Source organism: Xenopus tropicalis, chromosome 7 (genome assembly GCF_000004195.4).
Source record: "Xenopus tropicalis strain Nigerian chromosome 7, UCB_Xtro_10.0, whole genome shotgun sequence".
Taxonomy (NCBI): domain Eukaryota; kingdom Metazoa; phylum Chordata; class Amphibia; order Anura; family Pipidae; genus Xenopus; species Xenopus tropicalis.
The window spans coordinates 344881-461131 of record NC_030683.2 but is presented as its reverse complement, the minus strand read 5'-3'; the positions used below and the strand labels follow the sequence as shown (position 1 = coordinate 461131).

The following is a 116251-nucleotide window of genomic DNA, read 5'->3' as shown; positions in this document are numbered from 1 at the left end:
CTTCCCTTCCCAGCTGCCTTTGATGATGATAAGATCATAGGAGGCTCCACCTGTGCCAGGAACTCTGTGCCCTACATCGTCTCCCTGAACTCTGGCTACCATTTCTGTGGGGGGTCCCTGATCAGTAACCAGTGGGTCGTGTCTGCCGCTCACTGCTACAAGGCGTAAGTAAAAGAGTTTTATAAACATTTAATGACTTCAGTCCCAAGCTCATTCCCCAAGCAGAACCTCTTGCTCCAATGAAACATCTCCTTCTCCATTACTTTTGCCTTTTCATTGCCGTGCATTTACTTTCCCTTGAAGGAGCGTCCAGGTCAGGCTGGGGGAACACAACATCGCCCTAAGTGAAGGAACCGAGCAATTCATCAACTCTGCCAAGGTCATCAGGCACCCCAGCTACAACTCCAGGACCATAGACAATGACATCATGTTGATCAAACTTGCCTCTCCCGCCTCCCTCAACTCCAATGTGAACACCGTGGCTCTGCCTTCTAGTTGTGCCGCCGCCGGTACCAGTTGCCTGGTCTCTGGCTGGGGCAACCTTTCCACCACTACCTGTAAGTTACCAGAACAAGTAATGTAGGTTCTGTAATCCACAAATACCCATTTCTGAAGGTAATTATACTGCAGTGTGAGATTCTGCCCCCCGAGCCCCCAGCTCCAACCACAGTCTGGGGGAGGTCAGAGTCCACTTTAAAGTCCCAAACACAGAAAATATTCAGCCCTAAGTAGATACTTCTGTATCAGTTATTTATTGTGTGACTGAGAGGGGAATATTACATTTCCAGTAAGTGAATTTGCTTTTTGCAGTTGCCTGTAGCTCCCCCTGTGGCACCGGTGGCACAAACTATGAGTTCTACAGAAGATCCATTTCTTTGTTACCAACACAACTGTCCAAGTGCCAGTGATGGGACACGTCCATACAGGGGGATCAGTAGCTGCTCCTTATAGCCGCCTAGAAATAGGGTTCCTTCCTTTCGGTGGGGCAATAATTGGCTACTTACCCACATAAAACAACACCCAAACCTCTCCTTATGAAGAGCAGCTACTAATCGCCTTGAGACATTGCCTTTAACTCACAGTTGGTAAATGTGAAAATCACAGTCATTTCATATCTTCACCTTTATTTTCAGCCAATTACCCCGACCTCCTGCAGTGCCTGAATGCCCCCATCCTGACCACCGCCCAGTGTTCAAGCGCCTACCCCGGGCAGATCACCAACAACATGTTCTGTGCCGGATTCCTGGAGGGTGGCAAGGACTCCTGCCAGGTAACTTACCCCATCTCCCTCAGCTTTCTGCTTGAGGATCCATCTTTTATAAGAAGTACTGCATCTCCATTAGATATCTGCCCAATAACAATCTGCCCTCCTTTTTTAGGGTGATTCTGGTGGCCCTGTTGTGTGTAATGGGGAGCTGCAGGGTATTGTGTCCTGGGGTATCGGCTGTGCCCAGAGGAACTATCCTGGTGTCTACGCCAAGGTCTGCAACTACAACTCCTGGATCCAGAGCACCATTGCTGCCAACTAATCCTTTTACTGTTTGGAAACTCTCGTTTTGGTTCTGATTCTGTGGAACAAATAGAACTTGCAAATAAATATTTTATTTATATAAGTGAGTGTCATCTCCTTTACTGTTGGGTCTTTGCTAGATAATCGGGGGCATCACCCAGAGCCTCCAGGAATGTCCATTTGTACTGACATTAATCGGGTCAAGTCATGTTCATTTCTTTATCTCTCTTCTGGTTGGAGCTCTGGCAACATTGGGACAAAATAGACACCAAACTGCTCTTCTTTAAGATCATGATGGTCTTGAATCACAACACTGAACAGAACCGATGCCCTTAATATGATATGCTTTCACCCCATTCTACTGCTTTACACAAACCATAAATTTGCCACGTGTGTTGTGCCAAATACAAGAGGAAAGGAGGGGAATGAAATCTGAAACAAAGAACTTCCATGAGTTGGTTTTGGGGGACAATATCACAGGGCAGAAAGGCAAAGTAACCGCTTGGGCTGTGTGTCTGTGGGAGAGACCTGGTACAGGGATTGTGTATTAGTTTAATCCTTAGTTCTTAATGGTTGGTTATGATTATGTCTAGTATAAATACATTTAAAGCAGCTGGACTTTTTAAGTAATTATTGAAGACGTTTCACTACTCATCCGAGCAGCTTCTTCAGTTCAACTGACTGGTATGGGAAGTCCTCAGCATATATACTCTTCCACTAATCCAATCCCAATGGCACTTTGTAACTCTTCCACTAATCCAATCACAATGGCACTATGTAACTCTTCAGAAAGGGGACATCTGAAACTCACAGAGGGGTGAATGCTGTGGAGTTACTTTGAAAGGATTACCCAGTATCATGCAACTCATATAGACAGGTGTTACTTGTTAGAGTTGCATGAATGGATGAAGAGTTCTGAAACTGCCGGGGTACAGATGTTAGAACAGCATTGTATGTAGCAGAAAGATGGTGTCGAAGTCCCCCGCCTCTGTTTAGGCATGGTTTCTCCACTTTGACATGAATGGCCTCTTTTACACCTCTTTCAAACCAGCGGTCTTCTTTGTCCAAAATTTGGACGTTGCTGTTTTCAAAGGAGTGTCCCTTGTCTTTTAGGTGTAGAAAGACAGCAGAGTCCCGGCCTGTAGTGTTCGCCCTCCTATGCTGAGCCATTCGCTTAGAGAGCAGTTGCTTTGTCTCACCAATGTAAAGGTCGGTGCACTCCTCGCTACACTGGACTGCGTATACAACATTGCTTTGTTTTTCCTTTGGTGTTGGATCCTTTGGGGGTACAAGTTTGTGTCTCAGTGTGTTGCTAGGTTTGAAAAACACAGGGATGTGGTGTTTGTTGAAAATTCTCCTGAGTTTCTCCGACACTCCTGCTACATATGGGATGACTATATTGCGCCTTCTCTCTGCCTCAGGGGGGTTATTCCTTTTGGGGTTCCTGTTGGGCTTAGTTGCTCTTGTTTTGACAAAGGCCCAGTCTGGGTAGCCACAAGCTTTCAGTGCTCCTCTGAGATGTTTCCTTGTCCTTGGACTCTGTATCAGTTGTTACACTTTCCGCCCTGTGGGGTAGAGTTCTAATGACCCCCAGTTTGGGTTCCAGCGGATGGTGGGAATCGAACAACAGATATTGATCCGTGTGAGTGGGTTTCCTGTATACTCCTGTTTTCAAGATACCCCCCTCTTGAATGGATATCAAACAGTCAAAAAAAGCAAGTTTGTTCTCATGGACATCCTCCCTTGTGAACTTGATGTTGTTGTCCACTGAGTTAATGTGTTCTGAAAAGGCCGCCACTTCATTGGATCTGATTTTAACCCACGTGCCATCTACATACCTGAACCAGTGTAGTTCCATTGAATGGGAGTAGGGCCTTCCTTTCCACTGCCTCCATATACAAGTTGGCTACAATGGGAGAAACTGGTGAACCCATTGCACAGCCATGTTTTTGCCTGTAAAATTGGTCCTTGTATCTGAAGTATGTGGTGTTCAGGCACAAATCTAACAATAAACATACTTGGTTGGGACTGAGTTTGGTTCTGCTGCTGAGGGTGTTATCTTTCTGCAGTCGCTTTCTTACAATCTCAGTTGCCCCTGGGGTAGGTATACATGTGAACAGTGAAGTGACATCATATGATACCATAGTTTCTTCTGCCTCTAGTTTAACTCCTTGAATCTTGGTGACAAAGTCTTTGGCATTTTGGATATGATGCACTGTTTTACCTACCAATGGGGCTAAGATGTTGGCCAAGTATTTTGCAATGCTGTAAGTCACTGAATTGATGCTGCTGACAATAGGAGTGGTGCTCCATCTTTATGTATCTTGGGGAGTCCATATAAGCATGGTGTAGCTTCTCTGGGGTACCAGCGGTGGTATAAAGCTTGATCAATGGCTTCCTACTTTTCAAGTTGTTGTAGGCAATCTATCACCTTTTTCTTGTAACTGCTGCTTGGGTCTCTCCTTAAAGGTTCATATGTATTGCTATCACTGAGTAGCGAGGTCATTTTGCAGTGATAGTCAGTTGTGTTTAGCACAACTGTGCATCGCCCTTTATCTGCTAGCAGGATGGTGGTGTTCGGGTCCTTACTAAGAGATGTGAGAGCTCTCCTCTCTTGTGTAGTAAGGTTAGAGGGGGGTGCTCTGGCACTTGACAAGGCAGCTGACACTTTTAGTCTGAGTTGTTCTGCTTCCTCCACCTTTATAAGGTTGTTATTGATGGCAGATTCTGTGGCTGTGATGAGCTCAACCACTGGGATGTGTTGTGGTGTCACTGCATAGTTTAGCCCCTTGGCTAGCATGTCCTTTTCTGGCTGAGTAAGTACCCGGTCTGATAGGTTCTTAACCCATGTATCTTTGGTGTTCTTGGATGTCTCATCTTTCTGCCTCCAGGTTAGTTCTTCTGTCCTTTTCAAACCGCTGCTACGTGACAGTAAGCTGGTGAACTTGCTTATTTGCCTCTCCTTACTCTTAATGTGTTGGGCCATCTGTGCATGTTCAATGAACTGAACCACCCTTCCCAGAGTTACATCAGGTAGCTGTTTTGTCAGACTCTGTTTCAGTTGTTCAATTTTCTGTTTAAGGGCCTCAATGGTGAAGTTGATCTGTCTAACCCGTTCATTTAGTAGATGTTTTTGGGCCTTCTGTAAGATATTGCTGGCTCTGTGACCTTTTACGGTGGAACCCAGGCGTAGGCTACAAGGAGTGAGTCCCTGATGTCTGCATCTGAGATTGAACCGTAGATGGTTCCGATAGTCTGCGAGTTTTCTTGCTGTTCTTTCATATTCCCGAACCAGTTTTAGAGTATTCTCTCCAAAATGAATGGCAATATGTCTATGAAGATTTTCATTCATCCAGGTCATGGTATATCTAGTATAAATAAATCTAAAGCAACTGGACTTGTTTGGTAATCATTGAAGACGTTTCACTACTCATCCGAGCAGCTTCTTCAGTTCAACTGGATGGATGAATGGATAGATGGATGTATGGATGAATAAATGGATGTTTGGGATATATGGATGGATGGTTGGGATGGATGAGTTGGTCCGATTGCCACCTAGTTGACCTGAGGCAGGAAGTGGGAGCGTTGAGGCAATTAGTGGGGGCACTGAGGCAGGAAATGGGTGGGCAGAGGTGCAGCCACATTGGGGTGCTGCATGAATGGAGACTTGACACATCCATTGGACAAATGCTCTGCTGGCAGTCCTGGGCCATAAACTGCATATACTGTACCTGCCTCTGCCCACTTTGCTGGAACCTCACTCTCTGGCTCTCTTCTGCACCTCAACTCATACAAGTGATGTCCAACAGACTCGGGCAGGGGGGTATGGGGAAGGGGTTCTGACCCTGTCTGTGGGCAAAAAAAGGGCAAGTAGGTGTCCAATCTGTGTCCCTGCTGCCTCTTTCAAACCTACAGCGGCCAATACCTCTTCACCAAATTCCTCTGTGGGCACAAATTTACCAAATGCTTCTCTTCAGGGTACATTCTGCTACATGATCTGATGGGAATGAGCACCAAACTACTAGTCCCATTGCATAAAAACATCCTCATCAGCCAAAGGGTGATACAGTAACACTTAGTGGAACATTGAGCGCTCTAACACCTTGAAGTGTTGTCCCTCCAGGGCCTAAGTCAGTAGCCGAGTGATGCCTTCATCCATGTGGGGCTGTTATTAAAAAGGGCAGTTAATATATTTACAAATGTAAATAATGTGGAAAATTGCTTATTTAAAGGGGAACTATTGCAAAATTAATGATTCTTGAAATTAACTAATAAATTATGTCATTAAAGTTCCTAAATATAATGCATTCTGTGTTGTCAGAGCTTGGAGAATGAATTTATAGCCACACCCCCTTATTTACTAACTGTCACCCTAAAAAAGTAGTTCTCTGACTTTTTCAGTCCAGACGCCCTGCAGAGGTTCAGCCTTAGCTCAGGGATCTGCTTAGCTCGTACCCAGTGTACAGATACAGAAACACATTGACGTGAGGGTCATTAACCCACAATTCCAAAAATACCTAGTGAAGCAAATGTATTTTCCACCCATATCTCAGCCCAGCTGGACTTTAGGTGAGCAGAGCCACATTCCCCCCCCTAACTGGCATTCAGGCTGCCATTTCTCCAGACTTCTTGGGGGGTAGAAGGTCTACATTTTGAAAACAAGAACCAAATGTATATATACTGTATATTCAGAAGAAATATCACCTAATCAGCACCTATTAAAGGAACATTAAGAGAATACGGTTGGTGGGAAAGTGTGTGGTGCCTCGTGGCTTTTTGTGCCCCCGGCTACAGCTCCAACCAGAAGAGAGATACAGAAATGAACATGACTTGTCCCCATTAATGTCAGTACAAATGGACATTCCTGGAGGCTCTGGGTGATGCCCCCGATTATCTAGCAAAGACCCAACAGTAAAAGAGATGACACTCACTTATATAAATAAAATATTTATTTGCAAGTTCTATTTGTTCCACAGAATCAGAACCAAAACCGAGAGTTTCCAAACAGTAAAAGGATTAGTTGGCAGCAATGGTGCTCTGGATCCAGGAGTTGTAGTTGCAGACCTTGGCGTAGACACCGGGGTAGTTCCTCTGGGCACAGCCGATACCCCAGGACACAATACCCTGCAGCTCCCCATTACACACAACGGGGCCACCAGAGTCACCCTAAAAAAGGAGGAGAGATTGTTATTGGACAGATATCTAATGGAGATGCAGTACTTCTTATAAAAGATGGATCCTCAAGCAGAAAGCTGAGGGAGACTGGGTGAGTTACCTGGCAGGAGTCCTTGCCACCCTCCAGGAATCCAGCACAGAACATGTTGTTGGTGATCTGCCCGGGGTAGGCGCCTGAACACTGGGCGGTGGTCAGGATGGGGGCATTCAGGCACTGCAGGAGGTCGGGGTAATTGGCTGAAAATAAAAGTGCAGATATTATATGACTGTGATTTTAACATTTCCCAGCTGTGAGTTAAAGGCAATGTCTCAGGGCGATTAGTAGCTGCTCTTCATAGGGAGAGGTTTGGGTGGGTTATGTGGGTAAGTAGCCAATTATTGCCCCACAGAAAGGAAGGGACCCTATTTCTAGGCAGCTACAAGGAGCAGCTACTGATCCCCCTGCATGGACGTGTCCCATCACTGGCACTTGGGCAGTTGTGTTGGTAACAAAGAAATGGATCTTCTGTAGAACTCATAGTTTGTGCCCCCGGTGCCACAGGGGGAGCTACAGGCAACTGCAAAAAGCAAATTCACTTACTGGAACTTGCATTTTCCCCTCTCAGTCACACAATAAATAACTGATACAGAATTATCTACTTAGGGCTGAATATTTTCTGTGTTTGTGACTTTAAAGTGGACTCTGACCTCCCCCAGACTGTGGCTGGAGCTGGGGGCTCGGGGGGCAGAATCTCACACTGCAGTATAATTACCTTCAGAAATGGGTATTTGTGGATTACAGAACCTACATTACTTGTTCTGGTAACTTACAGGTAGTGGTGGAAAGGTTCCCCCAGCCAGAGACCAGGCAGCTGGTACCGGCGGCGGCACAACTAGAAGGCAGAGCCACGGTGTTGACGGCTGAGTTGAGGGAGGCGGGAGAGGCAAGTTTGATCAACATGATGTCATTGTCTATGGTCCTGGAGTTGTAGCTGGGGTGCCTGATGACCTTGGCAGAGTTGATGAATTGCTCGGTTCCTTCACTTAGGGCGATGTTGTGTTCCCCCAGCCTGACCTGGACGCTCCTTCAAGGGAAAGTAAGTGCACGGAAATGAAAAGGCAAAAGTAATGGAGAAGGAGATGTTTCATTGGAGCAAGAGATTCTGCTTGGGGAATGAGCTTGGGACTGAAGTCATTAAATGTTTCTAAAACATTATAAAACTTATAAAACTCCTTTACTTACGCCTTGTAGCAGTGAGCGGCAGACACAACCCACTGGTTACTGATCAGGGACCCCCCACAGAAATGGTAGCCAGAGTTCAGGGAGACGATGTAGGGCACAGAGTTCCTGGCACAGGTGGAGCCTCCTATGATCTTATCATCATCAAAGGCAGCTGGGAAGGGAAAGGACAATCATTCAGACTCCCAGTAGGAAAGCAAATGGTGCAAGAGTGGGTAAGATACATGTTTGCATCAACAGGCGGCTAAAACCTCTGACCTGATGTAAGGACTTTCCCCCTAAGATACAACAGGAAAGAGCTGTACCATATAATATAAAGAAGAGAGAAGAGACTCATTAAGGAGGAGGCATTGGGCAAGAGGACTCACCAGCGGCTCCCAGGAGCACACAGATCAGGAGAAGTTTCATGGTGGAGATGTGTCCAAAGTAGATGTTCTGCAGTAGGAACTCCTGGTATTTATACCCAAACCTACAGAGCGGCCCTCACCTCTCACCTACTTATATATATATAGCAGTGCAGAGTATGAAGTATGAATATGAGTGGCCTTGGGGAGTGATGGGAATTACACAGAGGGGCCACAATCTTGCATTTTCCAGACAGTTTCAGGCTTATCAGGACTCTGTGATGAAATTCCTTTTCCATACAAGGAGCAGATTGCACAAGGGCCGTTACACCCGTCTCACTGTTTTTCTCATTAAATATATTTCACTACTCTGTTCCATTTTGCACAGGGGACTCAGTATAATAGATACAAATATTTGACTTTAATGTAGGAGCATTAAGGATCCCCGTATGTAGCTTAATTCAGAAGTAAAGAAGTTAATAGGAAAGACAAGGAAGGAAAAAAAGACAGGACAGAAGCTGTGTTCAATGAAAATACACTATAATAAATGTTGTAAATCAGCTATCAGGAAGGTAAATACAGAAAATGAGGAACTGATTGTTTCAGAGGCAAAGATTAACCCCCAAAAAGGTTATTAAAAAGAAAACGAATAGTAAAAATAGTAAACATAATAAAAAGATGTAGATCATTAATAGAATCTGCCTTCCCAAAATTCCCCGGCAGGGCATTCCCCAACCCCTTCACCGTGAGGAACCCCCTACCCAACATCCCCCGGCAGGGCATTCCCCAACCCCTTCACCGTGAGGAACCCCCTACCCAACATCCCCCGGCAGGGCATTCCCCAACCCCTCACTGCCCTCACCGTGAGGAACCCCCTACCCAACATCCCGGCAGGGTATTCCCAACCCCCTCACTGCCCTCACCGTGAGGAACCCCCTACCCAACATCCCCCGGCAGGGCATCCCAACCCCCTCACTGCCCTCACCGTGAGGACCCCTACCCAACATCCCCCGGCAGGGCATTCCCCAACCCCCTCACTGCCCTCACCGTGAGGAACCCCCTACCCAACACCCCCCGGCAGGGCATTCCCAACCGTGAGGAACCCCCTACCCAACATCGCATTCCCCCAAACCCCCTCACTCACCGTGAGGAAACCCCCTACCCAACATCCCCCGGCAGGGCATTCCCCAACCCCCTCACTGCCCTCACCGTGAGGAACCCCTACCCAACATCCCCCGGCAGGGCATTCCCCAACCCCTCACTGCCCTCACCGTGAGGAACCCCCTACCCAACATCCCCCGGCAGGGCATTCCCCAACCCCCTCACTGCCCTCACCGTGAGGAACCCCCTACCCAACGTCCCCGGCAGGGCATTCCCCAACCCCCTCACTGCCCTCACCGTGAGGAACCCCCTACCCAACATCCCCGGCAGAGCATTTTTCCCAACCCCTCCCCTCACTGCCCTCACCATGAGGAACCCCCTACCAACATCCCCCGGCAGGGCATTCCCCAACCCCCTCACTGCCCTCACCGTGAGGAACCCCCTACCCAACATCCCCCGGCAGGGCATTCCCCAACCCCTCACTGCCCTCACCGTGAGGACCCCTACCCAACGTCCCGGCAGGGCATTCCCACATCACCGGCGACCCCACTTCCCCAACCCCCTCACTGCCCTCACCGTGAGGAACCCCCTACCCAACATCCCCGCAGGGCATTCCCCAACCCTCACTGCCCTTCCACGTGAGGAACCCCCTACCCAACATCCCCCGGCAGAGGTTTCCCAACCCCCTCACTGCCCTCACCGTGAGGAACCCCCTACCCAACATCCCCCGGCAGGGCATTCCCCAACCCCCTCACTGCCCTCACGAGGAACCCCCTACCCAACATCCCCCGGCAGGGCATTCCCCAACCCCTCACTGCCCTCACCGTGAGGAAACCCCCTACCCAACATCCCCCGCAGGGCATTCCCCAACCCCCTCACTGCCCTCACCGTGAGGAACCCCTACCCAACATCCCCCGGCAGGGCATTCCCCAACCCCCTCACTGCCCTCACCGTGAGGAACCCCCTACCCAACTCCCCCGGCAGGGCATTCCCCAACCCCCTCACTGCCCTCACCGTGAGGAACCCCCTACCCAACGTCCCCCGGCAGGGCATTCCCCAACCCCCCACTGCCCTCACCGTGAGGCCCCCTACCCAACACCCCCCGGCAGGGCATTCCCCAACCCCCTCACTGCCCTCACCGTGAGGAACCCCCTACCCAACATCCCCCGGCAGGGCATTCCCACCCCCTCACTGCCCTCACCGTGAGGAACCCCCTACCCAACGTCCCCCGGCGGCATTCCCCAAACCCCCTCACTGCCCTCACCGTGAGGAACCCCCTACCCACACCCCGGCAGGGCATTCCCCAACCCTCACTGCCCTCACCGTGAGGAACCCCCTACCCAACATCCCCCGGCAGGGCATTCCCAAACCCCCCTCACTGCCTCACCGTGAGGAACCCCCTACCCAACACCCCCCGGCAGGGCATTCCCAACCCCCTCACTGCCCTCACCGTGAGGAACCCCCTACGCTGCTTCAAATGGAAGCTCTGTTCCTCTAATCTATAGGGGGGGCCCTCTGGTGCGCTGATTGTTTTTATGGGAAAAAAGAAACCCCCCATCTGCCTATAATCCCCCCTAATGTACTTGTACAGAGTAATCATGTCCCCTCGCAAGCGCCTCTTTTCCAGAGAAAACAACCCCAACCCTGACAGTCTCACCCCATAGTTTAACCCCTTCCATCCCCTTAACCAGTTTAGTTGCACGTCTCTGCACTCTCTCCAGCTCATTAATATCCCCATGACGTCGCCCATCCCCTGCCTGGCAAAAAGAGCCAACAGAGCTGGCAACCCTACTTGCGACACATAACAGCAGGCCGGGGGCTTTTTATGAAAGAATTGCCAATCAAGAAAACTTATATACACTATTTTCATGTTGGGGGTGCTACAGGCCACATACTTTGATATGACGTTCATAATGTTTTATCATTATACATAAGAAATGCAAGGTAAATATGTCAAACTGCAATATTTATAGGACGATTCTTAGAAAAGCCATAAAAACACTATATTGACAAAGCTTTGCAGGTTGAAGTAAAATGAGAGTATTGACCTCGATTGGATTTGTCAGAATGAATGATTTCCTGGGGAAAAACCTACCTGTTATCGAAATCTTTGGTTGATAAGTGGAACTACACAGGTTTCTGGTGCTTGGAAATTCCGTATCACTACTGCTGGGAACATAGAAATCTCTATAAAATGATATAAATCTCATACTGCGCATTCGGGGGACACGGGACTTTACTAATCAGCTGTATTTTTGTGCATTAAATGATATTTCTGATTTATCTGTTTATATAAGAAATATGATTTTTTTAAAAATATCATTTACAAGCTTGTATCTTGGTACAGAAATGGAATTGCATAAATTTGCACCAAAATGTGTATTATAATGATTTTAGTACATTAAAGATGACTGAACCTAAGTTACGAAATGTGGGGTAAATAATGGGGCAAAATGCAAGCTTTGTGACGATTTTCAGAAATAAAAACCATTATGTTTAACAAGTTTTGTAGTTTGGTAGTTTGCAGTAGAAAGATGTATTTACCCATTTTTGCTTTGTCAGAATGTGTACTTTCAGAAAATATATGGTTTTCTAGGGTCTCGGTACTGTTAGGGGGTCTTATGGAACATAATACACATACCGGGTGCAAAAACTGCACGAGCCGGAGCATCTTATGTGAAAATTCATTTGCACTATTTTTACTTGGGTGCCCCTGTACCCCACATAGTTTGGTAAATCTATGCATATAGGGCATCAAACTGTTCAGTAGACCCCTGGCGTTCATATTTAGAGTGTTTTATGTTGATACGGTACAAAATGTGGGGGTACATAATGGGGCAAAATGCAAGCTTTGTGACGATTTTCAGAAATGTCATAAAAACTGTTCTGTTTAGTATAGCTTTGTAGTTTGGTAGTTTGCAGTAGAAAGATGTATTTACCCATTTTTGTTTTGTCAGAATGTGTACTTTCGGAAAATATATGGTTTGCTAGGGTCTCCTTACTGTTAGGGGGTCTTATGGCACATAATACACATGCCTGAAGCTTATATTGCAGTGTATGCACTTTGTATGCACTAACTTCCTTTTGGGGGTCTCTAAATACAAAATACATCGGTGATCCTATGCACAATGGGCATCAAACTGTTCAGTGGACCCCTGGCTTTCATATTTAGGGGGTGTTTTCTTGGTACCTAATGTTATGTGGGAGATAAGGTGCTTGAAAGTGGAAGGTTTGAGGCAATTTGTAAGAATTTTCATAATTTATTATAGAAACTGCTTAATTCAGGAAAGCATTGCCGTTTGGTACTTAAGAGTTGGAAGACATAGTTACCCGTTTCGGATTCGGCAGAATGTGTACTTTTCAAAAATATATGGTTTCCTGGGGTAAACCTAATGTTCCAGGATTTTTGGAATGTAAAGTATGCCGTATTCTGCTGTAATGCTGAAAATTTGGTAATTTACTGCTGGGAGTTTTTGATCTACAGAAGTCAGAAATCTCCATTAAACTATACATATCAGGTATTGGCACGTTTGGGAGACATGAGGCTTTCCAAATCGGTTGAATTTTTGTCCATAAAATTAAATATGTTTCTGGTATAAATCCCTAAAACATGAAAAATATACATTTTTCTTTTTTTTTGGATTTCAAGCTCTAAATCTTGCGCCAGAAGTGGAAATACACAAAAACCCAGGCAGATTTGGAAAGCTCAGGTTCCCCTGAAAAAAACAATATATAGTTTGCCTACCTAAACTTAACCCCGCCCCCAGTAAATGGCCCAAAAAGGAGAGAACACTGAATATTTACAAAACGTCTGGCAATGAGGGCAGCTGAAATGTGAAATTCTGCCGGCGCTTAAAGGGTTAATGTACTGTGCTTTTGTGCAAGTCAATGACATGTTCTGACTAAGTTTGGCTTATGCTGCCCCCCGCTGGCCATAGGGAGCATTAGGGATCTCTCACAAAAATGTATCAGCAGCAAACAGCAGTCTCATCACTGCAGGTAGCAAGGAAATCCCAAGGGAAGGGGAAACGCATTTATACAGTAAATAACTGTGAATAGCCCGAAGCCTTCGCAATTATAGGGCCACCCTTACCCTTACTGGGTATTTACAGATCTGGTCCCCCAAACCTTCCGACGCAGGCGCACAGCTGCCCCCCATGAAAGCAACACACATTTTAGCTAACTCATTGGATATAGTTTATAAAACATTAATAGTATTATTCAGATATAAGGCAAAGAGACCAGAAATATTACTTGACTTGTTAATTGAATCTACTGCTTTGACCCCTTTTGTACCGCACTATTAGCCCTAGCCCCCTTCCCAACCCCAGTTGTTTCTCCTCCTGTGCAGTCTTTGGAACCCAACATTCCTGCACCCATCAGTTATGTGGGGGATCCTGAGGTCTGCTGGGAATTCCTGAACAAAGTGTCAATCAGTTTAAGTTCCCCCCTCAGTTTCCCACAGAGGAACCCAAGGTGACATTCATTATTGCCATGCTTTACTATAATGCTCTTGCCTAGGCATCACCACTTTGGGAACAACATGATCAACTTGTTCACAATTCATCGGCCTCCATTTCCACGTTCCTCGAGATGTTTGATGCCCTGGATCGTAAGATCAATGTGCCAGTTCTCCTCATGAAGATTACTGAAGGTTGTTTGACTGCTGCAGTGCAAGTGCAATATAGATTTCAGTACTTTGGCTTCTGAGATCACCTGAAACAATGATGCCCGGCTAGCAGCTTTTTGACAAGGTCTTAACAATGATGTAAGAGATAAGCTGGCAGCTAGGGATTTGCCTACTTGGTTTGCGGAACATGTATTCCTGGTCATTCACATAAACACCAGAATTAAGTTGAAGCAATCAGAAAATTCATGCACCTGCAAGTCTGTAGTCCCTTCCGTGCCAGAGACTTCCATGGCTCAGTGCACTCAAGTTGAGAAGCCCCTGCTGCTAAGGGCCACTCAACCAAGTCACCTGTGGCCTGAATGAACCTGATCTTGATAGATCTGGACTTTTGCCGATGTTCGCCACTTTGGGATCGCCGCGTTTTTTCGCCTTGGTTTTTCCGCCGCGTTTTTTCGTTTCGTTTTATCGCCTATGCATATACATAGGAATAGCTTGCGTTTTTTTTTTTTGGGCGTTATTTTTTGGCGGTTTTTTTTTTTGCGTTATTTTTTTGCGTTTTTTTTTGGCTGTTTTTTTTTGGCGTTTTTTTTACAAGAATTTTTCAGAGAAGTTTTTGCCCTTGATCCCCCTCCTGCATGTCACTGCCCAGGGCGGGGCACCCGTTATTCAACTTTAAAATCAGTTTTCTGGCCAGAAATGGCTTTTCTAGGTTTTAAAGTTCGCCTTCCCATTGAAGTCTATGGGGTTCGCAAAGTTCGCGAATATTCGCGAGTTTTGGCGAACTTCCGCGAACAGATTCGCGAACATTTTTGCGCGGGTTCGCTACATCCCTACTCACACGTTTTGCCACTCACACACTCTGCCACTCACACGCTCTGCCACTCACACGCTCTGCCACTCACACGCTCTGCCACTCACACACCTCTGCACTCACACACTCTGCCACTCACACGTTCTGCCACTCACACGCTCTGCCACTCACACGCTCTGCACTCACACGTTCTGCCACTCACACACTGTGCCACTCACACGCTCTGCCACTCACACGCTCTGGCCACTCACACGCTCTGCCACTCACACACGTCTGCACTCACAGCCACTCTGCACTCACACACTCTGCACTCACCACGTTCTGCCACTCACACGCTCTTGGCCACTCACACGCTCTGCCACTCACACACTCTGCCACTCACACAGTCTGCCACTCACACGCTCTGCCACTCACCGCCACGCCGCCTTATCTTCCGCCACTCACACACTTGCCACTCACACACTCTGCCACTCACACACTCTGCCACTCACACCACTCTGCCATCACACGCTCTGCCACTCACACGCTCTGCCACTCACACACTCTGCCACTCACAACACTCTGCCACTCACACACTCTGCCACTCACACGCTCTGCCACTCACACGTTCTGCCACTCACACGCTCTGCCACTCACACGTTCTGCCACTCACACGCTCTGCCACTCACACGCTCTGCCACTCACACACTCTGCCACTCACACACTCTGCCACTCACACACTCTGCCACTCACACACTCTGCCACTCACACACTCTGCCCACTCACACGCTCTGCCACTCACACGTTCTGCCACTCACACGCTCTGCCACTCACACGCTCTGCCACTCACACACTCTGCCACTCACACACTGTGCCACTCACACGTTCTGCCACTCACACGCTCTGCCCAGCCTCTCACACGCTCTGCCACTCACACGCTCTGCCACTCACAACTCTGCCACTCACCACCACTCTGCCACTCACACGCTCTGCCACTCCACACGTTCTGCCACTCACACGCTCTGCCACTCACACGCTCTGCCACTCACCACTCTGCCACTCACACACTGTGCCACTCACACGTTCTGCCACTCACACACTCTGCCACTCACACACTCTGCAACTCACACGTTCTGCCACTCACACGCTCTGCCACTCACACACTCTGCACCTCACACGTTTCGTGCCACTCACACGTTCTGCCACTCACACGCTCTGCCACTCACACGCTCTGCCACTCACACGTTCTGCCACTCACACGCTCTGCCACTCACACGCTCTGCCACTCACACGTTCTGCCACTCACACGTTCTGCCACTCACACGTTCTGCCACTCACACACTCTGCCACTCACACGCTCTGCCACTCACACACTCTGCCACTCACACGCTCTGCCACTCACACGCTCTGCCACTCACACGTTCTGCCACTCACACCCTCTGCCACTCACACGTTCTGCCACTCACACCACTCTGCCACTCACACGTTCTGCCACTCACACGCTCTGCCACTCACACGTTCTGCCACTCACACGCTCTGCCACTCACACGTCTGCCACTCACACGTTCTGCCACTCACACGTTCTGCCACTCACACACTCTGCCACTCACACGTTCTGCCACTCACACGCTCTGCCACTCACACGTTCTGCCACTCACACGCTCTGCCACTCACACGTTCTGCCACTCACACGTTCTGCCACTCACACGTTCTGCCACTCACACGTTCTGCCACTCACACGTTCTGCCACTCACACACTCTGCCACTCACACGTTCTGCCACTCACACGCTCTGCCACTCACACGCTCTTTGCACTCACACGTTCTGCCACTCACACGCTCTGCCACTCACACGCTCTGCACTCACACTTCTGCCACTCACACGTTCTGCCACTCACACACTCTGCCACTCACACCTCTGCCACTCACACGCTCTGCCACTCACACGTTCTGCCACTCACACGTTCTGCCACTCACACACTGTGCCACTCACACGTTCTGCCACTCACACGCTCTGCCACTCACACGTTCTGCCACTCACACACTCTGCCACTCACACACTCTGCCACTCACACGCTCTGCCACTCACACGTTCTGCCACTCACACACTGTGCCACTCACACGTTCTGCCACTCACACGCTCTGCCACTCACACGTTCTGCCACTCACACCGCTCTGCCACTCACACGCTCTGCCACTCACACACTCTGCCACTCACACGTTCTGCCACTCACACACTCTGCCACTCACACGTTCTGCCACTCACACACTCTGCCACTCACACGTTCTGCCACTCACACGCTCTGCCACTCACACGTTCTGCCACTCACACACTCTGCCACTCACACGCTCTGCCACTCACACGCTCTGCCACTCACACGCTCTGCCACTCACACGTTCTGCCACTCACACACTCTGCCACTCACACGCTCTGCCACTCACACGCTCTGCCACTCACACGTTCTGCCACTCACACACTGTGCCACTCACACGTTCTGCCACTCACACGCTCTGCCACTCACACACTCTGCCACTCACACGTTCTGCCACTCACACACTCTGCCACTCACACGCTCTGCCACTCACACGTTCTGCCACTCACACGCTCTGCCACTCACACACTCTGCCACTCACACGTTCTGCCACTCACACGTTCTGCACTCACACGCTCTGCCACTCACACGCTCTGCCACTCACACGTTCTGCCACTCACACCCTGTGCCACTCACACCCTCTGCCACTCACGTCTGCCACTCACACACTCTGCCACTCACATCTGCCACTCACACGCTCTGCCACTCACACTTCTGCCACTCACACGCTCTGCCACTCACACGTTCTGCCACTCACACGTTCTGCCACTCACACGCTCTGCCACTCACACGCTCTGCACTCACGTTCTGCCACTCACGTTCTGCCACTCACACACTCTGCCACTCACACGTTCTGCCACTCACACACTCTGCCACTCACCGTTCTGCCACTCACACGCTCTGCCACTCACACGTTCTGCCACTCACACACTCTGCCACTCACACGCTCTGCACTCACACGCTCTGCCACTCACACGTTCTGCCACTCACACGTTCTGCCACTCACACACTGTGCCACTCACACGTTCTGCCACTCACACGCTCTGCCACTCACACGTTCTGCCACTCACACACTCTGCACTCACACACTCTGCCACTCACACGCTCTGCCACTCACACGTTCTGCCACTCACACACTGTGCCACTCACACGTTCTGCCACTCACACGCTCTGCCACTCACACGTTCTGCCACTCACACGCTCTGCCACTCACACGCTCTGCCACTCACACACTCTGCCACTCACACGTTCTGCCACTCACACACTCTGCCACTCACACGTTCTGCCACTCACACACTCTGCCACTCACACGTTCTGCCACTCACACGCTCTGCCATCACACGTCTTCTGCCACTCACACACTCTGCCACTCACACGCTCTGCCACTCACACGCTCTGCCACTCACACGCTCTGCCACTCACACGTCTTGCCACTCAACACTCTGCCACTCACACGCTCTGCCACTCACACGCTCTTGCCACTCACACGTTCTGCCACTCACCACTGTGCCACTCACACGTTCTGCCACTCACACGCTCTGCCACTCACACACTCTGCCACTCACACGTTCTGCCACTCACACACTCTGCCACTCACACCACTCTGCCACTCACACGTTCTGCCCACTCACACGCTGCTCACACCTCTTGCCACTCAATCGACTCTGCCCTCCACTCCCCTCCACACGTTCTGCCACTCACACCTCTGCCACTTCACACCACTTGCCACTCACACGTTCTGCCACTCACACACTCTTTGCCTACTCACAACGTTCTGCCACATCACAGCTCTGCAACACTCCACACGTTCTGCCACTCACACTCTGCCTCCACTCACACGTTCTGCCACTCACACGTTCTGCCCACTCACACGCTCTGCACTCACACCGCTTCTGCCACTCACACGTTCTGCCACTCACACACTTCTGCCCAACTCACACGTCTGCCACTCACACGTCTGCCACTCACACGTGTCTGCCACTCACACGCTTCTTGCACTCACACGTTCTGCCACTCAACACGTTCTCCACTTCACACGTTTCTCGCCACTCACAACGTTTGCCACTCACACACTCTGCCACTCACACGTTCTGCCCACTACACTCGCTCTTGGCCATTCACACGTTCTGCCACTCACCACGACTTCTTGCGCACTCACACTGCTTGCCACTCACACGTTCTGGCCACTCACACGGCTTCTGCACACCGCTCTTGCCACTCACCACGTTCTCCTCACACGCTTCTGCCATCACACTTTGCACTCACACGTTCTGCCACTCACACACGCTTTGCCCACTCACACTCTCACTCTCACCTCACCACAGCTCTGCCACTCACACGCCTCTGCACTCAACGTTCTGCCACAAACACCACTCTGCCACTCACAACACTCTCTGCCACTCACATCGCTTCTGCCACCTCACACGTTCTGCCACTCACACGCTTTGCCACTCACACGTTCTGCCCACCTCACACTCCTGCCATCACACACTCTGCCACTCACACGTTCTGCCACTCACACACTCTCCACTACACACGTTCTGCCACTCAGCCACACTCTGAACCTCCACTCACACGTTCTGCCCACTCACACGCCTCTGCCACTCAATTCACACGCTCTGCCACTTACATCACGCTCTCTCCCACTCGCCCACTCCACCGCTTCCCACGTTCTGCCACTCACCCACACTCTGCCACTCACACTCACACGTTCTGGCCACTCAACGCTCTGCCCCTTCACACGTTCTGCCACTCACACGCGCTCCTGCCAACCTCACACGTTCTGCCAACTCCACACACGTCCTGCCACTCACACGTTCTGCCACTCACACGCTCTCGCCAACATCTTCACACGCTCTGCCACTCAACTGCCACTACACGCTCTGCCACTCACAGGCTCTGCCCTCACACGTTCTCGCACTCACCCCTCTGCCACTCACACGTTCTGCCACTCAACACTCTGCCATCACACGGTTTCTTGCCACTCACACACTCTGCCACTCACACGTTCTGCCACTCCACACACTCTGCCATCAACGTTCTGCCACTTCACACGCTCTGCACTCACACTTCTGCCACTCACACCACGTTGTCACACTTCAACGCTCTGCCACTCACACTGCTTCTGCCACTCACCCACGCACTTCTCTGCCACTCACACGCTCTGCCACTCACACTGCTGCTGCCACTCACACGGTTCTGCCACTCACACACTCCTCCACTCACACGTCTCTGCCACTCACACGCTCTGCCCACTCCACACTTGCCATCAACACGTTTCTGCACACTCACAGCACTCTGCCACTACCGCGTTCTGCCCACTCACCGCTCTGCACTCACACTCTCTACACTCTCCCATCCACTGCTCTGCCACTCACACTTCTGCCCCTCACACTTTGCTCTGCCACTTCACACGTTCTGGACACTCACACACTTGCCCACTCACCACGATTCTGCCACTACACGTCTCCTGCCATCACGTCTGCCACTTCACACGCTCTGCATCAAGTCTGCCACTACGATCTGCCACTCACACGTCTGGCCACTCCACACGTTCTGCCACTCACACGTTCTGCCACTCCCACTCACACACGTTCTGCCACTCACACGCTCTGCCACTCACACTCTGCCACTCAACGTTCCTGCCACTCACACGCTCTGCCACTACCACGTTCTGCCACTCACACGTTCACTTTGCACTCACACGCTCTGCCACTCACACGTTCTGCCACTCCACATGCTCTTTGCCACTCACAACGCTCTGTCCACTCACATCGTACACCTCTGCCCAGCCACTCACACATTGCTCTGCCACTCTCACACGTCTGCACCACCCACACGTTCTGCACCACACGTTCACCACCCACACTTGACACTCACACGTTCTGCCACTCACACAGCTCTGCCACTCACGCTCTGCCACTCACACGTTCTGCCACTCACACACTCTGCCACTCACACGTTCTTGATCCCATTGCCATCACACCTCTGCCACTCACACGTTCTGCCCCTACGCCCCCTCACACACTCTCTCTGTTAGTAGAATGTGAGTGAGTAGAAGTGAGTGAGTAGGTGTGAGTGAGTAGGTGGGAGTGAGTAGATGTGAGTGAGTATGTGTGAGTGAGTAGAAGTGAGTGAGTAGGTGTGAGTGAGTAGAAGTGAGTGAGTAGAAGTGAGTTAGTAGAAGTGAGTGAGTAGAAGTGAGTGAGTAGGTGTGAGTGAGTAGGTGTGAGTGAGTAGGTGTGAGTGAGTAGAAGTGAGTGAGTAGGTGTGAGTGAGTAATTGTGAGTGAGTATGTGTGAGTGAGTATGTGTGAGTGAGTAGAAGTGAGTGAGTAGGTGTGAGTGAGTAGAAGTGAGTTAGTAGAAGTGAGTGAGTAGAAGTGAGTGAGTAGGTGTGAGTGAGTAGGTGGGAGTGAGTATGTGTGAGTGTGAGTGAGTATGTGTGAGTGAGTAGAAGTGAGTGAGTAGGTGTGAGTGAGTATGTGTGAGTGAGTATGTGTGAGTGTGAGTGAGTATGTGTGAGTGAGTAGAAGTGAGTTAGTAGAAGTGAGTGAGTAGAAGTGAGTGAGTAGGTGTGAGTGAGTATGTGTGAGTGAGTATGTGTGAGTGAGTAGAAGTGAGTGAGTATGTGTGAGTGAGTAGAAGTGAGTGAGTAGGTGTGAGTGAGTAGAAGTTAGTTAGTAGAAGTGAGTGAGTAGAAGTGAGTGAGTAGGTGTGAGTGAGTAGGTGGGAGTGAGTATGTGTGAGTGTGAAACCTATGTGAGTGCAGTATGTGTGAGTGAGTAGAAGTGAGTGAGTAGGTGTGAGTGAGTATGTGTGAGTGAGTATGTGTGAGTGAGTATGTGTGAGTGAGTAGGTGGGAGTGAGTAGATGTGAGTGAGTATGTGTGAGTGAGTAGAAGTGAGTGAGTAGAAGTGAGTGAGTAGAAGTGAGTGAGTAGGTGTGAGTGAGTAGGTGGGAGTGAGTAGGTGTGAGTGAGTATGTGTGAGTGAGTAGAAGTGAGTGAGTAGGTGTGAGTGAGTATGTGTGAGTGAGTATGTGTGAGTGAGTAGGTGTGAGTGAGTAGAAGTGAGTGAGTAGAAGTGAGTGAGTAGAAGTGAGTGAGTAGGTGTGAGTGAGTAGGTGGGAGTGAGTAGGTGGGAGTGAGTATGTGTGAGTGAGTAGAAGTGAGTGAGTAGGTGTGAGTGAGTATGTGTGAGTGAGTATGTGTGAGTGTGAGTGAGTAGAAGTGAGTGAGTAGAGTTCATACAAGTGAGTGGGAATGTTCCATGTAAGGGTTACAGGTATTTCCTGCGGCCCCTGGGAACCCACAGATGGTTTGGCTGGAGGCGGAGCTCAGGAGATGGGGGACATATAAGGGCCAATCGGGGGCAGGGAAGGAGTCACTCCCCGAATATGAAATGGCTTGTGTTTTTTTCAATCCTGGGACTGGCTGGTAGGTTCTGTTGGGGGGGTCTCTTAGGGGGTCTCCTAGGGGGGTATTGGCTCATGTCTGGGGGATTTAGAGAGACCCTGTAATTAATTCATTATCACCATCGGGTAGCCCCCCGGCTCAGACCCCACTTACTGGTCACTTACTGTCCTCTAATAGAATGGGCATCAATATGGGCCATTGGGCGGAATGGGGGGGCTGTGAGGGGTAGCCTCCCTCAGGCTTGGAACAGCACCCCAATATATGGCCTGTGCTGGGCACAATAAGGTACAGGGCTTTACTGGGTGACGGGCGCCCCCAGAGGAGCAACAACGCCCCACAGAATGATCAGTGCCATGGGGGCAATGTGTGATGTCATCAGCAGGAGAATGACATCACGGCAGGGACTGGGGGATCCCATGTAGGAAACACCCCAAGATAATTCTGCCCATTATACTAAGGCATGTCTCTCCCCAGCGTCGCTCCCGGCCGGCACCGATGTGGGTGATAAGATCGTTGGGGGGCACCTCTGCCCGGAGCCGTCTGTTCCCTACCAAGTGTCCCTGAATGCCGGGTACCATTTCTGTGGGGGGTCCCTGATCAGCACCCTATGGGTGGTCTCTGCCACTCACTGCTACAAGGCGTAAGTGACAACTCCCAGGGGAGAGGCACAAGGGACTTATATATATAGGAATCCACGTGGAATGTGACACCTGGGGTGGGACACAGGGACATCTGGGGTGGGACACGGAGACATCTGGGGTGGGACACAGGGACATCCGGGGTGGGACACGGAGACATCCGGGGTGGGACACGGAGACATCCGGGGTGGGACACGGAGACATCCGGGGTGGGACACGGAGGAATCGGGTGGGACACGGAGACATCCGGGGTGGGACACGGAGACATCTGGGGTGGGACACAGGGACACCTGGGGTGGGACACAGAGACATCTGGGGTGGGACACAGAGACATCTGGGGTGGGACACGGAGACACCTGGGGTGGGACACAGGGACATCTGGGGTGGGACACGGAGACATCTGGGGTGGGACACAGGGACATCTGGGGTGGGACACGGAGACATCTGGGGTGGGACACAGGGACATCTGGGGTGGGACACAGAGACATCTGGGGTGGACCACAGGACATCTGGGTGGGACACAGGGACATCTGGGGTGGGACACGGAACCATTCTGGGGTGGGACACGGGCGAGCGACACATGGGGTGGGACACGGGGACACATGGGGTGGGACATAAGGACACATGGGGTGGGACACGGGGACACCTGGGGTGGGACATAAGGACACATGGGGTGGGACACGGGGACACCTGGGGTGGGACATAAGGACACATGGGGTGGGACACGGGACACCTGGGTGGGGACATAAGGACACATGGGGTGGGACACGGACAACCTGGGGTGGACCATAAGACACATGGGGGGGACACAGGGACACATGGGGTGGACACGGACACATGGGGTGGACACGGGGACACATGGGGTGGGACATAAGGACACATGGGGTGGGACACGGGACACCTGGGGTGGGACATAAGGGACACACATGGGGTGGGACACGGGGACCACATGGGGTGGGACATAAGGACACATGGGGTGGGACACCGGGGGAACACCTGGGGTGGGACATAAGGACACATGGGGTGGGACACAGGGGGACACCGGGTGGGACATAAGGACACATGGGGTGGGACACAGGGACACATGGGGTGGGACACGGGGACACATGGGGTGGACCACGGGGACACATGGGGTGGGACACGGGGACAATTGGGTTGGACACATGGGGTGGGACACGGGGACACATGGGGTGGGACACGGGGACACATGGGGTGGGACACATGGGGTGGGACACGGGGACAGCATGGTGGGACACGGGGAGGGACACATGGGGTGGGACACATGGGGTGGGACACATGGGGTGGGACACGGGGGGCACACATGGGGTGGGACACATGGGGTGGGACACATGGGGTGGGACACGGGGACACATGGGGTGGGACATGGGGAATGGAATGTCGGTCCCTATAGAATATTGCATTATATGAGGCAGGGGCATAAGGACTAGCAGATCCTCTCACTGACTCAGGGGAAGGGACCCCCCATACAGAATGAGGAACGGGATTGGGCCCATCTCCCCAGTTGGATCCCGGGCCCCCCGTGTTTCCCTACATTCAGCTCTGTATAAGGGATTTGGGGCTCAGTTCCCACCTTAGCCCTGATATTGGCCCCCGGGCCCCGACTGTATGTCCCTAAAACTAAACCTGGGTCTTTGGGGTCTATTTTGAATTTTATCCCCAATGCACGGCGGGACGTTGCGCCATGGATGCCGCCATCTTGGCAAAGAAACAGAGCGCTCAATATAGAGGCGGGGCCGGCAATATATGATTGACAGCTCAGACATTTAATTACAATTCAGTGCTCCCTAGATGCCACCCACAGGGCAAATACATAAGATTTCAGGGGATACAAAGCTCCGCCTTAATAACAGTGCACACAAAATGGCGCCGTCCTGCTGGCTGTAACTGTAAGTTCCAAGACCTAAGGGGAGATAATTAAATAATTGAAATAAACGTTATTTTGCTTTCCCAACCGGATAGGAAAGGATTTGGAATTATTTCTTGGGGTGACAGGTCCCCTTTAAATACAATTTTGGGGGGTGGAAGGGGTAAGTGCGATGCCCCGCGACTGTGCCACAGACACTTATATCCCAATGGGCATTTCCTTTAGGCGCATGAAAGTGATTCTCGGGGAGCACAATATTAGGGTTCTGGAGGGGCCGGAACAATTCATCCAATCGGCTAAAGTCCTGCCCCACCCTCAGTACGACCCGCGTCTCCTAGACAACGACATCATGTTGGTCCGACTCGCCAAACCTGCCAGGATCAACAGTCGGGTTCAGCCCGTCAGTCTCCCCACCCACTGCACCCCCGTGGGCACCGACTGCCTTGTCTCCGGCTGGGGCAAAACCCTGAGCAATGGGGGTAAGTTCAGAAACGTATGGGGGTGAATTTCTAGTCCATTGATACAGACACTGTGGCCCCTCACTGCAGCCTGATACAGACACTGTGGCCCCTCACTGCAGCCTGATACAGACACTGTGGCCCCTCACTGCAGCCTGATACAGACACTGTGGCCCCTCACTGCAGCCTGATACAGACACTGTGGCCCCTCACTGCAGTCTGATACAGACACTGTGGCCCCTCACTGCAGTCTGATACAGACACTGTGGCCCCTCACTGCAGCCTGATACAGACACTGTGGCCCCTCACTGCAGTCTGATACAGACACTGTGGCCCTCACTGCAGTCTGATACAGACACTGTGGCCCCTCACTGCAGCCTGATACAGACACTGTGGCCCCTCACTGCAGCCTGATACAACCACTGTGGCCCCTCACTGCAGTCTGATACAGACACTGTGGCCCCTCACTGCAGCCTGATACAGACACTGTGGCCCCTCACTGCAGTCTGATACAGACACTGTGGCCCCTCACTGCAGTCTGATACAGACACTGTGGCCCCTCACTGCAGTCTGATACAGACACTGTGGCCCCTCACTGCAGCCTGATACAGACATTGGCCCCTCACTGCAGTCTGATACAGACACTGTGGCCCCTCACTGCAGCCTGATACAGACACTGTGGCCCCTCACTGCAGTCTGATACAGACACTGTGGCCCCTCACTGCAGCCTGATACAGACACTGTGGCCCCTCACTGCAGCCTGATACAGACACTGTGGCCCCTCACTGCAGTCTGATACAGACACTGTGGCCCCTCACTGCAGCCTGATACAGACACTGTGGCCCCTCACTGCAGTCTGATACAGACACTGTGGCCCCTCACTGCAGCCTGATACAGACATTGGCCCCTCACTGCAGTCTGATACAGACACTGGTGGCCCCTCACTGCAGCCTGATACAGACACTGTGGCCCCTCACTGCAGTCTGATACAGACACTGTGGCCCCTCACTGCAGCCTGATACAGACACTGTGGCCCCTCACTGCAGTCTGATACAGACACTGTGGCCCCTCACTGCAGCCTGATACAGACACTGCTGCCCCTCACTGCAGCCTGATACAGACACTGTGGCCCCTCACTGCAGCCTGATACAGACACTGGTGCCCTCACTGCAGTCTGATACAGACACTGTGGCCCCTCACTGCAGCCTGATACAGACATTGCCCCCTCACTGCAGCCTGATACAGACACTGTGGGCCCCTCACTGCAGTCTGATACAGACACTGTGGCCCCTCACTGCAGCCTGATACAGACACTGTGGCCCCTCACTGCAGCCTGATACAGACACTTGCTGGGCCCCTCACTGCAGTCTGATACAGACACTGTGGCCCCTCACTGCAGCCTGATACAGACATTGGCCCCTCACTGCAGCCTGATACAGACACTGTGGCCCCTCACTGCAGCCTGATACAGACACTGTGGCCCCTCACTGCAGTCTGATACAGACACTGTGGCCCCTCACTGCAGCCTGATACAGACACTGTGGCCCCTCACTGCAGCCTGATACAGACACTGTGGCCCCTCACTGCAGTCTGATACAGACACATGGGCCTCACTGCAGTCTGATACAGACACTGTGGCCCCTCACTGCAGTCTGATACAGACACTGTGGCCCCTCACTGCAGTCTGATACAGACACTGTGGCCCCTCACTGCAGCCTGATACAGACACTGTGGCCCCTCACTGCAGCCTGATACAGACACTGTGGCCCCTCACTGCAGTCTGATACAGACATTCGGCCCCTCACTGCAGTCTGATACAGACACTGTGGCCCCTCACTGCAGTCTGATACAGACACTGGCCCCTCACTGCAGTCTGATACAGACACTGTGGCCCTCACTGCAGCCTGATACAGACCACTGTGGCCCCTCACTGCAGCCTGATACAGACACTGTGGCCCTCACTGCAGTCTGATACAGACCATTGGACCCCTCACTGCAGTCTGATACAGACACTGTGGCCCCTCACTGCAGTCTGATACAGGCACACTGTGGCCCCTCACTGCAGCCTGATACAGACACTGTGGCCCCTCACTGCAGCCTGATACAGACACTGTGGCCCCTCACTGCAGCCTGATACAGACACTGTGGCCCCTCACTGCAGTTGATACAGACACTGTGGCCCCTCACTGCAGTCTGATACAGACATTGGCCCTCACTGCAGCCTGATACAGACATTGGCCCTCACTGCAGTCTGATACAGACACTGTGGCCCCTCACTGCAGCCTGATACAGACACTGTGGCCCCTCACTGCAGCCTGATACAGACACTGTGGCCCGCTCACTGCAGCCTGATACAGACACTGTGGCCCCTCACTGCAGTCTGATACAGACACTGTGGCCCCTCACTGCAGTCTGATACAGACATGTTGGCCCCTCACTGCAGCCTGATACAGACACTGTGGCCCCTCACTGCAGTCTGATACAGACACTGTGGCCCTCGACTGCAGTCTGATACAGACACTGTGGCCCCTCACTGCAGTCTGATACAGACACTGTGGCCCCTCACTGCAGTCTGATACAGACACTGTGGCCCCTCACTGCAGTCTGATACAGACACTGTGGCCCCTCACTGCAGCTGATACAGACACTGTGGCCCCTCACTGCAGCCTGATACAGACACTTGTGCCCCTCACTGCAGTCTGATACAGACAGGCCCCTCACTGCAGTCTGATACAGACACTGTGGCCCCTCACTGCAGTCTGATACAGACACTGTGGCCCCTCACTGCAGCCTGATACAGACACTGTGGCCCCTCACTGCAGCCTGATACAGACACTGTGGCCCCTCACTGCAGTCTGATACAGACACTGTGGCCCCTCACTGCAGCCTGATACAGACACTGTGGCCCCTCACTGCAGCCTGATACAGACACTGTGGCCCCTCACTGCAGCCTGATACAGACACTGTGGCCCCTCACTGCAGCCTGATACAGACACTGTGGCCCCTCACTGCAGTCTGATACAGACACTGTGGCCCTCACTGCAGCCTGATACAGACCTGTTGCCCCCTCACTGCAGCCTGATACAGACACTGTGGCCCCTCACTGCAGCCTGATACAGACACTGTGGCCCTCACTGCAGTCTGATACAGACATTGGCCCCTCACTGCAGCCTGATACAGACACTGTGGCCCCTCACTGCAGCCTGATACAGACACTAGTGCCCCTCACTGCAGTCTGATACAGACACTGTGCGCCCCTTCACTGCAGCCTGATACAGACACTGTGGCCCCTCACTGCAGCCTGATACAGACACTGTGGCCCCTCACTGCAGCCTGATACAGACACTGTGGCCCCTCACTGCAGACCTGATACAGACACTGTGGCCCCTCACTGCAGTGCTGATACAGACACTGTGGCCCCTCACTGCAGTCTGTGATACAGACACTTGGCCCCTCACTGCAGCCTGATACAGACACTGTGGCCCTCACTGCAGTCTGATACAGACACTGTGGCCCCTCACTGCAGTCTGATACAGACACTGTGGCCCCTCACTGCAGCCTGATACAGACACTGTGGCCCCTCACTGCAGTCTGATACAGACACTGTGGCCCCTCACTGCAGTCCTGATACAGACACTGTGGCCCCTCACTGCAGCCTGATACAGACACTGTGGCCCCTCACTGCAGTCTGATACAGACATTGGCCCCTCACTGCAGCCTGATACAGACACTGTGGCCCCTCACTGCAGCGCTGATACAGACACTTTAGGCCCCTCACTGCAGCCTGATACAGACACTGTGGCCCCTCACTGCAGCCTGATACAGACACTGTGGCCCCTCACTGCAGCCTGATACAGACACTGTGGCCCCTCACTGCAGTTGATACAGACACTGTGCCCCCTCACTGCAGTCTGATACAGACACTGGGCCCCTCACTGCAGCCTGATACAGACACTGTGGCCCCTCACTGCAGCCTGATACAGACACTGTGGCCCCTCACTGCAGCTGATACAGACACTGTGGCCCCTCACTGCAGTCTGATACAGACACTGTGGCCCCTCACTGCAGCCTGATACAGAACATTGGCCCCTCACTGCAGTCCTGATACAGACACTGTGGCCCCTCACTGCAGTCTGATACAGACACTGTGGCCCCTCACTGCAGCCTGATACAGACATTGCCCCTCACTGCAGCCTGATACAGACACTGTGGCCCCTCACTGCAGTCTGATACAGACACTGTGGCCCCTCACTGCAGCCTGATACAACATTGGCCCCTCACTGCAGTCTGATACAGACACTGTTGGCCCCTCACTGCAGCCTGATACAGACATTGGCCCCTCACTGCAGCCTGATACAGACACTGTGGCCCCTCACTGCAGTCTGATACAGACACTGTGGCCCCTCACTGCAGTCTGATACAGACATTTGGCCCCTCACTGCAGTCTGATACAGACACTGTGGCCCTCACTGCAGCCTGATACAGAACATTGGCCCCCACTGCAGTCTGATACAGACACTGTGGCCCCTCACTGCAGCCTGATACAGACACTGTGGCCCCTCACTGCAGTCTGATACAGACATTGCGCCCCTCACTGCAGTCTGATACAGACACTGTGGCCCCTCACTGCAGTCTGATACAGACACTGTGGCCCCTCACTGCAGCCTGATACAGACATTTGTGCCCCCACTGCAGCCTGATACAGGACAGCTGTCCCTCTCTCACGGCTAAGCGCTGACAACACTGTGGCCCCTCACTGCAGCTGATACAGTACTAGTGCCCCTCACTGCAGCCTGATACAGACACTGTGGCCCCTCACTGCAGTCTGATACAGACACTGCAGCCCCTCACTGCAGCCTGATACAGACACTGTGGCCCCTCACTGCAGTCTGATACAGACACTGTGGCCCCTCACTGCAGCCTGATACAGACACTGTGGCCCCTCACTGCAGCCTGATACAGACACTGTGGCCCCTCACTGCAGTCTGATACAGACACTGTGGCCCCTCACTGCAGCCTGATACAGACACTGTGGCCCCTCACTGCAGTCTGATACAGACATAGGCCCCTCACTGCAGTCTGATACAGACACTGTGGCCCCTCACTGCAGTCTGATACAGACACTGTGCCCCTCACTGCAGCCTGATACAGACATTGTGGCCCCTCACTGCAGCCTGATACAGACACTGTGGCCCCTCACTGCAGCCTGATACAGACACTGTGGCCCCTCACTGCAGTCTGATACAGACACTGTGGCCCCTCACTGCAGTCTGATACAGACATTGGGCCCCTCACTGCAGCCTGATACAGACACTGTGGCCCCTCACTGCAGCCTGATACAGACACTGCGCCCCTCACTGCAGTCTGATACAGACACTGTGGCCCCTCACTGCAGCCTGATACAGACACTGTGCCCCTCACTGCAGCCTGATACAGACACTGTGCCCCTCACTGCTGATACAGACACTGTGGCCCCTCACTGCAGTCTGATGCAGACAGTCCCTCACTGCAGCCTGATACAGACACTGTGGCCCCTCACTTGTGTGGCCCCTCACTTGCCAGTCTTGCATGTGGCACTGGCCTGATACAGACACTGTGCCCCTCACTGCAGCTCAGACATTGGCCCCTCACTGCAGCCTGATACAGACACTGACTGCAGTCTGATACAGACACTGTGGCCCCTCACTGCAGCCTGATACAGACACTGCACTGCAGCTGATACAGACACTGTGGCCCCTCACTGCAGTCAGACACTGTGGCCCCTCACTGCAGTCTGGCCCTCACTGCAGCTGATACAGACACTGGCTCCTCACTGCAGTCTGATACAGACACTGTTGGCCCTCACTGCAGCCTGATACAGACACTGTGGCCCCTCACTGCAGTCTGATACAGACACTGTGGCCCCTCACTGCAGCCTGATACAGACACTGTGGCCGCTCACTGCAGCCTGATACAGACACTGTGGCCCCTCACTGCAGTCTGATACAGACACTGTGGCCCCTCACTGCAGTCTGATACAGACACTGTGGCCCCTCACTGCAGTCTGATACAGACACTGTGGCCCCTCACTGCAGCTGAATACAGACACTGTGGCCCCTCACTGCAGTCTGATACAGACACTGTGGCCCCTCACTGCAGCCTGATACAGACACTGTGGCCCCTCACTGCAGCCTGATACAGACATTGGCCCTCACTGCAGCCTGATACAGACACTGTGGCCCCTCACTGCAGCCTGATACAGACATTGGGCCCCCTCACTGCAGTCTGATACAGACACTGTGGCCCCTCACTGCAGCCTGATACAGACACTGTGGCCCCTCACTGCAGCCTGATACAGACACTGTGGCCCCTCACTGCAGTCTGATACAGACACTGTGGCCACCTCACTGCAGTCTGATACAGACCTGTGGCCCCTCACTGCAGCCTGATACAGACACTGTGGCCCCTCACTGCAGCCTGATACAGACACTGTGGCCCCTCACTGCAGCCTGATACAGACACTGTGGCCCTCACTGCAGTCTGATACAGACACTGTGGCCCCTCACTGCAGCCTGATACAGACACTGTGGCCCCTCACTGCAGTTCTGATACAGACATTGGCCCTCACTGCAGTCCCTGATACAGACACTGTGGCCCCTCACTGCAGTCTGATACAGACACTGTGGCCCCTCACTGCAGCCTGATACAGACATTGTGGCGTGCTCACTGCAGCCTGATACAGACACTGTGGCCCCTCACTGCAGCCTGATACAGACACTGTGGCCCCTCACTGCAGTGCTGATACAGACACTGTGGCCCCTCACTGCAGTCTGATACAGACATTGGCCCCTCACTGCAGTCTGATACAGACACTGTGGCCCTCACTGCAGTCTGATACAGACACTGTGGCCCCTCACTGCAGTTGATACAGACACTGTGGCCCCTCACTGCAGTCTGATACAGACACTGTGGCGCCCTCACTGCAGCTGATACAGCAGCTGTGGGCCGCTCACTGCAGCCTGATACAGACACTGGTGGCCTCACTGCAGCCTGATACAGACACTGTGGCCCCTCACTGCAGTCTGATACAGACACTGTGGCCCCTCACTGCAGTCCGATACAGACACTGTGGCCCCTCACTGCAGCCTGATACAGACACTGTGGCCCCTCACTGCAGCCTGATACAGACACTGTGGCCCCTCACTGCAGCCTGATACAGACACTGTGGCCCTCACTGCAGTCTGATACAGACACTGTGAGCCCTCACTGCAGCCTGATACAGACACTGTGGCCCCCTCCAACTGCAGCCTGATACAGACCACTGCTGGCCCCTCCACTGCAGCGCTGATACAGACCACTGTGGGCCCTGCACTGGCAGTCTGATACGAGGACATTTGGCCCCCTCACTGCAGTCGATTACAGACACTGTGGCCCCTCACTGCAGCCCTGATTACAGGACCACTGTGGCCCCTCACGTGGCAGCCTGATACAGACCACTGTGGCCCTCACTTGCAGCCTGATACAGATACATGTGGCCCCTCACTGCAGCCTGGATACAGACAACTGTGGCCCCTCACTGCAGGTCTGGATAGCAGACACTGTGGCCCCTCCACTGCACGCCTGATCACAGACACCTGTGGACCCCTCACTGCAGTCCTGATCACAGCCGACATTTGGCCCCTCAGCATGCAGCCTGATACAGACACTGTGGCCCCTCACTGCAGTCTGATACAGACACTGTGGCCCCTCACTGCAGCCTGATACAGACACTGTGGCCCCTCACTGCAGCCTGATACAGACACTGTGGCCCCTCACTGCAGCCTGATACAGACACTGTGGCCCCTCACTGCAGCCTGATACAGACACTGTGGCCCCTCACTGCAGCCTGATACAGACACTGTGGCCCCTCACTGCAGTCTGATACAGACACTGTGGCCCCTCACTGCAGCCTGATACAGACACTGTGGCCCCTCACTGCAGCCTGATACAGACACTGTGGCCCCTCACTGCAGTCTGATACAGACACTGTGGCCCCTCACTGCAGCCTGATACAACACTGGGCCCCTCACTGCAGCCTGATACAGACACTGTGGCCCCTCACTGCAGTCTGATACAGACACTGTGGCCCCTCACTGCAGCCTGATACAGACACTGTGGCCCCTCACTGCAGTCTGATACAGACACTGTGGCCCCTCACTGCAGTCTGATACAGACACTGTGGCCCCTCACTGCAGTCTGATACAGACACTGTGGCCCCTCACTGCAGTCTGATACAGACACTGTGGCCCCTCACTGCAGCCTGATACAGACACTGTGGCCCCTCACTGCAGCCTGATACAGACACTGTGGCCCCTCACTGCAGCCTGATACAGACACTGTGGCCCCTCACCTGCAGGCCTGATACAGGACCACTGTGGCCCCTCACTGCAGCCTGATCAGACACTGTGCGCCCCTCACTGCAGCCTGATTACAGGACACTGTCGGCCCCCTCACTGCCAGCCTCGGATACAGACACTGTGGCCCCCTCACTGCAGCCTGATACAGACGATTGTGGCCCCTCACTGCCAGTCTGATACAGACCACTGTGGCCCCTCACTTGCAGTCTGATACAAGCCACTGTGGCCCCTCACTTGCAGCCTGATACAGGACACTGTGTGCCCCCTCACTGCCAGCCTGATTACAGACACTGTGGCCCCTCACTGCATGTCTGATACAGACACTTGGGCCCCTCACTGCAGCCTGATACAGACACTGTGGCCCCTCACTGCAGCCTGATACAGATATTTCCTTAATGGGACTAATGGCGACGTTTGTTTTATCCCCCCAGTTAATTACCCCGACCTCCTGCAGTGCCTTATTGCCCCCATATTGAGTGACCGAGAGTGTCAGGGTTCGTACCCAGGGCAAATCACAGAGAATATGGTCTGTGCAGGATATCTGGAGGGGGGCAAGGATGCCTGTCAGGTCAGTATACAGGGGCCAATGCTGGATCTTTAAAGGAGAACTAAACCCTAAAAAAAATTGGACAAAAAATGTATTATTTTATATACTGAATTTATTGCACCAGCGATCAGCCAGGTATTCAAACTTTTGTATATATTGAGGGAAAAGCCCCGCACTACAACTCAAGTATAGGGCGCTCAATGTGTAATAATAATTAAAGCGAAGAAAAGAAAAAAGAACACATTTGACCTGGCACACCTATAAGTAACCATAAAAACAAATCTTTATTGTATTCCAAGTAAAAAGGTTTAAAATAAGGGGAAACAGGAAGGAGATTTAAAATCAATACCCTATACCTGAAAAAAGGTCACACTGACAGATCTGTAGGTCAAGATCTCTCTTTTGAGCTATTTCAGGGTTTGTTGCTATCTTGATTAAATCTAACAGGTAAGTAGCAAGTGTGTTACAAAACACCAATTCCTTGATTAAAATGGAGCGGACTTGTACTTTGTTGCAACAAATGTATCGGGTTCGCACCACTCAGATTAACTTGACAGAAGTAAGTATCCTAATCTATTTCCCACATTTTTTTATTATTGTGCTTCTTGTATTTCAGTTTTTGTATGTAATAATAAATAATACCACAGTTTGTGTGAGATTAAATGCTCACCAATTATTGATGTCCAGGTTGTGTATAAGTATGTATCTTGGTCACAACATACTATAACTAATAGTGTAACATATTATCCCCACACACCAATAAGTTTGTAAGATGTGTCATATTAGTGACATTGCTTTAGTTCAATATATCAGGTAAGTACCAAGTGCACTGGAAATCAAAGGAGTCCTGACTTCACCTTAAATAGTGGCCAGAATGCCACCATTAATTCACTGTATCAGGTAAGTGATAAATGTACTCGAGATCGAGCTACTCGGACTCCACCATAAGTAGTAGCTGAGCGCAAATAGTTTACGTAAGATTCTGACAATGGCGACATGACCTGTTTCCAGATACTTATACCTATTACACTGCAGGATAATATAAAGCCGTTGGGCAACGCTTGTTCCACGTAAGGTTAGTTGCTGACAAGACGTTAGTACCACCTATTCACCACTATTCATGGGGCACGCTGGTATTATAAAGTGTACTAACATCAAGCCCTCATAGTACCCAAAGTTTGGCAAATCCCACTAGGTGGCAAGTTACATCAAACTCTGCCTTGCTCATTACCCTGACTTAATCATACAGGAACAAAAGAGCAGTCCGGTACTTCCAATTCACAGCCCCAGTTATCCCCTTGAAAGTATCGTCTTGATGTCAAGGAGGGCAATTTGGTGATCTGGATGTTCGGCAATCGTTCAGCAACTAAACGGGCTAAGCCCACTATGAAACACTTCGTCAAGCCCGCAAGACGCCGGGCACGCGATCAACACCCAAAACTATTACTTCTCATTATTTGACTTCCGTTACTTTAACACTTGTGTATGGTATATTTATTAGTTGACTCACTTATAGATTTCAAGGCAAATTACTTTTATCGCTGTTCGGCTTTCCCCACTGCCCTGGTCGTACAGGGGGTGAATATTAAGTGCAGTACTACTGGTGCTTAGGCTACGGGCTCACACGGAGCTCGGACAGCTCCCAGCCGTTCAAATAACACGGAGCTCTGCCACCTCCCAGCCGTTCAGAATTACACGGAGCTCAGGCAGCTCCCAGTCCTTCCAAATAACACGGAGCTCGGACAGCTCCCAGTCCTTCCAAATAACACGGAGCTCAGGCAGCTCCCAGCCGTTCAGAATTACACGGAGCTCAGGCAGCTCCCAGCCGTTCAGAATTACACGGAGCTCAGGCAGCTCCCAGCCGTTCAGAATTACACGGAGCTCAGGCAGCTCCCAGCCGTTCAGAATTACACGGAGCTCAGACAGCCCCAACCGTCCGAAATCACCCGGAGCTCAGGCAGCTTTTTTTTGAGATTTGCCTTGATAAAGCTTTTAAGCGAAACGCGCGTCGGCGTTTATACCCTATACCTATGATCCTAGTGCCGAGGTAATAAATATTGAGTAGTAGGCACAAGGATCTTACTGACCTTAATTGTGGGGACGGTTTGTTGTATTCTTTGTGTGATGTGATACGGGACCGATTGGGTATCCTTCTGCTAACAATTCCTGTGCCGAGGTAAACTGTTTAAGTAGTAGGCACAGGAACACTGTTTCCCTAACTAACAATACAGATTAGCTGTTCGTGTCTGTGTTAATGTAGAACACAGTTTTAGTTGCTTTAATGCGATCCTGATGCCGAGGCACGAATATTGAGGTGCAGGCACGGAAGCACCAATTAAGGGTGTATTAGTTAACGGCTGGGAGCTGCCTGAGCTCCGGGTGATTTCGGATGGTTCGGGACTGTCTGAGCTCCGTGTAATTTTGAACGGCTGGGAGCTGTCCGAGCTCCGTGTGAGCCCGTAGCCTAAGCACCAGTAGTACTGCACTTAATATTCACCCCCTGTACGACCAGGGCAGTGGGGAAAGCCGAACAGCGATAAAAGTAATTTGCCTTGAAATCTATAAGTGAGTCAACTAATAAATATACCATACACAAGTGTTAAAGTAACGGAAGTCAAATAATGAGAAGTAATAGTTTTGGGTGTTGATCGCGTGCCCGGCGTCTTGCGGGCTTGACGAAGTGTTTCATAGTGGGCTTAGCCCGTTTAGTTGCTGAACGATTGCCGAACATCCAGATCACCAAATTGCCCTCCTTGACATCAAGACGATACTTTCAAGGGGATAACTGGGGCTGCGAATTGGAAGTACCGGACTGCTCTTTTGTTCCTGTATGATTAAGTCAGGGGTAATGAGCAAGGCAGAGTTTGATGTAACTTGCCACTAGTGGGATTTGCCAAACTTTGGGGTACTATGAGGGCTTGATGTTAGTACACTTTATAATACCAGCGTGCCCCATGAATAGTGGTGAATAGGTGGTACTAACGTCTTGTCAGCAACTAACCTTACGTGGAACAAGCGTTGCCCAACGGCTTTAATTATCCTGCAGTGTAATAGGTATAAGTATCTGGAAACAGGTCATGTCGCCATTGTCAGAATCTTACGTAAACTATTTGCGCTCAGCTACTACTTATGGTGGAGTCGAGTAGCTCGATCTCGAGTACATTTATCACTTACCTGATACAGTGAATTAATGGTGGCATTCTGGCCACTATTTAAGGTGAAGTCAGGACTCCTTTGATTTCCAGTGCACTTGGTACTTACCCGATATATTGAACTAAAGCAATGTCACTAATATGACACATCTTACAAACTTATTGGTGTGTGGGGATAATATGTTACACTATTAGTTATAGTATGTTGTGACCAAGATACATACTTATACACAACCTGGACATCAATAATTGGTGAGCATTTAATCTCACACAAACTGTGGTATTATTTATTATTACATACAAAAACTGAATACAAGAAGCACAATAATAAAAAAATGTGGGAAATAGATTAGGATACTTACTTCTGTCAAGTTTAATCTGAGTGGTGCGAACCCGATACATTTGTTGGCAACAAAGTACAAGTCCGGACTCCATTTTAATCAAGGAATTGGTGTTTTGTAACACACTTGCTACTTACCTGTTAGATTTAATCAAGATAGCAACAAACCCTGAAATAGCTCAAAAGAGAGATCTTGACCTACAGATCTGTCAGTGTGACCTTTTTTTCAGGTATAGGGTATTGATTTAAATCTCCTTCCTGTTTCCCCTTATTTTAACCTTTTTACTTGGAATACAATAAAGATTTGTTTTTATGGTTACTTATAGGTGTGCCAGGTCAAATGTGTTCTTTTTTCTTTTCTTCGCTTTAGGTATTCAAACTTGTCACAGGAGCTGCCCATCTTGGAAAGGGTCAGTGGCACCGCACATGCTCAGTGGTTCTGGGAAGCTTAGGGTCATCAACACTGGTTTTCTGAGCAGCCGTGGTACTAATTATCTGTATTATATTGGTGCCATTTATATTCTATCTATTAAGATCGGGTACATAGTGCATTTGTATCTTGTATATACGGTACATAGTGGCCATTTAATATCCTGTAGATATGACGGTAATACTTTGTGCCATTGATATTCTGTATATAGTATAGAATTTGTGCTCGACCGATTTACTATTTCGTGGCACTACTATTACGGTATAGTTGGTGCGCCAATTTATATTCTGTTATAAAGTACGGTAACATTGTGGCCATTTCTATTCTGTATATACGGTACATGTGTGCCATTTCTATTCTGTATATAGCGGAAATAGTGGTGCCATTTTATATTCTTGTAATATACGGTATATGCCGATTGGTTCTATTCTGTATATACGGTACATAGTGCCATTTAATATTCTTTGTATATACGGTGATGTGGCCATTTATATTCTGTATCATACGGCGTATAAATTGTGCATTCATATTCTGATTAGGTATAGTCGGTGTATATATTCTGTATATACGGTACATTGAGTGGCCAATGTTCGTATTCTGTTAATTTACGGTAATATTTCGTGCCATTTCTATTCCTGTATATACGGTAATTCCCTTGTGCCATTTCTATTCTCGTATATACGGTACAGAATAGTGCCATTTTATTCTGTAATATACGGTAATTGTGGCATTGTATATTCTGTATATACGGTGACATAAGTGCCATTTTATATTCTGTATATACGGTACATTGTGCATTTCTATTCTGTATATACGGTCTTTGTCGCCATTTCTATTCTGTATATACGGTATATTGTGCGCAATTCCTATATTCTGTATATACGGTTACATTGTGCTCGCATTTATATTCTGTATAATACGGTCAGCATACTTGTGCCATTTTATATCTGTATAAATAAAACCCCGGCGGGACGGTGAAATTACTTAACTTTTCTTGGTGCCCCCATTTGTAAAAAGATATTCTTGGTATATACGGTACATTGTGCCATTTCTATTCTGTATATACGGTATATGTGTGCCATTTCTATTCTGTATATACGGTATATAGTGCCATTTCTATTCTGTATATACGGTACATTGTGCCATTTCTATTCTGTATATACGGTACATTGTGCCATTTCTATTCTGTATATACGGTACATTGTGCCATTTCTATTCTGTATATACGGTACATTGTGCCATTTCTATTCTGTATATACGGTACATTGTGCCATTTATATTCTGTATATATGGTATATAGTGAGTGGGCCCCTAAGTGCAGCAGAAGAGAAGATGGGGGTCTACTGGGGGGATATAGTGGGGGGCTACTCGGGGGGATATATGGGGGGCTATGGGGGGTTATATGGGGGGCTACAGGGGGGATATATGGGGGGCTATGAGGGGGGGATATATGGGGGCTATGGGGGGGGTATATATGGGGGGCTACAGGGGGGATATATGGGGGGCTACGGGGGGGATATATGGGGGGCACAGGTCTTGCCGGGGGCTGGTACAGAAGCCCAAACCGTAATGCACAACATTTCTGCCCTCCTTCTGTAGTTTGGCTTTAGTTCTCCTTTAAGGGGGGGCTTCTCTGCTACATTTCATAGAAAAATGGTAACTGTCTTTCTATTGTCTTTATACACAAACTTCCCATTCAGCCAACAGACTAATAACCCTGAAGCCTTTCCATCATCTCTTCCTTTCCCAGTATCCCATTCCCAGTATACCCCCCATTCCTTATATCCCTCTCAGCCTAAGGAGCCCCCCCTCCCCAGAGCGCCCATCATTCCCAGTATATCCCTAATTCCCCCTCCCCAGAGCGTCCACCATTCCCAGTATATCCCTTATTCCCCCTCCCAGACAGTCGCCCACCATTCCCAGTATATCCCTAATTCCCCTCGTCCAGAGCGCCCACCATTCCCAGTATATCCCTTATTCCCCCTCCCCAGAGCGTCCACCATTCCAGTATATCCCTAATTCCCCTCCCAGAGCGCCCACCATTCCCAGTATATCCCTAATTCCCCCTCCCCAGAGCGCCCACCATTCCCAGTATATCCCTAATTCCGCCTCCCCAGAGCGCCCACCATTCCCAGTATATCCCTAAATTCCCCCTCCCCAGAGCGCCCACCATTCCCAGTATAATCCCCCTTATTCCCCCTCCCCAGAGCGTCCATCATTCCCAGTATATCCCTAATTCCCCCTCCCCAGAGCGCCCACCATTCCCAGTATATCCCTAATTCCCCCTCCCCAGAGCGCCCATCATTCCCAGTATATCCCTAATTCCCCCTCCCCAGAGCGCCCACCATTCCCAGTATATCCCTTATTCCCCTACCCAGAGCGTCCACCATTCCCAGTATATCCCTTATTCCCTCTCCCCAGTCTCATTCCCAGTATTTCCCTCATTCCCAGCCGAGCCCCTGTATCCACTACCCCCTCAGTCTCATTCGCAGTATTTCCCTCATTCCCAGCCGAGCCCCTGTATCCACTACCCCCTCAGTCTCATTCCCAGTATTTCCCTCTTTCCCAGCCGAGCCCCTGTATCCACTACCCCCTCAGTCTCATTCCCAGTATTTCCCTCTTTCCCAGCCGAGCCCCTGTATCCACTACCCCCTCAGTCTCATTCTCAGTATTTCCCTCTTTCCCAGCCGAGCCCTGTATCCACTACCCCTCAGTCTCATTCCCAGTATTTCCCTCTTTCCCAGCCGAGCCCCTGTATCCACTACCCCCTCAGTCTCATTCTCAGTATTTCCCTCTTTCCCAGCTGAGCCCCTGTATCCACTACCCCCTCAGTATCTTCCCAGTATTTCCCTCATTCCCAGCCAATCCCCTGTATCCACTACCCCCTCGGTCTCATTCCCAGTATTTCCCTCATTCCCAGCCGAGCCCCTGTATCCACTACCCCCTCAGTCTCATTCCCAGTATTTCCCTCATTCCCAGCCGAGCCCCTGTATCCACTACCCCCTCAGTCTCATTCCCAGTATTTCCCTCTTTCCCAGCCGAGCCCCTGTATCCACTACCCCCTCAGTCTCATTCCCTTCCCACATGTCGCTCTGTTATTCCCTAGGGAGACTCGGGGGGCCCCCTGGTGTGTAACGGGGAGCTGCAGGGAGTCGTATCGTGGGGTGAGGGCTGTGCCCATGCAGGGTACCCGGGAGTCTATACCAAGGTGTGTAACTATGGGGCATGGATTGGGCACAACATGGGCACTTACTGAATATGGAAAAATCATAAAGAAATAATAATAAAATTAAATTCCCAAAATGCTGAAATTGTGTTTGATTTTCCCCTCAAATAATGTCAGTGTTGACGGGGTTCAGATGGCGGGGGCCCCCCATCCAGCCGCAGCCCCCCTATTAATACAGCGCTGACATCTTACCCATTGTTCCACTGACTGGCACAGCATTTGCTTCAGTCCCTGCCCCTAGGAGCTGACACTCACACACCCTCGGGTCAGTACTATCAGGATATATATGTTTGGGGTGTGGAAAGTATTGGGGTGCCCGGAGGAACCCACATAAACTGATCCCCAGTGGCACGGTGGCATCGCCTCTGGCATAATCCATCCTGGCATCTACCCCACCCTATGCTCTTGGCCAGATGACTGTTTGGGAGGAATGAGACAAGTGGAAGGAATGAGACAGTTGGGAGGAATGAGACAGTTGGAAGGAATGAGACAATGGAAGACTGAGACAGTTGGGAGGAATGAGACAGTTGGCGAGGAATGAGACAGTTGGGAGGAATGAGACAAGTGGAAGGAATGAGACAGTTGGGAGGAATGAGACAGTTGGAAGGAATGAGACAATTGGAAGGAATGAGACAGTTGGGAGGAATGAGACAGTTGGGAGGAATGAGACAGTGGGAGGAATGAGACAGTTGGAAGGAATGAGACAATTGGAAGGAATGAGACAGTTGGGAGGAATGAGACAGTTGGAAGGAATGAGACAGTTGGGAGGAATGAGACAGTTGAGAGGAATGAGACAGTTGGGAGGAATGAGACAGTTGGGAGGAATGAGACAGTTGGAAGGAATGAGACAGTTAGAAGGAATGAGACAATTGGAAGGAATGAGACAGTTGGAAGGAATGAGACAGTTTGGGAGGAAGGGACAGTTGGGAGGAATGAGAGAGTTGGAAGGAATGAGACAGTTGGGAGGTTATGAGACAGTTGGGAGGAATGAGACAGTTGGAAGGAATGAGAGAGTTGGGAGGAATGAGACAGTTGGAAGGAATGAGACAGTTGGGAGGAATGAGACAGTTGGAGGAATGAGACAGTTGGAGGTATGAGACAGTTGGAGGAGGAATGGAGATGAGAGGTTGGGAGGAAGAGAGAGTTGGGAGGAATGAGAGAATTGGGAGGGAATGAGAGAGTTGGGAGGAATGAGACAATTGGAGGAATGAGACAGTTGGGAGGGTATGAGACAGTTTTGGGAGGAATGAGACAGTTGGGAGGTATGAGACAGTTGGGAGGAATGAGACAGTTGGGAGGAATGAGACAGTTGGGAGGAATGAGACAAGTGGAAGGAATGAGACAGTTGGGAGGAATGAGACAGTTGGGAGGAATGAGACAGTTGGAGGAATGAGACAGTTGGGAGGAATGAGACAGTTGGGAGGAATGAGACAGTTGGGAGGAATGAGACAGTTGGGAGGAATGAGACAGTTGGGAGGAATGAGACAGTTGGGAGGAATGAGACAGTTGGGAGGAATGAGACAGTTGAGAGGAATGAGACAGTTGGGAGGAATGAGACAGTTGGGAGGAATGAGACAGTTGGGAGGAATGAGACAGTTGGGAGGAATGAGACAGTTGGGAGGAATGAGACAGTTGAGAGGAATTAGACAGTTGGGGGTATGAGACAGTTGGGGGGTGGGATTAGCAGTGAGCCCCAATGTTTCTCTGCCCAAAGGGCGACATTTGCCAACGGGGCACAAAGAATCCCCAGAATCTGATCCCAGAAATCCATATGGGGGGGACCCTTTAACTAGAGGCCACACCCCCTTTGGTCAGGGAATGGGGGAGTCAGCAGCTGATTGGCCAGCTAATTGTAAGTGACAATTCTCATTTCATTTATCCCCTCATTCCCCCCAGGTTTCAGCCCCACCCCTTGCACCTTCTGGCCCTTTAAGGACCCCCCCTCCCCCCAGGCTGCTGCTCCTGTAACAGAGGGAACTTGAGCTCAGCTCTTACATAGGGATCTGGCGCCCTCTGCTGGGGGGAAAGGGAATATATTGGGGATGTAGTAACCAGTTCAGGAACGGGACCCTCCCCCTGCCCAGACTGGGGGTCTTACAGGGACAGGGATATTTATATTATTAGGGGCTGCACAGATATAACTAATAGTGAGCTCTGCGGCCGAGAGACCCTGTGTGTTATTGGTATTTATAGAGCTCTAACATATTCCGTAGCGCAGCACAGAAAGGGACTGAGAAACGACGGATGAACCAATGGGGGGGTGGGAATTAATTAGCCCCTGTGTGAATAACTACCCCACTCATTCCCCAGGGGGCACAGAAGGTAAGTACAGACCCCCATTGTGACCTGCTGCCCTCCTGCCCCCCTGGGGGGGGGTAATTACAAGGTTCTGCCCAAGTCAAGGTAACCCCTATATTGTGGTCATAACTATTTACCTCCAGTCATATTACCCATAGCGTTCCCCCCCCCCATAGCTTATTAGAGAGAGAGAGACCCCCCCCGCACAAGGGCTGGGTGTGGGGGGGCTACAAGCACAGAACAAGGAAATAGAAATACCCAAAGGGGTCAGGAGAAACTTTCCCCCATGCAGGGGGTGCCCCCCAGAGGGAATACGACCGGAGGCAAATAGTTGACCACCATATGGGGGGATACCTTAATGTGGGTATGGGGGGCAATGTTATAAACCCCTATTGCACTATTACAGTTTGTGCTCAGACTTCTCAGACTTGGGGTGCTCCCGCAGCCCCCCTATTTGCAGGCGGGGATCCCAACCTGACTCTCCAGCTGCCACAGATATTAAAGGGTTAAAGCACAAAAGACAAATTTGCCTTTTTCTCTATTTCCTGCCGCTCGTTGGGGAGGAAACGATGTGGGTTTGGGGGGGGGGGGGGACCCTCGTTAGGATAAATATAGAAATGTAAAGAGAAGTGATGGGGGGACGAGATGGACCAGTCGGTTCTGACTAATGATTCCTGGGTTTGGCTATGGGTGTAGCTGCCCGACTGGGCACAATATCCTTACTGCTCAGGGCTGGTACCGTGTCACCCAGTTCTGTGCTGTCTGGGCCCAATAGATCCGAGTGGGATGAACTATGATGTCAAAGGGGAAGGGGTGTGTTCCGCTGTGACATCACTAAGAAATATAAAAGGTCATCCAATGGCAGCAGCCACACAGCCGGGCATTGCTCAGACTTTGGGTATCGAGATTAAAGGGCACATCAGCCTATCGGAAAGTCTGAGACTGGGCCTGAGCCAATCAGATCCGTGACAGGTACCGCTGGGTATTGGGGTTATTTGGGGTTAGGGGGAGAGACCCCCATTTATTAATGGGATATAGGGGGAAAGTCTCTGGGAAGGGGAAAGGGCCAATCAGGGAACAGGGGGTTGTTTGTTCTTATTGCCCTCTGGGTGTGTAGGAAGCGCCGGTGCCCTGGATGTGCCACCCTGTGCCCTTGTAGGAAGCGCCGGTGCCCTGGATGTGCCACCCTGTGCCCTTGTAGGAAGCGCCGGTGCCCTGGATGTGCCACCCTGTGCCCTTGTAGGAAGCGCTGGTGCCATGGATGTGCCACCCTGTGCCCTTGTAGGAAGCGCTGGTGCCCTGGATGTGCCACCCTGTGCCCTTGTAGGAAGCGCCGGTGCCCTGGATGTGCCACCCTGTGCCCTTGTAGGAAGCGCCGGTGCCATGGATGTGCCACCCTGTGCCCTTGTAGGAAGCGCTGGTGCCCTGGATGTGCCACCCTGTGCCCTTGTAGGAAGCGCCGGCGCCATGGATGTGCCACCCTGTGCCCTTGTAGGAAGCGCTGGTGCCCTGGATGTGCCACCCTGTGCCCTTGTAGGAAGCGCTGGTGCCCTGGATGTGCCACCCTGTGCCCTTGTAGGAAGCGCTGGTGCCATGGATGTGCCACCCTGTGCCCTTGTAGGAAGCGCTGGTGCCATGGATGTGCCACCCTGTGCCCTTGTAGGAAGCGCCGGTGCCGTGGATGTGCCACCCTGTGCCCTTGTAGGAAGCGCTGGTGCCATGGATGTGCCACCCTGTGCCCTTGTAGGAAGCGCTGGTGCCCTGGATGTGCCACCTTGTGCCCTTGTAGGAAGCGCCGGTGCCGTGGATGTGCCACCCTGTGTCCTTGTAGGAAGCGCCGGTGCCCTGGATGTGCCACCCTGTGCCCTTGTAGGAAGCGCCGGTGCCCTGGATGTGCCACCCTGTGCCCTTGTAGGAAGCGCTGGTGCCATGGATGTGCCACCCTGTGCCCTTGTAGGAAGCGCTGGTGCCATGGATGTGCCACCCTGTGCCCTTGTAGGAAGTGCTGGTGCCCTGGATGTGCCACCCTGTGCCCTTGTAGGAAGCGCTGGTGCCCTGGATGTGCCACCCTGTGCCCTTGTAGGAAGCGCCGGTGCCCTGGATGTGCCACCCTGTGCCCTTGTAGGAAGTGCTGGTGCCCTGGATGTGCCACCCTGTGCCCTTGTAGGAAGTGCTGGTGCCCTGGATGTGCCACCCTGTGCCCTTGTAGGAAGCGCCGGTGCCCTGGATGTGCCACCCTGTGCCCTTTATATATATATTTATTTTATTCACTCCCCAGGGATTTGGGCAGAAGCAAATGATTTGTTTAATCTGAGAGAGAGACTTTGCGCTGTTCCCCACTGAGAGCCAATGGGAGAGGCCCCAGGGCCGGGCTTTCCATCCAACTCCCAGCAGCCCCACCTACAGGTTGAGGGGGGAACAGACGCCGAGTGCGAAGCCTCCCAGTTCTTTTTGTATGAGAGTGTAACGTTGTGGGGACAGGGGGGGCACCGTGGTACAGTCCTATGAGACCCCTTTACAAAAACCCCAGGGGAACGACTCAGAGGGGAAGTGAGTCTGGGGGTGGAGTTAGAGAGGGGGGGCGGGACTAAGAGGATGGGGCCCCACAATACACAGAAAGGAAGAGAGGTGGGTCAGTCCCAGTCTGTAGGGGGGAACTGAGGCTGAGGAGACGGATATAATTCAGGGTTTGGACCTGTTTATTCAACTGGATCAAATTCTGGTGCCGCTGTCACTGAGCTCCGCCCCCCCATATGCCATAGGGCAGAGATGGGCACTGAGAGCTGTTGCATCATGGGACAGGAACCATGTGATGTGCCCAATGTTTGTAGGGTCTGTATGGATCAGTTCCTTGGCCCAGAGGCTCTCGGCTTGAAAGTACTGGTGGCCCCAGGGCCAACTTAGACTGAATGGCTTGTGGCCCTTGGATTCAGGAGAAAAGATCTCAGGTCCCACCCAGAAGCTTTAGGCCAGATCTGCCCCCTACATTGGGTAATCAGTCTCTTTGCCCCCCGGGCTCAGTCTGTAGGGGGCAGTTCTTGCAACAGACTCCCACTCTGTGGAATTACCAAGCTTACTTCGGCCAAGGAACCATCCTCACAGTTCTGGGTAAGTTCTTGGCTCTGGGTCAAGCGGTTCTACAAAGGCAAGAGTGGCCCTCAAGCCCAAGGTTTCTTATAGAGTCTGAGAAAAGTCTGGAGTCCATGTGAGTGTGAGTATGAGTAGTAGGCTGCTAGTGTGAGTATGAGTAGTAGGCTGCTAGTGTGAGTATGAGTAGTAGGCTGCTAGTGTGAGTGTGAGTAGTAGGCTGCTAGTGTGAGTGTGAGTATGAGTAGTAGGCTGCTAGTGTGAGTGTGAGTAGTAGGCTGCTAGTGTGAGTATGAGTAGTAGGCTGCTAGTGTGAGTGATAAAACTTGGGTGCACTTGGCAGAGTTACCACCCAGTGTTGGCATGTTCCTCTGGGCATTACATGTTGGTGGGCAGAGGGGTGAGTGCCACCCTGGGGGGCTGGGGAGAATCAGGATCTCAGGAAACTGTATTGAGGGCAATTCTAACTGTCATGGCTGCACAGAATCTGGGGGTGTAGATACCCCATGGGGCAGGATGAGTGGGGCAGGTTTTCTGAGTGGGGCATTTCTCTGTGACAAACTCAGCAGCTCACTTTGGAGAAGGAACCATTCTCAGTGTTCTGGGTAAGTCCAACGCCATTACCTCCTGTCCAGGTGAGTGGGGTTCTAGGCTTCCGTAGCCAAATCTGGGCCAAACTGGATCTTATGACCCACATAAAGCCATTTAGATGATCAGTTTGGGGCAGTTCTGATGGACCCATGGAAGACTGGACTCACCACGTGGTGATAGTGGAATGGTTTGGGATATTGGGGAACCGTTCATGGTCCAAATCCCTTCAGTGCTCAATGGAGCATTTGTGCAGAGTGTTGCCAGCAGAATCCTGAGCGCAGACCATGTGGGGCACGTGTGTGGGGCACTTTTGCACAAGCCCTGTGCCAGTGTGTACGGGTCAGAACAGACTGTATTTTGGAGATGGCACCGTGGTCACAGTTCTAGGTAAGTCATGGTGGGAGAGGTTCCCTGTGGCACCGGTCCTGCTCTGGGTCTCTGGTTTGTTTGCCTGGTGAGTGTGAGTATGGAGCAATTGCTGGGGGGTCTCTGTATGTTCTGCCACTGCCTGGGGCATCTGTTGTAGCGGGTTGGTGTCTGTGCAATTGAAGCACTGCTGGGTGAGGGGATTGGGTTCAGCCAAGTAGCACTGTGTTTCTGGTGCCGCACAGACGTTTGGTGATGGGACTGTTCTATCTGTGCTGGGTAAGTCTTGGGGGTGACTGGGCAAGTACATGGGGAGGGGTGGCAATTATTTATAAAACCCATTATAGTGATGGGGTTGGTGCCCGGCCCAGAGTGATGGGGTTGGTGCCCGGCTCAGAGTGATGGGGTTGGTGCCCGGCCCAGAGTATGGGGTTGGTGCCTGGCCCAGAGTATGGGGTTGGTGCCCGGCCCAGAGTATGGGGTTGGTGCCCGGCCCAGAGTGATGGGGTTGGTGCCCGGCTCAGAGTATGGGGTTGGTGCCCGGCCCAGAGTGATGGGGTTGGTGCCCGGCTCAGAGTGATGGGGTTGGTGCCCGGCCCAGAGTATGGGGTTGGGTTGGTGCCCGGCCCAGAGTATGGGGTTGGGTTGGTGCCCGGCCCAGAGTACAGGGTGGGGTTGGTGCCCGGCCCAGAGTACGGGGGGATTATGTGCAGACGTGAGTCGGTGTGTTCCTACAACGCTCAGTACTTCGGGGAGGGCACGCTGCTCCATGTGATGGGTAAGTCGGTGCCAATGACTGGATGTGGATTGGGTGCCAGTTTGGGGCAATCAGTTGGTGCAGCCGACAGCCTGAGTGTGAGTGGGTTCATAGTCCATGAGTGAGAGGGACTGATAGTTGAGTATGAGTGGGAAGCCAGTAGTCTGTCAGTGTGGCTGAGTGTGAGTGTGAGTGTGCCTCAGTGAGGATTTAGTACGGCTGAATGCGGCTGTGACTAACGAGAGACAGTATTTTGGAGACGGCACAATCCTGACTGTTCTAGGTAAGAGGCTGAATTTATGTGAGTGTGAGCGAGAGTGAGAGACGGTGTTTGGTGTAAGAGGGGCAGTCAGTGAGTGTGAGTGCTCCTCAGTGAGTGTGAGTGAGGATTTAGCACGGCTCCTTGTGGCTGTGACTGGCAACAGACTGTATTTTGGAGACGGCACAGTCCTGACTGAATTTATATGTGAGTGTGAGTGAGAGACAGTCAGTGTGAGAGAGCCAATAAGTCTATATGTGAGAGAGGGGGCAGTCAGTGAGTGTGAGACAGTGAGTGAGTGTGAGACAGTGAGTGAGTGTGAGTGAGGATTTAGTACGGCTCAGTGTGACTGTGAATGCCGCAACACAGTATTTTGGAGACGGCACAGTCCTGACTGTTCTAGGTAAGAGGCTAAATTTATATGTGAGTGTGAGTGTGAGTGAGAGATGGTGTTTGGTATAAGAGGGGCAGTCAGCGAGTGTGAGTGCTCCTCAGTGAGTGTGAGTGAGGATTTAGCACGGCTCCTTGTGGCTGTGACTGGCAACAGACTGTATTTTGGAGACGGCACAATCCTGACTGTTCTAGGTAAGAGACTGAATTTATATGTGAGTGTGAGTGAGAGACAGTCAGTGTGAGAGAGACAATAAGTCTATATGTGAGAGAGGGGGCAGTCAGTGAGTGTGAGACAGTGAGTGAGTGTGAGACAGTGAGTGAGTGTGAGGATTTAGTACGGCTCAGTGTGACTGTGAATGCCGGAGCACAGTATTTTGGAGACGGCACAATCCTGACTGTTCTGGGTAAGAGACTGAATTTATATGTGAGTGTGAGTGAGACAGTGAGTGAGTGTGAGACAGTGAGTGAGTGTGAAACAGTGAGTGAGTGTGAGACAGTGAGTGAGTGTGAGACAGTGAGTGAGTGTGAGTGAGGATTTAGCACGGCTCCTTGTGGCTGTGAGTGCCGACAGACAGTATTTTGGAGACGGCACAATCCTGACTGTTCTGGGTAAGTGACTGTGACTTTCACCTCTTTAACCAATGAGAATTTGTCACTGTGAGTTTTAGTGTAACACAGGGGCAATCAGTGAGTGTGAGTGAAGGGTGTGAGTGAAGGTAAGTCAGTATGTGTGAGTGAGGGTAAGTCAGTATGTGTAAGTGAGGGTAAGTCAGTATGTGTGAGGGTGTCAGTATGCGTGAGTGTGAGTGAGGGTAAGTCAGTATGTGTGAGTGAGGGTGTCAGTATGTGTGAGTGTGAGTGAGGGTAAGTCAGTATGTGTGAGTGTGAGTGAGGGTAAGTCAGTATGTGTGAGTGAGGGTAAGTCAGTATGTGTGCCCGTACTCTCCATACTATCTATGCCAACCCATGCCCCCTATACTGCCCGTACTCTCCATATAATCTATGCCAACCCATGCCCCCTATACTGCCCGTACTCTCCATATAATCTATGCCAACCCATGCCCCCTATACTGCCCGTACTCTCCATATAATCTATGCCAAGACATGCCCCCTATACTGCCCATACTCTCCATATAATCTATGCCAAGCCATGCCCCCTATACTGCCCGTACTCTCCATATAATCTATGCCAAGCCATGCCCCCTATACTGCCCGTACTCTCCATATAATCTATGCCAAGACATGCCCCCTATACTGCCCGTACTCTCCATATAATCTATGCCAAGCCATGCCCCCTATACTGCCCGTACTCTCCATATAATCTATGCCAACCCATGCCCCCTATACTGCCCGTACTCTCCATATAATCTATGCCAACCCATGCCCCCTATACTGCCCGTACTCTCCATACTATCTATGCCAACCCATGCCCCCTATACTGCCCATACTCTCCATATAATCTATGCCAACCCATGCCCCCTATACTGCCCGTACTCTCCATACTATCTATGCCAACCCATGCCCCCTATACTGCCCATACACTCCATACTATCTATGCCAACCCATGCCCCCTATACTGCCCATACTCTCCATACTATCTATGCCAACCAATGCACCTATACTGCCTATACTCTCCATACTATCTATGCCAACCCATGCGCCCTATACTGCCCATACTCTCCATATTATCTATGCCAACCAATGCCCCCTATACTGCCCGTACTCTCCATACTATCTATGCCAACCCATGCCCCCTATACTCCCATACACTCCATACTATCTATGCCAACCCATGCCTCCTATACTGCCCGTACTCTCCATATAATCTATGCCAAGCCATGCCCCCTATACTGCCCGTACTCTCCATATAATCTATGCCAAGACATGCCCCCTATACTGCCCGTACTCTCCATATAATCTATGCCAACCCATGCCCCCTATACTGCCCATACTCTCCATATAATCTATGCCAACCCATGCCCCCTATACTGCCCGTACTCTCCATACTATCTATGCCAACCCATGCACCCTATACTGCCCATACTCTCCATATTATCTATGCCAACCCATGCCCCCTATACTGCCCATACTCTCCATACTATCTATGCCAACCCATGCCCCCTATACTGCCCATACTCTCCATATAATCTATGCCAACCCATGCCCCCTATACTGCCCGTACTCTCCATACTATCTATGCCAACCCATGCCCCCTATACTGCCTATACTCTCCATACTATCTATGCCAACCCATGCGCCCTATACTGCCCATACTCTCCATATAATCTATGCCAACCCATGCCCCCTATACTGCCCATACTCTCCATATTATCTATGCCAACCCATGCCCCCTATACTGCCCGTACTCTCCATACTATCTATGCCAACCCATGCCCCCTATACTCCCATACACTCCATACTATCTATGCCAACCCATGCCCCTATACTGCCCATACTCTCCATATAATCTATGCCAAGCCATGCCCCCTATACTGTCCGTACTCTCCATATAATCTATGCCAAGCCATGCCCCCTATTCTGCCCATACTCTCCATATTATCTATGCCAACCCATGCCCCCTATACTGCCCGTACTTTCCATATAATCTATGCCAAGCCATGCCCCCTATACTGCCCGTACTCCCCATATTATCTATGCCAACCCATGCCCCCTATACTGCCCGTACTCTCCATATAATCTATGCCAACCCATGCCCCCTATACTGCCCATACTCTCCATATAATCTATGCCAACCCATGCCCCCTATACTGCCCGTACTCTCCATACTATCTATGCCAACCCATGCCCCCTATACTGCCTATACTCTCCATACTATCTATGCCAACCCATGCGCCCTATACTGCCCATACTCTCCATATAATCTATGCCAACCCATGCCCCCTATACTGCCCATACTCTCCATATTATCTATGCCAACCCATGCCCCCTATACTGCCCGTACTCTCCATACTATCTATGCCAACCCATGCCCCCTATACTCCCATACACTCCATACTATCTATGCCAACCCATGCCCCCTATACTGCCCATACTCTCCATATAATCTATGCCAAGCCATGCCCCCTATACTGCCCATACTCTCCATATAATCTATGCCAACCCATGCCCCCTATACTGCCCATACTCTCCATATAATCTATGCCAACCCATGCCCCCTATACTGCCCATACTCTCCATGTAATCTATGCCAACGCATGCCCCCTATACTGCCCATACTCTCCATATAATCTATGCCAACCCATGCCCCCTATACTGCCCGTACTCTCCATTGAATCTATGCCAACCCATGCCCCCTATACTGCCCATACTCTCCATACTATCTATGCCAACCCATGCCCCTATACTGCCCGTACTCTCCATATAATCTATGCCAAGCCATGCCCCCTATTCTGCCCATACTCTCCATATTATCTATGCCAACCCATGCCCCCTATACTGCCCGTACTCTCCATATAATCTATGCCAAGCCATGCCCCCTATTCTGCCCATACTCTCCATATTATCTATGCCAACCCATGCCCCCTATACTGCCCGTACTCTCCATATAATCTATGCCAAGCCATGCCCCCTATTCTGCCCATACTCTCCATATTATCTATGCCAACCCATGCCCCCTATACTGCCTGTACTCTCCATATAATCTATGCCAAGCCATGCCCCCTATACTGCCCGTACTCCCCATATTATCTATGCCAACCCATGCCCTCTATACTGCCCGTACTCTCCATACTATCTATGCCAACCCATGCCCCCTATACTGCCCATACTCTCCATACTATCTATGCCAACCCATGCCCCTATACTGCCCATACTCTCCATACTATCTATGCCAACCCATGCCCCCTATACTGCCCATACTCTCCATACTATCTATGCCAAGCCATGCCCCCTATACTGCCCATACTCTCCATACTATCTATGCCAAGCCATGCCCCCTATACTGCCCATACTCTCCATACTATCTATGCCAACCCATGCCCCCTATACTGCCCATACTGTCCATACATCTATGCCAAGCCATGCCACCCATATAACATTACAATGCCAGGCTTCTAGCGGTGCCAGTTCCTGCCCTGTGAGAGTTGGCAGGAGGGGAGGCTTGGGGTATGGCCCCCTGAGATGCCAGTAGCAGATGGTATTAATGCCAAGTACCCGTATAACACACCCTGGGGGGGGCTTTTTGTGCTGCAATGTAACAATGTGGGGCTGGGGCAGCACCATGATACATATCAGTGCCAGCTCTTTACATGAAACTGGGGCAGCCCGTGTGGCACCATATGAATGATTTACCCTGGCAGCGCCCGCCCTGTGCCCTGTATCCTGGGGGGCATTGCTATAGGTACCCCAGGGCAGGTAGCATATGGACTTTAGTGCCCAGTCTGGGGGAGGAGCCCAGGTCCCGGGGCCGGGGGGTATCTCCCCATAGATAGAGTTGAGTGGGGGGGTTTTGGGCTGGGGGTGCATCTCTGTGCAAACACTGCCGCTTACTTTGGGGAAGGGACCATCCTCTCTGTACTGGGTAAGTCTGGCGGTGGGGCAGGGGCAACTGGGGGAGAGTGGGGGGGTATCCTCTCTGTACTGGGTAAGTCTGGCGGTGGGGCAGGGGCAACTGGGGGAGAGTGGGGGGGTATCCTCTCTGTACTGGGTAAGTCTGGCGGTGGGGCAGGGGCAACTGGGGGAGAGTGGGGGGGTATCCTCTCTGTACTGGGTAAGTCTGGCAGTGGGGCAGGGGCAACTGGGGGAGAGTGGGGGGGCATCCCCTCTGTACTGGGTAAGTCTGGCAGTGGGGCAGGGGCAACTGGGGGAGAGTGGGGGGTATCCTCTCTGTACTGGGTAAGTCTGGCGGTGGGGCAGGGGCAACTGGGGGAGAGTGGGGGGGTATCCTCTCTGTACTGGGTAAGTCTGGCGGTGGGGCAGGGGCAACTGGGGGAGAGTGGGGGGGTATCCTCTCTGTACTGGGTAAGTCTGGCGGTGGGGCAGGGGGCAACTGGGGGAGAGTGGGGGGGTATCCTCTCTGTACTGGGTAAGTCTGGCAGTGGGGCAGGGGCAACTGGGGGAGAGTGGGGGGGTATCCTCTCTGTACTGGGTAAGTCTGGCAGTGGGGCAGGGGCAACTGGGGGAGAGTGGGGGGGGTATCCTCTCTGTACTGGGTAAGTCTGGCAGCGGGGCAGGGGCAACTGGGGGAGAGTGGGGGGGTATCCTCTCTGTACTGGGTAAGTCTGGCAGTGGGGCAGGGGCAACTGGGGGAGAGTGGGGGGGCATCCTCTCTGTACTGGGTAAGTCTGGCAGTGGGGCAGGGGCAACTGGGGGAGAGTGGGGGGGGTATCCTCTCTGTACTGGGTAAGTCTGGCAGTGGGGCAGGGGCAACTGGGGGAGAGTGGGGGGGCATCCTCTCTGTACTGGGTAAGTCTGGCAGTGGGGCAGGGGCAACTGGGGGAGAGTGGGGGGGGGTATCCCCTCTGTACTGGGTAAGTCTGGCAGTGGGGCAGGGGCAACTGGGGGAGAGTGGGGGGGGTATCCTCTCTGTACTGGGTAAGTCTGGCAGCGGGGCAGGGGCAACTGGGGGAGAGTGGGGGGGCATCCTCTCTGTACTGGGTAAGTCTGGCGGTGGGGCAGGGGCAACTGGGGGAGAGTGGGGGGGTATCCTCTCTGTACTGGGTAAGTCTGGCAGCGGGGCAGGGGCAACTGGGGGAGAGTGGGGGGGCATCCTCTCTGTACTGGGTAAGTCTGGCAGCGGGGCAGGGGCAACTGGGGGAGAGTGGGGGGGCATCCTCTCTGTACTGGGTAAGTCTGGCAGCGGGGCAGGGGCAACTGGGGGAGAGTGGGGGGGTATCCTCTCTGTACTGGGTAAGTCTGGCAGCGGGGCAGGGCAACTGGGGGAGAGTGGGGGGGCATCCTCTCTGTACTGGGTAAGTCTGGCAGCGGGGCAGGGGCAACTGGGGGAGAGTGGGGGGGTATCCTCTCTGTACTGGTTGAGTCTGGCAGTGGGGCAGGGGCAACTGGGGGAGAGTGGGGGGGTATCCTCTCTGTACTGGGTAAGTCTGGCAGTGGGGCAGGGGCAACTGGGGGAGAGTGGGGGGGGTATCCTCTCTGTACTGGGTAAGTCTGGCGGTGGGGCAGGGGCAACTGGGGGAGAGTGGGGGGGGGGTATCCTCTCTGTACTGGGTGAGTCTGGCAGTGGGGCAGGGGCAACTGGGGGAGAGTGGGGGGGGGTATCCTCTCTGTACTGGGTGAGTCTGGCAGTGGGGCAGGGGCGACTGGGGGAGAGTGGGGGGGTATCCTCTCTGTACTGGGTGAGTCTGGCAGTGGGGCAGGGGCAACTGGGGGAGAGTGGGGGGGGTATCCTCTCTGTACTGGGTAAGTCTGGCGGTGGGGCAGGGGCAACTGGGGGAGAGTGGGGGGGGGGTATCCTCTCTGTACTGGGTGAGTCTGGCAGTGGGGCAGGGGCAACTGGGGGAGAGTGGGGGGGGTATCCTCTCTGTACTGGGTGAGTCTGGCAGTGGGGCAGGGGCAACTGGGGGAGAGTGGGGGGGGGTATCCTCTCTGTACTGGGTAAGTCTGGCAGTGGGGCAGGGGCAACTGGGGGAGAGTGGGGGGGGTATTTATGCACCAGTGTGGGGCTGTGACTGCCGGCAGCAAGGTTACATTTGGGGAAGGGACCCCCCTCCATGTACTGGGTGAGTCTGGTTCTGTTGGATCCCTTCCCGAGTGCTGTGAGTGGGAGATCCAGTTGCATCGGATTGATTTGCTGATAATGTGGGTGCTGATTGGGGTGCTGATTGGGGTGCTGATTGGAGGTGCAGATTGGGGGTGCTGATTGGGCAGGCCCATTGCCAGGGGCAGTAGGTTTGGGTCGGCCCAGAGGTTTTGGTGCTGCCGGCTGCCGCTGTGAGTGACAGAGCTCAGTACTTCGGGGAGGGCACTTGGCTGGCAATTTTGGGTGAGTTGCTTCTCTCTTCCCCTGAATTACCCCCCCCGATTATAATTTCCCTCTATTTAATGAACCCCCCTCCCCCCATCGGAAGAACCTGAAGGGACTTGCACCTTAATGTGACATATTGTTACCCCCAGGGGGTTATTATCTACAGTAACATATTCCCATGGGGGTTATTATCTGTGAGTAACATACTCCCATGGGGGTTATTATCTACAGTAACATATTCCCCTGGGGGGGTTATTATCTACAGTAATATATTCCAATGGGGGTTATTATCTGTGTGTAACATACTCTCATGGGGGGGTTATTATCTACAGTAACATTCCCCTGGGGGGGTTATTATCTACAGTAACATATTCCCATGGGGGTTATTATCTGTGTGTAACATACTCTCATGGGGGGGTTATTATCTACAGTAACATATTCCCATGGGGGTTATTATCAGTGTGTAACATACTCTCATGGGGGGGTTATTATCTACAGTAACATATTCCCATGGGGGGGTTATTATCTACAGTAACATTCCCCTGGGGGGGTTATTATCTACAGTAACATATTCCCATGGGGGTTATTATCTGTGTGTAACATACTCTCATGGGGGGTTATTATCTACAGTAACATATTCCCATGGGGGTTATTATCTGTGTGTAACATACTCCCATGGGGGGGTTATTATCTACAGTAACATATTTCCATGGGGGGGGTTATTATCTACAGTAACATATTCCCCTGGGGGTTATTATCTGTGTGTAACATACTCCCATGGGGGGGTTATTATCTACAGTAACATATTCCCATGGGGGGGTTATTATCTACAGTAACATATTCCCATGGGGGTTATTATCTGTGTGTAACATACTCTCATGGGGGGGTTATTATCTACAGTAACATTCCCCTGGGGGGGTTATTATCTACAGTAACATATTCCCCTGGGGGTTATTATCTGTGTGTAACATATTCCCATGGGGGGGTTATTATCTACAGTAACATATTCCCCCAGGGGGTTATTATCTACAGTAACATATTCCCATGGGGGTTATTATCTGTGTGTAACATACTCTCATGGGGGGGTTATTATCTACAGTAACATTCCCCTGGGGGGGTTATTATCTACAGTAACATATTCCCATGGGGGTTATTATCTGTGTGTAACATACTCTCATGGGGGGGTTATTATCTACAGTAACATTCCCCTGGGGGGGTTATTATCTACAGTAACATATTCCCATGGGGGTTATTATCTGTGTGTAACATACTCCCATGGGGGGGTTATTATCTACAGTAACATATTCCCATGGGGGGGTTATTATCTACAGTAACATATTCCCCTGGGGGTTATTATCTGTGTGTAACATACTCTCATGGGGGGGGGGGGGGGTTATTATCTCCAGTAACATATTCCCCTGGGGGTTATTATCTGTGTGTAACATACTCTCATGGGGGGTTATTATCTCCAGTAACATATTCCCCTGGGGGTTATTTACTGTGCATGACAAATTTTATAGATTATCTATCTGTTTGACTGTCTGTCTGTCTATCTATCTATCTATCTGTCTGTCTGTCTGTCTGTCTGTCTGTCTGTCTGTCTGTCTGTCTGTCTATCTATCTATCTATCTATCTATCTATCTACTGTATCTATCTGTCTATCTATCTATCTATCTATCTATCTATCTATCTATCATCTATCTATCTATCTATCATCTATCTATCTATCATCTATCTATCTATCATCTATCTATCTATCTATCTATCTATCTATCTGTCTGTTTATTCCGCCCAAGTGTGACCGGGCCAATGGCTTTTGCCTGTCTGTCTGTCTGTCTGTCTGTCTGTCTGTCTGTCTGTCTGTCTATCTATCTATCTATCTGTCTGTCTGTCTGTCTGTCTGTCTGTCTGTCTGTCTGTCTGTCTGTCTACCTATCTATCTATCTATCTATCTATCTGTGTATCTATCTATCTATCTATCTATCTATCTATCTATCTATCATCTATCTTTGTATCTATCTACCTATCTATCTATCTATCTATCTATCTATCTGTTTATTCCGCCCAAGTGTGACTGGGCCAATGGCTTTTGCCTTTTCTAGAAAAAGGCCAGGAGCGGCTGGAGCCCAAAGTGTCGATCTTCCGGCCGGACCCCCAGGAGCTGTCGGCCCATGGCTACCTGTCCCTGGTGTGCGTGGCCAGTGGCTTCTTCCCAGAACACGTGGAGCTGAGTTGGTTGGTGAATGGGAACCCGCGGGAGGGGAGCCGGGGCAAAGCCTGGAGAGTGGGGGAGACCTACTCAATGAGTAGCCGCCTCAGCCTCACCAAGGAGCAGTATTACAATACGGAGAACTCGTTCCAATGTTCCGCCGGGTTCCGAGGGGAAAGCAAAGTGGCGACCGACTCCGTCAGCGGAGAGAAAGGTAAGGAGACTGGGGTTAGGCTGGGGCCCTCCGGCTGTGACCCCAATATTAGACATTGAAAAATAAATGGGAATTGGGGACCCCAGGGCAGGGGGGAATGGGGGGCAATAGGTTGGGGGGCTGAAGTTAATACCATTGGCCAATAGTAATTCCTGCCTATAATCATTCGCATAAATGGGCGTATTGTACCCAGAGCCCAACCAACCAATCACAGCACTAACCAACCAATCACAGCCCAACCAACCTATCACAGCCCTAACCAACCTATCACAGCCCAACCAACCTATCACAGCCCTAACCAACCTATCACAGCCCTAACCAACCTATCACAGCCCTAACCAACCTATCACAGCCCAACCAACCTATCACAGCCCTAACCAACCTATTACAGCACTAACCAACCAATCACAGCCCTAACCAACCAATCACAGCCCTAACCAACCTATCACAGCCCAACCAACCTATCACAGCCCTAACCAACCTATCACAGCCCAACCAACCTATCACAGCCCTAACCAACCAATCACAGCCCTAACCAACCAACCACAGCACTAACCAACCAACCACAGCACTAACCAACCAATCACAGCACTAACCAACCAATCACAGCCCTAACCAACCAATCACAGCCCTAACCAACCAATCACAGCCCTAACCAACCAATCACAGCCCTAACCAAACTATCACAGCCCTAACCAACCTATCACAGCCCTAACCAACCTATCACAGCCCTAACCAACCAATCACAGCCCTAACCAACCAATCAAAGCACTAACCAACAGGGCCGGATTTCTCTTTGGTGCGCCCCGAGGCCGCCCCTGTGGGAGTCCCCCATGCGCATGCGCGAACGCGTACCCCAGTGCGCATGCGCAAACACGCCCCCGGTGCGCATGCGCAAGCGCGCCCCCATTGCGCATGCGCAAAGGGCCAGCTCCCCATTGCGCATGCGCAAAGCGCCAGCGCATGCGCGAACGCTCTTTTTAACTCCCATACGGAGCAGTGGGGAGAGGTCCTGACTGCTCCGTATGGGAGCAAAATTAAAAAATGTTCTTGCGGCGGGGCGGCATGCCGCCCCTAAACTTCTGCCGCCCTAGGCCCGGGCCTTTGTGGCCTCTCCACAAATCCGGGCCTGCTAACCAAACTATCACAGCCCTAACCAACCTATCACAGCCCTAACCAACCTATCACAGCCCTAACCAACCTATCACAGCCCTAACCAACCTATCACAGCCCTAACCAACCTATCACAGCCCTAACCAACCTATCACAGCCCTAACCAACCTATCACAGCCCTAACCAACCTATCACAGCCATAACCAACCTATCACAGCCCTAACCAACCTATCACAGCCCTAACCAACCAATCACAGCCCTAACCAACCAATCACAGCCCTAACCAACCAATCACAGCACTAACCAACCAATCACAGCACTAACCAACCAATCACAGCCCTAACCAACCAATCACAGCACTAACCAACCAATCACAGCACTAACCAACCAATCACAGCACTAACCAACCTATCACAGCCCTAACCAACCAATCACAGCACTAACCAATCCTTCTTTGTCTCTGTCTTTTCACAGATTGCGGAGTTTCCCCCGGTGAGTGTGAAATTACCCAGCAGGCACCATGGTACAGAGATAGGGCCCCGGGCCCCTGGGATCCCTTATTGTTAGAATGTTGCCCCACCCGGGGCAGTTGCCTCTCACACCTGCCCTGTCTCTTCCAGATGAGTTGAAGCGGTTGGTGAATAACGGGGTTCTCTCCTATATCCTCATCCTGTGCAAGAGCGCCCTCTATGGGCTCATCGTCACCGCTGTCATCTGGCGGAAAAAGGTGAGATTGCCCTGCCCCCCAAAACTGCCCCAGCCCTTACATCCCAGCCCCCCAAAACTGCCCCAGCCCTTACATCCCAGCCCCCCCAAAACTGCCCCAGCCCTTACATCCCAGCCCCTCAAAACTGCCCCATTCCTTACCATTCCAGCCCCCCAAACTGCCCCATTCCTTACCATTCCAGCCCCAGAAATAACTACCCCATTCCTTACATCCCAGCCCCCCAAAACTGCCCCATTCCTTACCATTCCAGCCCCCCAAAACTGCCCCATTCCTTACCATTCCAGCTCCCCAAAACTGCCCCATTCCTTCCCATTCCAGCCCCAGAAATAACTACCCCATTCCTTACATCCCAGCCCCCTAAAACTGCCCCATTCCTTACCATTCCAGCCCCCCAAACTGCCCCATTCCTTACCATTCCAGCCCCAGAAATAACTACCCCATTCCTTACATCCCAGCCCCCCAAAACTGCCCCATTCCTTACCATTCCAGCCCCCCAAAACTGCCCCATTCCTTACCATTCCAGCCCCCCAAAACTGCCCCATTCCTTACCATTCCAGCCCCCCAAAACTGCCCCATTCCTTACCATTCCAGCCCCCCAAAACTGCCTCATTCCTTACCATTCCTTCCCCCCAAAACTACCCCATTCCTTACCATTCCAGCACCCCAAAACTACCCCATTCATTACCATTCCAGCACCCCAAAACTACCCCATTCCTTACCATTCCAGCCCCAGAAATAACTACCCCATTCCTTACCATTCCAGCCCCCCAAACTACCCCATTCCTTACCATTCCAGCACCCCAAAACTACCCCATTCCTTACCATTCTATCCCCAGAAATAACTACCCCATTCCTTACCATTCCAGCCCCCCAAAACTACCCCATTCCTTACCATTCCAGCACCCCAAAACTACCCCATTCCTTACCATTCTATCCCCAGAAATAACTACCCCATTCCTTACCATTCCAGCCCCCCAAAACTACCCCATTCCTTACCATTCCAGCCCCCCAAAATTACTCCATTCCTTACCATTCCAGCCCCCCAAAACTGCCCCATTCCTTACCATTCCAGCCCCCCAAAATTGCCCCATTCCTTACCATTCCAGCCCCCCAAAACTACCCCATTCCTTACCATTCCAGCCCCCCAAAACTGCCCCATTCCTTACCATTCCAGCCCCCCAAAATTGCCCCATTCCTTACAATCCCAGCCCCCCAAACTACCCCATTCCTTACAATCCCAGCCCCCCAAACTGCCCCATTCCTTACAATCCCAGCCCCCCAAACTGCCCCATTCCTTACAATCCCAGCCCCAGAAATAACTACCCCATAACTAACCAAATACTGTAAAAAATCACCACTGTGTCCGTCACAACAGAAAACTGACTGACATTCCCAGAATTCCCCTTTCTACTCACCTCTATGTGCTTCCTCCATTCACTCCCTCACTCACTCACTCACTCACATACTCACTCCCTCACTCACATACTCACTCCCTCACTCACTCACATACTCACTCCCTCACTCACATACTCACTCCCTCACTCCCTCACTCAATCATTTACTTACTCATTTACTTACTCACTCACTCATTCACTCACTCATTCACTCACTCATTCACTCACTCACTCACTCATTTACTTACTCATTTACTTACTCACTCATTCACATACTCACTCACTCACTTACTCACTCACTCACTCATTCACTCATTCACTCACTCATTCACTCACTCACTCACTCACTCATTCACTCACTCATTCACATACTCACTCATTCACTCACTCACATACTCACTCATTCACTCACTCATTTACTTACTCACTCATTCAAATACTCACTAATTCACTCAATCATGTACTCACTCACTCACATACTCACTCACTCACATACTCACTCACATACTCACTCACTCACATACTCACTCACTCACATACTCACTCATTCAAATACTCACTCATTCATTCACTCACTCATTCACATACTCACTCATTTACTTACTCATTTACTTACTCAATCACTCACTCATTCACTCACTCATTTACTCACTCACTCATTTACTTACTCACTCATTCACATACTCACTCATTCACATACTCACTCATCCACTCACTCACTCACTCACATACTCACTCACACACATACTCACTCACTCACAGACTCACTCACTCACATACTCACATACTCACTCACTCACATACTCACTCACTCACATACTCACTCATTCAAATACTCACTCATTCACTCACTCATTCACATACTCACTCACTCACATACTCATTCACTCGCTCTATTTCCCATCAGGCAAGTGCAAGCTCCTATTAGAAGGTGCAGGAGAGACAGAGATTTGGCTTCCTGCGAGAGATGTGACCGCCCAGCAAGTGACCAGAGAGAGTTTGGCCCCAGGATGGGGGAACAGAGGGGCCCCAGGGTGGGGGGATCATGGGGGGCCCCAGGATGGGGGAACAGAGGGGCCCCAGGGTGGGGGGATCATGGGGGGCCCCAGGATGGGGGAACAGAGGGGCCCCAGGGTGGGGGGATCATGGGGGGCCCCAGGGTGGGGGAACAGAGGGGCCCCAGGGTGGGGGGATCATGGGGGGCCCCAGGGTGGGGGAACAGAGGGGCCCCAGGGTGGGGGGATCATGGGGGGCCCCAGGGTGGGGGAACAGAGGGGCCCCAGGATGGGGGAACAGAGGGGCCCCAGGGTGGGGGAACAGAGGGGCCCCAGGGTGGGGGGATCATGGGGGGCCCCAGGGTGGGGGAACAGAGGGGCCCCAGGGTGGGGGGATCATGGGGGGCCCCAGGGTGGGGGGATCATGGGGGGCTGCCACTTGCACTGTTTATTCCTGTTGTGTCTGTACTCATTATATCCTGCTTAATAAAAACACATTTACCTGAAGGAATTCTGTGTCCGTCTGTCAGTGCTTGGTGCTCCGCCCCCATTGCCTTACAGGGGGCCTATTGAGTGTAGCAGTGGGTGTGGCTACAGCATATGGCTCCATCTCCAATGGGTTTGTCAGTTTGTGAATTTACTTTAGGGATAAGTATAAAGTTGTGCCCAGTACATATCATCAGAGTAAGGGTAAGTGTGAGGGTTAGAGTTAGAGTTAGAGTAAGTGTGAGAGTTAGAGTTAGGGTGAGGTAGAGGGTTAGAGTTAGGGTTAGGGTTAGAGTTAGGGTACGGCTGAAGGTTAGAGTTAGGGTTAGGGTTAGAGTTAGGGTGAGGTAGAGGGTTAGGGATAGGGTTAGGGTTAGGAATGTCTCCTGGAAATTAACCCTTACCCTAGTGGGATGTCTCCTGGAAACTAACCGTTACCCTAGTGGGATGTCTCCTGGAAACTAACCGTTACCCTAGTGGGATGTCTCCTGGAAACTAACCGTTACCCTAGTGGGATGTCTCCTGGAAACTAACCCTTACCCTAGTGGGATGTCTCCTGGAAACTAACCGTTACCCTAGTGGGATGTCTCCTGGAAACTAACCCTTACCCTAGTGGGAGGTCTCCTGGAAACTAACCCTTACCCTAGTGGGATGTCTCCTGGAAACTAACCCTTACCCTAGTGGGATGTCTCCTGGAAACTAACCCTTACCCTAGTGGGATGTCTCCTGGAAACTAACCCTTACCCTAGTGGGAGGTCTCCTGGAAACTAACCCTTACCCTAGTGGGAGGTCTCCTGGAAATTAACCCTTACCCTAGTGGGATGTCTCCTGGAAACTAACCCTTACCCTATTGGGATGTCTCCTGGAAACTAACCCTTACCCTATTGGGATGTCTCCTGGAAATTAACCCTTACCCTAGTGAGATGTCTCCTGGAAACTAACCCTTACCCTAGTGGGAGGTCTCCTGGAAATTAACCCTTACCCTAGTGAGATGTCTCCTGGAAACTAACCCTTACCCTAGTGGGATGTCTCCTGGAAACTAACCCTTACCCTAGTGGGATGTCTCCTGGAAACTAACCCTTACCCTAGTGGGATGTCTCCTGGAAACTAACCCTTACCCTAGTGGGATGTCTCCTGGAAACTAACCCTTACCCTAGTGGGATGTCTCCTGGAAACTAACCCTTACCCTAGTGGGATGTCTCCTGGAAACTAACCCTTACCCTAGTGGGATGTCTCCTGGAAACTAACCCTTACCCTAGTGAGATGTCTCCTGGAAACTAACCCTTACCCTAGTGGGATGTCTCCTGGAAACTAACCCTTACCCTAGTGGGATGTCTCCTGGAAACTAACCCTTACCCTAGTGGGATGTCTCCTGGAAACTAACCCTTACCCTAGTGAGATGTCTCCTGGAAACTAACCCTTACCCTAGTGGGATGTCTCCTGGAAACTAACCCTTACCCTAGTGGGATGTCTCCTGGAAACTAACCCTTACCCTAGTGGGATGTCTCCTGGAAACTAACCCTTACCCTAGTGGGAGGTCTCCTGGAAACTAACCCTTACCCTAGTGGGAGGTCTCCTGGAAACTAACCCTTACCCTAGTGGGAGGTCTCCTGGAAACTAACCCTTACCCTAGTGGGATGTCTCCTGGAAACTAACCCTTACCCTAGTGGGATGTCTCCTGGAAACTAACCCTTACCCTAGTGGGAGGTCTCCTGGAATGGAACCCTTACCCTAGTGGGATGTCTCCTGGAAACTAACCCTTACCCTAGTGGGAGGTCTCCTGGAATGGAACCCTTACCCTAGTGGGATGTCTCCTGGAAACTAACCCTTACCCTAGTGGGATGTCTCCTGGAAACTAACCCTTACCCTAGTGGGAGGTCTCCTGGAATGGAACCCTTACCCTAGTGGGATGTCTCCTGGAAACTAACCCTTACCCTAGTGGGAGGTCTCCTGGAATGGAACCCTTACCCTAGTGGGAGGTCTCCTGGAAATTAACCCTTACCCTAGTGGGATGTCTCCTGGAAACTAACCCTTACCCTAGTGGGATGTCTCCTGGAAACTAACCCTTACCCTAGTGGGAGGTCTCCTGGAATGGAACCCTTACCCTAGTGGGATGTCTCCTGGAAACTAACCCTTACCCTAGTGGGAGGTCTCCTGGAATGGAACCCTTACCCTAGTGGGATGTCTCCTGGAAACTAACCCTTACCCTAGTGGGAGGTCTCCTGGAATGGAACCCTTACCCTAGTGGGAGGTCTCCTGGAATGGAACCCTTACCCAACCTGTGTTTCCCTGAAATTAACTTAATCTAGGTAGGGAAAGTAACCCAACAAGACTCCTTCTGGAAGTTTATACTAACCCCAACATCCCATTTGCTAAGACTTATTGTCACTATAAATGGCAAAGAGTTACTTAAATATATTCTAATTTCCTAGTTTTTTTGTTGAGGAGATGTCACCATCAGCATAGGAAGGGGCTCCTTACTGTAAGGGCAGTCAGGTTATGGGGGTTTCCTACCAAGAGAGGGGGAATGAGTGATACATTGGGGGTGGGGGGGAAAGGGGATCTCACCATCAGCATAGGAAGGGGCTCCTTACTGTAAGGGCAGTCAGGTTATGGGGGTTTCCTACCCAGAGAGGGGGAATGAGTGATACATTGGGGGTGGGGGGGAAAGGGGATCTCACCATCAGCATAGGAAGGGGCTCCTTACTGTAAGGGCAGTCAGGTTATGGGGTTCCCTACCAAGAGAGGGGGAATGAGTGATACATTGGGGGTGGGGAGGAAAGGGGATCTCACCATCAGCATAGGAAGGGGTTCCTTACTGTAAGGGCAGTCAGGTTATGGGATTCCCTACCCAGAGAGGGGGAATGAGTGATACATTGGGGGTGGGGAGGAAAGGAGATCTCACCATCAGCATAGGAAGGGGTGCCTTACTGCCCAGAGGAATACCAAGAGACTGAGGCCTGGGTGGGTATGAATGACGGATTCCTGATGCTGAGAGTCTGGGTGGGGAGTTGAGTTGTGCCTTTGAGGGGGGGGGGCTGTTCCTGGGCTGAGGTGTCAGGCATTAGGACCATGCGGAGCACAGTGCTTCTCTATATTTAAGGAGGCCCTGTGGGTGCTGCTGGGTGCCATTAGCACAGCGCTGCTATATATTTCAGAGGCCCTGTGGGTGCTGCTGGGTGCCATTAGCACAGCGCTGCTATATATTTCAGAGGCCCTGTGGGTGCTGCTGGGTGCCATTAGCACAGCGCTGCTATATATTTCAGAGGCCCTGTGGGTGCTGCTGGGTGCCATTAGCACAGTGCTGCTCTATATTTCAGGGGGCCCTGTGGGTGCTGCTGGGTGCCATTAGCACAGTGCTGCTGTATATTTCAGGGGGCCCTGTGGGTGCTGCTGGGTGCCATTAGCTTAGGTGCTGCTCTATATTTCAGGGGGCCCTGTGGGTGCTGCTGGGTGCCATTAGCACAGTGCTGCTCTATATTTCAGGGGGCCCTGTGGGTGCTGCTGGGTGCCATTAGCACAGCGCTGCTATATATTTCAGGGGCCCTGTGGGTGCTGCTGGGTGCCATTAGCACAGTGCTGCTGTATATTTCAGGGGGCCCTGTGGGTGCTGCTGGGTGCCATTAGCACAGTGCTGCTGTATATTTCAGGGGGCCCTGTGGGTGCTCCTGGGTGCCATTAGCTTAGGTGCTGCTCTAATTTCAGGGGGCCCTGTGGGTGCTGCTGGGTGCCATTAGCACAGTGCTGCTCTATATTTCAGGGGGCCCTGTGGGTGCTGCTGGGTGCCATTAGCACAGTGCTGCTCTATATTTAAGGGGGCCCTGTGGGTGCTGCTGGGTGCCATTAGCACAGTGCTGCTCTATATTTCAGGGGGCCCCTGTGGGTGGCTGCTGGGGTGCCATTAGCACAGTGCTGCTGTATATTTCAGGGGGCCCTGTTGGGTGCTGCTGGGTGCCATTAGCACAGTGCTGCTCTATATTTCAGGGGGCCCTGCGGGTGCTGCTGGGTACCATTAGCACAGTGCTGCTGTATATTTCAGGGGGCCCTGCGGGTGCTGCTGGGTGCCATTAGTACAGGTGCTGCTCTATATTTCAGGGGGCCCTGTGGGTGCTGCTGGGTGCCATTAGCAGAGTGCTGCTCTATTATTTCAGGGGCCCTGTGGGTGCTGCTGGGTGCCATTAGCACAGTGCTGCTGTATATTTCAGGGGGCCCTGCGGGTGCTGCTGGGTGCCATTAGTACAGGTGCTGCTCTATATTTCAGGGGGCCCTGTGGGTGCTGCTGGGTGCCATTAGCACAGTGCTGCTCTATATTTCAGGGGGCCCTGTGGGTGCTGCTGGGTGCCATTAGCAGAGTGCTGCTCTATATTTCAGGGTGCCCTGTGGGTGCTGCTGGGTGCCATTAGCACAGTGCTGCTCTATATTTCAGGGGGCCCTGTGGGTGCTGCTGGGTGCCATTAGCACAGTGCTGCTATATATTTCAGGGGCCCTGTGGGTGCTGCTGGGTGCCATTAACTTAGGTGCTGCTCTATATTTCAGGGGGCCCTGCGGGTGCTGCTCGGTGCCATTAGTACAGGTGCTGCTCTATATTTCAGGGGCCCTGTGGGTGCTGCTGGGTGCCATTAGCACAGTGCTGCTGTATATTTCAGGGGGCCCTGTGGGGTGCTGCTGGGTGCCATTAGCACAGTGCTGCTGTATATTTCAGGGGGCCCTGTGGGTGCTGCTGGGTGCCATTAGCACAGTGCTGCTGTATATTTCAGGGGGCCCTGCGGGTGCTGCTGGGTGCCATTAGCACAGTGCTGCTCTATATTTCAGGGGGCCCTGCGGGTGCTGCTGGGTGCCATTAGCACAGTGCTGCTGTATATTTCAGGGGGCCCTGTGGGTGCTGCTGGGTGCCATTAGCACAGTGCTGCTCTATATTTCAGGGGGCCCTGCGGGTGCTGCTGGGTGCCATTAGCACAGTGCTGCTCTATATTTCAGGGGGCCCTGCGGGTGCTGCTGGGTGCCATTAGTACAGGTGCTGCTCTATATTTCAGGGGCCCTGCGGGTGCTGCTGGGTGCCATTAGCTTAGGTGCTACTCTATATTTCAGGGGCCCTGTGGGTGCTGCTGGGTGCCATTAGCTTAGGTGCTGCTCTATATTTCAGGGGCCCTGTGGGTGCTGCTGGGTTCCATTAGCTTAGGTGCTGCTCTATATTTCAGGGGGCCCTGCCGGTGCTGCTGGGTTCCATTAGCTTAGGTGCTGCTCTATATTTCAGGGGGCCCTGCGGGTGCTGCTGGGTGCCATTAGTACAGGTGCTGCTCTATATTTCAGGGGCCCTGCGGGTGCTGCTGGGTGCCATTAGCTTAGGTGCTGCTCTATATTTCAGGGGCCCTGTGGGTGCTGCTGGGTGCCATTAGCTTAGGTGCTGCTCTATATTTCAGGGGCCCTGTGGGTGCTGCTGGGTGCCATTAGCTTAGGTGCTGCTCTATATTTCAGGGGGCCCTGTGGGTGCTGCTGGGTGCCATTAGCACAGGTGCTGCTCTATATTTCAGGGGCCCTGTGGGTGCTGCTGGGTGCCATTAGCTTAGGTGCTGCTCTATATTTCAGGGGGCCCTGTGGGTGCTGCTGGGTGCCATTAGCACAGGTGCTGCTCTATATTTCAGGGGGCCCTGCGGGTGCTGCTGGGTGCCATTAGCACAGGTGCTGCTATATATTTACTCTCTGCGGTCTCATCATTGGGTTAAAACTGTTGAACTATTTGTGAAAGTTCTGCAGATCTGGGGCCCCGGAAGGTGTGGGGGGGGGGGCGGAAGGTGTGGGGGGGGGGGGGCCGGAAGGTTTGGGGGGGGCCCGGAGGCTGCAGACCTGAGTTACAGGAAATTGGGGCGAGTTGTTTATTTCCAGTGTAACCACAAGGGGAAAGCGTGGGGTTTGTGCAAGTAACTGACGCTCACTGCCCCCCCATGGGCCCCATGAGTCACAGGAAGCAGGTGTTGGGGGGGTTGGGGGGGGCTGTATCACACCCCCCCCACTGATACTGTATCTCCCTGTGTCTGTATCCTGTGCAGCCAAACACTGTAAGCTCTTGGGGGCAGGAAGTGTATTCACATCATGTGACTTTATTACATTTATACACAAACCCCCAGCACAGGCAGAGTCAGTCAGTTTGCCCCCCCCCCCCCCAGCTGTTGAACTACATTTCCCAGCATCACCTGAGAAGCCCCCAGTCCCCATTGGGTGCCGGGGTGAGGGGGCCGACAGCCATATCAGTGAATATTTGGTGCTTATTTTGCCCCATGTTTAACCCTATGTGGGGTACAAACTCTCACCCCGTTATTGCTGCTCCCACTAATTCCCTGTGTTACACCCTCTGGGACACCCGTCAGTGGACTTTCAGGGCACAACTCATAATTAACACTAATTAGCTGGATTTCATTGAGCAAATAGATTCTGCTTAGAGCAGTAGTTGAACTACATATCTCCCCACACCCCGTGCAGCCCGGGCCGGGTCTCTGGGGCGGCAGAACGATGCAGTTGCACCAATTACGCAGTAGTTGAACTATAGCTAGGCTCATCATTATCCCAACTAAGATATAATTACCCCTTATTGGGGCAGAACAGCCCTATTGGGTTTATTTCATGGTTAAATGATTCCCTTTTCTCTGTAATAATAAAACAGTACCTGTACTTGATCCCAACTAAGATATAATTACCCCTTATTGGGGCAGAACAGCCCTATTGGGTTTATTTAATGGTTAAATGATTCCCTTTTCTCTGTAATAATAAAACAGTACCTGTACTTGATCCCAACTAAGATATAATTACCCCTTATTGGGGGCAGAACAGCCCTATTGGGTTTATTTAATGGTTAAATGATTCCCTTTTCTCTGTAATAATAAAACAGTACCTGTACTTGATCCCAACTAAGATATAATTACCCCTTATTGGGGCAGAACAGCCCTATTGGGTTTATTTAATGGTTAAATGATTCCCTTTTCTCTGTAATAATAAAACAGTACCTGTACTTGATCCCAACTAAGATATAATTACCCCTTATTGGGGCAGAACAGCCCTATTGGGTTTATTTAATGGTTAAATGATTCCCTTTTCTCTGTAATAATAAAACAGTACCTGTACTTGATCCCAACTAAGATATAATTACCCCTTATTGGGGCAGAACAGCCCTATTGGGTTTATTTAATGGTTAAATGATTCCCTTTTCTCTGTAATAATAAAACAGTACCTGTACTTGATCCCAACTAAGATATAATTACCCCTTATTGGAGGCAGAACAGCCCTATTGGGTTTATTTAATGGTTAAATGATTCCCTTTTCTCTGTAATAATAAAACAGTACCTGTACTTGATCCCAACTAAGATATAATTACCCCTTATTGGAGGCAGAACAGCCCTATTGGGTTTATTTAATGGTTAAATGATTCCCTTTTCTCTGTAATAATAAAACAGTACCTGTACTTGATCCCAACTAAGATATAATTACCCCTTATTGGGGCAGAACAGCCCTATTGGGTTTATTTAATGGTTAAATGATTCCCTTTTCTCTGTAATAATAAAACAGTACCTGTACTTGATCCCAACTAAGATATAATTACACCTTATTGGGGGCAGAACAGCCCTATTGGGTTTATTTAATGGTTAAATGATTCCCTTTTCTCTGTAATAATAAAACAGTACCTGTACTTGATCCCAACTAAGATATAATTACCCCTTATTGGGGCAGAACAGCCCTATTGGGTTTATTTAATGGTTAAATGATTCCCTTTTCTCTGTAATAATAAAACAGTACCTGTACTTGATCCCAACTAAGATATAATTACCCCTTATTGGGGCAGAACAGCCCTATTGGGTTTATTTAATGGTTAAATGATTCCCTTTTCTCTGTAATAATAAAACAGTACCTGTACTTGATCCCAACTAAGATATAATTACCCCTTATTGGGGCAGAACAGCCCTATTGGGTTTATTTAATGGTTAAATGATTCCCTTTTCTCTGTAATAATAAAACAGTACCTGTACTTGATCCCAACTAAGATATAATTACCCCTTATTGGGGCAGAACAGCCCTATTGGGTTTATTTCATGGTTAAATGATTCCCTTTTCTCTGTAATAATAAAACAGTACCTGTACTTGATCCCAACTAAGATATAATTACCCCTTATTGGGGGCAGAACAGCCCTATTGGGTTTATTTAATGGTTAAATGATTCCCTTTTCTCTGTAATAATAAAACAGTACCTGTACTTGATCCCAACTAAGATATAATTACCCCTTATTGGGGGCAGAACAGCCCTATTGGGTTTATTTAATGGTTAAATGATTCCCTTTTCTCTGTAATAATAAAACAGTACCTGTACTTGATCCCAACTAAGATATAATTACCCCTTATTGGGGCAGAACAGCCCTATTGGGTTTATTTAATGGTTAAATGATTCCCTTTTCTCTGTAATAATAAAACAGTACCTGTACTTGATCCCAACTAAGATATAATTACCCCTTATTGGGGCAGAACAGCCCTATTGGGTTTATTTAATGGTTAAATGATTCCCTTTTCTCTGTAATAATAAAACAGTACCTGTACTTGATCCCAACTAAGATATAATTACCCCTTATTGGGGCAGAACAGCCCTATTGGGTTTATTTAATGGTTAAATGATTCCCTTTTCTCTGTAATAATAAAACAGTACCTGTACTTGATCCCAACTAAGATATAATTACCCCTTATTGGAGGCAGAACAGCCCTATTGGGTTTATTTAATGGTTAAATGATTCCCTTTTCTCTGTAATAATAAAACAGTACCTGTACTTGATCCCAACTAAGATATAATTACCCCTTATTGGAGGCAGAACAGCCCTATTGGGTTTATTTAATGGTTAAATGATTCCCTTTTCTCTGTAATAATCAAACAGTACCTGTACTTGATCCCAACTAAGATATAATTACCCCTTATTGGGGCAGAACAGCCCTATTGGGTTTATTTAATGGTTAAATGATTCCCTTTTCTCTGTAATAATAAAACAGTACCTGTACTTGATCCCAACTAAGATATAATTACCCCTTATTGGGGCAGAACATCAGTTTTGTGCCCCCAGAACCTTCCGGTCAGTCCCACATTCTGTTTCTGAGAACGTCCAAGGAAGAACCAATGAAAACAGGGGGAAGGAATATACGGAGTCAGATGAAAGCCTGCTTGTTATTGGTGCGTCGGTATGCTTGTTTCTCATTGGCTCAGTAGTTTCACAGAATTGATTCTGTGGAGATAAAACCTTCATTTTGTGGAATTCTGTGATACGGAATCTTCCTTTCTGTAACAAGGATCTATTTTGTCCATTAACTCCGGAACTGATTGGTGTTGCTAGGGAAACGCCCGCCATGGACTCTATAGATATTTATTCCGTGTATATTTCTGCTGTGGGGGGAGAGATTCATTTTGTGTATTGGGGGATATTATTGCAGAATGCGGAGCAAACTGCCCCCCATAGATTCCCACTGTGGCCCCCACAGTATCCCTCATCTACATACATTCCCCCCTCAGATTTGCTTTACAGCCCTGTCCGGGCCCCTTCTCTGCCCCCAGTGCTTGTGTGGGTACAGCAGCCATATTGGGGTACAGGGATATGGGCACCCCGACTGGTTTCTTATTCCCCATCTTAGTTACAGGTTTATTCCCAACTGCCCCCGACCCCCCGCCTGGGTGACTGCTGATTGGATAGGGAGAAGCCACAAAGGGTAAGCTCTGGGCAAAGGCAATTAGCTCCTCCCTGCTGCATCTGATTGGTTGGGCTTTAGTCACCGCTGGTGTTGCACCTTTATATCTACAGCAGCGCCACAAGGGGACATGGGGGCATATAGCAACCCCCAGACTGGCACCCCCCCGCCCTGCTATTAACCCTCTGATGCCCCCAACTCCCGGCAAGTGCCTATGACAGACAGACAATCTGACAGAGAGACATACAGAGAGAGAGAGACAGACAATGAGACAGAGGGAGACAGACAGACAGACAATGTGACAGATAGACAGGGAGACAGACAATGCGACAGCGAGAGAGACAGACAATGAGACAGAGAGAGAGACAGACAATGCGACAGAGAGAGAGACAGACAGAGAGACAGACACACAATGAGACAGACAGAGAGAAAGACACAGACAGAGGCAAACAGAGAGAGAGACAGACAATGAGACAGAGAGACAGACAGACAGACAGATAGAGAGACAGAGAGACAGACAGAGAGACAGATAGACAGACAGAGAGACAGACAGACAGACAATGTGACAGATAGACAGGGAGACAGACAATGCGACAGCGAGAGAGACAGACAATGAGACAGAGAGAGAGACAGACAATGCGACAGAGAGAGAGACAGACAGAGAGACAGACACACAATGAGACAGACAGAGAGAAAGACACAGACAGAGGCAAACAGAGAGAGAGACAGACAATGAGACAGAGAGACAGACAGACAGACAGATAGAGAGACAGAGAGACAGACAGAGAGACAGATAGACAGACAGAGAGACAGACAGACAGACAATGAGACAGCGAGACAGACAGACAGATTGAGAGACAGAGAGACAGACAGAGAGAGAGACAGACAGATTGAGAGACAGACAGAGAGAGAGACAGACAGATTGAGAGACAGAGAGACAGACAGAGAGAGAGACAGACAGACAGATTGAGAGACAGAGAGACAGACAGAGAGAGAGACAGACAGATTGAGAGACAGAGAGACAGACAGAGAGAGAGACAGACAATGAGACAGCAAGACAGACAGACAGATTGAGAGACAGAGAGACAGACAGACAGAGAGACAGAGAGACAAACAGACAGAGAGAGAGACAGACAAGTTTCCATGGGCCACTAGAAGCCCCCCTAGTTGTTGCCCCGTGTGGGCGCCCAGATGCCACTATTTTACCCCAAAGGAACAAACACAGACAGGGTGGGACCCACAAACAGCGGATGCAGCTGCACCCCAACGTCTCGCTGTGCACCTGTCTGCCCAAACCGCAGCCAATAGCAGCCCGGCCTGCACCGTGTGACAGGAAACTCACTGCTTCACCCCCACAGTCATACAGACAGGATATATTGCTCATATCAAGGGCTGGTTTATGGCGTCTCTCCCCTTCTGTCAGTGCACCCCATTCCCCCCAAAACTTCAGGCCCACAGTATTTCATCAGAACCCCCCATTCTCTATATTTTTTGTCTAATGGCACAGCGGGGGGGCCCCTGTCAGTCAGTGGGGGGGCTGTGTGCGACACAGTCAGTGGGGGGGCCCCTGTCAGTTAGTGAGTGGGGGGGCCTGTCAGTGACACAGTCAGTGGGGGGGGCACAGTCAGTGGGGGGGCCTGTGAGTGACACAGTCAGTGGGGGGGCACAGTCAGTGGGGGGGGCACAGTCAGTGGGGGGGGGCACAGTCAGTGGGGGGGGCACAGTCAGTGGGGGGGTAGGTTAGTAGAAAGAGCCCCGGTTGGGGCGAGTCACTGTGCCATCACTGGCCGCACACAGATACACCCCCTGATCCTGGCGCTTTGGGACTTGGATCTCCAGGAAACTGATCTTGTCCCTCGCGGTTCTGTTCACGTGGAACCCGGTTCTGTACCCCTCTTCATACGTGGGTTGGTCGCCCCGGAGCTGCGTGGATACCAGTTGCACCCCCTGCCCCTCTCGCTGTCGGTACCAGAACATCCATTCATAGTCTGTCGTCTCCTGCTCACATCTCATCAGGGCAGCAGAACCGGTTCCGATAATAATGGATCTCGGCTCTTGGGTGATCACAGCCTTCTGGGGGAAACCTGGGGGGCAACAATAATCAGCTGAGCTTCTGCCTCCCCCACTGGGACCCCCAAGTAACTGTTACCCCTACAGTGAGCCCACCTGGGGAAACCCAATATAATATACACGGAGGGTGGGTCAGTACCAGTACCTGTCTGTATTGGCTCCTCACTCTGTAACAAGGAATGGGACACAGGGACCTGATAGGATCCAGCACCCTTTAGCATAAACCCATATGGATCAGAACCGCTGAGCCCCTCCCTGGTAGATCCAGTACAGAGGGTGTAGGACATGGGGGGTTGGATCAGAACCTCCCCCAGTACTTACAGGTGGGAATGAGAAGGCAGAAGACCCAGCTCTGTATTAGGGACATGGTGGTTCTGACTCCCACCCCCTGCGCCCCGACACCCAGCTCCCAGGCAGGAAGTCACATGGGCAGCTCATTAACCCCTTCCTGCCAACACACACAGTACATGATACATATATAGTCATTGCATGGAAACCTTCAGTACCAGAACCTATTGGGCTGAACACCAACATCACACTGGGACCCCACAATACTATGGAAGTTTGGGCTGAGGGGGGGCAGAATCGTGGCCCTTAGAGGGCAATAAGCATTAGTAGCCCAGAACTCGCCTTCTGTATTAGAGGCAGAGAATCCTGTTCTGCAGAGCTTACAGTCTAAACATGGTGCAGGAATGGGACTCAGGGCTCGGGCCCAGTTCATAGTAATAGCCCAACGTACCATACAGTAGCCCGGCCAGAGGAGTCTAGCTGGAGTCTGGGGGATTTGGGGGTAACACATTGAGCAGTAAGGGTTAAAGGGCATCTTGTTTCTCATTCAGAAGGGGCAGTTCTGCCGTTGGCACCTTCTCATCCCAGTTCTTATAGGCAACAAGTCATTTCTGGGTCCAGCAGTACCAAGTCCCGGCCCAGCGGAGCAGAACCCCTGGCTATATCCTTAGAGCATTACGGGCTGCAGCGGGGGGGGCAATCGGTTTGGGGCAGAGAAGTCCATGTTGGTTGGAGATACAGATCCTGTGGATCTTCTGGTGTTAAGGGACTTCAACCTCTCAGATTTTTATTAACTCTCTAGGGATTCTGGGAGTTGTAGTTCCAAAACCAGTGCAAGTGCGGAAGGTTGACTGCCCATGATCTTTAGTTTCCATTGTGTTTCTGTGACCCCCACATCTTTATTGGGGTGTAAGGAGGAAAGGGCAATGTAGAGTCCCTCTGTATTAGGATAGGATAATGTAGGGCCCCTCTGTATTAGGATAGGATAATGTAGGGCCCCTCTGTATTAGGATAGGATAATGTAGGGCCCCTCTGTATTAGGATAGGATAATGTAGGGCCCCTCTGTATTAGGATAGGATAATGTAGGGCCACTCTGTATTAGGATAGGATAATGTAGGGCCCCTCTGTATTAGGATAGGATAATGTAGGGCCCCTCTGTATAAGGATAGGATAATGTAGGGCCCCTCTGTATAAGGATAGGATAATGTAGGGCCACTCTGTATTAGGATAGGATAATGTAGGGCCCCTCTGTATTAGGATAGGATAATGTAGGGCCACTCTGTATTAGGATAGGATAATGTAGGGCCACTCTGTATTAGGATAGGATAATGTAGGGCCACTCTGTATTAGGATAGGATAATGTAGGGCCCTCTGTATTAGGATAGGATAATGTAGGGCCACTCTGTATTAGGATAGGATAATGTAGGGCCCCTCTGTATTAGGATAGGATAATGTAGGGCCACTCTGTATTAGGATAGGATAATGTAGGGCCCCTCTGTATAAGGATAGGATAATGTAGGGCCACTCTGTATTAGGATAGGATAATGTAGGGCCCCTCTGTATTAGGATAGGATAATGTAGGGCCACTCTGTATTAGGATAGGATAATGTAGGGCCCCTCTGTATTAGGATAGGATAATGTAGGGCTCCTCTGTATTAGGAGAGGATAATGTAGGGCCCCTCTGTATTAGGATAGGATAATGTAGGGCCCCTCTGTATTAGGAGAGGATAATGTAGGGCCCCTCTGTATTAGGATAGGATAATGTAGGGCTCCTCTGTATTAGGAGAGGATAATGTAGGGCCCCTCTGTATTAGGATAGGATAATGTAGGGCCCCTCTGTATTAGGATAGGATAATGTAGGGCCACTCTGTATTAGGATAGGATAATGTAGAGTCCCTCTGTATTAGGATAAGATAATGTAGGGCCCCTTTGTATTAGGATAAGATAATGTAGGGCCCCTCTGTATTAGGATAGGATAATGTAGGGTCCCTCTGTATTAGGATAGGATAATGTAGAGTCCCTCTGTATTAGGATAAGATAATGTAGGGCCCCTTTGTATTAGGATAGGATAATGTAGAGTCCCTCTGTATTAGTATAGGATAATGTAGGGCCCCTCTGTATTAGGATAGGATAATGTAGGGCTCCTCTGTATTAGGATAGGATAATGTAGGGCCCCTCTTTATTAGGATAGGATAATGAAGGGCCCCTCTGTATTAGGATAGGATAATGTAGGGCCACTCTGTATTAGGATAGGATAATGTAGAGTCCCTCTGTATTAGGATAAAATAATGTAGGGCCCCTTTGTATTAGGATAAGATAATGTAGGGCCCCTCTGTATTAGGATAGGATAATGTAGGGTCCCTCTGTATTAGGATAGGATAATGTAGAGTCCCTCTGTATTAGGATAAGATAATGTAGGGCCCCTTTGTATTAGGATAGGATAATGTAGAGTCCCTCTGTATTAGTATAGGATAATGTAGGGCCCCTCTGTATTAGGATAGAATAATGTAGGGCCCCTCTGTATTAGGATAGGACAATGTAGGGCCCCTCTGTATTAGGACGGGATAATGTAGAGTCCCTCTGTATTAGGATAGGATAATGTAGAGTCCCTCTGTATTAGGATAGGATAATGTAGGGCCCCTCTGTATTAGGATAGGATAATGTAGGGCCCCTCTGTATTAGTATAGGATAATGTAGAGTCCCTCTGTATTAGGATAGGATAATGTAGGGCCCCTCTGTATTAGGATAGGATAATGTAGAGTCCCTCTGTATTAGGATAGGATAATGTAGGGCCCCTCTGTATTAGGATAGGATAATGTAGAGTCCCTCTGTATTAGGATAGGATAATGTAGGGCCCCTCTGTATTAGGATAGGATAATATAGGGTCCCTCTGTATTAGGATAGGATAATGTAGAGTCCCTCTGTATTAGGATAGGATAATATAGGGCCCCTCTGTATTAGGATAGGATAATGTAGAGTCCCTCTGTATTAGGATAGGATAATGTAGGGCCCCTCTGTATTAGGATAGGATAATATAGGGCCCCTCTGTATTAGGATAGGATAATGTAGAGTCCCTCTGTATTAGGATAGGATAATGTAGGGCCCCTCTGTATTAGGATAGGATAATGTAGGGCCCCTCTGTATTAGGATAGGATAATATAGGGTCCCTCTGTATTAGGATAGGATAATGTAGAGTCCCTCTGTATTAGGATAGGATAATATAGGGCCCCTCTGTATTAGGATAGGATAATGTAGAGTCCCTCTGTATTAGGATAGGATAATGTAGGGCCCCTCTGTATTAGGATAGGATAATGTAGGGCCCCTCTGTATTAGGATAGGATAATGTAGGGCCCCTCTGTATTAGGATAGGATAATGTAGAGTCCCTCTGTATTAGGATAGGATAATGTAGAGTCCCTCTGTATTAGTATAGGATAATGTACAGTCCCTCTGTATTAGGATAGGATAATGTAGAGTCCCTCTGTATTAGGATAGGATAATGTAGGGCCCCTCTGTATTAGGAGAGGATAATGTAGGGCCCCTCTGTATTAGGATAGGATAATGTAGGGCCCCTCTGTGTTAGGAGAGGATAATGTAGGGCCCCTCTGTATTAGGATAGGATAATGTAGGGCTCCTCTGTATTAGGAGAGGATAATGTAGGGCCCCTCTGTATTAGGAGAGGATAATGTAGGGCCCCTCTGTATTAGGATAGGATAATGTAGGGCCCCTCTGTATTAGGATAGGATAATGTAGGGCCCCTCTGTATTAGGATAGGATAATGTAGGGCCCCTCTGTATTAGGAGAGGATAATGTAGGGCCCCTCTGTATTAGGAGAGGATAATGTAGGGCCCCTCTGTATTAGGATAGGATAATGTAGGGCTCCTCTGTATTAGGATAGGATAATGTAGGGCCCCTCTTTATTAGGATAGGATAATGAAGGGCCCCTCTGTATTAGGATAGGATAATGTAGGGCCACTCTGTATTAGGATAGGATAATGTAGAGTCCCTCTGTATTAGGATAAGATAATGTAGGGCCCCTTTGTATTAGGATAGGATAATGTAGGGCCACTCTGTATTAGGATAGGATAATGTAGGGCTCCTCTGTATTAGGATAGGATAATGTAGGGCCCCTCTGTATTAGGATAGGATAATATAGGGTCCCTCTGTATTAGGATAGGATAATGTAGAGTCCCTCTGTATTAGGATAGGATAATGTAGGGCCCCTCTGTATTAGGATATGATAATGTAGAGTCCCTCTGTATTAGGATAGGATAATGTAGGGCCCCTCTGTATTAGGATAGGATAATATAGGGTCCCTCTGTATTAGGATAGGATAATGTAGAGTCCCTCTGTATTAGGATAGGATAATATAGGGTCCCTCTGTATTAGGATAGGATAATGTAGAGTCCCTCTGTATTAGGATAGGATAATATAGGGCCCCTCTGTATTAGGATAGGATAATGTAGGGCCCCTCTGTATTAGGATAGGATAATGTAGGGCCCCTCTGTATTAGGATAGGATAATGTAGAGTCCCTCTGTATTAGGATAGGATAATATAGGGCCCCTCTGTATTAGGATAGGATAATGTAGGGCCCCTCTGTATTAGGATAGGATAATGTAGGGCCCCTCTGTATTAGGATAGGATAATGTAGAGTCCCTCTGTATTAGGATAGGATAATGTAGGGCCGCTCTGTATTAGGAGAGGATAATGTAGGGCCCCTCTGTATTAGGATAGGATAATGTAGGGCCCCTCTGTATTAGGACAGAATAATGTAGGGCCCCTCTGTATTAGGACAGGATAATGTAGGGCTCCTCTGTATTAGGATAGGATAATGTAGGGCCCCTCTGTATTAGGATAGGATAATGTAGGGCCCCTCTGTATTAGGATAGGATAATGTAGGGCTCCTCTGTATTAGGACAGGATAATGTAGGGCTCCTCTGTATTAGGATAGGATAATGTAGGGCCCCTCTGTATTAGGATAGGATAATGTAGAGTCCCTCTGTATTAGGATAGGATAATATAGGGCCCCTCTGTATTAGGATAGGATAATGTAGAGTCCCTCTGTATTAGGATAGGATAATGTAGGGCCCCTCTGTATTAGGATAGGATAATGTAGGGCCCCTCTGTATTAGGATAGGATAATATAGGGTCCCTCTGTATTAGGATAGGATAATGTAGAGTCCCTCTGTATTAGGATAGGATAATATAGGGTCCCTCTGTATTAGGATAGGATAATATAGGGTCCCTCTGTATTAGGATAGGATAATGTAGAGTCCCTCTGTATTAGGATAGGATAATATAGGGTCCCTCTGTATTAGGATAGGATAATGTAGAGTCCCTCTGTATTAGGATAGGATAATATAGGGCCCCTCTGTATTAGGATAGGATAATATAGGGTCCCTCTGTATTAGGATAGGATAATGTAGAGTCCCTCTGTATTAGGATAGGATAATATAGGGTCCCTCTGTATTAGGATAGGATAATGTAGAGTCCCTCTGTATTAGGATAGGATAATATAGGGCCCCTCTGTATTAGGATAGGATAATGTAGGGCCCCTCTGTATTAGGATAGGATAATGTAGGGCCCCTCTGTATTAGTATAGGATAATGTAGAGTCCCTCTGTATTAGGATAGGATAATATAGGGCCCCTCTGTATTAGGATAGGATAATGTAGGGCCCCTCTGTATTAGGATAGGATAATGTAGGGCCCCTCTGTATTAGGATAGGATAATGTAGAGTCCCTCTGTATTAGGGTAGGATAATGTAGGGCCGCTCTGTATTAGGAGAGGATAATGTAGGGCCCCTCTGTATTAGGATAGGATAATGTAGGGCCCCTCTGTATTAGGACAGAATAATGTAGGGCCCCTCTGTATTAGGACAGGATAATGTAGGGCTCCTCTTTATTAGGATAGGATAATGTAGGGCCCCTCTGTATTAGGATAGGATAATGTAGGGCCCCTCTGTATTAGGATAGGATAATGTAGGGCTCCTCTGTATTAGGACAGGATAATGTAGGGCTCCTCTGTATTAGGATAGGATAATGTAGGGCCCCTCTGTATTAGGATAGGATAATGTAGGGCCCCTCTGTATTAGGATAGGATAATGTAGGGCCCCTCTGTATTAGGATAGGATAATGTAGGGCCCCTCTGTATTAGGATAAGATAATGTAGGGCCCCTCTGTATTAGGATAAGATTATATAGGATAGGATCCCCATTAAAGGGCAAATATCCTTCAAATAAAGCCCATTCAGTATTTATTATAACTTGTCATTCCATCCCTGAAGTCATTTTGTGGGGGCTCACATCCCTGTCCCCCTGTAACACTGTGCCCTCATTTTCCTCTGAGACTTCATTCATTTCTGTGACATTCTGGGGCACAAATAATGTCTGGGGGTCCCTGTGTGACTCTGTCAGTCAGTGGGGGGGGGCTGTGTGCGACACAGTCAGTGGGGGCCATTGTCAGTCAGTGGGGGGGGGCTGTGTGTGACACAGTCGGGGGGGGCACAGTCAGTGAAGGGGGGGCCTGTGTGTGACACAGTCGGGGGGGCACAGTCAGTGGGGGGGGCCTGTGAATGACACAGTCAGTGGGGGGCCATGTCAGTCAGTGGGGGGGGGCTGTGTGTGACACAGTCGGGGGGGCACAGTCAGTGAAGGGAGGGGCCTGTGTGTGACACAGTCAGCGGGGGGGTAGGTTAGTAGAAAGAGCCCCGGTTGGGGCGAGTCACTGTGCCATCACTGGCCGCACACAGATACACCCCCTGGTCCTGGCGCTTTGGGACTTGGATCTCCAGGAAACTGATCTTGTCCCTCGCGGTTCTGTTCACGTGGAACCCGGTTCTGTACCCCTCTTCATACGTGGCACTGTACCCCCGGAGCTGTGAGGAGATGAGCCGGAGCCCCTGCCCCTCCTGGTTCTGGTACCAGTACATGTTGTCATAGTCTGTCGTCTCCTGCTCACATCTCATCAGGGCAGCAGAACCGGTTCCGGTAATAATGGATCTCGGCTCTTGGGTGATCACAGCCTTCTGGGGGAAACCTGGGGGGCAACAATAATCAGCTGAGCTTCTGCCTCCCCCACTGGGACCCCCAAGTAACTGTTACCCCTACAGTGAGCCCACCTGGGGAAACCCAATATAATATACATGGCGGGTGGGTCAGTACCAGTACCTGTCTGTATTGGCTCCTCACTCTGTAACAAGGAATGGGACACAGGGACCTGATAGGATCCAGCATCCATTAGCATAAACCCATATGGATCAGAACCACTGAGCCCCTCCCTGGTAGATCCAGTACAGAGGGTGTAGGACATGGGGGGTTGGATCAGAACCTCCCCCAGTACTTACAGGTGGGAATGAGAAGGCAGAAGACCCAGCTCTGTATTAGGGACATGGTGGTTCTGACTCCCACCCCCTGCGCCCCGACACCCAGCTCCCAGGCAGGAAGTCACATGGGCAGCTCATTAACCCCTTCCTGGAACTCTGCCAGGGACAGGATATATTAGGGGATCACATGATCACATTGCTTAGGGATCCCGACTAAAACATCCTTTGGGGCCCCACTTACCATTTGTGACTTATAGGGACCCAGGTGGCACCTAATGTTCCCCTAATTGACCAGTTTGGGGGGTTTGTGTCAGCCCCCTCAGGTCTGGCCCCACTGTGTGACCCCCAAGCACAGAAACAGTCATTCAGAGAATGAGTGTCAGCTCTGCTACCGAGTCAGCACCAACTAAAGAAACTATAAAGCTAATTGCCCCCCCAGGTCCTGTCTGTGGGGCCCCCCAGCAGCCCAAGGCCCCCTTGGCCCCAGGGCAGATAGTCAGGGAACAGGGTAGAGAGAGGGGGGAGACATTGTGACACTGGGGGTCTAGCTGTCTCCCCGAAACTCCACTTCCGTCTCATGTGAGACTGTCTCAGGGTGAGTGTCTCTGGAACAGTCTCTGAGAGAGGGGTGAGGGAACGGTAAGTTGGGGTGCCGCAATTTCAGCGTGATGGTGCCACCTAGTGGCCTAGGGAGAAAACTGCAAATGATGATTGTAATATAAATACAATTGGGCCCAATAGAGAAACCCAGGGGAAGGGGCATCTCCATTGGCATTTCCCCCCACCCCCCGCCTCACGAGGTGTGACCCCCCGATTCCGCCTCCACTTGGTTTTGTCTTGGACAGCTTTCTTCTTCATCTATCATGAGGGAAAATGATTGTGATTGTAACCACTTACCTGATACCCCGGGTCGGTGCCCTTGTTATGAGAAAACTGCCCCGGCCTGGGGTAACTGAGCAGCCCTCTTCCTTCACTTATCGACAGAATCCCGGGGCCGACGCAGGCGCAGTACAGAGAGAGAGTCAGCCTTTCATTCTACTGCGCAAGCGCCACGGAGACAGAATAAGGAAAAGGATTGTTGTCTCGCAGCTACCCCAGGCCGGGGCAATACCACACCAATATAATACCCCACACACATAATACTTCTAATACCCCACTCAAGATGTGTAATAAATAACTTGACCTGATTGGGTATAAAAAGAGCATCAGAGAGAGGCGGAGTCCCTCAGAAATAAAGATAGGGAGTGGTGCCCCCTCCATGATGGTATGGGGGGCATTAGTGCCCATGGTGTGGGGATCTGCCAGATCTGTGATGGTATGGAGAGCCACCGTGTCATATATTGCTGGGGCCACTGTGCCATATATTGCTAGGGCCACTGTATCATATATTGCTGGGGCCGCTGTGCCATATATTCCTGGGGTCACTGTGCCATATATTGCTGGGGCCACTGTATCATATATTGCTGGGGCCGCTGTGCCATATATTCCTGGGGCCGCTGTGCCATATATTGCAGGGGTCGCTGTGCCATATATTGGTGGGGCCACTGTATCATATATTGCTAGGGCCACTGTATCATATATTGCTGGGGCCACTGTATCATATATTGCTGGGGCCGGTGTGCCATATATTGCTGGGGCCGCTGTGCCATATATTGCAGGGGTCGCTGTGCCATATATTGCTGGGGCCACTGTATCCTATATTGCTGGGGCCACTGTGCCATATATTGCTGGGGCCACTGTATCATATATTGCTGGGGTCACTGTGCCATATATTGCTGGGGCCACTGTGCCATATATTGCTGGGGCCACTGTGCCATATATTGCTGGGGCCACTGTGCCATATATTGCTGGGGTCACTGTATCATATATTGCTGGGGCCACTGTGCCATATATTGCTGGGGCCACTGTGCCATATATTGCTGGGGCCACTGTATCATATATTGCTGGGGTCACTGTGCCATATATTGCTGGGGTCACTGTATCATATATTGCTGGGGCCACTGTGCCATATATTGCTAGGGCCACTGTATCATATATTGCTGGGGCCACTGTATCATATATTGCTGGGGCCACCGTATCATATATTGCTGAGGCCACCGTGTCATATATTGCTGGGGCCACTGTATCATATATTGCTGGGGCCACTGTATCATATATTGCTTGGGTCACTGTGCCATATATTGCTAGGGCCACTGTATCATATATTGCTGGGGCCACTGTGCCATATATTGCTGGGGCAACTGTGCCATATATTGCTGGGATAACTGTGCCATATATCGCTGGGGTCACTGTGCCATATATTGCTGCGGCCACTGTGCCATATATTGCTGGGGCCACTGTGCCATATATTGGTGGGGTCACTGTGCCATATATTGGTGGGGTCACTGTATCATATATTGCTGGGGTCACTGTACCATATATTGCTGGGGCCACCGTGTCATATATTGCTGGGGTCACTGTACCATATATTGCTGGGGCCACCGTGTCATATATTGCTGGGGTCACTGTACCATATATTGCTGGGGCCACTGTATCATATATTGCTGGGGCCACTGTGCCATATATTGCTGGGGCCACTGTATCATATATTGCTGGGGTCACTGTGCCATATATTGCTGGGGCCACTGTGCCATATATTGCTGGGGCCACTGTGCCATATATTGCTGGGGCCACTGTGCCATATATTGCTGGGGTCACTGTATCATATATTGCTGGGGCCACTGTGCCATATATTGCTGGGGCCACTGTGCCATATATTGCTGGGGCCACTGTATCATATATTGCTGGGGTCACTGTGCCATATATTGCTGGGGTCACTGTATCATATATTGCTGGGGCCACTGTGCCATATATTGCTAGGGCCACTGTATCATATATTGCTGGGGCCACTGTATCATATATTGCTGGGGCCACTGTATCATATATTGCTGAGGCCACCGTGTCATTTATTGCTGGGGCCACTGTATCATATATTGCTGGGGCCACTGTATCATATATTGCTTGGGTCACTGTGCCATATATTGCTAGGGCCACTGTATCATATATTGCTGGGGCCACTGTGCCATATATTGCTGGGGCCACTGTGCCATATATTGCTGGGATAACTGTGCCATATATCGCTGGGGTCACTGTGCCATATATTGCTGGGGCCACTGTGCCATATATTGCTGGGGCCACTGTGCCATATATTGGTGGGGTCACTGTGCCATATATTGGTGGGGTCACTGTATCATATATTGCTGGGGTCACTGTACCATATATTGCTGGGGCCACCCTGTCATATATTGCTGGGGTCACTGTACCATATATTGCTGGGGCCACCGTGTCATATATTGCTGGGGTCACTGTACCATATATTGCTAGGGCCACTGTATCATATATTGCTGGGGCCACTGTGCCATATATTGCTGGGGCCACTGTGCCATATATTGCTGGGGTCACCGTGCCATATATTTCTGGGGTCACTGTGCCATATATTGCTGGGGCCACTGTGCCATATATTGCTGGGGCCACTGTGCCATATATTGCTGGGGTCACTGTATCATATATTGCTGGGGCCACTGTGCCATATATTGCTGGGGTCACTGTATCATATATTGCTGGGGTCACTGCGCCATATATTGCTGGGGTCACTGTGCCATACATTGCTGGGGCCACTGTATCATATATTGCTGAGGCCACCGTGTCATATATTGCTGAGGCCACCGTGTCATATATTGCTGGGGCCACTGTATCATATATTGCTGGGGCCACTGTATCATATATTGCTGGGGTCACTGTGCCATATATTGCTGGGGCCACTGTGTCCATATATTGCTGGGGCCACTGTGCCATATATTGCTGGGGCCACTGTGCCATATATTGCTGGGGTCACTGTATCATATATTGCTGGGGCCACTGTGCCATATATTGCTGGGGCCACTGTGCCATATATTGCTGGGGCCACTGTATCATATATTGCTGGGGTCACTGTGCCATATATTGCTGGGGTCACTGTATCATATATTGCTGGGGCCACTGTGCCATATATTGCTAGGGCCACTGTATCATATATTGCTGGGGCCACTGTATCACATATTGCTGGGGCCACTGTATCATATATTGCTGAGGCCACCGTGTCATATATTGCTGGGGCCACTGTATCATATATTGCTGTGGCCACTGTATCATATATTGCTTGGGTCACTGTGCCATATATTGCTAGGGCCACTGTATCATATATTGCTGGGGCCACTGTGCCATATATTGCTGGGGCCACTGTGCCATATATTGCTGGGATAACTGTGCCATATATCGCTGGGGTCACTGTGCCATATATTGCTGGGGCCACTGTGCCATATATTGCTGGGGCCACTGTGGCATATATTGCTGGGGTCACTGTGCCATATATTGGTGGGGTCACTGTATCATATATTGCTGGGGTCACTGTACCATATATTGCTGGGGCCACCCTGTCATATATTGCTGGGGTCACTGTACCATATATTGCTGGGGCCACCGTGTCATATATTGCTGGGGTCACTGTACCATATATTGCTGGGGCCACTGTATCATATATTGCTGGGGCCACTGTGCCATATATTGCTGGGGCCACTGTGCCATATATTGCTGGGGTCACCGTGCCATATATTTCTGGGGTCACTGTGCCATATATTGCTGGGGCCACTGTGCCATATATTGCTGGGGCCACTGTGCCATATATTGCTGGGGTCACTGTATCATATATTGCTGGGGCCACTGTGCCATATATTGCTGGGGTCACTGTATCATATATTGCTGGGGTCACTGCGCCATATATTGCTGGGGTCACTGTGCCATACATTGCTGGGGCCACTGTATCATATATTGCTGAGGCCACCGTGTCATATATTGCTGAGGCCACCGTGTCATATATTGCTGGGGCCACTGTATCATATATTGCTGGGGCCACTGTGCCATATATTGCTGGGGCCACTGTGCCATATATTGCTGGGGTCACCGTGCCATATATTTCTGGGGTCACTGTGCCATATATTGCTGGGGCCACTGTGCCATATATTGCTGGGGCCACTGTGCCATATATTGCTGGGGTCACTGTGCCATACATTGCTGGGGCCACTGTATCATATATTGCTGAGGCCACCGTGTCATATATTGCTGAGGCCACCGTGTCATATATTGCTGGGGCCACTGTATCATATATTGCTGGGGCCACTGTATCATATATTGCTGGGGTCACTGTGCCATATATTCTGGGGCCACTTGCATATATTGCTGGGGCCACTGTGCCATATATTGCTGGGCCACTGGATCATATATTGCTGGGCCACTGTATCATATATTGCTGGGGCCACTGTATCATATATTGCTTGGGTCACTGTGCCAATATTGGCTAGGGCCACTGTATCATATATTGCTGAGGGCCAACCGTGTCAATATATTGCTGGGGCCACTGTATCATATATTGCTGGGGCCACTGTATCATATATTGCTTGGGTCACTGTGCCATATATTGCTAGGGCCACTGTATCATATATTGCTGGGGCCACTGTGCCATATATTGCTGGGGCCACTGTGCCATATATTGCTGGGATAACTGTGCCATATATCGCTGGGTCACTGCGCCATATATTGCTGGGGTCACTGTGCATATATTGCTGGGGCCACTGTGCATATATTGCTGGGGTCACTGTGCCATATATTGCTGGGGTCACTGTGCCATATATTGCTGGGGTCACTGTGCCATATATTGCTGGGTCACTGTGCCATATATTGCTGGGGTCACTGTGCCATATATTGCTGGGGTCACTGTATCATTATATTGCTGGGGTCACTGTACCATATATTGCTGGGGCCACCCTGTCATATATTGCTGGGGTCACTGTACCATATATTGCTGGGCCACCGTGTCATATATTGCTGGGTCACTGTACCATATATTGCTGGGGCCACTGTATCATATATTGCTGGGGCCACTGTGCCATATATTGCTGGGGCCACTGTGCCATATATTGCTGGGTCACCGTGCCATATATTCTGGGTCACTGTGCCATATATTGCTGGGGCCACTGTGCCATATATTGCTGGGGGCCACTGTGCATATATTGCTGGGGTCACTGTATCATATATTGCTGGGGTCACTGTACCATATATTGCTGGGGCCACCCTGTCATATATTGCTGGGGTCACTGTACCATATATGCTGGGCCACCGTGTCATATATTGCTGGGGTCACTGTGCCATATATTCTGGGCCACCGTGCCATATATTTCTGGGGTCACTGTGCATATATTGCTGGGGCCACTGTGCCATATATGCTGGGGCCACTGTGCCATATATTGCTGGGGTCACTGTATCATATATTGCTGGGGGCCACTGTGCCATATATTGCTGGGGTCACTGTATCATATATTGCTGGGGTCACTGCGCCATATATTGCTGGGGTCACTGTGCCATACATTGCTGGGGGCCACTGTATCATATATTGCTGAGGCCACCGTGTCATATATTGCTGAGGCCACCGTGTCATATATTGCTGGGGCCACTGTATCATATATTGCTGGGCCACTGTATCATATATTGCTGGGGGTCACTGTGCCATATATTGCTGGGGCCACTGTGCCATATATTGCTGGGGCCACTGTGCCATATATTGCTGGGGCCACTGGATCATATATTGCTGGGGCCACTGTATCATATATTGCTGGGCCACTGTATCATATATTGCTTGGGTCACTGTGCCATATATTGCTAGGGCCACTGTATCATATATTGCTGAGGCCACCGTGTCATATATTGCTGGGGCCACTGTATCATATATTGCTGGGGCCACTGTATCATATATTGCTTGGGTCACTGTGCCATATATTGCTAGGGCCACTGTATCATATATTGCTGGGGCCACTGTGCATATATTGCTGGGGCCACTGTGCCATATATTGCTGGGATAACTGTGCCATATATCGCTGGGGTCACTGTGCCATATATTGCTGGGGCCACTGTGCCATATATTGCTGGGGCCACTGTTCCATATATTGCTGGGGTCACTGTGCCATATATTGGTGGGGTCACTGTATCATATATTGCTGGGGTCACTGTACCATATATTGCTGGGGCCACCCCTGTCATATATTGCTGGGGTCACTGTACCATATATTGCTGGGGCCACCGTGTCATATATTGCTGGGGTCACTGTACCATATATTGCTGGGGGCCACTGTATCATATATTGCTGGGGCCACTGTGCCATATATTGCTGGGGCCACTGTGCCATATATTGCTGGGGTCACCGGTGCATATATTTCTGGGGTCACTGTGCCATATATTGCTGGGGCCACTGTGCCATATATTGCTGGGGCCACTGTGCCATTATATTGCTGGGGTCACTGTATCATATATTGCTGGGGCCACTGTGCCATATATTGCTGGGGTCACTGTATCATATATTGCTGGGGTCACTGCGCCATATATTGCTGGGGTCACTGTGCCATACATTGCTGGGGCCACTGTATCATATATTGCTGAGGCCACCGTGTCATATATTGCTGAGGCCACCGTGTCATATATTGCTGGGGCCACTGTATCATATATTGCTGGGGCCACTGTGCCATATATTGCTGGGGCCACTGTGCCATATATTGCTGGGGTCACCGTGCCATATATTTGTGGGGTCATGTGCCATATATTGCTGGGGCCACTGTGCCAATATATTGCTGGGGGCCACTGTGCCATATATTGCTGGGGTCACTGTATCATATATTGCTGGGGCCACTGTGCCATATATTGCTGGGGTCACTGTATCATATATTGCTGGGGTCACTGCGCCATATATTGCTGGGGTCACTGTGCCATACATTGCTGGGGCCACTGTATCATATATTGCTGAGGCCACCGTGTCATATATTGCTGAGGCCACCGTGTCATATATTGCTGGGGCCACTGTATCATATATTGCTGGGGCCACTGTATCATATATTGCTGGGGTCACTGTGCCATATATTGCTGGGGCCACTGTGCCATATATTGCTGGGGCCACTGTGCCATATATTGCTGGGGCCACTGGATCATATATTGCTGGGGCCACTGTATCATATATTGCTGGGGCCACTGTATCATATATTGCTTGGGTCACTGTGCCATATATTGCTAGGGCCACTGTATCATATATTGCTGGGGCCACTGTGCCATATATTGCTGGGGCCACTCTGCCATATATTGCTGGGATAACTGTGCCATATATCGCTGGGGTCACTGTGCCATATATTGCTGGGGCCACTGTGCCATATATTGCTGGGGCCACTGTGCCATATATTGGTGGGGTCACTGTGCCATATATTGCTGGGGTCACTGTATCATATATTGCTGGGGTCACTGTACCATATATTGCTGGGGCCACCGTGTCATATATTGCTGGGGTCACTGTACCATACATTGCTGGGGCCACCGTGTCATATATTGCTGGGGTCACTGTACCATATATTGCTGGGGCCACTGTATCATATATTGCTGGGGCCACTGTGCCATATATTGCTGGGGCCACTGTGCCATATATTGCTGGGGTCACCGTGCCATATATTTCTGGGGTCACTGTGCCATATATTGCTGGGGCCACTGTGCCATATATTGCTGGGGCCACTGTGCCATATATTGCTGGGGCCACTGTGCCATATATTGCTGGGGCCACTGTGCCATATATTGCTGGGGTCACTGTATCATATATTGCTGGGGCCACTGTGCCATATATTGCTGGGGCCACCGTGCCATATATTGCTGGGGTCACCGTGCCATATATTTCTGGGGTCACTGTGCCATATATTGCTGGGGCCACTGTGCCATATATTGCTGGGGCCACTGTGCCATATATTGCTGGGGCCACTGTATCATATATTGCTGGGGCCACTGTGCCATATATTGCTGGGGCCACCGTGCCATATATTGCTGGGGTCACCGTGCCATATATTTCTGGGGTCACTGTGCCATATATTGCTGGGGCCACTGTGCCATATATTGCTGGGGCCACTGTGCCATATATTGCTGGGGTCACTGTATCATATATTGCTGGGGCCACTGTGCCATATATTGCTGGGTCACTGTATCATATATTTGCTGGGGTCACTGTGCCATATATTGCTGGGGTCACTGTGCCATACATTGCTGGGGCCACCGTATCATATATTGCTGAGGCCACCGTGTCATATATTGCTGAGGCCACCGTGTCATATATTGCTGGGGCCACTGTATCATATATTGCTGGGGCCACTGTATCATATATTGCTGGGGTCACTGTGCCATATATTGCTAGGGCCACTGTATCATATATTGCTGGGGCCACTGTATCATATATTGCTGGGGCCACTGTGTCATATATTGCTGGGGTCACTGTGCCATATATCGCTGGGGTCACTGTGCCATATATTGCTGGGGCCACTCTGCCATATATTGCTGGGGCCACTGTGCCATATATTGCTGGGGTCACTGTATCATATATTGCTGGGGTCACTGCGCCATATATTGCTTGGGTCACTGTGCCATACATTGCTGGGGCCACTGTATCATATATTGCTGAGGCCACCGTGTCATATATTGCTGAGGCCACCGTGTCATATATTGCTGGGGCCACTGTATCATATATTGCTGGGGCCACTGTATCATATATTGCTGGGGTCACTGTGCCATATATTGCTAGGGCCACTGTATCATATATTGCTGGGGCCACTGTGCCATATATTGCTGGGGCCACTGTGTCATATATTGCTGGGATCACTGTGCCATATATCGCTGGGGTCACTGTGCCATGTATTGCTGGGGCCACTGTGCCATATATTGCTGGGGCCACTGTGCCATATATTGCTGGGGTCACTGTATCATATATTGCTGGGGTCACTGCGCCATATATTGCTGGGGTCACTGTGCCATACATTGCTGGGGCCACTGTATCATATATTGCTGAGGCCACCGTGTCATATATTGCTGAGGCCACCGTGTCATATATTGCTGGGGCCACTGTATCATATATTGCTGGGGCCACTGTATCATATATTGCTGGGGTCACTGTGCCATATATTGCTAGGGCTACTGTATCATATATTGCTGGGGCCACTGTGCCATATATTGCTGGGGCCACTGTGTCATATATTGCTGGGATCACTGTGCCATATATCGCTGGGGTCACTGTGCCATATATTGCTGGGGCCACTGTGCCATATATTGCTGGGGTCACTGTATCATATATTGCTGGGGTCACTGCGTCATATATTGCTGGGGTCACTGTGCCATACATTGCTGGGGCCACTGTATCATATATTGCTGAGGCCACCGTGTCATATATTGCTGAGGCCACCGTGTCATATATTGCTGGGGCCACTGTATCATATATTGCTGGGGCCACTGTATCATATATTGCTGGGGTCACTGTGCCATATATTGCTAGGGCCACTGTATCATATATTGCTGGGGCCACTGTGCCATATATTGCTGGGATCACTGTGTCATATATCGCTGGGGCCACTGTGTCATGTATTGCTGGGATCACTGTGTCATATATCGCTGGGGTCACTGTGCCATATATTGCTGGGGCCACTGTGCCATATATTGCTGGGGCCACTGTGCCATATATTGCTGGGGTCACTGTATCATATATTGCTGGGGTCACTGCGCCATATATTGCTGGGGTCACTGTGCCATACATTGCTGGGGCCACTGTCTCATATATTGCTGAGGCCACCGTGTCATATATTGCTGAGGCCACTGTGTCATATATTGCTGGGGCCACTGTATCATATATTGCTGGGGCCACTGTATCATATATTGCTGGGGCCACTGTGCCATATATTGCTGGGGCCACTGTGTCATATATTGCTGGGATCACTGTGCCATACATCGCTGGGGTCACTGTGCCATATATTGCTGGGGCCACTGTGCCATATATTGCTGGGGCCACTGTGCCATATATTGGTGGGGTCACTGTGCCATATATTGGTGGGGTCACTGTATCATATATTGCTGGGGTCACTGTACCATATATTGCTGGGGCCACTGTGCCATACATTGCTGGGGTCACTGTGCCATATATTGCTGGGGTCACTGTGCCATATATTGCTGGGGTCACTGTGCCATATATTGCTGGGGCCACTGTGCCATATATTGCTGGGGACACTGTGCCATATATTGCTGGGGACACTGTGCCATATATTGCTGGGGCCACTGTATCATATATTGCTGGGGACACTGTGCACTGTGGAGAGATAATAGTAAGAGACAAATGAAAGTGAATGAGCAGAGAAGGGGAGAGTGGGCCCCTGGCCCCCCAGTCCCACACGTGATAAACAGAGAGATACATACCAGGGGGTGCCAGTTTGTCCCTCTGGGTCACCCCAACCCCAGTGCATCTTGGAGGGAATTGACTGGCACAAATAAGGTGGGAGGGGATAGGCAGTCTGCGTGGGTTAAACCATACAGTTTGGGGGGGGAGAACTTAGCTGGTTCAGACTGTACCATAGGGTAGGAGAGGGGAGACAGAATAGGGGTCATACAGTTTGGGGCAATTAGTGGGGGGCAGTACCATAAGGTGCCAGTAGGGGCCATTCAGTACACTGAGCCTGTGAGGGTTTTTGTAATGCCCCCCCCTGCACTCGTGCCCCTGTGTGACTCCAAGCACAGTAGTAAATCCCACAGTCTGTCGCCTTTGCCTTCTCGCTGCTCAGGCTGAAATCTGATTGGCTGCCCCTATTTGCCTTGAAGTCAGGGATTGTCGGCTCTTCAGCCGAGTCTTTCCCAAAGGAGAATACCACGAGTTTAAGGCCCCCCTGGTGTAGATCCTGTTTGTACCAGTACATATAGGGGTCTGATGCCCCCACCACTGAGCAATTCAGGGATACGGCCCCTCCTAGGGGTACAATGAGAATCTGGGGAGTCTGAGTGATGGTCTGGGGCAAACAGGGCAGGAGGTGGAGGATGAGGAGGGTCAGGGGTATTAGCATTGTGAGCAGGTGGAACAGAGAGGCACAACAGGGGGCAACTAATATTGTATCTCTTCTTTTCTACCCCCCCCCCCCCATGTCATTGTCACACCCCCAACACCATCTCCGCCCCTTTCCGATACACACAAGTGACGGTTGCAATAATGCAAAACTGCCCAGTGAGAGAGGCACAGCGCCACCCTGTGGCCACGTCAGAGACTGCAGTGGGGGAGAACTGCAAAATACACTAAGTGCACCCCCAATAAGTGAATAAATACCCCATTAAGCACTAATTGTGATAAAGAAGTGTTGCATTCAGTTGGTGGAAACGTTAAAGGCTGTTTATCTTTAAATGACCCTGTTTAGAGAACTGCTTTCAGCTAACCTATTGTTTCTCCTACTCCCATGTAACTGGAGGAGTCCCAAGCCGGACTTGGATTTCTTACTATTGAGTGCTATTCTTATACCTACTGGGAGCTGCTATCTTGCTCCCAGGCCCGGATTTGTGGAGAGGCCACAAAGGCCCGGGCCTAGGGCGGCAGAAGTTTAGGGGCGGCATGCCGCCCCGCCGCAAGAACATTTTTTAATTTTGCTCCCATAGGGAGCAGTCAGGACCTCTCCCCACTGCTCCGTATGGGAGTTAAAAAGAGCGTTCGCGCATGCGCTGGCGCTTTGCGCATGCGCAATGGGGAGCTGGCCCTTTGCGCATGCGCAATGGGGGCGCGCTTGCGCATGCGCACCGGGGGCGTGTTTGCGCATGCGCACTGGGGTACGCGTTCGCGCATGCGCATGGGGGACTCCCACAGGGGCGGCCTCGGGGCGCACCAAAGAGAAATCCGGCCCTGCTTGCTCCCTTCCCATTGTTCTGCTGATCGGCTGCTGGGAGTTGGCAGTTGGCATTACACCAGTAGGTGGCAGCATCTCCCTATCAGAAACACACTCTGTGGGGGCAATTGAGGCTCCTGCCTGACCCCAGGGAGACACAGTCCCGCCATGTTACACCCCCTCACTGGGTTTAGCGCAAAGACCTCAGGACAAATTTCTCTTGGTGCCAGTCTGGGTGCCAGTCTGGGTGAGGAGCAGAGCCCAATAAGGACCCACAGCCATAGAGAGGGGTACGGGGGTCCCTTTATTTGAGCCAAAATAGGGATAAATAAAGACATTTCAGCTGCCCATTGTCACACAACGTATGACGTATGAGCCGCTAGCACAATCAGGGAAATACCACACGTGCCACAGGGGTTGTTTCCCAGGGGTTTATTACAACCAAACGTAGATAAACAGGGAAAGGGCAATACGCATGGAAGGTCCACAAGTCCCAATCACATCAATCCTCCTACAGGGAGTCTTCAGGGCAACCCCCCTCTGCACAGTCTCCAGGGAACAAAGGCCGAGTCTCCCAGCCCAACCCCCAATACACAAAGGTGTCCCACCCAGACAGTCACAATTACCTGGGTAGCCTCCCCAGGCAGTTCCAATGGGAATAAACAAAGTTCCTTTTTGGGTAGTTCCACAGAAACACACTACCTTGGTTCCAGGGGCAAACAGTCCTTCCACAGGGGTTAGGGTAATCCAGTTGGAGGGAATCTTCCTGCCTGAGCTAGGATGGATCCCAAGGAACCGCAGGGGAGGGTGTCCTGCCGTAGCGAGGTTACACCCAGATCAACAAAAAGCTCCTTCTCCACCCACAACCTCTGGGTTTTCTACCCTGCTGCTGGTACCTCCCCTCTTTTCCACACCCCCTAGGATTGATTGGTTAGGAGGCTGACCCTGCTTCTGCTTAACCCAACCCTAGCAGCTCCAATTGGCAGGGTCCCCTGCAGCATCATTAGGGGAGGGGTTTAACCTAGGAGGGACATGCCCAGCTCCTCTGGAGGGGACTTCTGGGAGCTTCTTTGTTTAAAACCCTTTCGGCGGGAAAACAGAACAATGGGCTGCCACCATCTTGGCTAGATCATGCACTGGCTAAACATGGGGCCAGTATAAGGGTTTTTGGTCACACTTCTCCCCCCTGGCGCAGGTGGTTTCCCTGGGGCTCCCCTTTATTAGGGAGGGCCTCAGGAACCACCGCTGGTCGGTTAGTCCTCCTGGCGTGAGAGTCCATCTGCATTGTGATGCTCTTTTCCCTTTCGGTGTTGAATGGTGAAGTTATACTGTTGAAGCAGGAGGCTCCATCTTAGAAGTTTCCCATTGTCTCCTGAGACCCTCTGTAACCAACTGAGGGGGTTGTGATCTGTCACAACAGTGAATTCTCTGCCATACAGATAGGGCTGCAGTTTTTGTAAAGCCCATACAATTGCCAGGCACTCCTTTTCAATGGTGGCATAGGCAGCCTCTCGGGGGGTAACAGTTTCCTGCTCAGGTAGGCAACGGGGTGCTCCTCACCATAGGTATTAACTTGGGAAAGTACTGCTCCAAGGCCAAAATTGGAAGCATCAGTCTGCAAAATGAAGCGCCGGGAGAAATCTGGGGCCGCCAGCACAGGGGAACTAGCCAGAGCTTGCTTTAGAGCGTTCATGGCTGACTCACATTCTGGGGTCCACACAATGGTTCGAGAACGTTGGCGACTTGTCAGATCTGTCAAGGGTTTGGCAACAGTACTATAGTTAGGGATAAATTTCCGATAATAACCTGAAGTTCCTAAGAAGGCTAATACCTGTTTTTGAGTTTTGGCGTATAGGCCACTGACAAATTGCCTCAACTTTAGCAGGATCAGGGCGAAGCTGTCCACCCCCAACTCTATGTCCCAAGTATTGTACCTCGGCCATGGCTAAGTGGCACTTTTCTGGCTTAAGGGTAAGCCCAGCATCCTGAATTTGAGCAAAAACTCGCTGGAGGTGCTGGAGATGCTCCTCCCAAGTCTGGCTAAAGACAGCTATGTCATCCAGATAGGCCTGAGCAAAGTCCTGCATTCCCTCCAGCAGCCTGTTCACTAGGCGTTGGAAAGTTGCGGGCGCGTTTCTCATACCAAAGGGCATTACCGTAAATTGATATAAACCAAAGGGGGTGAGGAAGGCTGACTTTCCTGGGCAACTAGGGGCAAGGGGAATCTGCCAGTAACCGCGGCTGAGATCAAGGGTAGTCAAATATTTTGCATTTCCCAGCCGGTCTAAGAGCTCATCTACCCTGGGCATTGGGTAAGCATCAGTGGTGGTCACATCATTAAGTCGTCTATAGTCCACACAGAATCGGGTACTACCATCTTTCTTGGGCACCAGCACCACAGGTGAAGCCCATGGGCTATGGGAGGGAGTAATAACCCCAAAGGCCAACATCTCATCTATCTGACTTTTCATCTCTGGCCGAACTGCTTCGGCCACTCGGTAAGCAGGGCTACGTATAGGTAACTGAGTTCCTGTATCAACTTTATGTTCAGCCCAGTGGGTGCGCCCTGGGTTCGCCGAAAACATGGGAGAATAGGAACGTAAAATTTACGAAGTTGGTCTTGTTGAGAATAGGTGAAGGTGGTCACTTATGGTAACTGCATCTATTCCCCTGGCTGAAGTGGCCTCCTCAATAAGGTTGGGGATTGGAGGATCATCAGTACCTTCAACTGGTGCACTGCATATGGCACTAACAATGTCCTCTCTGATGTGATAAGGCTTCATCATATTTATGTGGACAGTCTTATAGTGAGATGGGTCCTCAGGGGGAGTTACCACATAGGTTGTATCATGAAGCTTATGAGTGACCACATAGGGTCCTTCCCATGCAGCCTGGAGCTTGTCATGACGTGTGGGTACTAGGAGAAGCACCTTGTCTCCTTCCATAAACTGCGTTCCCTGGCCTTGCGGTCATACCACACTTTCTGTCTTTGCTGAGCTGCGGAGAGGTGATCATGTGCCAGGCTGGTCATTTGTTCCAGACGCTGGCGGAACTTTAATACATAGGGGATTATGGGGACCTCTTGTGATTGTGGGGCCCCTTCCCAATATTCACATAGTAAATCTAAGGGGCCTCGGACCCTTCGACCATACAACAGTTCAAAGGGAGAGAATCCTGTGGACTCTTGGGGAACTTCTCGATAGGCAAATAGCAAATGGGGCAAATAACGCTCCCAGTCCTTCTCGCCAGATTCCACAAATGGTCCGTAACATGGTCTTTAGTGTCCCATTAAATCTCTCACAAAAGACCATTTGTTTGGGGGTGGTATGGGGATGAGTGGATCGCCCGGACCCACAACGCTGCCACAGGCATTGCAGTAGTTGGGATGTGAACTGGGGTCCCTGGTCTGACAATATTCACTAGGAAAGCCCACCCGGCTGAAAATCTGGATAAGGGCATCAGCCACTGTGGGGGCATCAATTTTACGCAATGCTACAGCTTCTGGGTACCGGGTGGCATAATCCATTACAGTGAGGATATACTGTTTTCCAGAACGGCTTGGCCGGCTAAGGGGCCCAATAAGATCAACTGCCACCCGTTGGAAGGGCTCACTGATGATGGGCAAGGGGCAGAGGGGAAACTTGGGCTTATCATTGGCCCTGCCAGTCCTCTGACAGCTGTCACATGTGCGGCAGTACCTCGTCACCTCCTGTGAGATGCCAGGCCAGTAAAAATTTTGGGTCAATCGGTGTCGAGTACGGGTAACCCCTGGTGTCCAGCTAAAGGGATCTCATGGGCCATGTGAAGAAGCTGAGCCCGGTAACTCAGGGGTACTATAAGTTGTCGGGAACACTTCCATGGCTGGTTGGGGTTCCCCTTCACAATCCTATAGAGTAGCCCCCGCTCCCAAACAATCTGTTCCCCTCGCTCATTTGGGGGTTTCCCTGCCTTAATTCGTATACATTCTAAGGTAGGGTCAGTGTGCTGAGCTTCCCTAAAGGTAGTGGGGTGGAGCAAGTCAGGGGTAGGGGGACTGTCACAGTCAGCTGCAGGTTCTCTTACCCCTTGTGGCGCATCCATGGAGACAGCGTTGACTTCATTTGTATCTCGGGAGAGGCTGCATTCAATATGGCCCACATCATTGCCAGGAGGATCTCAGCAGGCAGTTGTCGCAGTATGCCAACTCGATGAGTAAACGGTCCGTGTCCTAAATCCAAGGTGACCTGGGCTATGGGAATATCTTGTTTGTGCCCCCCAGCCAGAACAATGCGGGCAGTTTTGCCAGGAATCACTGCATCTGCAGAGACAATATGGGGCTCCACTAGGGTAATAAATGATCCTGAGTCTAAGAACCCCTCCACCTGCCTACCATTGATCCTGACAGGAAGTACATGTTTTCTGGGCTGTCCACTGTTGTCCCAGCCCATCCCCAAGACAAACATATTCCTCTATTACATCCTCTCTTGGCCTGGGAGGGGCAACCGCTGGGTCTGTGGTAAGCTGCCCGTACTGTCTGGATAACCTGCTGACGAATATTGGGTCCTGTGAAGAGACAGCAGCGACCTGCCGAGGTGCAGAGAGCCTCCCTGTGGGCCCTGGCGGGGCAGGACGTAGATTTAAAGGGCAGGCTGGAGATAAATGGGCCAGAGATCCACAACGGAAACAGGTCCGGGGTGTGGCTGCGCGAGTAGGTGCTGAGAGGGTGCGATTAGGTAAATGGTTTAACCGCGGGAGGCTGGGGGCGGTCCAGACCACGGGTGTTGACCATAGTACCTGAAGCAAGGGTAAGGGGGCGGGGCCTGGGAGCGCGTTCTCAATATATCATCCGCTAGCTGGGGTGGCCTCATCTAGGGTGCCTGGCTTGCGGTCACTTACCCACTCCCGTACCTCAGTGGGGCATCGTTCAAGAATTGTTCCTTAAGGATAAGCTGGCATAAGTCTTCCAGAGTGTGGGTCTTGTTGCCGCGTATCCAGTGGCGAAATGCCCTTTGTTAGTTTCCCACCAAAGTTCTGGTAGGTATCTTGAGGGATTTTAACCAGGCTACGGAATGTTCTCCGGTAGGAATCCGGCGTAATGGAATAGCTGGCTAAAAGTATCCGCCGTACTTCCCCATAATTCGCCCTCTGAGGATATGGGATTTCCTGATAAACTTCATTAGCTTTGCCTGTGAGCTTACCCGCCAGGATAAGCACCCACTCCTCCTGAGGGACTCGGTGGTCCTCACACAAACCTTCAAAGGAGCGAAGGAAACCGTCTATGCTCTGCTTAGATTCATCAAATGTGGGGAAAGCAGCATGAGTCAATTTCACCACTCGCCGCTGAGCATTGGGTGACCCCACAGCAGGCCCAGAGCTCAAGGGCCCAGGCTGATTGGCCTGCAAAGTTAGGCGCCATACCTCTAGCCGTTCTGCTGGGGACAGCCTGGGCCAATAGCAGCTAAGTGTTTATGGAACATAGTGAGAGTGCTGTCCTCACCTCCCTCCGCTGCATCTTGATGCAAGTTACACATCTCTTCTCCCCCCTCAGGAGTCTCCGGGTCCCCCTGGGTGTCGCCTTCTTGGGTAGGCTGAGCCATGGGGAGTGAGTAGCTTCATCAGCTCGTGTCTCCGCTTCCCCTCTGGGTCAATACCCCACCGGTGGGCAGAGCCGTTGCAGCGTGGGGGAGCTGGAGCTCAGAGAGCTCATGAGCTGTAAGGTCCAAGTAGTTCCCTGATGTGCTAGCATCCCATATCCCCACCGCTGCCACCAGAAATGTCACACAACATCTCTCTCTTACGCGCGCAGCCCCTGAGAGACAGACAATGAGGACAGGAGAAAGGAGAGACAGACCCCCCCCCTCCCTCCCCCCCCAACCCTCCCGCCACCCACCCGCCTCCTCCCCCGCCACCCATCACTAGCCCCCGCCCCCCCCACCGCCCCCCCCCCCCCCCCCCCCCCCCCCCCCCCCCCCCCCCCACACCCCCCCTCCCCCCTGCCCACCCCCCCTCCTACCCCCCCCCCTCCCGCGCTCCACCCCCCCCTTCCCCCCACCACCCGACCCCCAATGCGAACAGGATCTGAGCAGGACAGAACAGAGAGACAGACACACAATGAACAGACAGAGAGAAGACACAAAAACACCCTAAACACCACTAACAGGATGCCAGGAGGCAAAAACAGAGGAGAGAGACAGACACATGAGGGAAAAGAGACAGACAGACAGACAGATAAGAGAGACAGAGAGACAGACAGAGAGACAGATAGACCAGACAAGATCTTGCACAGACCAGAACATTTACAATGTGAAACACATATAGACAGGGAGACAGACAATGACGACAGCGAGAGAGACAGACAATGAGACATTGAGCAGAGAGACAGACCAATGCGACATGAGAGATTTTAGAGACAGGCAGAGATAGACAGGACACACATGAGACAAGACGAGAGAAAGCATCACAGACCAGAGGCAAACTCAGAGAGAGCGACAGACCAATAGACAGAGAGACAGACGACAGACAGTAGAGGACAGAGAGACAGACAGAGCAGGGACAGAATAAGACAGAAGAAGAGCCAGACAGACAGACGAATGAGACAGCAGAGGAACAGACAGACAGATTTTGAGAGACAGAGAGACAGACAAGAGAGAGACAGCACAGATTATAGAGACAGACAGAGAAGAGAGACAGGACAATTGAGAGACAGAGAGACAGACAGTAGAGAGAGACAGACAGACAGATTTGAGAGACAGAGAGCAGACAGAGAGAGAGACAGGACAGAATTTGAGAGACAGAGAGACAGGGACAGAGAGAGAGACAGACAATTAGACAGCAAGACAGACAGGAAAGATTGAGAGACAGAGAGACAGACAGACAGAGAGACAGAGAGACAAACAGACAGACCGACGAGAGAGAGAAGACAAGTTCCAATGGGCACTAGAAGCCCCCCCTAGTTGTTGCCCGTTGCGCCCAGATGCCGACTTATTTTAGCCACAAGGAACAAGACACAGGACAGGGTGGGACCCCAAACAGCGGATGCGCTTGCACGCCCAACCCGTCTCGCTGTGCACCGTTGCCAAACGCAGCAATAGCAGCCCGGCCTGCACGTTTGACAAGGAACTCACTGCTTTCACCCCACAGTTCATACAACAGGATAGATTGCTCATTCAACGGCTGGTTTATGGCGTCTCTCCCTTTTCAGTGCACCCCCATTCCCCAAAAACTAGGCCACAGTATTTTTCATCAGACCCCCATTCTTATTATTTTTTGTCTAATGGCACAGCGGGGGGCCCCGTCAGTACAGTGGGGGGGCTGTGTGCGACACTCAGTGGGGGGGCCCTTGTCAGTTAGTGAGTCGGGGGGGCTGTCAGTACACATCAGTGGGGGGGGCACAGTCCAGTGGGGGGGCCTGTGAGTGACACGTCAGTGAGGGGGCACAGTCAGTGGGGGGGGCACAGTCAGTGGGGGGGGCACAGTCAGTGGGGGGGGCCACAGTCAGTGGGGGGGTTAGGTAGTAGAAAGAGCCGCCGGTTGGGCGAGTCACTGTGCCATCACTGGCACGAACAATACACCCCCTGATCTGGCGCTTTGGACTTGGATCTCAGGAAACTATCTTGGTCCCCGCTGGTTCTGTTCACAGTCGGGAACCGGTTCTGCTACACCTCTTCATGACGTGGGGTTTTGGTCGCCGAGCAGCTGCGTGTGATACGTGCACCCCTGCGCTCTCGCTGTCGGTCAGAAATCCATTCATAGTCTGTCGTCTCCTGCTACAAATCTCATCAGGGCAGCAGAACGGTTCCGATATTTAATGGATCTCGGCTCTTGGGTGTCACAGCCTTCTGGGGGACCTGGGGGCAACAATTAATAGTGAGCTTCTGCCTACCCCTCTGGGGACCCTCCAAGTAATGTTACCCCTACAGTGAGCCCACCTGGGGAACCCATATAATATCCCGGGGGCTGGGTCAGTACAGTACTGTCGTATTGCGCTCCTCACTCGTAACAAGGAATGGGACACAGGGACCTGATAGGATCAGCCACCTTTAGCATAAACCCATATGGTCAGACGCTGAGCCCCTCCCTGTAATCCAGTGACGAGTGGTTAGGACATGGGGTTGGAGTAGAACCTCCCCAGTACTTTACGGTGAGGAATGAGAAGCAGAAGACCCAGCTCTGTTTAGGGGACATGGTGGGGTCTGCTCACCCCCTGTGCGCCCGACCCCAGCTCCATGGCAGAAGTCACATGGGCAGCTCATTAACCCCTTCCTGCCAACACACACAGTACATGTACATATATAGTCCATTGCATGGAAAAACCTTCGTATACAGAACCATTGGGCTGAACACCAAACATTCACCTGGGACCCACAATACTATGGAAAGTTTGGGCGAGGGGGGCAGAATTCGTGGCCTTAGAGGGCATAATCGATTAGTAGCCAGAACCGCCTCTGTATAGAGGCAGGGAATCCATGTTCTGCAGAGCTTACAGTCTAAACATGGTGCAGGAATGGGACTCAGGCGCGGGCCCAGTTCATAGTAATTAGACCCAACGTTACCATTACAGTAGCCCGGCCAGAGTGAGTCATAGCGGACTTTGGGGATTTGGCGGGTAACACATTGAGCAGAAGGGTTAAAGGCATCTTGTTTCTCATTCAGAAGGGGCAGTTTCTGCCGTGGCACCTTCTCATCCAGTCTTACTAGGCAACAAGTCATTTCTGGTCAGCAGTACCAAGTCACGGCCCAGCGGAGGACCCCTGGCTATATCCTTAGAGCTTACGGGCTGCGCGGCGCGGCAATCGGTTTGGGGGCAGAGAAGTCCAGTTGGTTGGAGATTAAGATCCTGCTGGATCTTCTGGTGTTAAGGGACTTCAACCTCCAGATTTTTTTAAGGGGGATTCTGGGAGTTGTAGTTCCAAACCGATGCAAGTGCAGCGAAGAGTTGATTGCCCAATGATCTTTAGTTTCCATTGTGTTTCTGTGACCCCCACATCTTTATTGGGGTGTAACGGAGGACAAGGGCAATGTAGAGTCCCTCTGTATTAGGCATAGGTAAGTGTAGCCCTCTTATTAGTGATAGGATAATGTAGGGCCCCCTCTAGTATTAGATAGGATAATGTATGGGCCCTCTGTATTGGATAGGATGATGTTAGGGCCCCTCTGTATTAGGATAAGGATAAATGTAGGGCACTCTGTATTAGGATAGGATAATGGTAGGGCCCCTCCTAGTATTAGGATAGTAATGTAGAGGCCCTCTGTATAAGGATAGGTAATGGTAGGGCCCCTCCTGTATAAGGACAGGATAATGTAGGGCCACTTGTATGTAGGATGAGGTAATGTGGGCCCTCTGTATATAGAGATAGGTAATGTAGGGCCACTCTGTATTAGAATAGGAAAATGTAGGGCACTCTGTATTAGGATTGGGATAAGTGTAGGGCACTCGTTATTAGGATAGGATAATTGGGCCCCCTGTATTATGGATAGGGAATAATGTAGCTCTCCTCTCGCTCGGATATGTATCAGGGGCCTCTGTATTAGAAGGATATGTAGGGCCACTCTGTATTAGGAATAGGATAATGTAGGGGCCCCTTCTGTTATAAGGATTAGGCTAATGTAGGGCACTCTGTATTAGGATTTAGTATGTGAGGGCCCTCTGTATGGGTAGAATATGTATGGCCACTCTGTATTAGATGAGGATACACTGTGGGCCTCTGTATTAGGACTGGATAATGTAGGGCTCCTCTGTATTAGGAGAGGATAATGTAGGGCCCCTCGTATTTTAGGATAGATAATTGAGGGCCCCTTCTGTATTGGAGAGGATAATTGTAGGGCCCCTCTGTATTTAGGATAGGATAATGTAGGGCTCCTCTGTAGTTAAGGAGAGGAATAATGTAGGGCCCTCTGATTAGGATTAGACGATATTGTAGGCCCTCTGTATCAGGATAGGATAATGTTAGGACCACTCTGTATTAGAGATACTATAATGTAGGTCCCTCTGTATATAGATAAGATAATCGTGGGCCTTTGTATTTAGGGATAAGATATGCGGGCCCCTCTGTATTAGGATCGGAAATGTTAGGGTCCCTCTGATTAGGGCATAGGATAACTGTGCGTCCTCTGCTATTTACGCGATAGATACTAGTAGCGGCCCCTCTATGACTCATTAAGGACCCTAGCTAATGTAGAGTCCCTCCTCTCTTAGTAATTAGGATAATGTGGGGCCTCTGGTATTAGGATAGGATATGTAGGGCTCCTTTCTGTTATTAGGATAGGATAATGTGAGGGCCCCTCTTTATTAGGATAGGATAATGAAGGGCCCTCTGTATTAGGATTAGGATATGTAAGGGCCCTTGTATTAGGAAGGATAATGTAGGTCCCTCTGTATTAGCGATAAATAATGTAGGGCCCCTTTTATAGGATTAAGAATATGTAGCCCTCTGATTAGATAGTAATGTAGGGTCCTCTGTATTGATGGATAATGTAGATTCCTTGTTTAGTAGATAATGTAGGGCCCCTTTTGTATTGGATAGGATCAATGTAGAGTTCCTTGTATTTAGTTTATAGGATAGATGTATTTGGCCCCTCTGTATTGGATAGAAGATGTAGGGCCCCTCTGTATTAGCTGATTGACATGTGGGCCCCTCTGTTGATTAAGGACGGGATAATGTAGAGTCCTTGTATTAGGATAGGATATGATGTTTAGAGTCCCTCTTGTATTAGGATTACGGAAATGTGGGCCCTTTGTATTAGATGATAGGATAATGTAGGAGCCCCTATGTTTAGTATAGGATAATGCTCTCCCTCCGCTTAGGATAGGATAATGTAGGGGCCCCTCTGTATTAGGACTAGTGATAATTGTAGAGTCCCTCTGTATGTAGGATAGGATAATGAGGGCCCTCTGTATAGGATAGGATAACTGTAGTAGTCCCTCTTATTAGGATAGATAATGTAGGCGCCCTCCTGTTTAGGATTAGGATAATATAGGGTCCCTCTGTATTAGGATAGCGGATAATGGTAGAGTCCCTCGTATTAGGATAGGATAATATAGGGCCCCTCTGTATTTAGGATGATAATGTAGCAGTCCCTCTGTATTAGGATAGAAGATAATGTTAGGGCACCTCTGCTATTAGATAGGATAAGTATAGGGCCCTCTGTATTAGGATAGGATAATGTAGAGTCCCTCTGTTATTAGGATAGATATGAGGGCCCCTCTGGTTTTAGGATAGGGATAATGTTAGGCCCTCTGTATTAGGATTAGGATAAATATGGGTCCCTCTGTATCATAGGATAGGATAATGTAGGAGTCCCTCTGTATTAGGATAGGAATAAATATAGGCCCTTCTGTATGTAGGATGGATAATGTAGGTTCCCTCTGTATTAGGATGGATAATGTAGGGCTCCCTCTGTATTTAGGAGTAGGATAATGGTAGGGCCCCTCCTGTCTTAGGATAGGATAATATAGGGCCCCTCTATTAGGATAGAAATGTTAGAGTCCCTCTGTACTTTAGGAATTAGGGTAATTGTAGGTCCTCTGGATTAGTATAGATAATGTACAGTCCTCTGTATCTAGGGATTTAGGATTAATTTTAGAGTCCCTCTGTATTAGGATTAAGGATAATGTAGGGCCCCTCTGTTTAGGAGAGAGATATGTAGGCCCTCTGTATTTAGGATAGGATAAATGTAGGGCCCCTCTGTGTTAGGAGAGGGATAATGTAGGGCCCTCTGGTTTAGGAATAGGATTAATGTAGGGCCTCCTCTGCTATTAGGAGAGGATAATGCTAGGGCCCCTCTGTCATTAGAGAAGGATTGTGGGCCCCCTCTGTATTAGGATAGGATAATGAAGGGCCCCTCTGTATTATGGATAGGATAATGAGGGCCACTCTGTATTAGGCTAGTGCATAATGTAGGGGCCCCTCTGCTATTAGGAGAGGAAATGTAGGGCCCCTCTGTATTAGGAGAGATAATGTAGGCGCCCCTTCTGTATTAGGGATAGGATAAATGTAGGGCCTCTCTGTATTAGGATAGGATTTAATGTAGGGCCCTCTTTATTAGGCTTAGGATATGTAGGGCACCCTCTGTATTTAGGATAGGATTAATGTAGGGCCATCTGTATTAGGATAGGATAATGTGAGTCCCTCATGCATGTAGGATAAGATAATGTAGGCCCTTTTGTATTAGGACTAGGATAATTGTAGGGCACTTCGTGTTTAGGATAGATAATGTAGGGCTCCTCCTGTATTAGGATAGGATAATGTAGAGGACCCCTCTGTATTAGGATAGGATATATAGGGTCCCTCTGTATTAGGATTAGGATAATGTAGGAGTCCCTCATGTATTAGGATAGGATAATGTAGGGCCCCTGTGTATTAGGATTGTTAATTGAGAGAAAGTCCCTCTGTATTAGGATTAGGGATAATGTAGGGCCCCTTGGTATAGGATAGATATTAGGTTCCCTCTGTATTAGGATTAGGATAATTGTGAGTCCCTCTGTATCTAGGATAGGATAATTATAGAGGTCCTCTGTATAGAGATAGGCTTAATGTTAGAGCCTCTGTATTAGGATAGGATAATATAGGCCCCTTCTGATATTAGGATAAGGATAATGTAGGGCCCCTTCTGCATTAGGATAGGATATGTAGGGCCCTCTGTATTAGTATAGGATAATGTAGAGTCCTCTGTATTAGGATAGGATTATATAGGGCCCTCTATATTGGAAGGATATGTTAGGGCCCTCTGTATCTTAGCGATGGATAATGTAGGGCCTCTGTATTAGGATAGATAATGTAGAGCCTCTGTATTAGGATTAGGATAAGTAGGCCAGCTCTGTATTAGGAGAGAATGTAGGGCCCATCTGGTATTAGGATAGGATAATGTAGGGCCGCTCTGATATAGGACAGATAATGTAGGGCCCCTCTGTAAGGACAGAGAATGTTAGGCTCTTGTATTAGGATGGGATATGTAGGGCCCTCTGTATTAGGAATAGGATAATGTAGGCCCTCTGTATTAGAATTAGGATAATTGTAGGGCTTCTCTGTATTAGGACAGGATAATGTAGGGGCTCCTCTGTATTAGGTAGGGATAATGTAGGGCCCCTCTGTATTAGGCTAGGATAATGTAGAGTCCCTCTGTATTAGATTAGGATATACTAGGGCCCCTCTGTATTGGAGTAGGATATGTAGAGTCCCTCTGTATTAGGATAGATAATGTAGGCGCCCCTCTGTATTAGGAGGTAGGATAATGTAGGCCCCTCTTATTAGGATAGGATTAATATAAGGGTCCCTTCTGGTATAGCTGGATCATGTAGAGTCCCTCTGTATTAGGATAGTGTAATATAGGGTCCTTCTGTATTAGGATACGGATAATATAGGCGTCCCTCTGTATTGGATAGGATAATGTAGAGTCCCTCTGTATTAGGATAGGATAAGTATAGGGTTCCCCTCTGTATTTAGGATAGGATATGGTAGAGTCCCTCTGTATTAGGATAGGGTAATAGTAGGGCCCCTCTGTATGGATAGGATAATATTAGGGTCCCTCTGTATTAGGATAGGATAATGTAGAGCTCCCCTCTGATTTCGGATAGGATTATATAGGGTCCCTCTGTATTAGGACTAGGTTGTAGAGTTCCCTCTGTATTAGGAATAGAGATAATAATTAGGGCCCTCTGTATTAGGATAGGATAATTGTAGGGCCCCTCTGATTTAGGATAGGATAAAGTAGGGCCCCTCTGTTTAGTTATAGGAATGTAGAGTCCCTCTGTATTAGGATAGGATAATATAGGGGCCCCTCTGTATTAGGATAGGATAATGTAGGGCCCTCTGATTAGGTAGGATAATGTAGGGCCCCTCCTGTATTAGGATGGATAATGCTTAGCAGTCCCTCTGTATTAGGTTAGGATAATGTAGGGCCGCTCTGTATTAGGAGGATAATTGTAGGGCCCTCTGTATTAGGATAGGATATGTAGGGGCCCCTCTGCTAGTTAGGACAGAATAATGTAGGGCCCCTCTGTTATAGACGGTAATGTTTAGTGTCCTCTTATTAGGATAGGCATATGTAAGCCTTTAGTATTTAGGATAGGGATAATGTAGGGCCCCTCTGTATTAGGCTAGGATTAAATGTAGGCTCCTTGTATTAGGACGGATAATGTAGGGCTTCCTCTGTATTAGATTAGGATTATGTAGGGCCCCTTGTTTAGGATAGCGATAATGAGGGCCCCTGCTGTATTTGGATAGGATAATGGTTAGGGCCCCTCTGTATTAGGAGTAGGTTAATGTAGGGGCCGTCCTGTTTTAGCGATAAGATAATGTAGGCCCCTCTGTATTAGGAAGATTATATAGGATAGGATCCATTAAAGGGCAAATATCCTTCAATCAAAGCCCATTCAGTTTTATTATTACTTGTCATTCCATCCCTGAGCATTTTGTGGGGGCTCACATCCCTGTCCCCTGGTAACACTGTGCCCTCATTTTCCTCTGAGGATTCATTCATTTTTCTGTGACCATTCTGGGGCACAATAATGTCTTGGGGTCCCTGTGTGACTTCTGTCAGTCAGTGGGGGGGGGGCTGTGTGCGACACAGTCAGTGGGCGGGCCATGTTCAGTCAGTGGGGGGGGCTGTGTCTGTGACACGAGTCGGGGGGGCACAGTCAGTGAAGGGGGGCCTGTGGTGACACAGTCGGGGGGCACAGTCCAGTGGGGGGGGCCTGTGTGTGACACAGTCGGGGGGCGGCACAGTCAGTGGGGGGGGGCTGTGTGTGACACAGCTCGGGGGGAGCACAGTTCAGCTGAAGGGGCCCTGTGTGTGACACAGTGGGGGCACAGATCAGTTGGGGGGGCCTGTTGCAATTGCACAGTCAGTCGGGGGCCATGTCAGCAGTGGGGGGGCTGTGTTGTGACACAGTCGGGGGGCACAGTCAGTGCAGGAGGGCTGTGTGTGACACCAGTCAGCGGGGGGTAGTGTTGTTAGAAAGATGGCCCGGTTGGGAGCGAGTCACTGTGCCATCACTAGGCCGACACACAGATACACCCCTGGTCCTGGCGCTTTGGGACTTGGATCTCCAGAACTGATCTGTGTCCCTCGCGGTTCTGTTCCGTGGACCCGGTTACTGTACCCCTCTTCATACGTGGCACTGTACGCCCGGAGCTGTTTGAGGGATTGAGCCGGAGCCCTTGCCCTCTGGTTCTGGTACCAGTACATGTTGTCATAGTCTGTCGCTCCTGCTCAATCTCATAAGGGCAGCAGACCGGTTCGGTAATAATGGATCTCGGCTCTCTGGGTGATCACAGCCTTTTCTGGGGGAAACCTGGGGGGCAACAATAATCAGCTGAGCTTCTCGCCCTTCCCCCACTGGGACCCCAGAGTACTGTTTACCCCTCAGTGAGCACCTGGGCGAAACCCAATATAAATATAATGGCGTGGTGGGTCGACCGTACCTGTCTGTATTGGCTCCTCACTCGTAACAAGGAATGGGAACAGGACTGATAGGATCCAGCATCCATTGCATTAAAAACCCATATGGCATCAGAACCACTGAGCCCCTCCTTGTAGAATCAGTACAGAGGGTGTAGGGACATGGGGGGTGGATCCGAAGAACCTCCCAGTACTTACAGGTGGAAATGAGAAGGCAGAAGACCCAGCCTCTGTATTAGGGACATGCGTGGGTTCTGACTCCCACCCCCTGCCCCCGACACCCAAGCTCCCAGGCAGGAAAGTCACATGGGCAGCTCATTACCCTTCCTGGAACTCTGCCAGGGACAGGATATATTAGGGGATCACATGATCAACATTGCTTAGAGGGATCCCGACTAACATCCTCTGGCGGCCCATTACCATTTGTGACTTATAGGCGACCCGAGGATGGCCACCTAATGTCGTCCCCTAATTGACCAGTTTGGGGGGTTTTGTGTCAGGCCCCTAGGTCTGGCCCCACTTGTGTGACCCCAAGCACAGGAAACAGTCATTCAGAGAAATGAGCTGTCACTCTGCTACCGATGCAGCCCAACTAAGAAACTAGTAAAGCTAATTGCCCCCCCAGGTTCCTGTCGTGGGGCCCCCCAGCAAGCCAAGGCCCCTTGGCCCCAGGGCAGATAGTCAGGGAACAGGTAGAGAGAGGGGAGACATTGTGAAACTGGGGGTCTAGCTGTCTCCCGAAACTCCACTTCCGTCTCATGTGAGACTGTCCAGGTGAGTGTCTCTTGGAACAGTTCTGAGAGAGGGGTGAGGAACGGTAAGTTGGGGATCGCCGCAATTTCAGCGTGATGGTTGCCACCTAGTGCCTAGCGAGAAATGAAATGTGATTGTAATATAAATACAATTGGCCCAAGTTAGAGAAACCCAGGGGAAGGGGCATCTCCATTGGCATTTCCCCCCAGCCCCCGCCTTCAGAGGTGTGACCCCCGATTCCGCCTCCACTTGGTTTTGTCTTGGACAGCTTTCTTCTTCATCCTACATGAGGGAAAATTGTTGTGATTGTAACCACTTACCTGATACCCCGGCGTCAGGTGCCCTTGTTATGAGAACTGCCCCGGCTGGGGATAAACTGAGCAGCCCTTCTTCCTTCACTCGTATCGACAGAATCCCGGGGCCGACGCAGGCGCCAGTACAGAGAGAGAGTCAGCCTTTTCATTCTATGCGAATGCGCCACGGAGACAGATAAGGAAAAGGGATTGTTGTCTCCGCAGCTACCCAGCCGCGGGCAATTACCACACCATATAATACCACACACATTAATACTTCTAATACCCCACTTTCAAGATGTGTAATAACATAATTGACCTGATTGGGTATTAAAAAGGCATCAGAGCGAGGCGGATAGTCCGCTCAGAATAAAGATAGGGAGTGCGTGCCCCTCCATGATGGTATGGGGGGCATTGTGCCATGGTTGTGGGATCTGCCAGATCTGTGATGGTATTTGGAGAGCCACCTCGTCATATATGGTGGCGGCCACTGTGCCATAATATGCTAGGGCCCTTTCATATATTGCTGGGCGCATCGTGCCATATATTCTGGGTCACCTGTGCCATTATATTGTGGGCCACTGTATCATATATTGCTGGGGCCAGCTGTGCCTATATTCCATGGGGCCGCTGTGCCATATATTGCAGCGGTCGCATGATTGCCATTATTGTGGGGCCACTGTATCATATATTTGCTAGGGCCATGTTCATATATTGCTGGGCAACGTATCATAATTGCTGGGGCGGGGCCATATATTGCTGGGGGATTATTGCAGGGTCGCGCGGTGTGCCATATATTGCTGGGGCCACTGTATCCCTATATTGCGGGGCCACTGTGCCATACTATCTGGGGCCACTGATCAAATATATTCTGGGGTCACTGTTGTGCCATATTATTGCGGGGCCACTGTGCCATTATATTGCTGGGCCACTGTCCATATATATGCTGGGCCACTGTTGCCATAATGCTGGGTCACTGTATCATATTTTGATGGGGCCACTGTGCCGATATATTGCTGGGGCCACTGTGCCATATATTGCTGGGGCCACTGTATATAATATTGCTGGGCGTCACTGATGCCATCTATATTGCTGGGGTCACTGTATTCATAGTATTGCTGGGGCCACTGTGCCATATATTGCTAGGGCCCTGTATCATATAATTTGCTTGGGGCCACTGTATCATATAGTGGGGGCCACCGATCATATAGGTTGCTGAGGCCACCGTGTCATATATTGTGGGCCTACCTGTATCATATATTGCTGGGCCACTGATCATATATTGCTTGGGTCACTGTGCCATATATTGCTTAGGGCATGTATATATATTGCTGGGGCCACTGTGCCATATATTGCTGGGGCAACTGGCATTATATTGCGGGTAACTGTGCATATAATCGCTGGGTCACGGCCATATATTGCTTTGCGCACGTGTGCCATATTGCTGGGGCCACTTGTGCCATATATTGTATGGGGTCACTGTTGCCATATATTCGGTGGGGTCACTGTATCATATATGCTGGGTACATGTACCATATATTGCTGGCCACCTGTCATATATTGGCGTGTGGTCACTGTACCATATATTGCTGGGGCACCGTTCATATATGCTGGAGTTCACATGTACCATATATTGTGGAGCCACTGTTTCAATATTACTGGGGCACTGTGCCATATATGATGGGGCACTGTATCATAGTATTTGCTGGGGTCCTGTGCATTTAATATGCTGGGGCACTGTGTCCATATATTCTGGGGGGCCACTGTGGCCATAATTGCTGGGGCCACTGTGCCATATATTGCTGGTGGTCACTGTATCATATATGTGCTGGGCACTGTGCCATATATTGCTGGGCCACTGTGCCCATATATTGCTGGGGCCACTGTATCATATCTTGCTGGTCACTGTGCGCATTATATTGTGGGCGTCACTGTATCATAATATTGCTGGGCCACTGTGCCATATACTTGCACTAGGGCACCTGTATCACTATCTTGCTGGGGCACTGTATCATATATTGCTTGGGCCACTGATGATCATATTATTGCTGAGGCCACCGTGTCATTATTTGCTTGGGGCCATGTATCATATATTGTCTGGGCCACTTGTATCATATATTGCCTTGGTCATCGTGTGCCATATATTTTGCATAGAGGCCACCTGTATCATATATTGCTGGGGCACCTGTGCCACTATATTGTGGGGCCACTTGTTGCCATATATTTGCTGGAGATAACTGTGCCATTATATCTGCTGGGCACTGTGCCATATATTCGCTGGGGCCACTGTGCCATATATTGCTGGGGCCACTTTGCCATATATTAGGGGGGTCACTGTGCCATATATTGGTTGGTTCACGTTATCATAATATTGCTTGGGGTCACTTGTACCTATATTGCTGGGGGCCAACCCTGTCATATATTGTGGGTCACTGTACCATATATTGTGTGGGCCCCGTGTCATTATTGCTGGGTCACTGACCATATATTTGCTAGGCCACTGTATCACTTATTGCTGGGGCCACCTGTCCTATATTGCTGGGCCTGTGCCATATATGCTGGGGTCACCGCTGCCATATATTTCTGGGGTCACATGATGCCATATTATTGCTGGAGCCACTGTGCCAATAATTGCTGGGGCCACTTGCCATTATTGCTGGGGTCAAGCTGTATCAGTATATTGCTGGGCCACTGTTCGCCATAGTATTGCTGGGGTCCACTGATCATATGATTGCTGGGGTCACTGCGCCATTATATGCTCGGGGTCACTGTGCCATACATTGTGGGCCACTGTATCATATATTGCTGAAGGCCACCGTGTATATATTGCTGAGGCCACCGTGTCATATATTGCTGGGCCACTGTATCATATATTGCTGGGCCACTGTATCATATATTGCTGGGGTCACTGCTGCCATATATTGCTGGTCACTGTAGCCATTATATTGCTGGGGCCACTAGTGCCATATATGCTGGGGGCCACTGTGCGCATAATACTTGCTGGGGTCACTGTATCATATATTGCTGGGGCCACTGCTGCCATATTGCTGGGGCCACCATGTGCATATATTTTGCTTTGGGGCCACAGTATCATATATTGTGGGCTCACTGTGCCATATTATAGCAAACTGGGGTCACATGCTTAAATAAATATTGCTGGGGCCACTGTTGCCATATATGCTAGAGCCCCACTGTATCACTATAGTGCTGGGGCCACTGTATCATATATGTGCTGGGCACTGTATCACTATATCTGAGGCCACCCGTTTTCATATATTGCTGGGGCCACTGTAATCATATATTGCTGTGGCCACTGTATCTATGATTGCTGGTCAACTGTGCCATTATTGCTAGGGCCACTGTATTATATATTGCTGGGGCCACTGTGCCATATATTGCTGGGCACTGGTGCCATATTATTGCTGGGATAACTGTGCATATATCTTCTGAGTGGTCACTCGTGCCACTTATTTTGGGGCACCGTGCCAGTATATTTGCGGGCCACCTCGTGCGGATATATTGCTGGGGTCACTGTTGCCATAATATTTGGTTGGGTCACTGTATCATATATGCGGGGGTCACTGTACCATATATTGCTGGGGCACCCTGTCATATATTGCTGGGTCACTGTACCAATATATTGCTGGGGCCAGCCGTGTCATATATTGCTGGGTCACTGTACCATATTGCTTGGGGCCACTGTATCATATCATTGCTGGGGCCACTGTGCCATTATTGCTGGGGCCACTGTGCCTATATTGCTTGGGCGTCACCGTGCCATATATTTCTGGGTCACTGTGCCAATATATGCTGTGGCCACTGTGCCTATATTGCTGGGCGCCACATGTCCCTTATTTGCTGGTGGGTACTGTATCATATATTGCTGGGAGCACTGTGACCATATATTGCTGGGGTCACTGTTATATATTGCTGGCGGTCACTGTCGCCATATATTGCTGGGCGGGGTCCTGTGCCATACATGTGCATGGGCCACTGTTACTCAAGTATATTTGCTGCAGGCCACCGTTAGTCATATATTCGCAGAGGCCACCGTGTCATATATTGCTGGGCCAGCTGTATTCAGTATATTGCTGGGCCACTGTGCCAATATATTGCTGCGGGCCACGATGTGCCATATATTTGCTGGGTGGGGTCCACCGTGCCATATATTTCTGGGGTCACGTGCCATATATTGCGTGGGGCCACTGTGCGCATTATATTGCTGGGCCACTGTGCCAGTATATTGCTGGGGTCACTGTATCATTATTGCTGGGGCCACTGTGCCATATATTGCATGGCGGTCACTTGTATCATATATTTGCTGGGGTCACTGCCGCCATATATTGCTGGGTCACTGCTTGCCATCACATTGCCGGGGCACTGTATCATATATTGCTGAGCCCCGGCTGTTCCATATATGCTCGAGGCACCTGTCATATATCTGCTGGGGCACTTATCATATATTGCTGGGGCCACTGTCATCAATAATCTGGAGCGTCACTGACTTCCATATATTGGCTGG

At 50.5% G+C, this 116251-nt stretch overlaps 3 protein-coding genes and 3 gene segments (V, D, J or C); 3 read left to right on the top strand and 3 right to left on the bottom strand.

Moving 5' to 3' along the window:
• LOC116406450 (trypsin-like) overlaps positions 1-1613 on the top strand; it is a 1914-nt gene extending 301 nt beyond the window's left edge. Inside the window, exons 2-5 of the mRNA XM_004919930.4 lie at positions 14-164; positions 304-557; positions 1134-1270; positions 1380-1613. Coding sequence (XP_004919987.1) covers positions 14-164; positions 304-557; positions 1134-1270; positions 1380-1529 — 692 coding nt within the window. The 3' untranslated portion in view covers positions 1530-1613. The remainder of the gene's footprint in view (positions 1-13; positions 165-303; positions 558-1133; positions 1271-1379) is intronic.
• A 4828-nt stretch (positions 1614-6441) lies between these two features.
• Positions 6442-8318, bottom strand: prss2 (serine protease 2). The gene is given in 5 exon segments (NM_001011202.1): positions 6442-6676; positions 6786-6922; positions 7496-7749; positions 7908-8058; positions 8273-8318. Coding segments are annotated over 5 exon segments (732 nt in total). The 5' UTR covers positions 8313-8318; the 3' UTR covers positions 6442-6526.
• Positions 8319-22257: 13939 nt separating this feature from the next.
• On the top strand, positions 22258-41368 carry LOC116412104 (trypsin-like). The gene is made up of 5 exons (XM_031905652.1): positions 22258-22297; positions 22751-22916; positions 25025-25278; positions 34064-34200; positions 41208-41368. Exons 1-5 carry the CDS (start codon positions 22258-22260, stop codon positions 41355-41357), a joined length of 747 nt encoding a protein of 248 aa, XP_031761512.1. The 3' UTR covers positions 41358-41368.
• A 4889-nt stretch (positions 41369-46257) lies between these two features.
• Positions 46258-62796, top strand: LOC116412103. The segment is given in 5 exon segments: positions 47747-48447; positions 58124-58444; positions 60032-60049; positions 60178-60284; positions 62586-62739. Coding segments are annotated over 5 exon segments (819 nt in total).
• Positions 62797-74604: 11808 nt separating this feature from the next.
• On the bottom strand, positions 74605-75221 carry LOC116412120. The segment is given in 2 exon segments: positions 74605-74948; positions 75080-75221. Coding segments are annotated over 2 exon segments (486 nt in total).
• A 6660-nt stretch (positions 75222-81881) lies between these two features.
• On the bottom strand, positions 81882-82611 carry LOC101733817. The segment is given in 2 exon segments: positions 81882-82258; positions 82566-82611. Coding segments are annotated over 2 exon segments (390 nt in total).
• Positions 82612-116251: the final 33640 nt, after the last annotated feature.

Bases quoted from the DNA above. Each gene is read 5' to 3' on its own strand.
- LOC116412104 (XM_031905652.1), top strand. From the start codon at position 22,258: ATGAAATGGCTTGTGTTTTTTTCAATCCTGGGACTGGCTG. The intron at 25,279-34,063 runs GTAAGTTCAGAA...TTATCCCCCCAG, and splicing joins CAAAACCCTGAGCAATGGGG to TTAATTACCCCGACCTCCTG. The intron at 34,201-41,207 runs GTCAGTATACAG...GTTATTCCCTAG, and splicing joins GGGGCAAGGATGCCTGTCAG to GGAGACTCGGGGGGCCCCCT.